The sequence below is a fragment of the Emydura macquarii genome, unplaced genomic scaffold, assembly GCF_026122565.2.
Source record: "Emydura macquarii macquarii isolate MOO-44397 ecotype Brisbane River unplaced genomic scaffold, CSIRO-AGI_Emac_v2 contig_1230, whole genome shotgun sequence".
Classification (NCBI taxonomy): domain Eukaryota; kingdom Metazoa; phylum Chordata; order Testudines; family Chelidae; genus Emydura; species Emydura macquarii.
The window spans coordinates 10,006,515-10,150,693 of record NW_027131367.1 but is presented as its reverse complement, the minus strand read 5'-3'; the positions used below and the strand labels follow the sequence as shown (position 1 = coordinate 10,150,693).

Below are 144,179 nucleotides of genomic sequence, written 5' to 3'. Positions count from 1 at the left end.
TTAAGGGAACAAATAGGCCACATTCTTTGCTGGTCCAGTTCTCTGCTTAGCACAGCTGAGAAAAAGATCACCAGTAACAATCCCTCTAGTCTCCAAGGATGATGCTGCCCGGGTGGGCACAGACATAGTTCAGAGCATCTTCAGGGCAGCTCTAAGGTTTATTTAACAACAATGACCTTCAAGGAGCTATTCCAGCAGAAAGAAATCACTACAGCACAGTATGCATGGCCCCTGTGCTTCGCACAAGCTCTACACCACTCAGATTTCTGTATGGGGTGTGAAATCCATAGCTGGGCAGTTGCACTGGCTACCCCTTTACACTGCTGAATTGGTACCAAAGGGGCCAAGGATCCAGTTCATAACTATATTTTGATCTAGAGTAATGTGCAATTTGTGGCTTGACTTCACATCTGCTGAGCTCCCGCAGCTCCCACTGAATTTAAGGAAAACTACATTCAGCACCTCTGAAAATCAGACCACTGTTACATGGTCTCTCAAAGGTCGAATAGCTAAAATGGAAGATAATATAACATTGGTGTGACAATCTTACAAGAAACACACTTCATGCTATCAGAACATCAGACTCTTAGGAGTTGTGAGGTTGGACATAACACTTTAAAGAATTGGCTAAATGGTGTCATCATTATGTCCCTCACATTTTCAGATTCTTTGTAGGAAAGATTCCATACAGGAATAAATGGAATACAATTCAATTCATTCTTGTCTGGTGTAAGGGAACTGCTTTGTCTGGTTAGAAAATAGATGTTGTGTTAAAATTATTAATGATCACAAGCCAAGATGGCAGGAGGAGGGGGAAGATATTCCATTGTACAACCTTGAATAAATGGGAAACTATTTATTTGTTTTTGTCAGTTTCCGGAGATGCACTCTTTGGAACTATTGTTCTGATCTTGTCTAAGATAGTAAGGCTGGAAGAGACTGTTACAGCCCACCAAGATCCTGCTATGGGCAAAGCTGTTTGTCAAAAGGATGGTTTTAGTCTTAATCAGACAAAAGTACTTCAACCAGGAGTCAAAAATAATCTGGGAAGCTAGTGAGGTGCATATCTTAGAGAAAGCTTGTCTGAATGGATAAGTATAGAGGTGAAATTCTGGCCTGGTTTGAAGTCATGACAAGACTCCTATTGACTTCAGTAGGGTCATGATTTAATCTAGGATATTAATCTAAACCCTATATTTTACTTTTCCCCTCTCTCTCTTGCTTCTTTCCCTCTATTTCCCCCCAGACCCTTTTCATTTTCTTGAAATAGTACTTTCTTGTACTCTCCCTACCTTATGCTTACCTTATGTTCCCCAATAGTTTCCTTGACGTCAGTGAGATTGAGTGAGTAAAATGGGCAAAATCTGATCTCTAGTCTGTTCTGCATGGTGGGTGGGGGAAGAATCTACAAAGGAAAAAAAAATGTTGTGGTCAGCCAACAGCTGAATCCAACAGAAACGATGACTTGGGAACACTAAAGTTTATCTAAAGTGAATTGCTTCCATATGAAGACCCTGATCCTGTGGTGAACCATATAGGTGCACCCTGCCCCTCCCCCGTGCATAGGGTTCATTGTAGGATACAGATCTAGTACTTCCAACCTTATTCACGTGAGCCGTCTCTGTAAAGTTAGTAGCCTTAGTCATGAATACTTGTATGATTAAGGGTCACATGACTGAATCCTGATCCTCTCCCCCAAACTTTGTGCTCCCATTTTCTCTGTTAAATCTACTGAGAATCGCATGATCCATTTTTCCTTGGTGTCTTTTTAAATGCTTGAGTAAAAGCCTTGTGATTCTGGTAGAGGAATGCTATTTTTGAATGCTCCATGGTAAGTATTAATTTACTTACTTGTATGGCAAGATGCTTAGATGGTGTAAATCCACATAGCTTCGTTGAAATCTAAACTCTGCACCAATTTATATCTTCTGAGCTTCATAATGCCACTGTATAAATCAATGGTATGCACACACCTTGAATACTGACTGCAATTCTGGTCTCATCTCAAAAAAAGATATATTAGAATTGGAAAAGATATGGAGAAGGGCAACAAAAATGATTAGGGGGTGTGGAACAGCTTCTATCTGAGAAAAGGTTAAAGAGACTGGAGCTGTTCAGCTAGAAAAGAGATGAATATGGCGGGATATGATAGAGATCTATAAAATCACGAATGGTGTGGACAAAGTGAATAGAGAAGTGTTGTGTTGTTTACCTTGTCACAACACACAAACCAGAGATCACCTGAGGAAAGTATTAGGCAACGTGTTTAAAACTAACATGAGGAAGTACTTCTTCACACAGCACAGTTAGGCTGTGGAACTCTGTCAGGGGATGTTGTGAAACCCAAAAGTATAACTGGATTCAACAAAGAATTACGTACGTTAATGGAGGACAGATCCATCATTTGCTATTCACCAAGATGGTCAGGGACACAACCCTATCCTCTAGGTGTCCCTAAAGCTCTGACTATCAGAAGCTGGGACTGGATGACAGGGAATGGATCACTTGCTAATTGCCGTGTTCTGTTCATTTCCGCTGAAGTATCTGGCACTGGCCACTGTCCGAAGACAGGATACTGAACTATATGGACCATTGGTCTGACCCAATATGCTCATTCTTTTGATGATCTGGCCCTGATACTTTCATGATGTACACCTTTTCAGTGCATAGTCATCAAAAGCATTGCTGTGAGCTACCATACTATGCCTAGAAAATCTATTGAATTGTAGTCACTTTTTCTATTTTTTGTTGTAGAGTCTGCAAAGACTTAAATGGAGTTTTTGTGACTTAAGCAATCTACTTATCCCTGTAAGCATGATGAGCCAGCACTAATCTTTTGTGTTACCTTTACCAAAATGCACAGAGGAATATGCATTGGGAATCCGTTATTCACAAACTTTTGCTAGTGCTGCAATTTATCAATTGCCTTACAATTAATCTGAAATTTTCCTTTTCTTCTGGTGGAATTGCCTGGTAGATGCCCCAAATAGATCCTGATTAAACACTGCCCGAAGCCCCTTGATGACAATTAGGAATTAATAGCAGGAAATCCCAAACTACCATTGTGTGTGTGTTTTCATAATTTAACATGAAGGCAAAAGACATCAGAAAGCATTGCCAATTAGTAGTTCAGGGGAAATTAAGGGCCTGATTCTCCACTGACTTGCACCTTATCAGAGACAAGCTTTGTGTAGCTCAAAAGCTTCTCTCACCAACAGATGTTGGTCCAATAAAAGATATTACTTCATCCACCTGGTGTGTCTAATATCCTGGGACCAACATGGCTACAACAACCTTGTACCTTATGCAGTCACTTGTGCTTCTGCAGTGTGAGAATAAAGCAGCAGTAATATTTTTACATATTACTGTAGTAGATGCAGGCCTCAGCCAAGAGCAGGACCCTAAGGTGCTGGGTGCTATAGAAATGCATCAAGGGGAAACAGGCCCAGACAAGTGAAGTGGCTGGACTATTTGACCCAGCAGGTCACTGGCAAAGGTGAGAACAGAAGGCAGGTTTCCTGACTTCCGTTTCAGTGCCCTACACACTAGACCAAGCTGCCCTTCTATTTTGGATGTTTGTTTCCTATTCCAGAGGACTTTTTCATATGCTTTGGATTAATGGGAATCTTGAAGTTCTTTTGGTTTCACTCCTTGTTTCTCAAGTTTTGCCATCTGTTAAATTCTGATTTATTAAAACATTTAAGCACGTGCTGAAATCTACCTTTTGTTCATGAAAATGCTTAAGCTGGGGCGTAACTATATACATTTGCTTACATGCTTTTCTGAATAGGGATGCTTTCCTGAATCAGGACTTTAAGCCATATACTGAACATGCATAAGATTCTATCATGCTGAGGATGGTAGGTTGTGCACCATCACCAAAAGGGAATGCCACTGAAAATGTGTAATACCACAACTGTGCTTGAAAGAAAAAGATGTCACTCTTTTTTCATGACAACTCTTTGGGAAGACAGTGTAGCCATGTGGTCAGAGAAGGCACCTGGAAGACATGACTCCTGGGTGGTGTTCCTGACTTTCTGTGACTTAGGGCAAAATACTGAACATCTCTCTGCCAAATTTATTACTGGAACTAGTAGACAGCATTCCAGCTAAATCTATTGTCCTGACTCATCCAAGCGGTGAATTTATCTCTTTGACTCATTTCACCCATTGTAAAACAGGTATACGATTCATGAGAATTAATTCATATTTGGAAAATGAGATTCTTGGAGCAGAGGGAATATACCATTAGTTTATTAGTAATTAATAGCATAATTTTATTTATTTAAATCTTCAAAGTGAAATGAATGATAGAAATGGCTTATTTTCGCTTTACTTTTTAAATATTAAAGGAATAGAATTGTCACAGGCATATATCATTAATACATGTATATTGCTATTTTTTTTAGTATGGCAACTATAATACATGACATCTCAGGATGTTAATGTATCATGAGTACCCCCTTGTTCTAGATATACAGTTCTAACATACTTCACCCAAACCCACATGTATACATGCAAGAGAGGATCCTTTTATATATTAGGCTTCAACCAGGGATAAACAACTACAGCTCTTTCTTTAGCTTCAAAGTCTCAAAGAAAATTGAAACCCACTGTCCCGTGGCTTGTACCAATACTAAAATTGTTATGAAACAAAGTCATTATAGGATTTTGCTGTCACCAGAGTAACTCGCTTTCACTGAACTTCCTTCAGCAGTATCACAAAACACAAATTCTCACCTCCATGATGAGAAAATGTTCCTGGCTCAGAAAAATCTGCTCTCATTTAATGTGATGAGTTAAAGGGTGAATCTTGGGGGGAACGTTTCAAAGGTAAAAATGATAGATGGAAACTGAAGACCCAGGGGTTTTCCATAGGAGAAGCACCTATCTGTTCTTTGTGCCTTTCTTTCTTGTGGAGGGTCAAGGCACTGTCTGTTGCTCCTATTTCTGGGTGTTGGCCAGACCAGTAATGCCCAGTGTGGCAAGTAGGGAGGGACAAGGGATCTAGGCCCACTCTCTTCTCCAGGTCCCAGCCCAGGGGCCCTAATAGTAGCAGCTATGCACCCGCCCATTGCTAAAGGCCCTTCCCCCAGCCTAAGTGGAGGAGTCACTGAGCCCAGGATACAACTGAGTACTCGGGATAACTAATGCAAAAAACCAGGAAGGGTTGGGGTGGTCACAGGGTCAAACATAGGGAACCAGAATGGGACACTGAGCAGAGAATCCCATACAGCGCTCACTGCTCCTGGAAGGTGTCTAGGGAGCCAGCGGATGCTGCCCAGAGGAACTTTGCCCGGATGTGTGAGTGGACAGAGGAACGGAAGTAGGCCTACAGTCGCAGAGCGCCCCAGCCAACCTCCTCTCCCTGGTCTTGTAGATGGCCATTTTGGACAGGGCTAGGAGGAGGGGCCACGGATGGGGTGTGTGTATAAAAACAAGTGTGGGGAGAAGTGCAGCCAGAACCTCAGCAGGAGGTTCTGGAGGAGCTGGAACAAGGGCTGCAGCCTGGCGCACTCGAGATAAATGTGCGCCAGGGCAATACATAAGTCCCAGAATGGTCAGAGCCTTGTTTCCTGGGGGCTGAACAGGGGTTATTACAAGTCAATTAGGAGCACCTGAGGCCAGTTAAGGCTGAGACAGAGCCCTGATAAAAAACTCCTGCTCTAGACAGACAAGAGGGAGAGGAAGGAGAGCTGGTGGGAGCAGTGCGGAGACCGATGGTGAGAGCAAAGAACCAGCTGAAGGGGAACGCTGGGAGGAAGGCTTCCCTGCCAAACCCCTGGCTCAAAGATACGGAGGCCTGAGAGTAAAGGACCCTGCCAAAAGGAGAGGAATGGGACTGAGAGACTCCCCCAGGGAGGAGGATTGGAAGAGACCCTTCCCAAGATGAGGGGGGATGGGGAATCCCAAAAGTTGAAAGGACAGAGGGGGAAAGGAGCCCAGGGGAAAATTGTAGCTGGAAGCACTGTTAGCAGTGCATAGCTGCCACTATTAGGGCCCTTGGGCGGGGACCTGGAGAAGAGAGTGGGCCTGGATCCCTTGTCCCTCCCTACTTGCCCCACTGGGCGTTACCAGTCTGGTCAACATCCAGAAATCGGAGCAACAGACAGTGCCCTGACCCTCCACAAGAAAGAAAAGTGCGGGACCCCTGGTAGCAGAGCCGGCAATTTGCCACGTTAGAAAAAGCAGTAAAGTGCCATACACCCCAATGGTGCTAAATACGAAATGAATCCTGGCAATAGCAATCCTTCGGGTCCAGTCCTCTGAGGTGTTAAATACGGTCAGCTCCTACTGTTGTTATCGGTCACTGCAGGTCATCAGCATTTATTACCTCCGGATCAGGCACATGCTGCACTAGAGTTCTGCTTGGTGTGGGAGTGGAGATGTGATTGTAATAGCTGTGATGTCACTTCAGAGCCGCTGCCAGGCAGTTGTAAATGACACACTCATATATGGCTCTTAATGGACAGTATGCCAAGGAGAATGAGCATAGCAGAGCTCCACCGTGCCCTTGACATGCCCTTTAAATAGCTGCACCAGCAAGGAGAACCTATGCCGGGGAAGTTCTCTGCTGATATGCAGCTTATAACCCCTTTACGCCACCAGAGTGAAATAAAGAGGCCATGACCTGGCTTGAGAATCAAGCCTATAAAAAGGTCTAGATATTGTGCTTGCTTACGTCCACGCTGATGTGTTGCAGCTGTGCTGTCTCTTCTAGCAACTACTGGCAGGCTTTGCTTAGTAAGGCTCCAGCGTCATCTTTTTTTAAGAGTTCATAGAAGACAAGGACTCTGACTTCTTGCTATTAGCGAACCCAAGCCCAGGGGCGAGTGCCAGCACCACTTAATGTGAGTGTTGCTCCTCCTATGCATGCTCCATTAGAAGCTATCAGAAATACTAGGCTTCAGGGGAGCTTACTCCACAAGAAAACTAGTGGCTCCCAACACACGTTGTCCAGAGAATCTGTTCTGACTTAATAACGGGTGGCACTGAAAGTTTGCTGTTGCTCTTTTTTTTGTCTGCCACTGGACCCTTAAGCTCGGCTCTTTCTGCTGCTTCCTTCTCTGTTGTTATTAGGAAATTAGTATGGGATCTTGGCCTGAGCCTCACTGTTCTGTGTGGTGTAGGGGTGCTGCTCTGATCTCTGAAAAGCAAAATACTGAGGGCACTAACCTTAATAGCTGCTGCTTCCCATAGTCTTATTTATTTATAAGGAGGATCGATGATGGCCATTTGCCCTTTTCTGTATGTTTTGGAGGACTGAACTTTCTCTCACAGTTTAAAACTTCCTACAAGTTTTGTGACCTTCTTTTGTGTGTCCTCCACAAAAATGAAGTGTGTAACTTTTTCAAACAACATCTTGACCCTTCTCAAGCAGCAGAGACCTAACCAGGCAATTCTTGCTGTTTGTTTAATTGTTGTAATGTACTTCTCAATGCTTTGCTACTTTGGTCCCTCCTTATGGCACCCTACCTTCCTGAAGGTCGTCTTGTTAGCAGTGCAAGTACCATGGTTTGTAAAGACTGGATTTTATCACCTCAGGCAACATGTACCCTTTGCCCTTCAGCTTCTTTTCCCCCACTGTGATCCTCAAGTTCGGTGTTACAAATTAGAAGGTCCTGTTTGCTGTCAAAACAAGTTTTCCCTTGCTTTGTGGTGAAAACTCATGCAACTGCTGTTTATAAAATGCCATAGGCCTTTGCCCCTCCTGCAATCACAGTGCAATGGAGGGGGTTGAGACACTCGCATTGGTTGTTGGAGAATAACTGATCTGCTTATGATCAGTGTGGTAGGATGACCATATAATCCCAAATTAAATGGCATGAATTGCAATTGAAAATAGGTGATCTAATAGCAATCAATAGTCAGATACTGTCTTCAATGAGTAAAGAGTACTCGGGAGGAAGGATTTGTTACACTGAGCTGTAGGCTTTTTGTTTCTGTATGTTTGGTGCGAACACTATAATCATGTCAGAGGTTGTCTTATTGTTTCTAGGCTGTTAGGATTTATATGACCTACAAATATTTAATAAAAGCTTACAAAAAAAAAAAGGATCATCCTCCTTCTTCCCTTATTTGAAAAGTTGTATAGAATTTAACAGGGATTAAGTTAATGGGACTTTGTAGAAGGGACTCTAAAAATCTATAGGGTTTAACAGAGAATAAAATCTCTGCTACAGAATTATATAGCATGTTTAAAAAAAAAAAAAAAAAACCCTACAGAAAGGTTATATATTTTTTTTTAATCTATAGGATTTTTCTATTAGGGTTGAAATTAGGATGTATAATATAAGAAAATAAGCACAAAAAAGAAGCAAATTAAATAATGTAAGTAATTAATTCTCAGGAGCAAAGCACAATAGGAACCTGAATCTACTCTATTGCACTTAAGTCATTTCTGAAGTGATGGTTTATTCACAAAAGACTGATATACTTTTAATGCCTCCCTGTAAAACATATTTTATCATGACATTTTATAAATATTAGAACAAAAGGCTTTGCAGAACAAACAGATTTGAAACTATAGACATATAAAACGATTCATTTCATATATCAGACATTCAATTCATTATTAACATCCCCATGACCAGGAGGTACATTGCAATCATACTGCACTAGGAACGAAAGTCAAAATATTCCCACGCTGGGAAAATATATCTGCAGTATGTATATTTTAAATGGTCTTAATGCACCAGAACTCAACATGCCTATATCTAAATCCACAAAAGCACTGTGGCAAACTTTTCCTGCATAGTTGCTGAATGGTCTCAGCTCCTTTATACCTTGCTGTCTTTATTTGGTGGCTTTTGTAGGGGGAGGGTGTCTAGAAAGTAGTTGGCACCATAAAGTATCAGGCCAATAATTTTTCTCTTGAAAAAGCAGAAATGTAGCAAAAAATGAAAATCCAAATATATACTTTCCAACACTATTTATTTTTATCTATTTTTTTTATACAGGGCACGGAGCAAAGGAAATGGCTGTGTTGCAATTTAATAACTCAAATAACTTTTCATATTTTTATAGGATTAAATTGGCATCCAAACAGAATTTTTACAGCTCCAAGCCCAGCAGATACAGAACATGGGGGTGTGTGTAGGGTCAGTTCATTTCAGTTATGCCATGCATGCATTTAAGTTGATCTGGGGAGTTGACAATTTGTGTTTATTTTAGTGGCAAGGGTGCTTAGAGCATTGGATGGGCTGCTCTTTTGTTACACTGCATATACATTTAAATAAAGAAATCTCATTTGAAGTCATCAGCAGCAATAGATCCTACATCACGTTACTCTATATGTGATTTCCCCTTCCCCCACACCCACTCCCCCCTATCCCCCTCCAGTCATTCATTTGTAAGACTTTGTCTCTTGCCGGATACTCTGGATAAGTACCCATACATTAATTACTGTCCCACCATGATTTACTATGGCATCCAGGCTCATCCCAAGATGATGATTACAAAAATATGGTCTAAATTGGATCTGAGAGAGAAGAAATTCTGCTGAAAATGCAACCAACTTTAGTAAATTTATTTTGGAATGGAAAGGCTGCATACACAAACAAAACTGGTTCTTTTCATCTATTTCTTATTGTGGATAATTGAGACTACTTTGATCAGAGACTACCAAATTATACAAATGCACTCATGCTTGTCCTCCATCTCATCCTTATTTCTCTTGTATAGAGCTGTTGCATCTTGTCATAATCCTAGATTGCAATCTCTCTGATATAGGGACTGTCTTTCTGTTGCTTCTTTTTACAGTGCACCAAGGGGCCATGATATCTAAGAGGGGTTCCCTAAGCCTAACTGAAATATAAATAAATATATAATAATAATAATAATACCAGATTGTTAGTGGCTAAATTGCAAGCATTGCATTTTTTTCCAGATTACAAGTATTTCCTGAAAATTCTGGCTATGCTACATTTTACCAGTTACTGCAATTTTTTGCAATATTTCCATGTCTCTGTGGAGTCTCTGGATCTACCTCTGATCTCACACTGGTTTAAGGCAGGTGTAACGGCTGCCTTCAGAGCAGTTATTCCCAATTTACACCAGTGACAGTGAGGTCAAAGTTAGAATCTGTCTTCAACAGAGTGACAGTGTAGCCAATCTAGAAAACGTGTCTGGCAAGTAGGTCTTTCCCCTTTTATCATCAATTGAAATTCAGAGAATATTGACTCTCAAAGCTCTTTGGTTATCAGGCTGTCTGGCTTATTCACTCTTCAGAGTTCCTTGAGATTTTTTTCAGCTGTAGTAATAGGAATATTAACTCCAGCCCATGCCTAATATTTACCTCGATAATACGGTCATAAAAAAGAGCTCAAAATTTACCTCAGATTAGACACGAGGATGTATATGCACGCGTCACATACTTTAATCAGAGACAGAGTGCATTTCTTTTTCTAAATTGATTTGCAATACATGCTTATGTTTGTGGAGAAAATGTTTGCCTATGTTCTTCCAAGCTCTGTGCACATTTCCTATCGAAAGAAAGAAACTTGGATCACATTAATTACTCTAACGATAAAGTCAATTGGAGAAGTGTGTCTTGTTAGCTATCTTCTAGGATTCTACTTAATGGCTCATTAGTAGTAAGTAAACAGTCTGCTATCATTTGTAGTCCCATGTAAAATACTGAATGAGATGGAATAGCATAAACAGGAACAAATTAACGTGGTGTTGATTTTCATTTTTTCTTTTTATTGTACCTACCATTATAAACATTTTCTTAAAGAGGGACCTGTATTTGCCTTGGCCCCCTGGCAGTGCTTGCACCCAGTGTATGGATGCCTCATGCCCTCCTTTGCCAGCCCTCATTTCATGCTCTGTGTGTGTGTGATAATGGCTGGCTAAATGTGCTGGGGGATGGATGGGGCTCCCCACAGCCATCTCTGATAGGCTGACCCTAGATTCCCTAGATTTTTTTGTTTAATCCCTTGACCTTCCAAGCACTGTATAATCCGTATGTAGGGAGATGGGATTTCAGTGGAGTGAAGTGCAGCAGACCCACCCTAAAGTCCTGCCTGCAGCAGATGGAGGTATGCAAAGGCTGGCCACCTGAGAAGGAGAACATTTTCATTTCCAGGCACCCAGAATATTTGGCTTGTAGTGGTCACTGTTGAGGAACGTTTGTTTAGGAAGAGGCACATGGGATGCCCTGGTGTCACCTTGTCAATGACATCTGTGTAGCACTAATTACTTGATGAAGCGCCTGGACATTATTTAACTTCCTTTGACAAGGTTAAACGTCATTTAAACATTATTTAACCTCCTTTGGCTTGGTCCAAGTTTTTTGTCTTAATCTTTCTCAGTGCATCCAGTCAATTCATCCATCCTTTTTGGTATGCCTGGGGCCCATTGGGGCCGGTGTCATTAGGTTTGTGTTAGGATAGTTTACAGGTAGCTTGATTGTTGGCATGTCTACCATGGTTATTGTAGGTTCCCTGAAGTTGATTAGATAATAACTTTTCCTGCTTTCCACAAGCCAGACTCAGGTTGGGTAGCTGGAGGGAACAAGGTCGTGTAGGTAAAAGCATTGCTGGAAATTGGGCCTCAATACCATGACTGCTGACCAGGGGCTCACCTTGCATAATGCCCAATGCCTTCCACAAGTGTAGAAATGAGGCAGGGAGAGCAGATGCATGGGACTGTCTCCCTTTAATGTGAGCCTGTGCCTTGGTAAATGGCTTTCATCCACCAGTTAATGGAATGGTGACCTGCAGGTACAGAGCAGTAGGAACCCAGTTAGGAGCCTGACTTGTTCATTTCATGTTCATTAACTTCATTAAGTTGATATAAATCACGTTACCTTATGTGTTACTCTCTTCTTTAATTTCAGAGCAGTAGGTGAAAGACCTCAGGGAAGTACTCTAGTATTCAACAGCAGTCATCAGAAAGGACTGCTATGGTAGGATGCAGTGTTTGAGACCATGCCTACAGAGCGCTAGATAATTCTTCTTACGTGGGTAGTTATTCTTTAAACCAAAAGGCTGCTAACAGGAATGATACCATAATAAAGATGATGGTTTATATACTAGCCTATTTGCATGCAGTGCTTCTATGTAAATGAGGCCTATTCTGTAAACGTTGAACAAGTACTACAATTTTCCAGCTGGGCAACTTTGATTAGCCTTATTACCATAGACCTCTTTCTGCAGGTATTTTACTGCTAAACAACATATTGTTAAATGGTAATAAAACATGTTGGTGTCTGACTTAGCATGCCGTTTGAAATAGGATTATTTGTCTTTATAAGTTGTCTATACAGTATGCATACAGTAATGAAGTTTTTGGTTTGGCTCAGCAATGCAGATTATACTGCTGTCACCGATCCTAGAGAGCACCCGCTTCCAGATACCCACTTGAACTGACGTAAGTGAAATCCAAGCCTTTGCCACTTTGGATTTCTGGGGTGTTCCTGGCTCCTGGAGACAGACCCACAGGATGCAGACTCTCACAGAGAATTAATAAATTGTACAGACACATTCCCAGCTCATCACAACTGCCTATCTAGATTGATCTGTTTAGGTATTAACACCTTCAACACTATAACACTGTAGTACCTTAAATGTTTTTTCCCCCAGACATTGTATTTGAGGTACTTGGTTATATTTTCCTTCCAACATCTGTTTTGTTTAATTAATTACTTAATTTGTTTGTTGTGGGCAAGCTAATTCAAATGCATGAGTTTTGCTTTTTGCTCTGAAGGCAGTGAGATTTGTGGTTTCTGGAAGTGTGTTCCACAGCTGTGGCCAGCTGCCAAGAGAACAGCATCCTTTGGGTTAATGTGTTTGTTCTTTCCAGTGAACAGTTACATTGCTCTGGTGGAATGTAGCTGTCCTGCGTATTGATGGGGGGAGCGCGCGCGTGTGTGGGTGGGTGTGTCTGTTCCTTAAATAAACTGCGCCAATGCCATGCAGGGCTCTGAAAATCAGGAATAGACCCTTGAATTGGATTCTGTGTTTATAGGGAATTGCTGCCGTGAGATGAATACAGGGGATTATGTGGGTCTTGGGACCAGCTCTAATCAAAAGCCTCATTCGTTGGTATAATGGCCTGCAATCATCAAGCCTAGAGATTATGAATGATTGGATCATTGTGTTCAAATCAGAGTGAGTCTGAGAGTGCCGTCTGCTGGGCAGCTCCGGGTAAAAGAGGGCATTCTGAGCAGCTGTTATTGTAGCGAAGAGCTCATAAGCATCTCAAGGATGGAGACAATCCTAACTTTTAAATTGAAACTGTCTTTATGGGAGGGTGATATTATGGAGCAGCTGTATTCTTCAAAGTACTTCACTCTTCTCACCAACAGCAGAGTCCGTTTCAACCAACTATTCTTCATCCATGGTAACGTTTCCCAGGCACTGAGATATCTGGGAGACAGTGCTATTAGTAGGAAAAGTTTAAAGAAACATAAAGCTGGGCATCATCTAGAGCTCATGATGTTGTACTATATCCCACAATGGTGTCATGTACATATCTAATCGTATAGGAGAGAGAATTATGGTTGTGGGACTCTATGGCTTTTTGTGAAAACTGTACAAGTGGAGACCCAGTTGCCTATCTGTGGAGGTTCCCATCATGACTCTACACCTCTGGGTTTGATCCAAGAGGAACTCCATGTCCTTTCTGGAAGCCTGATTGTTAGGGATTAAAGATATTAATAGGAGAGAGTTGGCATTGTAGGCTGATCTTCGTAAGCTTCTTGATTAGATTTCTTAGACACTGGAAAGCTGGTCCTTGAGGAGTAGTTTGTGAGACCAATAGTATCCAGAGATGGTTACTTCACTACTGGCTGGCTTATTTCATGCTTTAGGGTGAGTAGTAGCTCTTCCTCATCACAGGTGGTGTTGACAATCTTCTAGCAAATGTCTGGGATCTTCTTCGTGTCTAGTGAAAGTGAATTGAGGATATGGGTTCGATTTGCTAGTGCTGGCTTGGATTTTTCATTAGAGCTACTAAAAGACCTAGAATAAAAATATAAATGTAATTTATAAAGGGTTTGGGTTTTTTTTTTTTTTTTTTTTTTTGAGGTATGCTGTGGAGCTAGCAACTGTGGTGTACAGAATTCAGGGCTTGAACCTTAGAAAGGTCCCCATTGACTTCCGTGGACTTTGAATCAGACTCTCAATGCTTTCCTGATTCTAGCTTTTATTGCCCACATGGTCAGCAAAGGAAATTTGCCAGTGTAACACTGAATGTGAAGGTCCTTGGTATACAAGAATAGGGGAGAGGCAGTTCTGAAATTCTTTTATCCTTTGGCAAGACGAGCACAAGGGGGGAGGAGGGGGTGATTGCTCCCAAGAGGCTATCTAACCCTAATATCAACTTACAGAAAATGATCCTAGCATTAACTCCTGTTGCCTTATGCTTACTTAATAAGTCAGATGAAACAAATTCTAAAAGTGCCTTCTTTCTCCGCATAAAACATACGAGCTAATATTCATTGGTGGTGGGGAATACCAACCTCTCACTGGCCTGAAGGGGTTAAAATGCAATTCTGAACGCAGGTAGTCCTGTCTCTGTGGGCCTGCTGGAGGAGTGGGGTAAAGGACAATTCAGAAGCCCAGGCAAGGGGCGGCTGTGAGCAGGCTGCAGGAGAGAGGAGGCCTCTTCTGGGAAGGCCGATGGAAGTTGGAGTCTGAGAGGGGGCCACAGAGTGGGTAAGGCCCCAGGCAAGGCTTTCTCCAGCTGCCACCCACTTAGAGAACCAGTGAGTCCTGCAGGGCCCGCTCCTTTGGACTTGTGATGCTAGTGACTGTTTGGACTATAGGGTCCGTGCCCCAAACTGAAGGAGCATATAGATAGCAAGTAGCCCAGAATGGCAGACTTAGGCTCTCAACAAGAAGGAATCTGTTGATGTTACTTTCCGTAGGTCTGGGACCCAGTGGAGAGGAAAGACCTGGGTCCCTCTACCATCTCCCACTTCAGGACAAAGGCCCAGATGTAGGGGGGAGGCCCAAACACACCTGGCTTGGGGGCAGGTACCACTGCTGCCCCCCACCCTTCCGAGAGAGGGACAGAGGGAGGAGATCAGGTGTGCCAACCAATAGGCTGCCTGGCCTTCCGAGCACCCTATCAACATCATCCTTCTTAGCTTCCTTCAAAATGTGTTATTTCTTTGTGCTTTTATGAATATCCTTGTTATGGTTTAGTCTGCGACTTTGCTTCATGAATTAGCATCCGACTCTGACTTATTCTTGATAAGAAATAGGTAGCACCATGATGAAGGTATCCAGAAGGGCTACATTATGTGCACTGGCAGTTTATTTTAAAGACATGTGAAATGTGTTCTCCTTCCTAGGCAGAGCGGATGCTATTCTATATAGCATACCTCAGTGCTTTTAAATCCACGGGGGAAATTATATTTTAAATTACTAAAGGGGAAAAAAAAGTAGCATGGCTTGACACCAAGGATTAACTGTTCCTACATAAGTTAATTTGTTTTAAAGATGTGATATTTTCTGGGTATTGATGTGGATGGTTTAGCTGTATAGCTCGTACCTCATAGGCAAATTTAGTCTACATCATGCAGATACTTGGCTGGCTGTTAATATTTAAGAAGTATTCATGATGATGACAAAACAAATACTAAAACCATAATTGCTCTGAGAATCTGGAATGTTTGAGATGTGGGGGGAAAAAACCTGCAGAAGTGTAGAACAAGGTCAGTGCCTAGACAAGCAAGAGACCAAACACAGACTGTGCCCCCCACGTGGTGACTTTGTTATCCATCTGCTTTGTACAAACTGGGATGAGGCATTTACAAGTGATTCCAAAGAGACATGCAGCTATTTGGCATGTTGGAAGCTTTTACTCAGATGGGGTAGTCAATTGTGTGCAAAGCAAAACAAATACCTGTCTCCAGTGGAACCATTAATTAATCAGCAATCCATGGGATACTGTTTTCTATTAGAGAAAACATATGCATAATTTTACATAAGTGACTTGCTATTTTAGTTTAGAATAAGTATTTTTCCCCCCTGTTGATAACAGGGTTCAAGAACAAATGGTGTCTTATCAAGATGTTTGTGACCCAAATGGATGGCTGTAAATGGCTTTTCACAGAGTTAGGTAGCTGCTGACAAAGGGATAAGACAGATTCTTGTCACAAACTGTATCATGACTGATGTCAGAAATAGAATTTTGCCTGGTTGACAAGAACATCCTTTCAGAAAAAGCTTCCACTCACTGTAAATATATACAACATTTTAGCGAGAGACACCCCTGCCACTTCAGTTCGTTTGGATCCATGGGTTTACACTGGAAGCAATATAAGGGGAACAGCCATTTGCAAAGTTGAGGTCACATTTCACAACAACTTCCAAACACCCCACATTTTGGGGGTAGTTGTATCTGGAGTTATGGCTGAGTCATTTCTCACATAAGCATGTGCAAACAGCAGAATGCAAGGCACCATGGATTCTTCAGTTCCATTGCCACAGGAACAGCTGTGAAATTTGCCCTCTATCAGGGAAGAGAGCTCCAGCAGTGGAATTCTGCCACTGTAGTTTTCGCACATCATTGAGGCACACTGGTCAACCCTCCCATCATTCTGTGTGCGCTCAAGCAGAGAGGGGAAGTGATGATGACGATTGTATGGAATTCGCTGTGTAAAAGCTGCCAGGTTCCCTCTCCCCCTGCAGAGGTCTTCCAGGGGACCCAGTCAAAGAACAACTCCTCAAGTCACCAAAGGTAGGAATGGAAGGGTGGCTTGTACATGGGGAATGAGACTAGGCAGTCCTGGAATCTGAAGACAGGTTGGGTTGTGGATACAGATGCATTTGAGAAGTTGGAAAATTGCGGGGAGGGAGGTATTTTTGAAAATATAAACAAACTGTGAACCTTCAAACACCTAATTTGGTGTCATCCCTTCCCCCCACAACACACACAGTCATTTCCCCTCCTGGCTCCTTTAACTTCTCCATTGTGGTCACCTGCAGCAGTAGCCCTTGATGAGATGCCTTAATGGGAGAGGTTTGTGTCCCTGACTAAGACCACTGGTTGGGATTTGGCTCCAGATACACATTTTGCTTTCTCTGCCTAGTTATGGAAAGACTCTGCTCTCTTTCAAGACTGTCTGCATGACATTACTCAGCCGCCAACACCTGAATCAATCCCTGAAACTTTTTTTAAAGTTTATTTAAAAACTAAACTGCAAAATAGATTAAAAGAAATGTTTTGCATAAAATACATGACTTTAATGCTTCGCAAAGTCCAGTAACATAGGCTCCTCTTCACTAGTTTTAGAAAGAACAAAATTGAAATTATTCAGTGTCTAGAAATCAATTCCTTCTCTGACCTCTTCCTAGTTAGACTGACAGGCTCTCTTGCTGTGCCAAGAGAGCTCTCATCCTCCCTCCCTCACCTGACTTGCTAATCAGATAATATCAGGATGAATTTACTTTGATGTTTCCACAAGGAGTGTTTTATCAAGGAATATCATCTGGAGGTAAAGTGCGACTTTTTGTCTCCCATACATAAACTCTGACCTTCTCTGGGAGGTTTTCCCCATCTTCCTGTCTTGAAGTCCAGCATTTCACAGGCCACTTTCCTCAGGCATTCCTCCAGAGCATGGCTCTTGAATTTTAGACTTGCATGTCCATTATTCTGAACTGTAGGAGTTAGAGCACACCCTCCATGCCTCTTTTAAAAATCTCTTCTCAGTTTCCCCTTTACCATTAAATATAAATTGACAGTCCCCAGACCCCATGTGACAGTCTGAATTGTCTATCTTGTAGCATTTTTCTATGTCAAAATTGGATACATATGTGAACTAACCTATGCTTGTCTAGCATAACAAGCTTTAGGATATTTCTTTTACAGACAGAGGGAAGGTTGCATGACTTATTTTGTGATGTGTGTAATTAGATATGTATGTTCATTATCTCTAACGATGTCCACGCAACAGCCACTGATCAACTCCCTCCATCTCTCCCCAGTCTACACTCCATACCCGCAGAGGCAAAAGTAGCATGAAAATTATTGGGCTCCAGCGGGCTTCCCCGTGGCTGTAGATTGGGAAGACAGATAGCGCATCAGTGCAACTCCCCTTTTCTGCTGGGTTTGAAGCATTTCGTTCCCTTTTCTCTCTTGCTCATCTCTCTGCAGCACAGTGGGAGGCAACACGTGAGCCACTGCATGTTCCCAGAGCTTTTTAATAAAATGATCACAGAAGGTGTGCTCTGGAAATGACTGGAATTATTAGCAGAGTGATTTTACTTGCAGAGAACCACCTAGGAGAGGCTTCTTTAATAACCATCTTCCAAAAAGCAGGTTATTGACCAATAGCTAATTTTGCATATTTCATTGTTTCCCATTTCTGTCGTAGCCAATATTAATGGCAATGACATGGACAAGGTTACAACTCAGCGGAGATTTTTCAGGTGTTAATTTCCTCACGCCTAGGTTTTATTGTATTTAAACTTTGTTAATCTGAAAATTGATGTGACCATGGAAAGTATGTGAAAGATCCCATAAACCTAAGTCTCTAACTTATATCTACAAATAAAATGTTTAAATACTATGAAATGTTGAAAGTGAAACGGTGGTAAACTTGTTTCTTGTTCTGCCCGTTCTAAAACTGTCTAGAAACCTAGAAGTGGAGGCGAAGGATGGGGTAAATGACTGAAGAGGGGGGCGTGGCAGTGGATTGAGTCTGCTGTCACTGGATGTTGAAGGGGAGTGGGTGCAGAGACCCTTTGCAAAAGTAGCGTAAAGAAGTTTCAGAGATCCTTGACGAATTTCAGGCTGGTGACTCTACTTTGCAATCTTGGTGGAAGTCTGGTTTGACTAATTAACCATTACTGACACCACACAGGATGAAATTGAGTGAAGAATTGCTTATGAATAGCCACTTTATCCAATACCTACAGGAACTTGTGGACTGTGGGCTTTTGTAGTTGCTAGTTCGCTTATGGTTGCCATCACTTTCTTGTTAGATATCCCCTGGACTAATAAACAGTTTGTACTTTCTAATAGAATTAGTTTTATTTAGCCAGGTCCATTTGATGCTCCTTGCTCCTGCCATCTGTTTCAGGAGCATAGAGATTTTGGTATATTTGTTTAAAGGTTTCATTTTTACAGAAGTGTGGTCTTGGTTATATTTTTATTTGCAAAGTAAATGTTTTGCTTTCCCCTCTCCTATTTTTTTTCAATTGCCAAATGAATAAATTACAATTCTTATTCTTGTAGATTATTGCCCTAGAGTTATGTAGTCTCCTATTGACATTTTGTGTTGCTTGGTTTCAAAACACCTGTCACTTTCCCAGCACTTGTTTCAATGTGTCAGTTTTTTTGGTTTCCCTGTAGAATTCTTTCAACTTTCTGTTTGATCAGAATAATTATATTGCCTGTCTGAGCTGTTATGCTTTTTTTTTTTTTTTCCTCCTGAAATGAGTGTCATTAGTCTTCCCTGCAAATAAATCTTAAGGGCTTCCCAGATATTGTGGTGTAAGGTAACAGAAGGTGCATTAATAGAATGGTGCCAATTAACTTGAAAAAAAAGTTATTTTAGTCCAGGATCTCTTCTAGTTGTAGTGGTTTAATTTCTGCCTTCATAATATGCTACTTTTTGAAGAGCATGATTTGAAAAGATTGGGAGGTAATTTCTGGAATTAGATATTAAAATGAAATCTGAAGTGTATGTGCACAACACCATGCCCTAGGGAATTATTTATTCCCATAATGGTTGAGGAAATTGTCTTTTATTGGGTCAGCTTACACTGCAGCTGGCTTATATAGAGTTGAACAAATCAATTGACTTTTTGGTTTGGAGGCCAAACTGAAAAATTGAGGGCTGGGTGCGGGGTGGGGCCGATATCAATTTCAAACTAAAACTGATTTTTTTTCCCAGTTTTCTCCCTGAAGCAAAAAACTGAGAAAAATGTTGAGTCCAACAAACTGACATTTTCACAGCAAAACTGTTTGCTGAATTTGACCCACATTTGTGAATAGTTGCATTTTGGTTGAATTTACTACTTGCTAAACAAACAAATTCACCCAGCTTTACTGACTTACATAACACACGACAAACACACAATAGCAGTACAAAGGACACATACATTAGATTCCCCCACAAAAATATGCATCACTATGTGGATCTGTTATTTCTAGTCTGGCACATCCCAAACCACTGCACTGTCAAATATGTTCCAGAATTCAAACATGTAAGAGACAGCTTTCTTGAGGGCTGGCTAAAGACCGTGGAATGAACTCCCATAGAAATTAAGAACCATCACAGACCTCACTACCTTCTGTTCTGAGTGCAAGGCATATTTCTTCAACCTGCCTGCTCTGAGGATCTAGCAGTGTGTATATATAAATATTAAAGTCTAAAACAAAACACTCCACTGCACATTCTTCTCCCCCTGGGAACAGAATGAGAGAACAAACGTGTTACAGATGTTAGTCATGTTGTCTTATGCACTATTGGAAGGTGCTCCAGTGCTATCAACGTGGCCAACTTTAAGAGATCAAAAATCAGGAATCGGCCCCACAAAAATCATGAGATTGGCCAATCATGACGTGTGCATGTGACCATTCGTGTTGCTCACTCTCCCACACGTACCGGATAAGGTGATTTTTGGCTGCTGCTGCTGGAACTCTCACCTCCACATCTGCCCCTCTCCTGCCCAGCAATTAATCCTGTTCCCCATCAGTTCTCTCTCCCCCAGCCCTCATAAATCCAGCCCTTCTGCCTTATTGACCCTCACCACCCTCTATTCATCTGCCTAGCTCTCGCCTCATGTACTCAGAACCCACCATCAATACAGCCTCCCCACCCCATCAGCCCTCACCCTCCTCACTTCAGCCCTCCTGTAGCCCCCAGCATCACCTCTGCTCCTTAGGGTTCTTTACCATATGCATTTAGTATAACTGAGGATATAGAACACCGGCACATCTTTATCAAGCTCTTCAGACAAGCCTGCGTCCCCCTCATGGGATCTTCAATCTCCTCTATTTTTTCCTTGCTGATATCATGTGCTAAGGCATTTCAGTCAAAGTCAATTGATATAGGGAAAGAAATGTTTTGAAAAATGTCCTCCAAAACAGTTAGGGCAGGGTGCTTGGCACTTCAGTTGTACATATGGAAATAAGGGCCATTCCTTACTGTTGGCGTCACCTAGGAAATGGCAAATAACTACAAATCTCTGCACACCACTTTCTTTCTTGGAGTGAATTTCCCCTGGTCCAAGGCTCAGCAAAAGGTCTAGACACCTTGTAAGTCCTACATAAGCTGTCAAAAGGGATGCATAGATCTTTTCCATCTTTCTTTTCACGGGGGTGAATTTCACCTTTGGCGATAGAGGGCCTGATTCAGTTAGTGTAATCCTTTACTTCACTGTGTTATTCTATTTGGTACAGAACCATGTCATTGGGTGCTATCACATCATAGGGCATATAATGTCATTGTATTAACTGAGATGGAATTTATGGGCCAAAAGTGCTAACCCAGTCACTGTCCAGCATTAAACAGTATTGAACAAAGAGCACAATTTGGTATACAGAGAACTTAGTTTGTTAGTTTCACGGCACAAACACTAGGAAACTTAAGCCAAAATTTAGGAATGAAAACAAGTTCTAATAAGTAGGCTTTGGTTAAGTTTGTTCTGCATACCAGTCCCTTTTTAAGAGATCATATAAGTTATTTACCTTATTTACTTGGACAACCCTTCTACATGGGGAGGAAAGGGCTAGTTTTGTTGCTTGGTTCTGAGATATGAAAGATGGTTATTTTTTTTCCCTTCTTTTGACCAACACCCAACAGGGAGGAGGGACAGGATAGTAAAGGTGGAGGAAATACAGCTTTTGTTTACATTCTTGGGATTCTGGGAGGCAGGTCAGTTACAAACAGATGCTCTGGATTGGCACATCAGCTGCGACAGCAGTGCTGTGGGCTCCAGCTCACTTTCCAGCCTGGGTTCTGGAATGTAATTTGACTGGCCTGGTCTCTCTCCTTCACTGGTTTCTCCAGCTGGATAGAGCTGGCTGGGACTGCCTCATCTCATTGTGCTGGTGCTGTGTGGTACAGCTGACCTCCAGGTCAGATCAGATGAAAAGCTGAGAGAGGAAAAAATGGTGGGACAGAAAGGATCACACAAGGGAAGGGGAGACAAAGCAGGATCTTGAGTGTCCCTGGCTGGAGTCTCTGGTGGTGTGGCAGTAATGAGCACATGACACTGCTGATGTGTTGAGGTCTGGACTCCACGATGATGCAGTCAGGGCTGTGCACAAGGGGGGGCAAGCAGGGCACAGGTAGGGTGACCAGATGTCCTGATTTTATAGGGGCAGTCCCGATATTCAGGGCTTTTTCTTATATAGGAGCCTACTACCCCTCTACACCCGGCCCAATTTTTCACACTTGCTATCTGCTCACCCAAGGCACAGCCCCCTAATAATTGGTGGAGGTACAGAACTTCTCCAGGCCCTGGGGCTGCGGCTGGGAAACTGAGCTCCTCCGGCTCCCCTCCCTCCAAAAGGGTTCACATTTTTATTCCTGCGCATGCCTCTGGATGCAGTGATGTTTGGGATTCCTGAGAGAAGGATGCAGTCCCTGGAGTGCAGCAGGACAAATAGTGAGCGGATGGGCTATTCCACCTTTCATCCCACTTTCAGGGCTCCTAAAAAGAGACATTTGAGGCTGGCATTGGGCAAACTGAGTGCGGGATTTCCTGGAGAAGGGGAAAGGAGTTCCCCAGTCAATGGCATGTGTGAGTGGAGAGCAAATTTTCATTTTTTTTCATCTACAGAAACAAGTCATTGATTGGATACCAACTACCCTTTCTTATATTCTTCACCAAAGTGGAGAAGCATTGAAACAATGGTATTACACTCAAGGATAGTAAAATTCTATCAGAGATTTGAGGGGTTACTGATAAATTGTCACTGGCAGATTGCTTAAAGTCAGGCAAAGGGGCACTACAGCCGTCCACAGCATCATAACACAACAGATGGGAAGTTCAGTCAGTGGCTCAATGCAGGCTGGGTACTTGAAAGAGGAAAATAATTCATTTGCTTTGCACGCAGCTGGCAAGGTGGAGTTACAGTCAATCAGCGATCAGACAAAGCTTAGTAAATAGACTTGTCCTGGCAGGCTGTCATTGGATAATTTAAGGGAAAAGTATGATGATGTTTGAAATGTACAAAGATGATACACCTCCAGCCCTTCAGATATATCTGCAGAGAGTGGCTCGGCTGAGCAAAAATAAATAGCTGCAAAAGTTGCAACCAAACAAAACCTCAAATGGCTGCTGGTCTTTTTTCCTCCCCATTTTGTGTGTTCTGATGTTTCGCCCATTTTAGTGTAGTTCGAGGCATGCAAAAATTCTGCTCCTGACAGAAGGGAAGAAGTTAACAATATGGGCCTCCCATTCCAACAGAAAACTAGATTGACATAAGGCCTTTTGTGGGTCTATTGGTCTTACTCTGGGTCTTGCATTTTCTGTTCTTGGCTCGACTGCTCTGTTGCTCTCTGCCATTGGACAGGTAGTTGTGCCTCAGTTTCCCCATTGGTAAAACATGTATAACAACTTATCTTCCTAACTGAGAGATGTTCTCAGTCTTTCAAAAACATTAATCATAACCATGATAAGGGGGTTTATTTTTAATTCTCTTTAAAACAGTAAGGTAAAATACAGAGACCTTGTTGTTGATTCACTGTATTGGGGAAGTAAAGATATCTCAAGACTTCTGTTAGTTTACTGTACAGAGAGCAAACATATATTGTAAAACTGACTTAAGTGGAGCAGGACTGGGTCACAGAGAACAAAGGAGCCTAAGAAATAGTTGAAAGAAGTATCTTCTAGCACTGTGCGACAGGTCCCGTTATCAAGCACTCTGTACTAGACGCTTCTTTGTATGAGAATGGGAAATTCCAACGCAATATAAAGGTGCTATGAAACTGGTGGTAACAGTGGCAGTAAAATTTAAACGTACTTTGAATGGTTTTTAATTAACAGCTCTTGGAAATGCACCTTTTAAAGCTTGCTCATGTGATTTAACTCCATTTCATTCCTGTTATATAACCAGTATGTTGGCTTTACGAAGTTCAACATGTGAAACACATTCATAAGGGGAAAACAGTAAACCAATGGGTTTGTATCAAACAAAGGTTAAACAGGAGAATATGATGATCATTATGTTGAGCATTTTCTGAATGAAATGCTACCACTGCCTTGTAATGATAGGACTTACTTTTGAAGTCTGTACATGAGAACAATCTGTTTCAGACTAGGTAGCTGGAGCAGGGGTCAGAGATGGGATTGGGTGGGGATAAAAGAAAGGCACATGCTGCATTATCACGGGTCACCAGTATTACTCATTAACACAAATATACTTAGATGAAGATGTGCCATAGTTCCAGGGGAAAAGTCATAAAATTCGACAAGCAACGAAGTTAAACAGCTTAGTTAACCCAGTGATGAGTGTTTATAATCTTTTTAGTGAGGGCAATAATCCTTTATAATGAGTCTACGTTTTCCAGGGGCAACCCCTTCAATTTAATTAGTTAGAAAATAGATGACTCCCTGGTCTCAAAAATACCAGGCCCTCTGATCAAAACCATGTGACACAAAGTACTGCCCTCCTACAGAGAGCTGGATTCACTCCTTGCAGTCCCCGATGATGGGTTGCTTGGTGTTCTGTGCCTTAAATAATCATCATCCCCAGCTGTCTCCTCCGAAGGACTACTCAAGCTTGCCCAAGAATATTATGAAGATTGGTCCATAAACATCAATAGAACTGGAACAGACAATCCAGAATAGAAACTAATCCACTTTAGAAGAGTTCAATATCATTTCCTGAACTTCTAAAGAAACTTTCACCCTCTGAGAGAAAGTGGTTCTGGGAGAAAAATCATCTCTTTGCTGCCTACTATTTGGAAACGCATATATCTTTCAATGTAATACATTGAGTCCTTTCCTATGATGTGAACATTGACAAAATCTTTTGGACAGAAAGTGCATTGCTGCCTTCTTCCCTCTAAATTGTTTCCAATCAGTCTTCATTGTATTCTATCATACTAAATTTTAAATCATTTAGTATGGGCTGACACACAGTATTAAAACTCTTTGGAACTGTGGGCTGTGAAACTGTGTACTATTTTGGGGGAAATGGATGGGGCATTTTTCAGATGTTAAAAATAACCCCTTTCCTTGGAAAGGATAGACTATACAAAGTAAAGGAGGCATATATTTTTGCAAGCCACACTTGCATATACTTGTTTATGCATTTATTTTTATATATAGGGGTATATTTTCCTTTGTTTTAGGAGCCTAAGAGACTCTAACCTTAACAGCATATCTCTTGTCCTATAGAAATAGCTAAAAAAGTGACTGAAAAGCCACTGCTATAGTCAAGAAACCACCAAAACCATGCACTCACCCCCATTGGGTGAGGATTTTGGAAGTTAGTTCTGACCCTTGGCAGTATTAACTTATGCCAGTTTTTCAGCTATTCGGTGAACATTCTTTCTACTGCACCCCCATACTCCACTCCTTGGAACAGGAAGGAGGTGGCAAACACTTGATTCTCTGCCACTTTTCTGCTGGTGCCAAAGGGGTGTAAAATGGCAGCAAATCAGAGGAAGAATTTTTGCAGTCACTCTTTGTCCAGGTGTAAATCACTGCACAGAGTGCAAGGCAGTGGAGAATTGGGCCCCATGGGAATGCAACTCTGTTGCTTTAGCCAGGCTAACCTATGGGAGGGGGAAATTAGTGAAGAAGCATCTGAACAGATGGCCTGGCTCTCCAGACGGTCTGTGATCTATATGGACCATGAAAGATCCAGGGGCTAAGGCACTGAATTCCTGCTACATCTTTAGAAGAAGGAAGAATAGACAACCTCCCCCTACATAGAACTATCTTGGGAACTCCAAACTTTCTGTATTTCTTGTCCACTACCCTGGAGTAATCCTGGTATGGGTCGTTTTGGCCCTTACTCATTTGGCCCTGACCCAAAGTCCCTTGAAAGATTGCCATTGATTTCAATAGGCTTTGGATCGGGCTCTTATGCATAGCGTAGGACACAGTACATTGTCTCTAGAAAAGCCAAGAGAGGCCACATACCTCAGTTCGTTCCTCCCTAGGGTAGTGGGAGACATTTTTCTCCCTTCTTTTTTGTGGTATAGTTTGTTGTATAATAGCCACAATCTTTATTACTTTGTGGTATATAGTAGTTGCAATAAAAGGCTATCAGGATTGATTAAAAGCCTCAGATTCAACATTTAATCAAACTTTGCAGCCATTTATTGCTGTATACTACAAAAGAGTGAGATTATCCCTTAAATATAGTGCAATAAACCAGATTACTCATAAATCAGGTACAGTAGAGTATATCCATATATACTCTTCCCTTTTCATTAAGGGAGATGAGAATCAGCCATCTGAAATGCCCATGATAATTCTGTGCTGTGATCTTAAATAGCAGCAGTACATAAAAAGGGTCTTTCTTTTTTCTTATGCGAGAGAATTATTGTCATGTCTCTACCACTTAAAATCAAAGGGGTTGTAGATTAAATCCACTAAAGATCTCATGTTCATCAAAAGTTCCAGCGGGGTAGCCGTGTTAGTCTGTATACAGCAAAAACAACGAGAGTCCTGTAGCACCTTAAAGACTAACACATTTCTGCGGGCATAAGCTTTCGTGGGCTGCAACCCACTTCATCTGATGCATGAAGTGGAAATCACAGATAGGAGGTATATATATACATCCATGGATAAGAAACAACAATGGGGAGGGCAAGTGCTAACAAAGTCAATTCAGTTAGAGTAGATGGGGCCTATTCACAACCGTTGATTAGAAGGTGAGAATGTGTGAACAGTGACAATTACTTCTTGTAATGAGAACCATTCCACATCCCTGTTCAGACCCAGTCTGACTGTGTCAAGTTCTAATCAACTAGTCAAGTTCTAGCCCGGCCCAGGCTGCAACCCCCATTACCACGAGGAAAATATTTTTCATGGCTCATGAGTCTGTATGTATGGGATGAGGGATTGTGGTATGTGTGTGGGAGGGAGCCCGTGTTACAAATTTGTACTGGGCCTGAAAAAATTATGCTTGGGCCTTGCTTCCAATTTTGTAGCTGGGGGGGAATCTTTTTTCTGTCTCAAAATTTTGTGGAAGTTTTCATTTTAAATTGACACTTCATCTTACACATCATTTTGTTTTGGTCTTTAAACTGAAATGTATATTTTAAGTTGATACAAAAAATCTTATTTCAAAGGTCTATTTAAAATAGGAAGTTTTGAAGTTGAAAATGTTTATCAGGAAAATAAAAATATTTGCCTCAGAATTGAGACTCCCACAAAATAAGAGTGAGTTCAAAAAGAAGACTTTTTTTTTTGTCTGAAAAGTTTCATCTATGTCTATGGATCTATCTTTGGCCCAGATTTTGATATCCTTTTTGTATTGAATATACCTTTCTCCACAAGTAATCTCGCTGACTTCTGTAGGACAGTTCACAGTATAATGTACTCTTTAATATGGGTAAGGATCTAACCCTTTACATATCAGCAAAGGATGGAATAGCCTATAAAAATATTGTACCAGGGTAAATACTCTAGGACCAGTAAGATTTGGAATCAGAAACAGACCTGGCAATTTGTTCAAGATGACGTATTTTGAGAAAAACAAAGAATGTGCTAGCTTGCTTTAAATTGATTGTGATCTTTTAATCACATGCCAGTGTCAGGAAATGATGCACCAGTTGTTTTTTACATGAATTACTTTGTGCATTTGATGTTATCATGTGAAGAAATTGCTGAGCGGTCATTCTTTAGATTTCACAATGTTGCAAATGAATTTATGGCACATAATTTATATTTACTGCAAGTACCTGCGGATTAAGCATCAAGATGTATTTGGCAAATCCTCCAGGGTAATTGATAAACAGGAAAAGCTAGTTGTAGTTGTTATATACAGAGTCAAGCTAAAAGCAAATCTCCTGACTGGGGTGGAACGAAACTAGTAGTGCTACAGTATTTTTTTTAAAATGTCAATGACTATCCCAGATATAAAACGCTACTGTGTATTAAATTCTGTCTTTGGATAAACATACATGGCTTCCATTTACTTTCGTATGAAACCTAACTATCTATCAAATATGATGATCATTATCAGCCATCTGTAAGCAGCGAGGCAGATTCAGATGGTGGTAGGCCTAGCTATAAACTCTCCCAGAAAGACACCATGAAGATTAAAGTGCAGTAAAGACAGAGGCTAATGTACTATCTTAGATCTTGCCTACACTTGTAGCGGTGTGTAGGGTACATGTAATTACATACTACAGTGAAAGGCAGGCTGCATGCATACTCACTGAGTTTTGGGGTATTCAGATAGTGCATCAGATTTTTTTTTAGCAGCAACAAAAAAAAGTTTGTTGAAAGACCAATTTTTCTTTGAAAAACAGTTATGATGGAAAAGTTTCAGCCAGTCCATAGGGCTCTAATACAGAAAGCTATTTAAGCATATGCTTAACTTTAACCATGTAACCCTACTGACACAACAAATGAATCACTCGCCACCTGTTCTAAACTGAAGCAGATATCCTCAGACAGGAAGGCTGTTGATTATACAATGCCTGAGGTTCTCAAATGGACACTCTCTACTATAGTATGCCTGTAGCATTTTTTTATGTAAGAGCAAATTATGTTTTTTATTATACATTTTAGGAATGTCCTTACATAAACATGTGTAGCCAAACTGGGGAAAAATCAGGTGTCGGCACCATTTATTAGTGCAAACTTTGAGTATGAGTCAGTGACATTTGAAAGAACAACTCTAACTTTAAACTTACTATTTGAGCAATAATCAGTGTCTGGCTATGATGCAGTAGCAAACAAGCTGTGTGCTATTGCATTGTTTTCCACTGCATTTATTGGAGACTTTTCATTTATATTTTTAAAGTATTAGTTAAGGGAAAAACCGCCACCTTTTTGTTATAAAACATTGACATGAGAAAACACTTCAACCAGTTATTCAATTAAACTATTTAATTGGCTTATTAGTATCTGGGATTTTACTGGCTGTTGTCAATTAACACCTGTTGAAATCAGAAAGAAATGAGCCACACTTAATTAGCTGTTTCCATGCTGAGAGTAAAGCCAGCAATAAAATTAAATAGTATAAAGAATTTGACTACTCTCACTAAACACCTGATAAATCTTTCAAAGTTTATTTTTATTCTGAAAAATAATTACTAAAATAACAATAAAAATATATTTAACAGTTCAGTGTATGTAGTCACTCTGAGTTCTCTTTAAAATTCCAGAGGTAAAGTATGTACTTAAAAATGGCAGGAAGCAAGTATAAAATGGAGAAAACCTATTTCCACTTTGTGATCATAGAGATAATTTACTTTACTACTACATTTCTCCACTATAATTCTATTACATTTAGGCCCCATTTAATAACACTTATCTATCTAATGTTAAACTGGGCATGACACAGCTAGCCCTACAGAACCGTAATGCTGGAGTGCAGTTTACCAGCCAAACTTGGCAATGCCAAATAATTTGAATCAAACCTTGCCTATGAATCAATCAAGTACTAAAGCACCTCATCTAAAAATAACAGGCCAAACAAGTGCAAAAAGAGATTTCTAATGTTTAAAAGGTGAGCAGCAAAACAGTGAATCTGTGGAGTTTGCAGACTGGTCCTTGCTTGAACTGTCATGTTAGCAGCTCCAAATGAAAAGGAAAAAGAAAGCTATTTATGTAAGCTATATATAAGTACTTATAAAATTCAAGCAGTAATGTTGTCAGTCTAGGTAATATCTCAGCACCTTTCCAGTGTTAACAACTGGAAGGTTAAATATATTAATGTCTTTTATGCATGAATGTATTTATCCTCACAACTCCCCTGTGAGGTATGGAAATATTATCTCTATTTTATAGATGGAGAACGTTAGGGAAGATAAAGAGACTAGCCCAGCACAGGAAGTGGAGGAGTCAGGAACTGAACTCAGGTCCACTGAATTCTCACATGTCCCTGATGTACTAAAAATAACTCTGACAGTTTCTATTGGTGCAGAATGTGCAAATGCAGCAAACATCTATGCCAAAAAATACCAGCACCTGATATTTTGTGGCAGACCCTCAGCTGCTGTAAACTTCACTGAAGTCATTGGGGCTATCCTTCTATTTTTGTTGACATTAGAAGTATGTTAATATAAAAGATCATGTCTTTCTGTATGCTTCTGTATCTCAGTGCAGTTTTTAAACACTGGAAATATATGCGCATGCACTACTAAAACGTGGCTATAAAAGATGAAATTTTAACTTAAAAAAGCTAAAAGGGAAGATCTTTAGCTGCTATAAATCTTCATAGCTTCATTGGAGCTATGACAATTTACATGAGCTGAGGATCTGCCCCAAAGCTACTGAATTACACTTATAAATGGTTGTGAGCAATATGGAATCATTGGTCAGTAAAAGAAACGGAATTTATCCCCAAGCAGAGTAGTTCTGTTACTGTTTGCATGAGCAAACAAACAGGGTTTGGTCTGTCTTATGCATCCTTGTTTTGAAAGATTCTTCAGGTTTCCAGATTTATCTTAATTTATTTTACTATTTTCTTACTAATTTCTATTTTCTTACTAATGCTATCTATTCTATATCTTATTTATTGTATTCGCAGTACACCGTGAATAGTAGTGAGTCTCTGCAAATCTTAGCACCATTGTTATAATAGGTATAGCCCGGATCCTGCTATCTAATCTGTGAAGAAATATCCACAGGTCTATGTGGAGTCCCACTGGTGTCACTAAGGAGAGACGCATGAGCACAGGGGCTCACCCACGTACCTCTGATTGCGCTTTTGTGGGTCCAGAAAACTGGGTCAATTTACCTTTTTGGAGACAATATTTTCATGTGTATTGGGCCATGATTAAGTGGAGCATGCACAGACTTCAGTAAAAAGAACCACTGTGCATGTGCGTGATGAAGTTCATTTTAAAAAAAAATTGAACTAAATGATATTTAGTTTGAACAGGGTAGCTGCTTCCAGCACTTTTATTTCAATATGTATTTTTGTAAATGTTTATTACCCTTTGTTTTCCTTCAATACATGCATACGTTATTTTGCTAATTAGTGTAGTGCTAGACTGATTAAACTTAATGAATTATTGAAATATACCTGCAGTATTTTACATACTTAACCTCGAGAGGTGAACGTTTTTGGAGCCTTTACTAATAGCAATAGAAGCTAATACATTCAATAACCTGAACAAAAATGTACATTTAAAAAAAAAAAAAAGTTCAGAGAAAAAGTGTGAAAAAGAAGCAATGTTAAGGAATATTAAGAGACTAGCCCAGCACACGAAGTGGAAGAGTCAGGAATTGAACCCAGATCCCCTGAATCCTGACATGTCCCTGATGTGCTAAAAATAACTCTCTGAAAGTTTCTATTGGTTACAATACTTGTGTAGGAGTTCTTAAACAGCCAGATTTCTTTAACTGTGTCTTGCTGCAATACACATTTTAAACACAGGAACCATACAGTACAGTCAGAGTGTCCAATACCACAATGAGGTAAACAATGACTTATCTCTACTTTAGAAGATCAAGGACTGATGGTCTGGAAAATGAGGCTATCTTTCAATAGTGTATGTAAGTTGGTAGGCACTGTGGCCCTGAGGATATGGGTCAGTCAGAGCAGATCTGTGGATCTAGACGTGTTAAAGAGTGAATGTTAACCCTAATCCAGAGGATCTTTTTTTTTTTTTTTTTGTTGTGCAGTTTTTGGTGTAGAGCTACTGCTCCATATTAACATAGGGTCAAATTCTTGGAATAGTTATGCATTCATAATTCCACTGAAATCCCTGAGAGCTGCAGTCCTGTCTCAGGTCAGAATATGACCTTTAGATTATAGCAGTTCCTGGAGCAAATCTGTCCAGAATGCACCAACACTACAATGGGATGTGCTGACATGATGTATCCTGCCCCTTACACTCAAGTGACCAATATTAATAGGTCTCTGCTTGTAGCTCTCTGCCCCTCTTTTTTTCTCCCTCTCTACAGCTAGGCTCCCTCCCTCCCCATCCTCTCACTTTGGCGGGCAGCACAAAGGTGCCTTATAGCGAACGGCGTACTCAGGCCTGCTGTCCTCCTTGTGCCTGCTCCTGTCTTTGTAAGCTGCTTCCTCTTCAGGTCTCCTTCTTTGTGCTTAGGGGAACAGGAAAAGGAACCCCAATCATGGGTAGTTCTCTGGGGTAAAAAAAAAAAAATCCTGAAGGGAAGAAGAGAGACCATTCCAGAGAGCAAAAAAACAGCCCGTGAAATTCCCTGCAGCCCTAGTTGTAAGGCAGACTGTGGGGCACGGGAGCAGAGGGCCACTTAGTGACCCCACTCACTGGCCCTGTGGTGGGGAAGTGGCTAGCCGAGCTCAACAACATCCCGAGCCGTACTGGGAAAAATGGCCCTGAGGGAGAAGGAAAGGAGTGCAGAGGTTGTTGCATTCCGGACTCAGCCAGTGTGCTCTGGTATTGAACTTTTTCCATTTCCACCATTGGATTTAAGATTCTTACAACTTCACTTACAATTAGAAGCAAGGAAAGCCTTACATAAACCCTGTAAAATCCAGCACGGATTTAGTGAGGAAAGCACGGTTTGATTGCCATTGCTGCAGTTTCAGACTACTGTAGCTAGAGTACATGGAGCCATACCAAGCAAGTCATTTATTCCTCCCTTCACTAATGAGGACAGTTTCACTGAAAAGAGGAATTCCTTTGGTTAATTAATAATTTTCTAGCTGACAGTCACTCCAAAGTCCCTAGTGGGAGATGCTGGGAGGGAAAAAAAAAGTACTGAGTGAAGTATAATAAAAATAGTAGTAGTGGAAACTAGCTATGTTTTGCCACATAAGTTATCGCTGTGATTTAGGCTCCAGGGTTGCTTCCCCAAGCAAATATCAAACGAGTGATTATGTTGCATCTAGAGCAACAGTTTAAAAACGTAAAATAAAAACAAGTTTCAGTAAGACTAATTCCACTAGCCTGCTCCTCAGATAACTAGGCAGGAAGATCCATCGGAACGTAAGTGGAAGCAGGGGCCAGATCCTCAGCTACTGTACATAGGCACAGCTTCTTTGAGTGCAGTGGAACGAAACTGATTTCTACCAGGAGGAGGATCCAGCCCCTTCAGTCCAAGAAGAGCAGTTGGAATGACATCTTGTTTTTGATGAACTCCACTTTGATTTATTCACAAGAGATCCCAGGGTGAATGCTAAACTGGGAATCTCCTGGTCACCCACCTGGAATGAAGATTTCCAAATTCACACTTAATTTGAAGAACAGTAGACATATTTCATCTTAAAATAATAGTACTTGAACGTCACAAACATCTTTTAGAGGTTTATACACCATAAAAAAAATTGCAGAGATGTTGCTCACCAATGAACAACTAAACAGTCCTCCTTGATTTTATTCAGACCCATCCGCAGCTTGGCTGCTGATGCCAGCATGTTAGCGAACCTCCAGTATTAAGGTGCTTGCCTACAGAGGGCTTGCCATCTATACATTGAAGTTTTCTTTCATCTCCTGCAGACCCTCTGGATCTCTCTCTATATATAAGCTTTGGTTTTGCCTGTTACTACCCTTCAAAGACCCAGTACCACATATTACTCTTACTTACACAACATCTCCTCCTCCAGCACCTCAATGTGCACCACAGCATAGTTCAAATTCCTCCTAATGGGAGTATAGTGAATGTTAGAATTCTGCTCTCCTTACAGTGCAGGTCTCCCATTGATATCATGCTGTCTTTGGGAGATCTCTCTCTACAAGCCCAGATATATCAGCTGCATGTTGCCATGGGGATATGAAAGAAGAGTCTGGGCAGACACTGGCTTTTCTAATGCGATGTATAATGCATGTTGTGAGTTTATTTTCTGTAGCTGGTCATTCTAATCCTTTTAATAGCTAGTTATTTTTGTTGCAGAGATGATTCTGGTGGAAGGATAGAGTACACTAGCACTATCGGTAATTTGCCCATCCTTAGACTTTTGCAGTGGTTATATTTGAGAGGCCAAAAGCAAAAACTATCTACACTCCGCTAAATCAGGGATTACTCCATGTAAGCCAATAACAGCAGAATTTTGCCCAACTATAGGTGAGCAGAATTGGTTCCAGAGATTCAACGTAGTAGAGCCTTGTTAGAGAGTTTGAAATATCATTTTTTACCTCAAAGGGACCGAATCCTCATTTATATTCCTTCTCCTCGATTCAGTCTGAATCAGTAACTTGCAGGAAAGGTCCCTTATGGGTATGTCAATCAGTCTTTTCTCATTCTGATACAGGTGAAATTTGTGCAAAAATGATTTTTCATAACTTTCATCCTAGCATGTATTTACTATGTATTTACTTCAAGATTTGATTGGTTTTAACAGTGGGATTGCTTATTTTAAACGTTTGCCCTGGCAATACAGTAGGCCACAAATTGAGCTAGTCAAAGTGCCCTCATCACTGGATATGGCCAAGCTGCCTTTGGTGCCAGGTGGAGGGGTTCGGAGTGGGGGCTAAGGTCATTGTGCAGTGCTGGTGCTTGCCCACTGGAGGCCCTAAGCAGGAATATTCTCTCTCCCCCCCCTCCCCCCCCCCAACACATACTAATGATTAATGGGGTGGGGGAAGGAGTCGACTTTGAGCTGCTTGGAGCCCTGAAGAATTACTTAGTCTGCTTATGCCTAGCACTCTTTAGGTAGTGTGTGATCAGAGACCATCTGGGAAGAGCCTGCCTAGAATAAGGTGGGGAGGTGAGTTGTGACTCTGCCAGAGGGAGCAGCCTTCTTTGTCTCTCTCTGTTTTTGATTAGTATATATTGTTCTTAGAATCCAGAATAATAAAAATAGTATTATGTTGTAAACTTCCAGAAAGATTTTGATGTTTTTATCTAACTTCTCTGTGTACATGCCAGGAACATAACACTGCTGTCAGATGGTTGGCTAGCTTGACAGTTACATCAGCTTTATGGCCTTTTTTTGCCCTTTTATGATACTCCAGTGCTGCAAAAGTGCTGAGATTTTGGCAAACTATTGTTAAAGAAATGCTGAAGATTAGCATTACACAAAATCCCTTTTCATTATTTAAGCACCAATTCCATGCATGCACTATCTGGGTGATTTTAAGTGAGGTCGTATAATGGACTTTTTGTAAGGAGCCTTTTGTTACAAAAGCTTTGTTTGATGGACAGAAATAATTTTGATACCCCTGTCATTTACACTCTGAGATTAAACATGCTGAAAAACCAGTATGGTTCCCTGATTATCATCATACTTCGGTAACATAAACTATAATCATTTCCCCCAAGATCGGTTTTTATGGAAGCCAATATTTTGATATTTTCTCATCTGCTATCATCTAATTTTATATTGTTCTGCTTCTTCATTTTCATGTTCATGATTTATAGATGGGTCTGATTGTACTCGCATGCAATTTGTACACTAGTGTAAATTCACTGTCAAATTATAACTGACATCAATAGACGTGAAATAAGAATCAGGCCTAGTTTGTCGAAATTTGTTAGTTTTCACTTCCTGGTGCCTAGACTTTGAGTTTTTACACAAATTCAGCCAGATTATCAGAGGTGTTCATCTTCCCACTGCTCAGCATGTCTGAGGGTTTTTGGTCCAAGTTGTCACAGTTACCAGGCTACCCACACCTCTGACCCCTCTTGGTCTCCTTGGGTGCCTCCCCCCTCAGGTCTTGGGCCTCAGACTGTCCCTTCTCTTGGGGTGGAATCATCCCATTCTCCCACTCTCTCAGATCAGGCTCTGGGCTGGAATCCCCTCTGATCAGCAATTATTATCTCAGCAGGCCTGAAGTATCTTCAGTACCTGCCATTCATTTCCCTTCAGGAGGTCTGACAGTGCTCTCTAGTAACCACACAGACTTCTTAAAAAAAAGTATCTATTTAGAAAAAAAGCATCATAGAGAAAATAGATTAAAAAACAATAAATCTGTCTGTTCTGAGGCCTCTCTAGCTAGAGCTTACCGTCCCCCTTACGTTAGCTTGGTAGGTCCAATTTCTTCAGACTCCTTCTGCAGAACCTCCCTTTCTTTCTGGTCAGCCAGCTCCCCTGGAGCTTTCCTTATTGTTTTTCAACCATGAGCCTAGATGTTCTTAATTGGGGAGCTATTGTGTTGCATTTCTTCTTCCAACAATTACATTAAAGCAATATAGATGTACAATAAACATTCCACTGACCTTAAAGTAGTTATACTGTCGATTTCAATAACTCCACCTCAATGACTAAGTCAATGTTCATAAAATTATTACATCTGTCTTCTTAGTTTCCTACATAGCAGCTTCACATCCATCACAGAAGTTCCATAGGGGTCACTTTAATGTAGATGTTTGATGTAGGAATCGGCGTAGGAAAAATTTGGTGCAAGTGCTTAATCAAGAAAATTTGTACTCGGTGTGCACTTTTTCAGAGCAGAAATACATATTTACACAGTAAAGGGGAATTCAATCCAGTGCAGGTAGTGTGGCTATTTCTTTTGTACTATGGAATTGAAGAAGGGAAGATGACACAAGAAACCTAAGCAATGCAAAACAGCTATGTGAATTTGTTAGACCAGATTTATGAACCTGAGGGAGATTCTCTCATAAACAATCTCACTGAAGATTCTGGTATTTCCTCCCACAAATCCATGGTGCTTATTCCAATATTACTGACTTTAATTACTGTGTCCTCTCTTAGAGAAAAGATGGGACAAAAAAATTGATAAATGCTTCCTTGGATTCAAAACTTGGTGGAGAAAGCAGCAGTCATTGGCAAAATAACTGGCTAATATCTGAAAAAGACAAGTGCAAGTTAGGATTTTTTTTAACTGTCCCTGTCCAAACTAATGGAATATTTGATTCTGAAGTAAGGTATTCCGAAAGTGATGGTTGGATGGCCTGGAAAATAGGCTCAGGACTTCCAATCTACAAATGTAGTTTTTGAAAGATAATTCTGTGGGGGGAAAAATATCTCTACTGATTCTGATCCTGCAAACACTTAAGCATGTGCATTTCTTTAATTCTGACACTGACTGGGACTAATTAAGGCCCCACCCCTGCAAAGATGTACGTATTTGCTTTTACACACTAGTGATGTTTCCATTTAAGTCAATGGGTCAACTCACAGTGCATAAAGGTAAGCACATATGTAAGTTTTTTTCAGCATTGGGTCGTAAGTGAATAACCATGTATACTTGCTTAAATGTTTGCAGGATGAAGGTCTGTCTTTATCTAATTTCACTGAGGTTTTGCTTATTGAAATATGTGATCCACCAGTAAATGTTCAGAATGTATTTCATTTGATTCCCTTCTATACCATAAAAATCAATCAGGTATCGAGGAGAGAGAATCGTGAAGAAACTTGTTTGTTTCTCTCATTCTAATAGAAACTGTGATATATTTTAAAGATGCACTATAGGGAAGAAATCTTTGAATATGGAGCTATGTGTATAAATGTTTCCAGAGGCAGCTTGAGAAATTCAGGCCTTTAAGTTATGCTTCAATTTCTTTAAAAGACAGATGATTTATTTTAGTCCATCCAAAGAAATACTCATTTGTTGATAATGATGCAGCTGTTTTTTAATAACAATGCAGTTGTATAAAGGGTTTCTGGGGTTTTAGCCTAACAAACTATTAGTAAGTATGATAAAAAGGATGTGCCAATTTGCCTAATTAACGAGAGAACATTTCCCTCCTGCAACTGCTAGTGCATCTGACTGGGTTGTGGGGAATTGGGGATTTCCCCAAGTAAACCTGTGTTGAAAGAACTGCTTAGTTCAAAGTAGGTGTTGAGATATCAAGCAGGTGTTTGGGCAAAATGGGAAAGATAGTAAGGGGATTTTCTCTTTTTAAATTATGATAAATAGAAGCAAGCATGAAAAACAGCCGGCAGGTAATGAGCCAGCAAGAAAGTATAAATAACAGTGAGAATAAACTAGTGCTGATGCTTTGAAGTTAGTCAAGGATTTTGCAATCTTAATAGTGCAGAACAATAGGAAAGTGGTCTTAAAATTTAAACAAACAAACAAACAAACAAAAAAAGTCTAGGGCATTCAGGGGGAGGGAAGGAAGAAAGGGAAATTCAGAGAGAGAGTTGGGAATAGGTTTTAAGCCTGCAGGAGCAGAGGAGGAGTGATGGGGAAGATTATTTTGCAGAAAGCTTTGCTAAACACTTAGTCAAATGTGGGAGACCAGCAACAACAACATTTTGTTTTAAATATTTAGTTCTAGGCATTAGGGATGAAATTTCTCAAAGTATTGATCCATTTCAGATGACTCTGTTACTGAGTGCTCAGCTTGCGGCACTTCTGTCTGACAAATGGGTAACCAAAATGGAGTGACTACTCTTGAAAATGTTGGCCTAATTTTTTCTTGTTTAAAATCTCTAGAGGTGAACCTTTCCTATTAATTGTATATGAGCTGACAACTTCAGCGATGTGGCCCGTGTGTCTTAAAATGATTGAGGTGTTAAATACAAAGGGGCGGGGAGGGTTTCTTTGGGAATTGCCAAATCATGATCCTTCACTATGTGGCAAAATGAATATAATGCTGGTCAAAACTGAGTGTGAAGATTCAGTGTATGATATATCATGGTTTCTGCCTGTCACAGAAACTAATCTGAGCCGACGTACCGTTTGTTAACCAACCCAGTTGCATTTAGGATTCTTTAGACCCCTCAGTTCTGTTTGTAGTGATACATATTGACTTGTATGAAATAAGTGCAGGCCTATAGCTAGACTTGTTGCTTAGACACAACCGCTCTGCCTAGAGCCCCATCGGGCCTTCAGGGAGGGAGCGTTCCCAAGTAACCCACTGGACAGTGTATGTTCCCCTCTATGTCTGATTCACAGAGGATGTGAATCTGTTACAACCCCTCTTTGCAGAGACTGGTTCGGCTCTGGAGATGCCTGGTTCAATCCACAGTGCTGGCCATCACTGTGTACCCTAGAGGGTTCAGGAAGGGAGCAGTCTGTTTGCTCTGTGGCACTAGTAGTTATGGAACAAAACAATCTTAAGGCCCCTAGGAGGAAAATACCTTAGAATCATAGGGTTAGAGTCTATCCCCCTGCCAAGACGCAGGGTTGGTTTAAGGGGGCCTCCCTGACAGAGACAGAGCTGGATTTTTACTGCTCTTCCCCACACACTGGTAGGATCCCTCCGTCACACAGAGCATTCTGAGATCCTGATGGAGGTGTGGAGAGAAGGTGTGATACATCCCAGGTAACCTCTAGCTACTGCAAGGTTATAGCAGCAAAGACTCAAGGTAGGGGAGCTTTCAGTGCTATCATACCCAGTGCTAGATCAGAGCAGAGCTGGATCGGGAGGTCACCAATGCCACCCTTAGTTCTCTTGGCTGATGCAAGTATGAATGCCATTGTACGCTCCCCATTTTAAAGCATAGTTGACTTTGCATTTCCGGATGACTTTCCTCTTCATGTAGTTACAACTGAGACTTCCTCACTTCAGTCATTCGTTCACTTCCATTGATACTTCCTTAGGCTTCCGTCACTGCAGCCTACTTACTGGCTGTGTGGATACAATGCAATGGTAACTGCTTAATGAAATTCATGACCAATCTAAATAAGCATAGTGTCCCTAATGGCTGAAATCTCTTCAAACCTGGGCTGTGACCTAGTAGCCTGCTCGTGAACACACCTGTCTACTGCCAAAGGGACCACAAAGTATTTATCTCATTCCTCCTCCACACTACATCTTTTATCTTTGGCAGGATTTGTTTTCTGGCTTATTTAACGTGCTGTCCACGGTCCACCTCCTGTCTGCATTTTCCTTATGTATTTTAAATGAGCAATGAAACACGCATGTACAAATGAAATACATTTGTATTGATTTCATTATGTACTATGAATTGAGATGTACTTTATTTATTGTTAATTAGGTCTCTTGCTATACCAGCTAGCTGTTGTATGTATTTACAAAATGGTGGGAATAGTAATTTAAAAAAAAAATTAATATAGTACGAATAATCATTTGATTTGAGACACACTTATTTGTAAACCTTTTGTGTCAGCTTTCCAGGAACATTTACCCGCATGAATACTCCTAGACTTTAAGGTTAGAAGGGACCATCAGGATCATCTAATCGGACCTCCTGATCCTTGCAGGCCAGAGAACCTCACCCATCCACACCTGTAATAGACCCGTAATCTATGTCTGAGTTACTGAAGTCCTCAAATCATGATTTAAAGTACTCAAGTGACAGTGTAAATGGTGAATTCTCTATGTTTAAACCTGCTAGTGACCCAGGCCCCATGCTGCAAAGGAAGGCAAAAAAACAAAACAAAACCCCCCCCAGGGTTTCTGCCAATCTGATTTGAGGGAAAATACTTTCCTGACCCCAAATACAGTGATCAGTTGGACCCTGAGTATGTGGGCAAGAACCACGAGCCAGATACCTTGGAAATAATTCTCTGCAGTAACTCAGAGTCCTCCCCATCTAATGCCCCTTCTCCAGCCATTGGGCATGAAAGTACATTTAACCTTCAACATTTGCTGTGAGATCTTTAAATTGTATATTTTACTGTAAAACTTACCATTTGTGTTGATTAGTTATATAAGTTACCCGTTCAGGAAAGATAAATAATGTCACTAAGCAACACAGCACAAAGCCTTCTTGTGCTTGTGCCTGGGGTTTTCAAATGAGCCTAAGGGAGACAGGCACCCAAATCTCAGGCTCCTTTGAAAATCCCAGTCTATACATTTATACCACTGACACGTCTTGTGGGCATCACTGAAGAAATAGAACCCTTCTTTAGGAGAGTTTTGAAATGAAGAGTGGGTAGTGACAGGTGGAATGGAATAAAAGGCTTTTCCATTTTCAAGGGTAGGCTGAAAATTAGAAATTACATCTTAAAATTTTAGAAGTGACTGGTGTTCTTGGGTGTCTCAATCCTTTGTGTACCAATCCTGAGACACCTTAAAAGGGTGCTCAGCACTTTTTGAAAATTGTCTTTTTAAGGTGTTCATTTTGGGCACCCAAAATCAGTAGTTGCTTCTGAAAATTTATGCCTACATTTTTTGCTTCTGGTATTGCTAAACTAGAAATATTGATGAGGGCTGATAATGTCCTCATTTAGAGAGGAAATAATTTGAGGTTTTACGAATTAGCAGTTCTTTGTTTGTCTTTGGAGAAATGATGACCTACAGTGTCTCTCTTACTGAATGCAGTTTCTATAGAAACAAGCTGACTTATAAGAAGTTTATGTTCAGGCAACAGCTAAAATGGTTAACCACATATTGTGCTAGGAGGAGCAATAGTCTCGTTAAATATCAGGAAAGCTGTCCATGGGCTAATATTTAAGGGCAGCATATACTCAAAACTCATGCGCAAGCCATCCAAGGATTGTGATTAAAGTACTGCCTGAAGGTAGCATATATAAGAAATATACAGAGGACAGGACTCAGGTTTACACAGTAAAAGTTATTGTCGCAAAGGTTATAAAAGTGGTCAACCATGGGAAATAAAACGTACCAATGACTGCAGACTTCAGGAATTATTGCCAGCTAAAGGTCATGCTTTCAATCCAAGGGACAGTAAGTTTTCCATTATAAGCTGAAATCTGCCTGCTCATTAAGTGATTTTTGCTAAGGAAAATGACCCCTTCACTCACTAGAAAACCAGTTTAGAGAATATATTCTTAACTAAGTGGTGACACCTTCTTCTTTCCATCTTTATTTATTTTTTTTAAATAGTGGTTTGTTCCACAAACTTATAAGGTTTGGGAAATGAAGGAAATCCTTATCACTTAACGCAATTCAGCCAATACCTCTGTTTCTATGCAGAAACTGTTCTAAAGGCTGAGTCTCCCCAAATTCCTCTTACAAAATAAAGCATTGATCCTACAAAGACTTACTGGGCATGCGCTGATAGCATAGAAAGACACCATCTTTCCCAGGCATAGCCTGTTCCTTCAGTCCCATTGAGAGCAATAGGAGATTGCAGCCCCGTTGAAAGAATTCTGTGGCATTTTCTTCAGAAGAAACCTTGTTATGAAGAAAAATGGCAAAAAATGACCATTAATCTTAAATAAAATTCTACAAATGTAGCGATGCACTGGATTTCTGAGTTTTAACTACATCTGTGTTGTTAAGATCATTCAGGACAAAAACATGGTCTGAAATGGTACTGAATTTTTTAAAGGGCCCGTTTTTAATTAGTTTTAATTGATAATTAGTTTTAATTAATTTAAATAGTTTAACTAATTTGTATCTCTCAAAATTCATTTCGTACTCAGTGCTCTCATTTTGGCAGAGAATGCTCTTTCTGTATTCTTCATATATAACAAAAAGGCATTGAATTGCTGTTAGAGCAAACCTCAACTCAAGCCTTAACTATGGAACTTCAACTGGTACTCCATAACATAGTATTTACCTTGGTGTATATTGGATTACCCTGTATCAGTTCTTCTAAATGTAATTCTTGCTCTGTAGATTGTGCATGAGCCGTTTGTTGTGAGTTTTTGAAATCTGAACTGTATTATTTGGTTTTATTAGACATATAGGTCACATGATATTGATTCTGTTCTCTGACTGGATGAGCATAAGATTTGGTGTCAGGTTTGTGAAAATGTGGGTTTAATAGTTCAAACTCACTTCCCATTAATCTTTTGCTGCTATTTGTTTAACACTGGCTGCTTTCATGAACACTGCTCATTTGTTAAAATGTTTATGAAAGTGAATATGAAATGATCAGAGTGAAAGTGAATTCAGTTTTTTATTGAAACATTTGTTGGAAATGTTTTGAAGGTATTCAACCACTTCAGATGCTCACTTACTTGAAACGTAATCAAATTTTATTTTAAATATTTTTTGGCCATTGACTTTTATTATTTTGTTATTGCTGGGGATGGAAAAATACTACACATTTTCTGCATAGGTCTTGTGCAGAGCTTTTCATGAAATGGTGCAAAGGAACTTTCCATGTATTAGGCAAGCACAGAGACACTTATATACCTTACCACTCTAGAAAAAAGAATTGTCTACTCACTCTTTTGGTTGCAGTAGCGGGGAATAAATTCTTCAGGGTTAACTTAAGATTTGTATTTTGTTCTTAAAACTAAAGTTTGGATAAAAATTCAATAGAAATCAACTTATTTCTCTCCCTAAACATCCTCTAGAGAATTATGGCAGAAATCCAGGTATAAGACATGCTCAACTTGGCAGCTTATTTATTCTTTTATTGATTACCATTCAGAGAACAGCAGCACTGGTGAAGTACTCAGTATAGTTTTCCATCTCTTTAGTCTTGTCTCTGTTCCCCTGTGGATTACTTTTTATAATCAGTAGAAAATGTCAATTGTTCTGCTATCTTGTGATTCACAGAACAGAACTGTGATTTTAGGCTATTTAGCTGTTTTCTTATTTAACGCATCATGGCTAAAATAAAATATTCTCAGAAGTATGTTTTTATCTGTTATTTAAAAAGTAAATTTCAGTTTCTGTAGAGCACGATGCCTGTGGTGTTCTGGAGAACTAAATGCATGGACAAGATTGCTGCTCTGGCTTATAATATTTTGAGTTTTTGCAGTAGCAGTATAGGTCTCGGTCAGTGGGACTCTGGATAAAAGTCTTTTCATCACGCATAGCTTGCATAAGAAATGTGCTTGTAGGAATGCTTTGAAAGAGATGAGAAAGGGCATTTGGTGAAGGCTTATTGGAGGCTCTTCCCAGGATATGTTTCAGTTTGGGAATAGTCCCATGTCCAACGAAGGTGAGGAAAACAAATGGTGCTTGTGGGCGAGAAGTTTGCATGGAGTGCAGGTAGAAATTCACTTAGAGAGGTAGGGATGAGTGAAGTTGTGCATAGCAATGGTTCTCCGTTTATTCCATACTGTGACTTCATGTTGCAGCGGAGAAAAGGTGCTGGGATGTAACTCCCATCTAGCCATAAAGAAAGGGAAAATGGTAGTGATGCCCTGAAACCTCTTTATTGCCCCCAGATTTAGAAACCACAATGTAGAGATCTGAAGATGAGAAACTTCAATAGTGTACAGAATAAGTGCCCATATGGAAGCTTAGGAAGAGAAGTGGGAGAAAAAAATGATTTTTGTAGCAGCTCTTTGTGTAAAGCTCTTAGAAAAGACAATCAATAAAATGGGGGCTTCCTGCATAGTTACGTACATTCTGCTTTTTGGGACGAATGGCTTAGTGAGAGGATATTGAAAGTTGTTCTTTCACACTCACCCAACCTAACCTTAAAAGCTTCACTTAAGTTTTTGAGAGATCTAATGGAAAGGATAATATTCCCTAGAAAGAATAGTATGCCAATTAAACTACTTAATTTAAAGTCCAGTCCATTATTTTTATTTTTATAATGGAATGAACTCCTTTCTCAGTTAAGTACCTACTTAGATGTTATAGCACAGTGTAGCCCAGAGGGCTAGCTTGCCTTTATTATAGGCACTGCCTTGCCTTCATAATATTCTGTTTTTATTCTATTCAGCAGTAATGCAGGGAACCTATAGGCCTATATCCTGTAACACATAAGCCTTAAGCTAACTGCTGAAGCTGAAGGCTTGTGAACTTTGGCACAGATAAATGATGTAACGGTCACCCCAAGTTCTGGGGAACCGAAAATAGAATGTGCAAGAGGGAATTTTGTTGGAATTTACCATAATGATACCAACCAACCACAGGAATATGAGTCAACATCCACAGATGACTGACCACAAGAAAGTGCCATAGCAACAAATTGACGTATATGATAATAATTTGAGATCAATTGATATACTAGCCTATATAAGAAGGGCACCTCAACATTAGTGGGGTGAGGAAGTACAAATAAGGAAGAGGAGAGAAACCCCTACAGAATATGCATCAGACATAGTGATATTAGCATAACATATTATACAAGTTGCATCCCAGCCTATGGACAGTAGGAGAGAGAGATATGTAGCCCTTGGGAGCTGCCAGAATGATGGCCCCTGGTGATGAGGGGGAAGGTGATGGTGATGAGGAAAATGATGACTAACATTTCAGGTTGTTCTGCAAGGGATGGTGTGAGTATCTGGATGTACAGATGTACATTCTGCATTATCTCCATCTTACTGAGCTGGAGCATTTGTGACTGTGGTAAATGTACTGATAAACTATTTGTAAATATAGAAAGTTCCTATAGTGTGAGTGTTGCAACTGTGCACATCAGGGTTCCCAACTATATAGTAATTTTAATACTATTGGTCTTGGAACAAGAACCTGTCAAGCCTCAAAGTGATAACTGAATTCTTAAGTAATCAATATAACTAATACATAATCTATAGATCAGGCTATAACAGAAATCATCAATAGAACTGAATAAAATTGTATGTGCATTGTTTAATGGCATTTTCGTGAGGTGACTCAGAGTGTGAAACGCCATGTATATTCCTCCGTGCACAGTACATAAAGAAAACATCCTATGGAACTCCAGAGCATCATTCAAATTAATGAATTAAAAATCAAACCATAAGAAATGTTCCAGTTTTGTGTTTTTCTACAAAAGTTGAGTCTTTAAGTAGAACTGGGTGATATTTTTCTATCCTTAAAAAAAAAAAAAAAAAATTTAAAAAAAATACTTTTTTGAGGGGTCAAATTAAATCCATAATTTTGGCCTGTAAGAAATAAAAAATGTCAAAATATTTCATTCTGACCACTTCAAAAATGTTTCATTTGAAACCGCATTTTATTTTCAAATATTTGGTCAAATATAAATACACACACACATGCCCCCAAAAAGCCAGGCCAACTCAATTTGAAAAATCAACAAACTTTGTTTTGGGTTGACCTGACCTATTTCAGTCAATTCAAAATTTGTTGTTGTTTTAGTTAGTTCTAGTTTTTCAATTTGATTTAAAAAAATTGATTTAGGCTAAATTCAAACTGTACTGTTGGGGGAGATTTTTCAGCTTGACCCTGACCCCAAGAATCCATTATTCATACAGCTCAGCTCTAGCTTCAAGGCAGTTGAAAAGGTCACCAAGGTTAAGAGAACTTTCCGGTTAGCCTGGGCTGATTTATGTTTTGCATCAATCATGCAAAATGACTAATAGTGGTCAATGCATATGTCATGTCAGCACTGGGTTATTGTGATTTATGTTACCTGGGGTTGACAGAAGCCTGACTTCTAAGCAGAGCAGACTGGCAAGAAAATCTCATCCAAAGCTCTTATTTTATTTTATAAAATCAACTGTACAAGGAATGTTTTTCCTTCCTTTTGTTCCCCCCTGGAAAAATTGAATTGGTCCTAGCTGCAGTATGAGCAACATTAAGTCCTGGCTCAATGACAGGCTTCAGATCCGAAGGGTCTTATTCTGATCTCATTTACACTAGCTAAATGCTGCTCTTAATTACACCATCATAAATCTGGAGTAACTCTGATGAAGTCAATGGAATTACTCCATTTAAACCAATATATCTGAGAACAGAATTTGACCCATAATTCAAGTTAATCATTAACTAAAGGCTTGTGAAATTATAGGTTCTATATTCCTTCAAAAACCGGGACCACTGTATATAGTATGGTACCTTATTTGTTTTGAAAATACCAGTTCTGAGAAGGGTATGAAATTTGGAAGAAATTTGATCTTGTGGATAAGGACCTGGACTGATGCACTGGAGACTGGGGTCCAGTTCCTTTCTTTGCCACAGACTTCCATTGTTTCCTTGGGCAAGTCACTTTATCTCTCTTGGCTTCTATTCTCTATAGTAAAATGGTGGAAACAATATTGTCTTTCCTCACACCCCTTGTCTGTTTTGACACTTCAGGGCAGGGCCTGTCTTTTGCTATATGTCTATAACTACCTAGAACAGTGGGCTCCTAATCTCAGTTAAGGGCAGAAGGCACTATTATAATATATGTTTTGAATAATAATACACTTTTTAAAAACTTTAGAATGTATTCTTGTAAACACACTGAAAATTACAAGATGCTGTGTATTGCATGGAATTAACAAACGTGCATTTTACCCTAATTTTTACAGGGTAGTCTTGCTGAATCTCACAGGAGGCATTTTTTTTTTCCTGTTAGAAGCCGTATTTTAACTAACATAGTTTTCTCAGCTGTATGTTGTTTGTGATCTCATCTCACTTCTAGTATCTCTTCTATAATTAAGTAAACCTAAGGGTAAGATTTAGTCAAATGGTGCTGAAATTAAACTCATTTGATCAGAGTTCTGTTCCATATTCTGTGAAAGATTCGAAAGCTTGTTCAAGGTCGAATATTTCAAAGCACTGCTGCTATATTTCAGCATGGTTTATATTTTTTTGAAGGCTTAAAGAAGTAAACACAGCTATTTTTGTGGTTCTGAAAGGTGCCAGATTGTCTCTAGTGATGTCAGAAGCCCTCCATTGATATACAGTCCCCTATAAAATCATTGGAGCTTGCAGAAAGTATATCTCTTCATTAGTTGCTAGTCTCATTAGAGTTTAATACTTATAAATGAGAAAAATCTACTATCAAAGGACATTTATGCACTGAGGAATAGAATACAATCCTCTGTGTAGAGATGTGCGTGCTTCCTGTTAAATACTTCCTGCTCACCCATTCCAATGTGCACATCCCTTTGCCCTCTGAAAGGAGATCTGAGAGTAGGAGTAGTATTGTTTCTCCACCTAGTCATGACAGAGGCGTCCAGTCCAAACCTTCATCGTGGTGTGACCCTACGTGCCAGATTGCAATGTCACTTGGTTTTGGGTGTCTTCTCAAATGAGGGGCCCAGGACAAACTGTTCGTTTTGCGTCCCTATCCAGGACAGCCCTCTAAATACTTGGGGTCTGTTCACCAGACACTGGGAGGGCAACTGGCCCAGGCACGGTTGGCTCAATCTCATGTGGAGCGCACTTGGATTAGCAGGGCCAAATAGCCTGGGAAGAAGATACAAAGAACTCTGGCTGGATAAAAGAGGAACTTTTTCTCTGCTGAATAAAGAAGGAACTTTCTTCCTCACTGCTGGCGTTTACTGTTGGGGAAGGGGCAGACACATTCAGACACTTGCTGGGGTGGCTGAAGAAGCTAGACCTTTCTACACTTCCTGCACAGTGGGGGGAAAGTTTAGGTAAGATAGACAGACAGGCATATAGACCTTTTGTTGTTGTGAAATCTTTCCTCTTATGTTTTGTTCCTACTGTTAGGATTAAACAAAACTTTAGTTCTCCTTCCAGTGATTATGAACATATATATTACACAGTTAGTGTATGTGTGTCCAAAGCACAGAAGCTGAAGACTTTTTTTGACAGAAAGTAACTGCAAGTGGCACATTCGCCTCTGCCATTCTCATGTGTGGAGTAAAATTTGGAGGAATCCCACTGAAATCGATGGAGTTGTACCAGTGCAACAATTCTACTGAATTTAATGGCATTACTCTCTCATTTACAGCAGCATAACTGAGAAGGGAATCAGACTCAGTGAGCAGGCCTGGAGCTTTTATTAGGTAAAGTGACAGATGTAGAGTCTGTCTGTAAAGTCTGAGAATCACTTTTTTTTAATTATTATTATTTTATTATTTGTTGCTACGTGTTTTTTTGAAAGGCACCTTTAATGCCTTTTTCTGTTGAAAAAATTTAATTTATAAGAACAAATCAAAACACTTGTTTACTTGACTTCAAAGTGCATTTTCAGTAATCTGACTTCTTGGGCAGAATCTTGGGCAGCTACTTATTTTATTTTTACAGTATATTTTCCCAGATCCTTGCTCAGAAAACAGTACACTCATGCTGGCTCCCTCTCCCTCTCTGCAACACTGGATTCAATAGGAAAACAGTGGCATTGGAGAAGGTCCATGCTAAGCAGCATGTGCTTATATTAAAAGCAAGCTGTTTTATATATAATACATATAGTAAAAACATTCCATAGCGGCTGCTGCTCTGTAGTTTACTATGATGAAAATTCCTGCACAGTACAGTGCTGTTGATGGAGTCTCTGCCTAGTGAGCCAATTCAGAAGTCCGCTGAGAAATCCATATAGTCTCTAAACAAGAACATATTTGTTATGTTCTTTCTTTTCTTTTTTTGTGTTGCTCAATCTCATATCCTAACTCTATCTTCTAAAACACCTCACCGCAAATACAATTAAAAACTGACCTTATCCCCAAACTCTTACAAAACTAAACGTAGATTACTCTTCTTTTTCTCCTTCATTTTGCCAATGTAAGGATGTCCCAAGAACAATATAGCTTAATTTAGGGACAAATTAGCAATACAGTGAGGACACGAACCAAAGCCCAGTGGGAGTCTGTCCACTGACTTCAGTGGGCTCTGAATCAGGCCTTAAATGGGCTAAATTCTACTCTCCATCACATGGATACAAATCTGGAGTTACTCAATTAAAACTATGAATCAAAAAGTTAGAGAATTAAGTGGAGTAATTTCAGCTTTTGACTCAGGTGCTGGAGAGGAGAATTTGGTTCCGTGCTTTTTAATACTGTATTAAACTTGCATAAAATATAAAGTGTTCGGAATGATCTTTTTTCAGTCTATACATTATAGGGGAAAATGAATAGTACAACAATATAAGCAGCCTTAAAATGCTCCAATAACTGTTTGTACAGCACCTAACACAATGGAGCCCCCTATCTCTCTGTGAGGTCCCTAGGTCATATAGTATATAACTAATAACGGAAAATAGTAAAAATCAAGGGTATAATTTATTAATAACAAAATCAAGACAACGGTCAAGAAAACGGATGGTGGGCTCTAGACCATATATGGCAGGAAACTGTTTCACTCCAAAGTTTATTGAAATATGCTACTTCCTGCTAAAGGAAGTGGTTTTGTTATATAATTATAAGACTGGAATGGATAAATGCCTGAAAATTCAGAGCATTTCTGGACTGACCTGCTAAAGATGGATGGGACTATTAGGGGTGGAACTGCTCAGATGGTTAAGAGGCCCATGGTATCAAAGTTATTAGAGTATAGCCCTTTGATCAGGGTTTTGTGGCACTGACCGGCATTGCACATGTTTAAGATGGTAAAGGTGAGGGAATTGTGGGAGACCTTTACACATCAATTTTGACATGGAATGTCTTTGGGCCAGATCATCAGTTGATGCAACTGGGCACAACTCTACACAGTGTAGGATTGAACCCAAAGGATTAAACAAGAAAATCCTTCCAAACACAATAGTGAATTGAATGGAGATTAAAATAATATAAACTTGATATATCCAGGATTAAATAAAAGGCCCTTTCAACTCTCTGCACAAGTTCTCAGTTCGTTTCTGTTCAAACAATTTCATGACTTAGCAATACTGTGTCAGAATCTGCCTCTTTCCTGAGGAAACAATTCCTATGAGTGACTGACTGGAGGGAGCAGCTTCTGGATTCAGCACAAAAGCAGACAACATGGCCGTTAGAATGACAGTAGCTGTAGTTTAGCTAACACTGTTCGGACTATCCTGCCCTCCTGAGGGGAAAGGCAAAAGTTTGTATCTATATTGACCTGATGCTATTATCTCAAAACAGAGACAAACAGAAATGGCCATCCGGATCATATGCTGGGAACAATAATTTCTCATGGAAGGGAAACACCATAAATGATTCGTAGTGCCCATATTTCTCATACTTAATTCCTGCAGGTGTAGAGAAACAGGGATTAGAAATGAATGGTGATGCGTCCTCGTCTGAATATATTGCTTCAATCTTTAAATTGCTTCAGATGCCAAACTGAGGAGTTTGAAGGCTGAGAACTTTTGAGTTTGGGATACACAAGGGAGAAGGGGAGAGCAGCAGCCTGGAGCAGCAATTAGAGAGTGCTCCCAACTGAACATCTTAGGAAGAGTGGCATGCACAAAAGAAAGAAGTATAGTGCTGGCGAAAAGCTAAGGGAGCAGTCAGTGCAGATGAGGGCTAGAAATAGCTAGGATGTTGGAGAAGACAGCTATAGCCAGGGAAGCTAAACGTTTCGAGACGATATTGGAGTTCCAGAGGTGAATTCTGGTGGCTGATACAATGACCACATGGACCATTGCTGTCTGAAAGATCCATGGCCGATTCCAGGGTGTGTGAGGCAGGGAACATTTCTATACTGTCCTATGGGTTAGCCAGTATGCTATTTGGGCAGCATTATGGAACCTGTTTTTAGGAGTAAATCTTACCGCGCATCAGGAATGGTCCCTACAAGTGCTGTTGGATATCCCAGTCTTCTGCCTTGTGGCAGGGCCATGGAGTGGGCAGAAAAGGCTGTTACAGCTTGCGGGGGAGATGTGTGTGTCTCACCACACTGCCTGGGCACTGGCACAAGGGTTTAGCCCATAGTAAGCTCAGTCATAGTGAAACCCAGTTTATACAGGAGTTTTACTTCATTGTAAGAGGCTTCCCCTGTGCTGATTGCCTTGTGAGGCAGCAATTATCAATTAGGATGTTGTTAAGTGTTACGTTGCAAGGTCAGGGTCCCCACATGGGGGGGAAGGGTACACTTTACTGGGGCCCAGAGGCCGTGGGGGGCCCGGCCCAAACTGCAACCCCCATTACCATGAGGTAAAAATGTAGGCTAAATGGTAGATCATGCCTGAGGATATTTATAGAAACTTATTTCCCTGTATCTATCAAGACATTGACAGGACATAATACCTTTATAATGAACAAAAGTTACAAAATAGTCAGCAAACTTGCAGGACTCAGGATGGGTGTTGTGTTAAAACAAAAATAGCAGAGCAAGGGGGCATTTTTCAGACTTGTGGAATACGTAACAGTCATTTCCGAATACAAATTTTTTTCATGGCTCATGAGATTGTATGTATGGGATGAGGGATTGTGGCATGTGTGTGGGAGGGGGCCCGTGTTACAAGTTTGTACTGGGCCCGAAAAAAATTATGCTTGGGCCCTGTGCAAGGTGACTATCTTCTTTCCTATGCTCTCACTGAGCAAAGGAGGACAAAAAAGTTGCCTCTACCCTAGAGTGGGGCAAGATAAGGAGAAATTCCTGAGTCAGAGCAGTTCAACAGCTCCTGCCAGCTGGGAGTGAAGATGTGGCCTGATTCTCCATTATGCTGAATCTTATGTGGTCATTTTCTAGCTGTACAAAGCAGGTGCAATGCACCAATAAATTAAAAATATGGCATTTTAACACTCACTTTGTATCTATTTTGCTCAGGTGTAAAATGGCTGCAAAAGGAACAAGGTGGGAAACAGGCCCTGTTGTCTCAAAATGTACCCATAAGCAGCAGGGGTGAAAAGAGACCCTACCATAATTCCTGGGAGATGGGGAGGAGATTTTTGCCAAGTAGGTGCTATCTTGGTAGAATACAATTCTGCTAATAGTGAGACGTGGGGTTTGGGGGAGGACACCAACAATACTTTACTATAAGAGGTTTTCCACCGGTTCTCCGCAGTCACATGTCGGATCTGAGTTGGTGTAAATCTGCCTAACTGTAAAAGTCAGTGGAGCTGAGGATCTGGCAATGCATGGGTTCTAAACCATTTGACACATCTGTGCCATCTATACCGTATGTGTGAGCACCATTACCGTACGTGAGCTAGCTGGACTTCTAATGTTATCCTGAAACTTACATTTTCCTATGTGCTGTTCGTCGAATTATTTTTATATCACAGTGTTGTCATTGCAATGTGGCTCAAATGCAAAATGCTCCTTGCTACAGTTTTCCTTCAGAAGTTGCTACTGTTCCTTGTGGCAAAGAAAAGAATCCATGCACTTTTGTTGTCTTATGAAGTAGGTTATCGCTGTGGGGATTCAGTGGCAGCTGATTTAATTTTTGAATCACCCAACTAGATTAAAAAATAATGCTTTAATCTCCCTGAAGACTCCCCCCAAAAAAGAGAATTCCTCTTGAGATGAAACGCCAAACAAAAAATAATCGAAATGCTACAGCAGAAATTTAAAAAGGAATGTCCAGCAAGGCAAACACCTGAAAATAACCGACTGAACAGAAATGAGCATTAGGGCCAAAATGTTCAATACTGCCATTGATTTTGCCATTTTTGGTTGCCCATCTTTAGACACTGAAGGTGAAATCCTGACTCCATTGAAGTCAATGGGAGTTTTGCCACTGATATGAATGGAGCCAGAATTTCACACTGGAACCTCATTTTTTTTAGAACTGCTGAGCACCCCCTGCTCTAGTTTGTCACTAGGAGCTGTGAGTGCTCAATACCTTTTGAAGCTGGACACCCAAAAAATTGATGTGCCTCTAATTAGAGGTGCCTGTTGATAAATTGGACCTAAATCACTAATTAAACACCTACTTTTTAAAATTAAAGACATGTTGAGGGAAGGATATCTGCTCTTAAAAATAAAATCATTGTTGACAACTGATTTCAGAAGACAAGTATTTTGTAGGTAAGTGTGTAAGAGCCATGGTAGGTCGATCCAATTATTTCCTTTGCGCTTTTAGCTTTTGTGACTTGTAGGGCTGAATTCGTCAGTGTCTCAACAAATATTTCATAGACTGCAAGCAATATCAGTTACCTGAAATCACAAGGTAGCAAGTGCTGATAAAACTGAACTAAACTAAACTCCATCAAACAGTAACCCCCTATAAAATGGCCAATCAGCTGCCAGAAACTTGTGAATAGTTGTTAATACTTCATTCATTCCCAACTATTTCTAAAACTAAGCAAGAGATAAACTAATCTCCTTAATATTTAGGGGAAAAATAATTCATCTAGAGATTTGAACAGAAGACAGGAAATCAAGACTTGTAAGAGTGCAATTGATTGTAACATCCAGAGCCTTGTTAAGTATATGACTTTATCCCTACACCTGACAGAATCAGTGCTCTAAATTCTATTTTTGCCTCTCCATCTGACTTCACTATTTCACCATAGACACCTGTATTTAGCCCCCCTGTGTCTCAGTTTGGGAATAATAATCCTTACCCACCATACAGAGATGTTGAGAGTTTACTTAATTGTTTGAGATCCTCAGAGAAAAACGTTCATAGAAATCCAAAGTCCTTTTATTGGAGAAGGAACAGATTGAACAATATTTGTCAAATGATGTTGTTAGAAATTTGCATTGAATAAAATATTCACTTAATATACTGTAATTTCTCACTTAGCTCCTTAAAGAAGCTTTTAAATTAAAGAACAGTTTTAGATGATAAACGATATATACAATAATGTTGCACCAATAAATTCTGCTTATACTAAGGTAAATCCATAGCACTCCATTGGTTTCAGTTAGAGAAGAGCAAATTAACTGCAGTGATTAATTAATTTGATGAATGTAGCCACTTTTTTCTGCTCACAGAATATCCTCAAGCAGATCACAAATTCCTCACATCAATTTCCAGTGATTTACTCAATGGTTATTTTATTCTATGGGTTGATCACATCCAGTCACTGAAAGTATTTGATACTTAACATTCAAGCTGAACTGGTTAGTAGCTAGTGGTCATATAAAGTCAGACAGTATTTTCTGTTTCGTGATTGGATGATCTTTACTCACAACCTTATTTAACTCCATTCAAGGCATTAGGAGTTTTTCAATTGACTTTAATAGGACCTGAGCCCCTAATCAGGAAAAGGGAATGAGAAAGCCATGGGGCATGTGAATCTCTTGGGGGAGAGGTCACAGATAAATGAGTTTAGCGGCCAGACTGACCTTGCTTGAGACATCATCTCTAGAAAGATTAGGGTGCTGCAAATGTATTGGTTGGATACTGGGCTGAAATGACCTTTCTCCCATCACATTCAGATGAAGTAATCACGTGTGTATAAGATGCTGGTTACGAAGGACACACTCATCATTACCTGGCTCATTTAATTGCTTCTGTGTTAGAGGTCTTGGGGGTTTTGAGAAGCATGTCCCTTGCTTTGGTATATAGGGTACTCCATCTTATATGCAATATGAGGCAATGTGGCCTACTGGAGCATGGCAAACCAACGGCTCATCTAACATAGAACATACCGCATGTGGCACAAATACTTCTGCATGTGATTTTAAAAGACACTGTGCCACAGCTACTACAGGATGCGAGCTAGACTCTTTGCGTGAAGGGAATGCTGTAATTATCAGTGCTCCTTGCCTCTCAGCCTGAATGCCATCGTGATGAGCTATAGTTGCTCCTCTTGATCACTATATGCCCCTGTACAGCCTGGCTTCAGGCAGTAAAGCTGTGTGGTTTTGTGGACCTCCCCTCCGGTTTCTCCCCTTGCTGCTAGATGAGGCAAAGCAGCAACTGGCAGCTGCTAAAGGAGGGGCAGTGGTGGGACAGAAGGTGAGAGGGGCTCAGTAATAGCCTCAGGTCAGGCCCCTCTGCCAGATACAAAATCAGTCCTGTGTCCCCTGTCCCCAGCCAGACCCACCCCAGCAACCCCAGACACCCAATCCCTACCTGTTCTGTCCTCCTAATTGCTACGTTTTGTGCAGCTCCATGTCCTATTTCCATAGCTACTCTGGGGTGGGCAGAAGATGTATTGGAAATAAGCTGAAATTTAAGGTCATTTGCAAATTGATGTAACTTGTTAAATAAAGTGCACCAAGTTGCACAAAACAGCTGTATGGATATTTGCATTACAGTACGGCCTGGTGGAAGCCCCATCTGAGGAGTGGGCCTATTGTGTAAGGTCTGTACACATAGTAAGAGACATTAACTTCCCAAAGAATTTACAGTCTAGAGCTTCTGATCCTCCGGTCACTTATATGCATTCTTAGCTTTTAAGCACCTGAGTATTTCTGTTGACTTCAATGGAACTACTCACATGCCTAAATTTGATCTTGTGTGTGTTTGCAGGATCAGGGCCAATATAGACAAAGGGTATGAGAGAGTCTGGGGAGCTGAGGCACAGAAAGATTGAACGACTTGCCTATGGTCAAAATCTATGGTACAGACAAGAATTGAACCCAGATTTCCCAAGTCTCAGTCCAGTGCTTTAACAACAAGACCTTCCCTCTCAGTTGTGTATGTATAGCTGTAAAGATCTAATTTTTAAGTGCAAACAAATAAACATGGAATAATGTTTGCCCATCTTTAGTGGACTTATTCAGGATTTATGCAGCTATAATATAACAGATCAGAATTTGTCTCACGAGAGAGAGAAATATCACCAAGAATTGAAATGTGCAGAAATATTATCATGGAATTTATCACTGAATACTTAGGAGCTTTGCAGATCTATATGTTTGGTTATGTATCTGAATGAACAATGATTGCATTTTAGTCATGTCTGCCAGACTGCACAGTCTCTGAAATAGTGTTTGTTGCAACCCAACACTTATTTGTAAATCTTTTTAGATTCACTGATGACTGATTGTTGTTGTTGTTTATTTATGGAACTAAACAGTCATGGGAAATTTATGTCCACAAATGGAAAAATGTCTCTCTGAAAAATATTTTCTTCCATTATTTTATTTTTCAATCCCAAAATGAGTTTGTCATCTGTAGCGGCACTATATTTTTCAGGGGTTTATTTCAGGTCCATCACTGTGCCTATGCTAGTATATTTTCCATTACTTCCTGGTTTACTTCTAGAGAAGGTACTGTTAACAGTGCTAGTTGCATGACTTCCATGGGAATATTGAATACACTTTTCTGTTTCATGTTTACACTAGTTTTGTGCAATATTTCCCATCTTTATGGAGTTAATTCACAACTCTTGTAACATATGCATCCTGAACTAACAACATTAAGGTATGTTATCTCATGTCAGAGAGGACAACAAAAACAGCCTGTGACCAATATGCACCACCATTTTTTCTAACTAATTTAACTTTTTTTAAATAATCAGAAACATTTTCTACATTTCGTACTGCTGTAGACTAACCAGTAAGCAAAACCTTATGGTTATGAATATGATGAAGCTTTTAAAAGCCCGTATTATGTCATTCCTTAAGAAAATATACTACATTTTAGCATAAAGATCAACTTCCTTTTTGTTTCTAGTCATGAAAAGTCATTATTGATTTGTATTGCAGTAGCACCTACAGCCCTAGTGACGGACCAAGACTCCATTGTACTATGTGCTATAGAGACACAGAACAATAAGTTGACCTCTGCCCCAAAGTATGGGTATGGGAGTATGGGATCTACATACGTTTGTCTCTCAGTCACTTTCAGTCAAATCTACTCAATTTACATTTCAGATGTTTTTCTCCTCCTAAGTGCTAGCATAGCCATTTGTTTAAGATGAACCCTTCTTTATGAGGCTTGATTATACAATATATGCTCACCATCGTATTTCATTGTATGTCGCACTTAACCTCAGTGCATTACAAAAGCAAATGAGGTTATTCACTGTGTTTCAAAAATATGCTAGCTATAAAGTATTGCTTCATGTGGTATCTTGCCTTCTGTATTAAATATTTTCAAAATAACTAATCGGTGGTGGAGGAATCCCCCAATGCAGGGGAAACCTTGGATGGCATTGAGACCGCAGTAGCTCCTATGCCCTCTCCATCCCAGCTGATACCTGGCATAGAGGCAGTGGTCAAGGAAAAGGAGACGTGACAGATCGTCAAAGTCAGAAAATTTGCAGGGAAGGTATCCAGTCTATCTCAACCTCTCACACCATTTTTATTCACTCACTTGTGCAACAGCCACCTGTACACTTGATCTTAAGTTTCTCCACAGGTATTGATGTTAAATACTAGACTTGGTTGAAAAATATGGCCCAACAGTGTAAAAAACTGAAAAATGTTGGTTGGCTTTACTAAATACCATATGATGTATATTTCTGACTTTTATAGGCTGTGTAGAAATTGTATACCATAGATTTCAAAAAGGAATACAGTTTGATGATATTAGGTTTTGCTAGAAGTGGAATATTCCAAGTGATATTACACCCAGAGCAGAAGTCTCTCAAGGCCATATGCTTCAGTAAGTCCCTTTTCAGCCTTGAGGCTTTGATCCTACAGAACCTTTTTCTGTGCTTAACTTTATGCACTACAAGTATCCCCGTTAGCTTTAATGAGGCTATGTACATGCTTAAGTGTTAGCGGAATCAGGGCATTAATATTTAAATGATGCACATGGTTTAGGGTGATTTTTAACCTAAGTGCATTATGTACCATCATGTAAAGTTGCAAAAGCTCTAGCTATCTAAGTGAAGAAACTTTTCCCTTTCCCTTTCCTTTTCCCTTTCAGTGGACATTCCCATATATATGTTTTTGGAAGCTCGTGTTTAAATAGTTTAGGCCTTTGCTTTTTCTTTTGTCCCTGCCTGACTTTGAATAACATTGTCTTGTAGTCAAGAAAGCAAGTGATTAGTGCAGGTGTATCACTTAGAGAAATGCTTAATTTCTAAACTCGAGGTAGAAAATGATAAATCATCTGTGACTGCAGAAAATAAGCTCCTAAAGGTCAAGGTTGGTCTGTTCTATGCAGAGAAATATTAAAAATACTGTGTACTTCCTTTACTAGCTAGATATTTTTACCAACTAACAGTTTCTGTGGGATTTTAGAAACAACGTGGGATTTTTTTTTTTTGAACCAGATAGACTGAATAAAAATGACTTCAAAGAAGTTTAGATGTTCACAAACTGCATCTTATTGGCAGCTCTGCTTATAGAACTAATAGAAATGTGAATCATGGTAGCTGACAGAGTACATTTTATTTAGGGAAGTCAACACTGTGGGACACGTTCACGTTCACTTTCCCCTCTCCTGCCGTACTTAATCTTTAGTGTACAAAAACTACATTAAGAAAACTTTATATTATAATAAATCATAGGCCATCTAGGAACTCACATGTGGGATATTACTGAACATCACAGCTGCTCAGGACTTCTCAGCCACTCAGAGGATGTGTAATAGGGTAGCCTGCCCCTTTAAGGGCCAGAGGGCTTGACACCACCCGGTGTTTGATTATCAGACCTAGGCTACATCTTCACTCTACGGCAGCAAATTTGCTGCCGTCAGATCGATTTCTCTGGATCAACTGAGCGATCAGTGAAGACCCACTCAGTCGATCCAGAAATCGACATATTAAGACCACCTTCTCAAGTGGCATAGCACTGCGTCGACGGGAATAGTGCAGTGCAGTGAAGATGGCGTGCAGAACAGAGGCAGAGAAGTCGACGGGAGTTACGCACGTTTTTTGCGCAGCTTGCGTAACTCCGGTCGACTGCCACCGAATCTCGGAGGTAAGTGAAGACAAGCCCACAGCTGGGAAGGGGACAGATGTTTCCTATAAAGGTCTGGGGGGGTCAGGCAGAGAGAGGCTGGCCCTGTGACTAGCCCTGGAGGTAGGGTTGCCGGTTGTCCGACTGAAAGGGGATGTGTGCCGTGTTCGGTTAGCACTGCTCACTCAGTGTCATGCTCTGTTTTGGTCATTTACTCTATAGGCAACAGAACCCATGAACTTTTCCAGAGGATGGGACTGAATTTATCCACTCAGCACTGCTTTTGGACTGACAGTCCATAATCAGACTGTAACTGGGAAATGACATTGCACATCTCTGCTACAATTGTTAGGATCCTGCTGTGGTTTAAAGTCTATTTTAGAGTAACAGAGACTATATTTCTCAGTTCCAGAAACAATTGAAACCATTCAAATTCTCTTTCCACTTTAGAACAGGAGAATTATTTTCCACCTCACCTGTTTTATATTGGCTACATGTACAGTACCAACACATCGAAGCCTCAGATTAATTCACTTGTCCTCAAGAGGAGCATAAAAGCCTATAGATTGAGAGATTGAATTTGAAGTGCTCTCCAATCAGAAAATACTTTGACTTTATCTTTTATGCATAAGTATAACACTGATGTACATTCAGCAAAAATATTGCTGTTTCGATTACATCTAAAGAGCATAAAACATGTGCAGTAGTCACAGGAGTGACAATTATTTTTAGCTGTTTTCTGGGTTAACACGTGCGTGTTATCATGGGTTATTGCAAATTGATGCCATCAGTGGAAATAATAACTTGTATGTAATACAGTAGATGATACCCTGTCAAATATCTGCTAAAAATAACTTTGAGCACTATTTTGAGGGACTAAAACAAAATTTTGAAAGCTAAAATGACCATCTCCCTTCTTAAGACATAAAATACAGTATTTTCCATGCATTGTATGCTTTGGAAATATGGATATCCCTGTTATACATGGGGAAGCTGAGGCACAGAGACATTAAGGCGCTTTCCCAAGGTCACTCACTGAACCAGGAATTGAGCTGAGATCTGGCTCCCAGTTTAGTGCAAACCTGGCGGGATGACATCCTTATAGATGATTGCACCAATATGCTTCAGCCTAATTCTTGTAGAACTTTTTTTTGTTGGGGGGGGGGGGGGGGTAATTTCCATTATCATTTAAGGAAAAATATGATGGAAGTGGATAATAATGAATTACTGTAACATATCAACTTAGTAATGGTTTATCTCCGTTAAGCCAAATAGAGATAATTTAAACACTAAGATGCATGGCACCTTGTCATTAGACATAAGAAGTTAGGGTCTGTATTATTCTGAATGAATATATACCTAAAGGTGTTAATGAGACATGAATCTATGAACCTGAGGATATTTTAAAATGTATGTGGAAGCAATCATTCTTGATATGTTGCAGAGTATGAATTGCATGATTTCTGACATTCAGGGGCAGTCCAGGCTTTTCATCAAATATTCATTATTGTCACTTTTCATTGGAAGACCCACTTCATTAAGGAGCTGAATTTGATAAGAAAAAGTCTATCTGATATCAAAGCAACACTCAATCTTCCTTGGAAACATTGTTTTTAAATCTAAGCTTTTAAAATGTACAGCTCCCTGACCCTTTATTACCCTTTCCTCAGCTAGTGAGTCTCTGTGTGCACTTTTCTTCTTTGATTGAAATGTCTGTAATGAATCAGAAATGGATATGAACCAGTAAAATTACAACAGGGAGAATGGGGCAAAAGCTAGGTTAGCGGATGCAGCTGTATTTTTAATTACCCTTTCCAAAGTAATAACTCTGGAGTGCTGCTGATCCACTTGATGAAGTCATATGTTGTACATTATTGATGATTCATAGTATAAACTCAAGGAAACTGTTAACAGGAATATTGCAATGCCTGAGGATTGGTCTACACTGGCAGTGGTGGTCGACGGAAGATACGCAAGCTACATTATGTAGCTTGCGTATCTCCCGTCGATGTACTTCCGTTGACATATTGTGGCATCTTCACTGTCTCCCATTGATGCAGCCTTACTTCTTTTGGGGAGATGCACTAACTGAGTCGACCCGAGAGCACTCTCTGATCAACTGAGTGAGTCCACACAGACCCGCTCAATCGATGCCACTAAACTGATACCTGCCACCATGGCAGTGTAGACATACCCTGGATCAGTATAACAAAGAAAAAGACCATTTATTTTTAGATCTGCAGCTCCCGGTTTAAATTTCCCTGGACAAATTAAAATAAAAATATCTGTGTGATGCCAAGTTTTTGGTCCCAAAAGGAAGTGATTGGAGCCATTAATTTTCTTTCACTGATAATAGTGCAAGACACCATAACTTTAATTCATATATAGGGTGAAACTCACTCCTGCACAGAAGGGTGGCACAAGCCTATGTATTACCTAAGTCTTAATTAAAATCTAGTTGGAGGCCTGGCATGGGATTTAAGTACTGCATAGGCTCTCTCTCCTGGAGTGAGTTCCCCCCTTAAAGACGTTTTAATCCACTAGACAGTCAGACCCATATCCTCAAAAGCTTATGGGCACCTACCTCCCACTGAAATCATTGGGGGTTGGGCACCTAAAAACCGTTGAGGATCTGATCCTACCTGAGTTGCCTTTGGGTACCCTTCACACACACAGAGCTCTCTTGGGGTCCTTGTGGCATGATGTTCAATCATTCCTCAGGTAGGGGAATGTGTCTGTCTGCTGTATTTCTCTGTGCCATGGGTGGTAATAGCATATCACCCCTTTCATGCAAAGGATCATTCTTCACCTTTTTTACAGTCATTAAACAATGATGCTTCAAAACACTTGACAAGTAGCTATGGTAGTGTCTGTTTTACACATGGGAGACCAAGACATATGGAGCTTATGTTATTTGCCTATGGTCATGCAGCACAGGAGCCTCTGACCCACTTAGTCCTTACAACGGTCGTGCCAAGGGGTGACTCGCGGCGCTGTCATGCATGAGTGCCTGCATGCCTCCTGTGCACATGTAGCTGGCCTCCAAACTGGCATATGCAGGGCTAATGCAGAAGGTCATCTTGGGGGCAGGTTGTGGATAGTTCAGATGGGACAGGTACAGGAATGGTCATGTGGATATCAGTGTATGTGAAACAAGTGGCCCCAGTAACCTATGCGGCATCTAGCTTGTAGGCACTGATAGTTGTTGTGGAGGGTCTATGTGACAGCCCTGGGTGTGGGGCAGTAGTGAATTTCACCTCCTCAGCCCGGCCACACTCCATCTGTACAATACCCAGATACCTGCCTGTATGTGGATGGAATGGATGTCACCATGGTCAGCTAGGAATAGAACCCAGGTACTCATGCTTGTTGCCTTGTTTTAGGCTCTACATCATACTGTCGCTCTTCTAAATATATGACGATGCACTACCATAAATGCGCTAGTGTGGACTAGTGGTTAGAGTGCTAGACTGGGACTCGGGAGATATGGGCTGTATTCCTGGCTTGGCCAGGTAGGTGATCTTGGACAAGTCACTTCACCGCTTTGTGCCTCAGTTTCCGCATCTGTAAAGTGGGGATGATACTAACCTCCTTTTAAAAAGTGCTTTTAATTTTAAAGTGGTTTATGTCTCTATATTTTCAGATTTTAATTAAGCTGATAAGCTTCCTATGAGTGCCTTCCAATTACTTAAATTAAACTAGGCAGCGTATTCAGTGTTCTTGTAGATTTATTCTAAATTATGATTACTAGAAACATCAGAGTAATTTGTATGCAGAACTTCACAGACTCTATGGTCTGTTACATTTAGTCAATCATTGTTATTGTTTGCTCAGAAGCAAAGTAAGTCATATTGCTAAATTGTCAGAAACCTCACTCAATGTGAAGAGATCAATATATGATTTGTACTATACAAACCAAATCTATATATGATTTCAGAATTTTTGGGAAAGGTTCATATTGTGTGTGTTACCTAGAAGACCATATTATGCCACTGGCTTTTTTTCTTCCAAGTTTTCAAGAAACTGTTCTGCTCATCATCATGAATTATAGTTTACATAATTTAAAATAGAGCCAGTTGAATTTTTTTCAAATATTTTTCATTGAAACAATACTGCTTTTAAAAACCAACCCAACCCAACAACAAAACTCAAAATGTAATGCCAAAACTTTTTTATTTTTATTTTATTTTGACAGACTCCCAAAACAACTTTTTTCACATCTCTCCCCCCGCATCCAGCCCATTTTTAGTTTTTCCCCATTTTTCAGGGGAGTAAAATTGTGGAAAGAGGAAAAAAAAATTATTTATTTTTCATAAATGTTTTGAAACTTTTTTATGTAATTCAAAGCTTCAGTCATACCAAACCCGGAATGAAACTGTACAACGAAATAAAAGATCTGATGAGCCCCTGTTTGAGGAATTAAATGAGGCTGAAGTGGTGAGCTGGCCGCCTTCACTGGAGTGTGTGACAGGCTGATTCTCCTCTTCAAGAGGGAGCAGGGCTGGCAAACCTGTGACTGGTCAGCTGACCCCATTTAGGTTTAAAAGAGGGCACCTGGACCTACAGCCTGATGGGGGGTTTAGTGTGCTAGTAGGAGGGGGAAGTTCCCTAGGAGGGCAGGCAAGGTAGTGGTAAGCTTCTGGGGGAAAAGCGCTATCCTGGGTGGCAATGCTCAGTGAACAGAAGATTCATGCAGGAAACTTTGAATCAGGGAGGACCAAGAGGTAAAGGGGAAAATCCTCAGGATGGACTGAGGAACTGGCTTTAATAATTTTGCCTGTTTTGAGAAAATAAAGCTGCCTGGGGAGAGACCTTGGGGAATGGCTGGTTTGTGAGTGGTGGAGAAGATTAGCTGGTTACAGAATGCATTTTTAAATCAGTGATGTTGTTGTTGATGTGGGGGCTGTCTAACACCAATTTCTGCACATGGATATCCTTTGAAAGATAGTGAAGGCACTACACAACATGGGACTGCTGTGTATGCATCACACAACACTTGTCCTTAACTGTGTGATTTATAACTTATTTGCTTCAAACAGCCGGCATAGGCCAGCCCCTGCAAAAGAAGAACATTGAACAAATTATTCAGATGTCTCCTTACCTGGTTATAATTCTTGACAGAATAGCCGTTTATCAGCAAATGAATTCCTAAAGGGTTTAGAAGTGCATTGAATTTCTCTGCGTTTTATCTTTCATAGAATATAACAGAACCATCAGTATTGACATCACTGGAGAGCAGGGATGGGCCTCGTTGAATTGAGAACTAAAGTTTTTCTGCAATCATGTTTGTTTGTTTGTTTGTTTGGGTTTTTTATAATTCATAGAAGAAGGTTTTTAAAAGTCAAGCTACTTATTTTTCCCAGAGATTCTGAAGTGTTGATACACTTGTGGTCTTATTGAAGGTGGAGTAACATATCTGCTGGAGGAATTGGGGTTTGCAATGCTGGAAACAAAGCAATCCAAAGAAGTTGGTTGTGTATTAATTATTAAGTATTTATGTTATGGTAGAAACTGCGTGGCCTTTTGTAAGACAGTAGCATTTGTGGGGATACAATTCAAAGGTTCCTTTTTTCCATTTGTCAAGTGGGAGTTACACCATGTGTGCTTTACTATTTTGTTTGAGGTTTTGCAAGCATCAATCACGACATCAGTTCTCTTTCGATCATCTAGGCCACTAACTGGTCAGCCCAATTCCACATTTGAGTGCTTTAGTATGCAAATATTTATTTTATGCATCTAATTACCTATTGGATTGTTTAAATATGATAAAGAAGTGTGCAGTTTAGACAGCCAAATTCTAAAAAGTGGGCTTTCCATCTGAATGTTTGCAATCCACTAGAATCTGCTTGTTTTTCAGCACCCAGCAGGTATAACAGTATAATATTGTATGGGACTGCTCATATAGGATATAGAAGATGATTCCTGATCTGGAGACTCCTGCAAACACCCAGTTGATGAATTAAGCATGAAATTTTAGGCAGAACTTGCCATTTCCTGACCCGTAGGGATGAATGGTTTTAACTGTAAAGTCAAATTGTCACCCTAGAATTCCCATCTCCCCTTGTCACATTGATTTTAAAATGTATCTGCTACAATTAAATTCAAGTGTAGTTACATAAAAGAAAATATATATTACAAATTATCGTAATAGCATTTTTCCATACCCCAAAATATTTTGCCACATACTGCAGAATCTGAACTCAATATTCTATTTAGGCCTTTAGAACTTTTATATTCTAAGAGATGAAAATTTATCCCATTTCTTTAGAAAGCTGCTTTGTGTCTCATTCATCTTGTTTCTGTGATGTTGAGTGAGAAAACAAAAAGCAATCATCTCTTTTTCATCCTGTCAGATGTCACTATAAATAGCTTATTTCACTGTCTTGAAAACAAAAACAACCCACCCCCCAGTACATAATTACATGGAATCACAACTTCAATTAACGATCCCGATAGCTGAACTCTCCCTATACTTTAGGGAGACAGTTTATCTTGATTGAGTTTAGTAAGGTTTGTTTCCTAAATCCTCTTGTTTATATAACATCTTAATTTACGGTTTGCCTTAGCATTGTTACTGGGTTTCCTTTTAGACTTCTAGATCCAACTGCTGGGTGATGTGGCTGGCTGCTCCACAAAGCAAGGAACCTAGGTACTGTCCTGCTGCTGACAAACCATTTGCTATTGAAAGTCCTATGTTGTGCAGTGCAAGCGAAGGGACTCCTCTTTGCATGCTGCCTATTCTGTACTTGTTGTTTTTAGTGTTCTGTATGTGGTCACGTTACTGCCTGAGGTGTTAGAAAATCAAACAGCTCTGTATTGTTTATCTGCAGTGCATAATTATAAAGCTCCAGCCAGTGTGCTTTCAAACTCTGAATCATCGATGCCAAAGATAACATCAAAAAAAGGGGGGTGGAGGGAGTTAGTCTCGTGTTTGCATGTGACATAATCGGTCAATGAATGCCTCTGATCAACCAAGGCATTGGAGGCTTGAAAAGAAACATTTCCACATAGCAACCTAAATAAGTAAATATTGCGTAGTGAAATATGGTGAGTGTGCCAAAAGCTTTGCAAGCCACTTGCCGCTCAATCTAGTCCTCTGGGGAGCTAGCTTTGTCTTTCGTAGTGGGCTGATGCAATGACTGTGCTGAAAGTGAACTGTCAGACCCTTCAGATAAGATTGTATGAGATGCTGAGTGTCATCAGCTAAAACACTACTGTGGCAAAAAGCATCTTCCAGGCTCTTGAAAGTGATGACAGTTAACATGTTTTCTGGGAAAGTCAGCTACCAGAGATTCAGGATAAATAGACTTTAGGGTTTCAAAGTTCATTTTCACATCCTGTACAGTAGATGCATCAGGGAGAAAAAGTCATCATACTATGCATGCACTCAGCTGCTCATGATACTTGCATATTTATATGCCCAAGAGACAGCAATCAAAGTTCTGGTGTTCTATAAACAATACTATTCCAAAAACAATGTCAAGGAAAAGTGAAGGGCAGGGGAAAACTTATAGCAGTTTGTGATGCTGCTGAATTAAAAGAATTTGAGCTAGAGTCTGATCTAAAATGTGATAATCTGAAGTGAACAATCATTTGGAGCAACTTTATCTATAGTGAAGGTCTTAAAAATATGCCAGTATCTGTGGGTGGGCAGAAGGGTGTTAGTGAAGAGTCGGCTTTTGCCATGTCCAGTCCTGCTGAAGTGTGCAAGGAAAAGATGGTATGTTAGGTGAGATTGCCAGACACCTGAGTCCAAGATGCTCAAGTTTATTAATTCAAATCTTTATTTGAACCATAACCAGGCCTTGCAATTACAATTACTAGTCAAGTAAGAAATGACTGACGAATTGAAAAAAGAAAATGGGCAGTTATCTTCTTCCGGCACGTCAGTGGGTTACTATAGATTTTTTTTTTTCCCTACAGTACTCCATTTAACTATTTTGGTGGTGAAGTGGGACTTCAGTTACCCAGACATCTGTTGGGAAAATAACACAGCAGGGCACAGATTATCCAACAAGTTCTTGGAATGCATTGGAGGCAATTTTTAATTTCAGGAGTGAAGAAAGCTACTGGGGGGAGGCTGTTCTAGATTTGATTTTGACAGATAGGGAGGAACTGGTTGAGAATTTGAAAGTGGAAGGCAGCATGGGTGATGTGATCATTAAATGATAGAGCTCATGATTCTAAGAAATAGTAGGAGGGGAAACAGTACAATAAAGAGAATGGATTTCAAGAAGGCAAACTTCAGCAAACTCAGGGAGTTGGTAGGTCATCATCGGCAGTCCCTCGGAAACGAGAATGATGTCCGTCAGGCTTGGTGGGTCTTCAGATGACTGAGGAGCCCGATTCTGGGTGCACACATTCTTCGGCATTGGGGGCATGTTGTTGTGCAGGGGAGTGGGATTTGCAGCCCTGGGTTGGTCTCCTCCTTCTGCCACCGCCATTCTGCATCGGTATCGAGTCATTGGGCCTCGAAGTGAAACACACCTTGATGAACAAGGTGGCGCCACACTGAGCAGTCAGCAACTTGCTCCTCACAGTCTTTGATGTTGATATCTCCATGCTTGAAGGTGACCTTGAGCGTGTCTTTGTAAGATGCCCTAGGAAACCAAGTTGAAGAGGAAAAACCGTTCAAGAGAGTTGTCAGTTTTTCGAAGAGACATTAGTAAGGGCACAACAACAAACTATCCCACTGCATAGAAAAGATAGGCAATAGAGTAAGAGACAACCCTTGATTAACCAGGAGATCTTCAGTGATCTGAAACTCAAAAAAGAGTCCTACAAAAAGTGGAAACTAGGTCAAATTACAAAGGATGAATATAAATAAATACTACAAGTATGTAAAGACAAAATTAGAAAGGCCAAGGCACACAATATGATTAAATTAGCTAGAGACAGACAGGGTAACAAGAAAACATTCTATAAATACATTAGAAGCAAGAGGAAGACCAAGGACAGGGTAGACCGGTTACTCAAGGAGGGAGTGAGGAAACAATAACAGAAAATATGGAAAAGGCAGACGTGCTAAATGACTTTTTTGTTTTTCACCAAAAAGCTTAGCAGCAATTGGACATTTAACTTAATGAATGCCAGTGAAAATGAGGTAGGATCAGAGGCTAAAATATAGAAAGAACAAATTAAAAATTACTTAGACAAATTAGATGTCTTCAAGTCATCAGGGTCTAATGAAATACATCCTAGAATTCTTAAGGAGAAAACCGAGGAGGTATTTGAGCCATTAGCGATTATGTTTTTGAAAAAGTCATGAAAGATGGGAGAGATTCCAGAGAACTGGAAAAGGGCAAATACAGTGCCAATCTATAAAAACGGAAATAAGAACAGTGTGGGGAATTACAGATCAATCAGCTTAACTTCAGTACCCAGAAAGATAATGGAGCAAATAATTAAGCAATCAATATGCAAATGCCTAGAAAATAATAAGATAATAAGTAATAGTCAGCATGGATTTGTCCAGAACAAATCATGTCAAACCAACCAAATAGCTTTCTTTGACAGGGTAACAAGCCTGGTGGACAGGGAGAAAAAGGTGGATGTGGTATATCTTGACTTCAGTAAGGCTTTGATTACTATCTTGCATGATCTTTTTCATGAACAAACTAGGGAATTGCAACCTAGATGGAGCTACTGTAAAGTTGGTGCATAACTGGCTGGAAAACTGTTCCCAGAGAGAGTAGTTATCAGTGATTCACAGTCAAGTTGGAAGGTCATACTGAGTGGGGTCCTGTAGGGATCAGTTCTGGGTCTGGTTGTGTTCAATATCTTTATCAATGATTTAGACAGTGGCATAGAGTACACATAAAGTTTGCCGATGATACCAAGCTGGGAGGGGTTGCAAGTGCTTTAGAGTATAGGACAAATTGGAGAAATGGTCTGAAGTCAATAGGATGAAATTCCATAAGGACAAATGCAAAGTACTCCACTTAAGAAAGAACAATCAGTTGCCTATATGCAAAATGGGAAATGACTCCCTAGGACAGAGTACTACAGAAAGGGAACTGGAGGGTCATTGTGGATCACAAGCTAAGTATGAGTCAACAGTGTTTTGTTTTGTTTTTTGTTTTGTTTTTTTAAAAGCAAACATTCTGGGATGCATTAGCAGCAGTATTGTAAGCAACACATGAGAAGTAATTATTCCATTCTACTCTGCACTGATTAGGTTACAACTGTAATATTGTGTCCAGTTCTGGGCACCACCTTTCAGGAAATATGGGGACAAATTGGAGAAAGTCCAGAGAAGAGCAACAAAAATGATTAAAGGTCTAGAAAACATGACCTATGAGGGAGGATTGAAAAAATTGGATTTGTTTAGTCTGGAGAAGAGAAGACCCATGGGGGGGACATGAACACAGTTTTCAAGTACATAAAAGGTTGTTACAAGGAGGGAGAAAATTTGTTCTTGTTAATCTCTGAAAACAGGACAAAAGGCAATGGCCTTAATTGCAGCAAGGGTGGTTTAGGTTGGACATTAGGAAAAACTTCCCAACTTTCAGGGTAGTTAGGCACTGGAATAAATTGCCTAGGGAAGTTGTGGAATCTCCATCATTGGAGATTTTTTAAGAACAAGTTAGACAAACTCCTGTCAGGAATGGTCTAGATAGTACTTAGTCCTGCCTTAAATGCAGGGGACTGGACTAGATGACTTCTCAAGGTCCGTTCCAGTTCTACACTTCTATGATTCTACCCTCTTACAATCTCCCACATATTATACCCATCTAAGTTACAATCAATTAGTTCTTTTCCAGTCTCTATTAAGTATTGTTTGTCTTACACAACTCATACAATACTCATGTGTTAGCTTCAGTTGCCTTACATTTCCCTGTCTCTGCTATTCATGTTTCTCTTTTCTCATTGATTTATTACCACCGATTTCACACTGATCATGCATATTTGACCAGGCTACTTTGAGTTTTTGCTTTCTTAGAGGCGTTTGGGGACTTTCCTGTTTTTTTCCTTGATTTTCTTTTGGCAGCACATTTTGTGTCTGTTGCCCTACAGACCCTTGTCCAGTATATAGTTATAAGCAAGTTTACTTAATAACAAGATCACTAAGGCAACATTGTACTCCTGTCAAGTAAACTACACCGAAGCCAGCACAAATATAACCACACTGTCCAAACTTATGAATCAGACATGACTTTAACAATTTGCAATAGGTTCAAGGGACTATCTTCCTCAGAGGAGATAAGACTGTTTCCTCCTTGCACCTCTATCTTCCAGGAAAGTGAAGGCTACACCCTCTCCGAAGGTGGCATAATAGAAATACTCTCCATTCTGCTCTTTCAGAGATGCAATGTCTCCAGGAACTCTAGCAAGCACAGTGCATTTGCCCGTCTCAATCCTTGCCTGCAGTTACCTGTGGCTTAGTACCATAATGGTGCCCTAAATGTAAATAGACCAGTGTGAAAATTTCAGAGTAGGTTCCAAGTTCAGTTAACATCACAAACATCAGCCCCTTTTTGGGAATGTTCTGAAATATGGACTTTCTGCAAAGGTTTTACACTGGTCTACAGCATACTGTGTCTAAGAATACTTTACATGATGACTATTATGAATGAAGTATCACCATGCAACGGTGAAATCCCTAGCCTACTTGGCTGCCTCTCAGATACCGTACTCATTTACATCAACCTGCTATTAAAATATGCAGCCCTATTATTTATATTTAATGACTTCCTTATTTTTCATGTTTATTTTACTAAAGGAATCTACTCCATTTTCACAGCACCGAACTCAGTTTCTCTGGCAGTTAGGCTGGGGAATGACATTATGATGTGACTCACTAGAACTGCCTGTCTTATTCTATGTGTGGTACAGAATATAGATTTCAGACACTTATTTGGTATTTCAGCATTTATAACACTCTCTGCATCTGTCCAACATATCCACGTTATCTCTTGTATGTATTGATGTACCCACAGTCTGAATTAGAATGTAATATATTATCCATGGCTACAGAAAGTCTGATATGTGAAAGCACAGTGTTACTGGGTAGATGATCTGTTTCTGGTTGCATTTTCTCTTTCTTTAAGATGCCCACTAAGACACAATTTCTCACCACCACACACACGTTCCAGTTATCAAACTGGGACCTTTCTCTACCACTAAATTAACATACGTACAAATATTTTCAAATATTGTTAACAGACACTTAGTAGTTGAGTTTCTGGATTTGAGTGCCTGTCTGAACATTATTTATCTACAGAATCTACTAATTTAAAATATCAGGTGAAATCCTGTCCCCATTGAAGTCAAAACTCCCATAGACTTCAGTGGTGCTAGAAATTCACCCTAGCTCTCTTGCACTACACTGAGTAAACGAGAGACTGTGAGGCAGCTTTGATTCAGATAACCTAATGTTTTAACAGATCACAATGCTGTTATAATAATACATTAACATTACTCCATACGCTGAGGGCCTGGTTGTCAACTGATGTAAATTTGTATAGTTCCGCTAACTTAAATTGGCATAGCCAATTTACACCAGCTGAGGATCTTGCCCTAGTGTATAAGAGTTGCATATCTAGGGCCTGAATCAAATCCCAGTGAAGTTAATATGAGCCTTTCAACCGATTTCAAGTGATTCCTGTCGTTCACTCCCAGCTTCTGGCAAACAGAGGCTAGTGACACTCAGATCATGATGTTGCATCCCTGCCCATCGTGGCTAATAGCCGTTGATGGACTTATCCTCCATGAACTTATCTAGTTCTTTTGTGAACCTGTTATAGTTTTGGCCTTCACAACATCCCATAGCAAGGAGTTCCACAGATTGAGTGTGCACTGTGTGAAGTAGTACTTCCTTTTGTTTGTTTTAAATCTGCTGCCTATTAATTTCATTAGGTGACTCCTAGTTCTTATGTTATGTAAAGGAGTAAATAATATTTTCTTATACACTTTTTCCACACCAATCAAGGTTTGATAGATCTCTATCATGTCCCCCTTCTTAGTTGTCTCTTTTCCAAGCTGAAGAGTCCCAGCTTTTTTAATCTCCCTTCCTATGGAAGCTGTTCCATACCCCTGATAACTTTTGTTGCCTTCTCTCTCTTTTTTCCCAATTTCAATATCTTTTTTGAGATGGGGTGACCAGATCTGCATGCAGTATTCAAGATTAGGTAGATTAAGGACTACTTGTCCATCCTTCAGTGGATATAGAGAACAATTGTTCACTGTCCTCTTTATAATATCCCTTAACATACTTGAAGATTGTTATCAGGTCCCTCTTCAGTGTTTTTTCCCTAAACATGCCCAATTTTTAATCCTTTCCTCATTAATCAGGTTTTATAAACGTTTTACCATTTTTTTTGTTGCTTTCTTCTGGACTCTTTCCAAATTGTGCACATCTTTTCTAAATCATGGTGCCCAGAACTGGACATAGTACTCCAGCTGAGGCCTCACTCTCCTAGCTGGACAGCAAATCATAATTTCAAACTGTTATGATCCCACATTATAATGATTTCATTTAGACCACATTTACCTAGTTTGCTTATGATAATATCATACAGACTATGTCAAAAGCCTTATTAAAATAAAGACATATCCAGACTACTGCTTCTGCCCATCCACCAGGCCAATAACCCTGTCAAATGGAGGAAATTGGGTTGGTTTGGCATGATTTGTTCTTCACAAATCCATGTTGGCTATTCCTTATCCTCTAGGTGCTTACTGGAACAAATTATTAAACAATCTATTTGTATCTCTCCAGGTATTGAAGTTAGGCTGACAGGCCTATAATGCCCAGGCCCTTCTTGTTCCCATTTTTAAAGATAGGTACTATGTTTGCCTTTCTACAGTCTTCTGGGGCCTCAATGATCCTCCAGGAGTTCTCAAAGATAATTGCTAATAGTTCCGAGATTGCTTAAACTAGTACTTTAAGGACCCTAGGACAGTGGTTCTCAACTGGGTTCTCATCCAACGGGTCTCCAAGGTACATTAGCTCATCTAGATATTTGCCTAGTTTTACAACAGGCTACATGAAAAGCACTGGTGAAGTCAGTACAAACTAAAATTTAATACAGACAATGACTTATTCATACTGCTCTATATACTATACACTGAAATGTAAGTACGATATTTATATTCCAATTGATTTATTTTAATATTATGTGGTAAAAATGAGAAAGTCAGCAATTTTTCAGTAATAGTGTGCTGTGCCACTTTTGTATTTTTATGCCTGATTTCATAAGCAGGCAGATTTTAAGGGAGGTGAATCTTGGGGGTATGCAACACAAATCAGATTCTTGAAAGGGGTACAGTAGTCTAGAAAGGTTGAGAGCCACTCCCCTAGGATGAATTTCAAGCCCTTCTGACTTCAATACATACAATTTATCTAAATATTCTTTAATCAGCTAATCACCTGAGCTTTCTTGATGTCATCAGTTATTAGCTTTCCTTTCCTGCCAAGTAGAAGACCAACACTTTCCTTGGTCTTTCTTTTGCCCCCAATGTATTTAAAAGACTCTCATATTGCCTTTATGACTCTTGGTAGGTGTAACTCACTTTGTGTGTTAGCCTTTCTGGTTTTGTCCCTACATGCTTGTACTATTCTTTTGTACTCCTCCTTAGCAAGTGGATTGTTTCCAAAAAGGTTTCCTTTTTGAATTTCATGTCATTTAAAAAGCCACTGATGGAGCCATATTGACCTCTTCCAATTCCTCCTATCTTTCCTTTGCATAGGTAAAGTTAGGTGTGCCTTTTTAATGTTTTCTCCGGTTTTTTTAGATTTTCTTCCCATGGGACCTTACCTACCAGTTCTGAGTTTGTTGAAGTCCATTATCCTGATTGTGCTGCTTTCACTTCTTTCTTTCCTCAGAATCATGAAATCATCATGATTTCATGGTCACTTGCACCCAAATCGCCTTCCACCTTCAGAATCACTACAGATTCCTTCCAGAATCTAAGTCTAAAATGGCTGCCCCGTGTCACTTCCTCCACTTGTCATTTATCAACATATTTTGTGATCCTCAAAAATGTCACCACAAAAGTATCTAGGTTTTTTTTAGTGTTTTATCCACCATATATGAATTGAAGAGAAAATGTTTATATATTTAAATTGGCCCACTCCTCAAAACACAACGGCTTCAATGGAAGTTTAGGGTGCTCATCACTCTGAATTAGGTCCTTTAAATTTGTCATTAGGCTTTTAATATATCTCCGAATGAATTGCAAACATTAATATTCTGTACCTTGGAAACAAAGACATTTTCTTTTTTAACTGTTCTCATACTTAATCCATTAACTGAATATGCATCTATAGTTTGTCAGTGTTCGTATGTGTGGTTAGTCAAATCTAGTGGGTAGAATGACAGCAGCACTAATGGTGGATAGCACAATAGGTCGAATGCTGATTCTTCAATATTGCTCAATTGCTAACTTTATCTGGCAGAAAGCTATTTCTGCTCATATGAAACCATTGTAGCAATTCACTTAACTGCATCAGTCTGTGAAGACAGCTGCAACCATTATAAAATATCTCACAGATGAAATATGGTTAGCTCTTTTAAAACTGTCGGTGTCCTTAAGAAAAGTAAGCAAAATATAATAGGACAAGCTGCTTAGGTTTTATCTGGTTCATTCATACAGTATATTGTAAAAAGAAATCTACTTTGTTAAGAGGAGATAGAAAAGTATTTCTTGCTGAAATGGAAAATAAAGTTAAACCTGGGAAAAATTCTTTCTTCAGTATGTGGTGTGCTGGGGTGGCAGATGTATGTGAATTGTTTGGAGGCTTGGTTATGTGAGCAACCAAAATTCCAAAGACTTACCTGAAACTTATTAAAATCCCTTGAGTCTGCACAACTGGTGTGTACTTTAAGGAATTATGAAGAAACATTGCTGAAAGGAAGATTTCTAAAGCTTCCTTTCCAGTCTGGTGATATTTTTGGGTCTCTTTGCTTTTCATTTTGGCTGGAATCATAAAAGACTCAGACATAAACATTAAAGAGATGATAAAAAAAATTGTTCCAAAGGTTTGTGAACCTCAAACTTTTCAACCAATTTCCGGTTGATTCTTTTCTCTGAATTGGTTCACTGCTCCAGTGAACCCTGCTGGGGAGCCGTTGCAACTTGGCAGTTTAGAATGGCCCTCAGGCTTTTCTAAGTTACACCGGAAGCCCAAATGGATCTTGGTTGACTCCACAATTGAGAGAGGTGGAAAGGTGTTGGAATAGACAGAACAGGAAATAGAAAGAGACAGAAAGCAACAGCAATGTAAATGAGATTAATTTACTGACAGATAACTCAGTGTTGATCCCCTCTCACTTTTATATTTCCCTTATTATTAGAATGACATCATGTCACAACTTCCCATATTGCAGGCCTGTACTGATGCTATAGACGTAGTCTACTGAAGGAAACTGACATTATGGTGGCTTAAAGTCAGGATATTGTAGTCTATGGTGTATTGCTTTGTTTGAGAGTTAAGCATATATACTTCACTGGAACTCATTCCATTGCACTAAATAATTTATATAGTATCATGCAATGATATTTTACAGTAATAGCTGTAGGCGTCTACAACAATGTACTATATCATTTCAAAAGAACACCATATGCTACTTAGACTCCATCAGTATCAAACAGTCGTTATTCATTCATATAATGCTGTAGTGGCTATATAATCACATTGTATAATAGATTGGACTAAATTACAGTTTCCTGGAAGAGCATTAAGCCTTATCTTATGTGCTCTAGTCCACTGTTCTAATGATGCTATCGGAATGTCACATGCAAATATCTGACCATGTGTGTTTCCTGGCTATCATGTTCACCAAAACAGTGTATTTTAAATTAAATTTACAAAATATTAGTTGCACCCAATTTCAAACTTATCATTGAGTACTTTCACCAGAAGAGAAATGCACCATATAACCTGTCTGCAATAAACACGACTAATTTTTGAAGTAGTATTATTTATTACTTGTATTTGAATTCTGGTAGCAACCAGAGGTTCCCAGTGAGAGATCAAGGCCCTACTGTGCTAGGTGCTGTATACGTACGTAATTAAAAGAACAGCCCTCCACCCAAAGAACTCATTATCTTTAGCATGGAATGAGACACACCAGGTGGATAAAACAGACAAATTGGGGAGGGAGCAGGATGGAAGTGGTGGAATGACCATATTTGGTAGGACAAGCAGGATCACAGCAGTCCAGCCAGTGTTGAGGTGTCTGTAGGGTAGGCGTTATGGCAGAGATGAGTTTTAAGGGAGGATTTGGAGGAAGACAATGTTAGTAGCTTTATGGATTTGTACTGGGTGCATCTCCCTTGGCTGGGAGAAAGCATGAAGACGATTTAAAGAAAACTTGATTAATGGACAGTGAAGGCTGGGGTTGTTTATAAAGCAGAGGCATGGATAGATTAGCAAATACTTGCCCAAAAAAACCCCAAAACCTACCCTAGATTCAAGTTCCAGAATAGCAACCCCTCCCGAAAATGAAAAAAAACAAAACTTATTTACAGGACTTATTCCATGAATATGTGAATGTGAATGTAATATGTGAAAAGTACAATCTCTTAATGGAAAACATATGAACAGAAAGAGGCAAAACTCAGTGAATATATATTACTTGCTACAAATTATTTTTTAGTTCTAATGTTTTGCTAAAAAGTATACTTGCCTTCTTGTATGAGTTATGGTAAGACCTGAAATTAATACTCTTTGGACCTCAGACTGCACCTGAAAACATCTCTGTGACTTAGCTGTACAAGAAAATTCCCCTGTGACCTACACATGAAGAGAAGGTGACCTTCCGTTGCTTCAGCTTTGACAACTATTTACCATGAAAGGTTGCAATGTCCCTCATGCTTTCTCTGAATTGGAATCATATTAAACATCTGGGGCAGAGAGACCGCTTGAGATCAGCTTGGATTCCTAAGGGTTTTCTCTGTTTAATGTTTAATAAAACTCAAAGGGAAGTCAAATGCTATCCTTAATCACCAGTTTCCTAAGGCCAATACACCTTGCTTCAATTAGTAAATCTAAAATCAGACATATTTATTCTGTCAACTTTTATAAATAATGAGATCAAATGCCTTAGACAGATTTGTAACATCCAGATATGACAAGAATTTGAAAACAAGTATTTTGGGATTTTTCAGATTTCTCTTACAGAGCTGTGCCACCATATCCTGCAGGAATCACGTGCCAGGGTCTCCTCTCACATAATTATACCTGTCCAGATCCAGAGCAACTCCACTGAAGTCAACGGAATAAACAATTCTTAGTCTGTAGCTTGTTTGCTACCCATGTGTTAATGGGCATATGACACTGGAAATCTTAAATCTGAGCTCTGTTGAATGGGATTTGTACCAGTAGAGATGTACACCACTGTAACCTGAGAGCAGAACCTGACCCCTTGGTGTGTCTCTTCAGCACAGTCATTTCTCCAGCATTCTGGCTGTGCCCTCGTTCTTGGCCACACCCCGCTCTCTGTGGTGCTTAGTCGCAGGAGCCCTACTGGTGTAGATTTGTTAGTGTTACTGGACGTGCATTGTACAAAGTCAGCGGTTCTCTGCTTGAGTTAGGACTGCCCATGTGAGTAAAGGCTGCAGGATGCAGTCCCAAGGTTTCAGTGGTTGACTTGTACTTGGAACCTCCTTGTTGCTGGAGCACTGCATTGATTCTCGCACGTCCATACTTGGGGGGGTTTAAAATTCTGTGTTAGTGAGAAGGTCATGGCGTCGGAATTGTAAACATAGGAGATGGGGGGGGGGGGAATCGGTGTTTCAAGTGAGACTAAAATGCCAAGCTAATGCCATACATCACTGGAAAGATTAATTGTATGTCTCTACCAGGAGTTCCCAGTGAAATAAAAATTCTCAATTAGCTGTCAATAACTACATTGTGGGGTGTTTGTGCATTTACGTTAAATTATCCTTAATTTTTACTGCCATTAGTAATTCTGTGTCGAATTCTCTTCAGGCAGAACTCCACTGACTTCAATGGATTTATGCTAGCACAGAACTTGGCTCTTTCTGTGTGTGCTTGAGATGTCCAGATCTATTTATACATTCCCACGGTTTATCTGTATAGAATATATTTGCATACGTATTATTCTCCCTTTGCACATGCTCTGTGTGACTTAGCTCTGCTGTCAGTAGCTGTCACAGTGCAACGAAGAACTGCAGCTCTACTTTCAAGCTTCTCAGCTGCATAATCATGCCTAATATGACACATGCAATATGCTAGGTCAGGAACATAAAGTGACAAATCCCTTTGCTAAGGGCAAAGAATGATAATTTGGGTACAGGACCTCTGGATTTGTTCATGCAAAGATATTCAATCTAGCTACTAATTGAGCTGATTGGGTCATTGGCATTAGAAACCTAACCATATTACCTTAATCTCATTAAGACACTGCATCTATTTCAAATACCTTTTACCAGCTTTTCCTTTTGCTGTCATTTGCCCTATGTCTTGATCCTTATATGCATTAACAAATGCAATTGTCAAAACTGGACCTTTGATAAATTCAGACTTCATATTTTTATCCAAGGTGTATAGGGAACAAAACTGAGCACAACCTGCCTTTGCTGTTGAGATCAATGATCTTTTTTTAGTTTTAAGAGGAGAATGAAAATTCCAGGAAGCTTTCCATTACACTGACTATCAACTTGCAGATTGTGTTCCCAATTGTTTCAGATTAAACGTGCGTGTGCGTGTGCGTGTGCATGTGCGTGTGTGAGAGAGAGAGAATAAATTAAGTCTTGGCATTGATCAATAACGATGGTGTGATGCCATCTTATATTTTTGATCTTCCTCAGTCCATCTCATCTATCTTGCAGAATAAGACTTGCTTTGTGAGCTGAAGACCAAGAAACATAGTCTGGCAACAGAGCAATTAGCCATTATGCTCCATGCTTCTCGAAATCCCTGCCGCAATTCATTAGAAAGTCAAGAACAAATCATGTAGCGGTGCAGGCAAGTCTCTTGTTAAAGTTAATGGGAGTTACAGGGAATTTGACTGAGCAGGAACTACTGGATGTGGACCACTGGGACCATGATGAGAAGTTTTAAAATGCCTATTAAGACACATTTGCTTAGCCTTTCATTAAAGGCATCTTAAGACTTGATAACCATTTCCTGAAAAGCTCATCAGGAAGGTCTTAATTGTGAAAAGGACAAAAAATGAGTAAAGTCGTTGATTTATTTTGCATTAAACCTTCGGGTCAGACAATACACACTAATGCTATCTGCATACCCCAGAAAATGTGGACTACATTTGAGGATAATACTACTCTAGCAGGTGTAACCAGCTGGCACTATTAATCAACATCTTAATTTTTCATGTCTGAGCAAATGTTCAGTTTTGGGAAGATATGCTGTGTGCAGGGCTGGATTTCCAATTGGCATAGCAGGCATGTGCCTAGGGGTATTGGCATCATAGGGATGCCTAAACAGTGACAGATTACCACACGGGTCAACGAGACCTGTGCCCAGGGGGCCCACATGAGTGCTGGAACTCTGGCGCTGCCCCCTACTCCTCCTCTTTTCTCCTTGGGCCCTGCTGCCCTGTTCTTAACCTCCCCTCCCTCTGAAGCCCCACTTCCTGGCCAGCCTAGAAGCAGAGTCAAGGGATGAGCATATTTCTCCCCTTCCCCCCCAGTCGCCCTAGCCTGTCACCCCAGACCATCCCTCCCCCACGTGCGGAAAACACAAAGATCAGCTGCAGGTGGGGGTGAGGGAGGGACGTAAGGTGTAACTCAGGCCTTGGTTGTGTTAGTTTTTGGTATGCAAGGCTCTGAGTGAGAGGCAGCGCTCCCTGGAGGGGGAGTAGTGTAAGCAGCAGGAGGACTTGCTCTCTATATTGGTTTTTGATTAGAGGTAATTCTTGAAGCAGGGTTGTTCTCTGTTCTTAGACTGAGGTTCCTGAAAGAAGAGAGTTCCTGCATTCTGTCTGACCCTCTTTGTTCTAAAGCTGGTGTATCTGTGTAAATAAAACACAATACATGCTTAGAATGTATTCAGACTCCAGTAGGAAGCCAAACTGCAAAACTCCAGACATCTGCTAATGCTCAGCAGATACTGCACAAGAAAGGCCAGAATGGCAGAAAAGGGCTCGAAATATCCCAGTTCTGACTCTGGAAGAATTCCTCCGGGGCAGGAAGGCTGTCTTCCCAGGGTACCCTCGGAAGCCCTGTCATAGAAGGTGTGCCAGGGTGAAGTAGTGTTACGCAGTACTGCAGAGATTCTGGGGAGGGCTGGAGCCCACAACTCTACAGACACTGCTGTCATTTAGACCAGTTCCAGGGGCTATCGAAGTGATGCTGGGGGCAGTCCTGGGATTGGGAGGGCACAAAGGTGACTTAACACTCCTCCCCTAGGCTGGTAGTTCTGTGTTGCACTTCCTTTGGGTGCAGCATGGATTCTCACCACAGGGTTTGCACAGACTAACCCAGCAATGCTCTGTAAGTATATTATTTGGTGAACACTTTTGGGGGGGACACAGTTTTATGTATTGACAACACTTGCTTTAGTTCTGCACTAAAGAGCCCTGTGCTCTTATTTTCTAGTCCTTTCATAGCTTCAATCTCGTACCTCATGTTTGTAAATAGATTTTTGGGAAGCTAACTTAATAATAGACGTGCAGCTTGCATTTAGACAGCAGTTTACATCTTACATCTGTAACATTGACTCCTGCTGCGCTGTGCATTTATTCACAAGATAACCCGCTCCTGGCTCAGGCATTCAAAAGCTTCAGATGGGGAGATCAGAATAGCCTGATTTCTTAGTTATCCAATATTCAAACAGCACATTTGAAGGTTCTCTAATTCAGTCAGATGTGTGTTTGGTATTGCAGGAATTGATTGCTCATTGTGCTTCTGAATAGGTGGAGAAGTAAAATATTTATGGGCTGGTTGATGTTTGCAGTTGTAATCTTTGGAGTGACTGAACTGCTGCAATGAGGGGTGAAGCTGTATTATGTGTAAAATACAATGGCTGCTTATTGCTGGAAGTCCTGTTGTGCTAGTTGCTTTTGGTAGAAGTTGTTCCTCCTGATGCAGCAGTTCTGGCAAATGTTTATGATATAATCTCTTGAATGAACCTATTTATATGTTTCCCTAAGGAGCTTTGCAGAAGCTCTAATAATGTGTTTGGAACAGATTCTTCTGTTTACTTTCCATCACTTCTCAATGAGACAATCTTTAGGTCGGATTAATATTATACACGGTACATTTGTTTCCTCTCATTCGTCTAAACTTAGTGATGATCTTCAAGAAGCCTTATGAGACGAAGAGGCAGAGTCTGAAGACAAAGCTCCGGCAATGAGGAATAGAGACTACACTACTGATGTCTGGATTAGGAGGAAGCTGCTCTGCTCATGTAAATCATAGAAGAGTAGGGTTCGAAGGGACCTCAGGAGGTCATCTAGTCCAACCCTTGTTCAAAGCAGGACCAACCCCAATTAAACCATCCCAGCCATGGCTTTGTCAAGCCACACCTTAAAACCCTCTACGGATGGAGATTCCACCACTTCCCTAGGTAAAGCTTGATCCTGCACCACTGAAGTCTGTAGGAGTTTTGCAACCGATTTCAATGAGAGCAGGAGTAAGATTATATTGCACATTAGTCCCATGACACATAATTCCTGTTATGCCATTGCTGGAATATTACTGAAGAGAGATGTCTAACCCTGGTGAACATGATGTGCCAGGATCTCAAGTGGGACCTACCTTCACTGAAACCTGAAAGCGATATGCATGTGCACTGACCATCTGGCCCCTTATCTGTCTAAAAATTCTACCAACAATCTCAACTGAAGTAATCATTGGTAAAACTAGCAGTGTGATTTGGGTGTTCCCTGTGGAACTGAAGTTTGATTGATCCGTGAAGGATTTTTTGTACATAGGATTTTTAAAATGCAGCTGACAAAAATTTGTCATTTTTGATTTCCCCCTCCCTCCCACCAAGGTATCGACTGATCTGTCAAGCTATGTGTCGTTACTAGTATTCTAATAATACTAGCAATACACAACTGCCAGGGTGGATAAAAGCTTGATATTTGCTTCAGCCTTCACCAAACAGAAGAGTAATTAACTGCAAGTATGTGACTCTTGACCATGCATTATTATTGCATACCCAGAGTGTTACATGCAAGCCCATGTGATTATGATTATTTAAACAGAAGAGTCAGTAGAAGTCAAGATCAGGGGGCTTGATTCTTTGTCTGCATACTATGATTTTACTCAGCTGTCATTCCATTGAACTGAGCAGAGCTACTCCTTATTGATAGAGGAGTAAGTCAGAAGAGAATTAAGCCAAAGTTGTTGCAGTTGTAGCGCCACTGCATTTGTCAGAGCCTTTGTGTGAACACACTCAGGACCTGATTTGCACTGGTGCTGAGCACTCTCCGCTCCTATTGAAATAAGTGGGGGTTATGGGCATCCAGCACCTCTGAAAATCAGGCAGTTAGAAGTTATGCCAAAGTTAATTGGTTGAATGAAAGCAGGGTTTGAAAGTGACTGACTAATCATGACTTGTGTTAAATAGAATTCTCTCATTCATTCCATAACTCATCTTTCAGATTGGATTGCTAGGGGATAATTATAGTTGCCTCTGTTCTTTGACTGATAGACCAGCTTTCTAACTGATCCTGAAATCAACAAGATGAAATTCAATAATGGCACTTACAAAGTACTTCACCTAGGAAGGAAAACTGAAATGCACAACTACAAAATGGGGAATAACTGGCTAGGTGGTGGTAGCACTGGTGAAAGGGATCTGGAGAGTACAGTGGAACACAAATTGAATGAGTCAACAAGGTGGTGCAGTTGCAGAAAAAGGCTAATGTCATTTTATGGTATATACAACACTGCTGTTAATGTAATAAAAGAGAGGTAATTGTCCTACTCTACTTGGCACTGGTGAGGCCTCAGCTGGAGTACTGTCTCCAATTATGGGTGCCAACCACACTTTAGGAAAAATGTGGGTAAATTGGAGAGTCCAGAGACCAACAAAGATGATAAAAGGTTTAGAAATCCTGACCCAGGAGGAAAGACTAAAAAAAAAAAACTTGGGTATGGTTAGTCTTGAGAAAATAAGACTGGGGAAGAGGGTTGCCTGAAAAGTCTTCAAATGTGTTTTAAGGTCTGTTTATAAAGAAAACTTTAATCAATTGTTCTCCGTGTCCACTGGAGGTAGCCCAAAAAGTAATGGGCTTAGTCTGCAGAAAGGGGAATCTAGGTTAGATATTTAAAAAAAGCTTTCTAATTATAAAGGAGTTAAGGTCTGGAACAGGTCTCCTTGTAGAATCCCCATCACTGGAGGCTTTTAAGAACAGGTTGGATAAACATCTGCCTGAGATGGCCTAGGTTTATTTGGTCCTGCCTCAGTGCAGGCAGCTTGTCTTGATGACCTCTCAAGCTCCCTTCCAGCCCTACTCTCCTATGATCCTTTCTATAAAGTTTGTTTGAAAGGACTTACTGTGAAGAAGGTGGCAGCCAGCATGCTGACACATTACAGTAACATGAAAGCCAGTTTGCTGAGGTGAGGAACACACTACACTATTTACAGGAGTGAGATAATTGTCAATGCATAATTAGAGTGTGATTAAGTTTGCTAGTGGTAATAGGTAGGAAAACAAAGGTTCATGTGGATCCTACTTGTAAGAACTGATGGTGTAGTTCAAATACAAGAACTCTGCTTGGGCTTTGGTGTGGGTGAGGGGGGAGCAGCATGCTTGCCTGCTTCATTCAATCATATTAATCTAATCCTTCTGGTTTGGAGTCACAACCGATCCTCCGTCGCAGACAAACTGAAAGTAGGTATCTATTGACCAAGTTAACTGTGGTGACTTGTTGATAGTCTCAGCGCAAAGTCAACTTGTCAGCAATGACAATTCTGGGACATTCACTTCTCCAGGTATGTTTGGGAGCAGGCTGAAAATTAGATAGGAATTGAAAACACATTTCTGAGAAACGGCAAAGAATGCTAATTTGTTCCTGTTAGACCTGGAAAATGTGGAGCATGACCTGGATGCGTGTGTCAAGCCAAAAAAGACGCTAGCCTCTTAGGGCCAGATTCTGTCCGTCTTATTCTGAGTAGTACTTTCTTCTGTTCAGTCCGATTGAAATGAATGAAATGCTTTAAAGTACTTAGCATGAATCGAGGATCCAGGGGGGGAAATATCATCCCAAATGTTTAAAAGGAACCTTGACAAAGTTTATGCAAACGCTAGGAAAGATCCAAAGTCTCTGATGTTCTTGGAGCATTCGATAAACATAACCATTCTCTCCTTTGCAGCTTTGTGACTTCATGAAAGAGTAGAGTTGGATCTTGTCGATATTAGGCAGGCGAAGCTATAAATCTTACTGGTTTTTCTAAGCACCTACCCTCCTTTTGGCACTATATAAATTATAATGAATAAGATTTGTCATCTTGCTGTCACTTGAGTTGTTCAAGTTACTCTAAAATTAACAAAAGGCACCAGGCTTTGCTTTTTTCATTAATGTCAATCATTTTTGTGCTCCGCTTCCTATTTAAAAACATAAACCGCAGGAATAATGGATGTGTCTGTTCTACCCTTCTTTCCCCCCCAGTAGCAGCACTGCTGTGTTGCCTTTTCATACAAGCAAAGTAATTGTACTCTCTGGCTCTCTCCCTTCTTCCAGACTGGGACTATTAGCAACTTGAAAACGTGAGGTTTTGTTTTGGGGGGTTTTTTTGGGGGTGGGGGGAGGGTTTGTGTGTGTGTGTGTGGTTTTAAGCACATACACAACATTTTCAAATTGCTAATAGTCCCAGTTTGGAAGAAGGGAGAGAGCCAAAGAGCCTCTTTCATATGTAGAGAGACACCTGTCTAACTATTGGCTAACTAGATTAGCTTTTTTTTATTGGACATGACAGCTCTATTTGTCTAAATATCTCTTCCTTACCCACAGGACCTGCAGTCGTCCTGTGCTGTAGACATATAAACGTAATGTGCTTCAGGTGTTTGTCTGGAGTGATTGAGAAAGTATGAGACTATTCTCTCTCAGGATTTATAGAAAAAATAAGTACTTCAAAAGATGCTCATTCCAATAACAGTGTGCTTAGAAACAGAAAAATAAAGCAACTTTGGTAACTTTTTGCATAAATATTTTTGAGATCTGAAATCCTGAGGATTTGGTGTAGATAATTGTTTGACATGAAATAGACTCACTTGGCAATCACTTTAGCTGATGATGATAGTTTTATAGGTGGAATATTTGTTCCCTGAAAGGAGAACACCTTGAAAATTCTGTCTAAAGTTCCTGTAGAGGAGTCATCAAGCGGAGGGGTTGTGATTTATTTAACTGGTAGAGAGCCTACATGAAATACAGAGAAGTTAGCCAATGTATAGAGCAGGTAGTGCTGCTAAACTCACCGTGCAGTGGTAACTGAGACAAAGGGCAGTGATAGAGAGGTGGAAAAGGAGGATTTTTTTTTTCTGTTTTGCTGGTCAGCCATTACTATTACACTCACATCATCCATTACATTCCCATGGGTGTAACATTTTGCTTAAGATTTTGCAGCCTCAAGTGCAGAAGAGTTGCTTCCCTTTTCTCGCTAAAACTCACTGAAATGGAAAGAGTTTGGAACAGAGATTCTGGGCCGTATCTCCCAGGATGCACTGCTCAGAAGCCATAGCCCAGAAGAGGAAGATGCAAAGCTTTTGCACCCTCCACTCCACGGTTATGCCTCCTGGGAGGTGCAACGCAATCTGGAAAGGGATTTCCCTCTGGGATTCAAGGCCTCTTCAGGGGCCACGATGGTCCCTCTCTTCAATCAGACCAACACTGGGGCTGCTCTGATATAATGCAGCTTCTCCACAGTTGACATTAGGTTGCATTTCAGCCCCAAATAGCTGGAGCACACAGCATTATCCCTATGCTGCCTCCACACTAGGCAAATTCCTCAGGGATTTGTTCCTCCCCTCCATCCAGAGTGGCGTAAAGGGGCCCTAGGGAGGACCAAAATCTGGTTACCCATAATAGAGGGCTTACTCTTAGAGGTGAAGGAGTAGTACCTCATTTTTCTGAAGAGAAATTTTTAAATAAAAGGGATAACTGGTAGCATTTTGCATTGTACCCAGTAGTGTGGTAGTATTGTTGGGGGCATAGTGTGGCAATCTGAATTTAACTGCTGTCCAATTTTATGTTTCACTCCTTGTTTATGCTTGTTACAAATTGGGAGATTCCCAGATGTATAGCTATCCCTGTATTGCCTTTGGACATCTTTTAACTAAATAATTGCTTTTTGAAATGTGGAGAATATTTTTTCCTATAAATATAGGTTGTGGTCTTTAAAGAAACCATCCTATTTTAAATCATTGCATTTCAAATTCAAGACTAAACCCAGGCCAGAATCTAAACTTGCATGACTGCAGCAAGCTGTCAGCTTCTGACAAAGATCACTGCTTCATTGACTAAGCTCAGTGCTAACCTAAGGTCTGGATACAGCAACAGGCTTGGCAAGCTCCGCCCTGGATACTGTAAGCTTTCAGGTCAAAGGATGAATTTACTTCTCTGAGCACTGAGATTCTGTAATCCATACAGAGAAGATGGTTTCCTTGTGTAATCAATAGGCGTCTGACTTTCCCTGAGCATTGCAATGGTTTCTATGCCAAATACAACCTACAGTACTCTGGAGACTTAACTGGCCTGAAAGAGAAACATAACTCAAAAATCAGTCAGTTCAATCAACCTAAATCTCTTCAGTAAGAACCTAGCAACTTCCTTGGTTTCATTAGTGACCCCTCTCCTCCCCCCTCTGCCTGCCTTTTGGCCACTCCAGCCCGTGTAGATTCACTGTCCGTTCAGCTGATGGACTTCTTTGGAGGTTTTAAAAAAGTTTCATCAAGTTCTCTCCCACAGCAATTGCATCCTAGTAAGAATTAAGATTGATGGGCTAACTACAGCTGTGCTACCCCCATTGTAAATCTGAAGTAACCCCAATGACTTTGGCTTTTCATTGACTCTGCCAGCTCTAAGACTCAGAGCTGGAAGAGTGACTGCACAATTAAAATCGACTGAGTTATAGTAAATTTATACCAGTATAATTGAGAAAAGAATTTGACTTGGTATCTCTCAAAGGCAGTCAGTTGAGTTCCCATTGCTACTTTCTTCCAATCTCCTATGCTTGAAACAGCATGGGATCCAGTTATTTAAGAACTTTTCATTCAAATGTTATCTGTTTGAGTCATATCATCAAATTATCCTAAAAAAATGCTCATGAGAGATCACATTAGACTACAGATCACATCCTACTCAAAGAAAATAAGGGGATGTGTCACTGTTCATGAAGCTGATAGTTATTTTTTTCCAATAAACTTATATTGCACAGTGTAAATGTTCTCTCTGAACTCTTTTGCCTAAATGAATCAGGGACAAAGATGCAAAAACAAAAAGCATTTTTAAGGTAGATGAAATTAAACAGGGGCAGTCAACACCTGCACTTTTCTAAATTATAATTGTAGGAATACCAGTAGGGCTTTGCCTCATATATTTTTTTCAATAGCTGTCATAATGTACATGGAATTTTATGATGAATGCAGAATCAATAACAGTGTCACCTTGCCTACCTGATTTATCTCGCAATCATCGAGGGGAAATCATCTTGGGGTTAAGACTCAGTAGATGTCAAGAAGCAAACCTTTCACAAGAATGATTTTAAGTCTTAAGCTAACTTGCCTACTCAGCAGTAATGGGGTGGTGGTGGTGAAATAGATTGAAGAGGTACTCTGGATAAAGTATCCATTCGGGGTATCAGTAATAAGGCAAAGTGCAAAAAAAAAAAAAAAAAAAAAAATCAACAATCAAATTAGATATGCCAAAAGTCAGATAATACTTTGAGTTGGAGGTAGATGAACTGGCAATTCTGGTTGTCCTATTATAATTCTGTAATTTACCTCTTTATAATAAATGCCATTTCGTCTGATTATTCTGACATCCTGTTACAGAAGTATTTGAGAACAAACAAAGATATTGCAAACATAATTAAAAAGTTAATTAAAAGAATATGGATTGAGAATAAGGGAGATTGTTGGTGGGATGCAATCTTCAATCCAATTAATTCTGAAGTTTTTTAGTAATCACTAATAAAAATAAAAAATAAGCTTTCTGGCCTTACCTGTTTTGTTTCATTAAATAATTAGAAAATCTGTTTTCAGTAAAATTTGTGATCACAATTTTAAAGTCCTTTCTTCCACTTCTCTATTCTATTCTCTCATAGAATCGGAAACTATGGGCAAGATCCTGACAGACAAAACTTCTCCTGAAGTCAACGTGAAGATGACTGACCTCCGTGATATCTGTGCCTGTATGATTGGACCCCAACTGGAAAGATTCTCCCACAACTTGTTTGACTGGGAATTCAGGTAAAGAAACTGATTGCCCTAGGTGATAAAAGGACCCTATGCCCACATGGCTGCCATCCTCAAATCTGTGTGTGCAAAACCAAGGCCAGGTCCTGAAAATCTGCCCCAGAATAGTCTGACTTCAGCTTGATCATCTGCCCTGCCAAACACCTTTTGTACATATGCAAGGTAGGGACAGAATATGTTAGGGACAGATTTTCAGTGGCTTGGAATCCACAATCTGGAACAGTTTTTTTTTTTTTTTTTCCCCCCCTAATGAGCTCGACTTGTGGGGTAAGTAAATGGCAGCTGAACTCTCATGGAAAACATGGCTCACAGTTGGGCCTAATGATAGTATGTCTGGAATGAAGATATGTTTTATTATGTTTAATCACTTCTTTGAGAAATTTTATGGTCTGTTTAGACTACCTGAGGAATCGCCTCTCAAACTTCCGCCACTGCAATCAGCAGGGATGTCAAGGCTGGATTCCCCTCATTATAAAAGACTGGGACACCAGGCAGGGCATTCTTTGTTGTGGCCCTGGGACTCTGTAATTTGCTCTGCCACCTTGGTCTGAAATAGCTCTAATTTAGTGACTTTCCAGGTCCTTGGATCTGTAATCTCCATGACCTATATACTGCGCTGTCATTATCAACCGTTATGTGTAGTGACACTGCAAAAGACACCTGTTTTGATTGGTCTTATGGAGAAGGCTTCACCTGGTGAAGGGGTAGACAGGAGTCCTTGAAGGTGTTGGGCAGAGTTTCTGTTGAAATGGTTCCTTTAATGCCACTGAGATTTTATTGTGGACCATTAATGATGTGGGGGTGTCTGGAGCCTTTGATATAGGTGTCTTTTTTTTTATTGTTCATTTAAATTCAGGTAAATAACAAAAAATATTCCTCCATATCAGCACAGCTATAACCCAAATTGTAATCTGCATGAGCGTTCCAACCGCACAGAAGCAAGGGAGGTGGGGATTTAGGAAGGCAGAAGAGAATGAACAAAATAATACTGACTCAATGTTAGTGTGGGGGAATGGTGTCTCTCCTTCCTGGCCCATCTTCCCCCATAAACACAGTGTTTGGAGCTTCTTCAGGCTCCAGGAGAATACTGTTGCATATGGGAGAAGAAAAATGTTCATGAGAATAGTTTAACAACCCTACAGATAGGCAGAAATGTGCTATTGTGTCTGGTTTTTGACACTCGCTTATCAGCAGGACATGAATAATGGCCTGTAAGTCTCTGACCCAACATATCCAGCCTTCTGGTAGGCTTATATAGTACTTTGGGAGCAGATGTCAACAAGGTGTGACTGTCTCTGTCTCCAGTAAATCATGGCAGATTGTTGGGAAGGCAGGAGAAGGTGGAAGGAGCTGACTGGACTTTCCTCTGTGTGGGCCTGAACAACAAGATGTATTAAAAGGATTGCTTTCCGCCATCTACATGCTGGGGTCAGTTCTCTCCCCAGTGAACACAGGGTAATTCCCATAACACAAAAGAGAGTCACAAACCTTAGGTGCGATAGCTGAGTGATCGCCGCACCTTTGCAGGATTCAAGGCCAAGTGCAGAATGGACTGTGATTCCGTCTGATCTCTTGGTGCATTTACAGTACACAGATACTTCTCACTTTCTGTCTGAACAAATTACATCTTTTCATCCAGTTTAAGTCCATGCAAAATTCTGTGAAGTATTGATTAGTTTTATAGCATGGACAAAATAAATATGGCCCTTAGAAATGTAACGCTATGATATATACGCTGCCCTGCCACTAACAACCATTACATTAATGCCTACAAATCTGCACTGTTGTCAGGGCCTGAGGGAACTATTTGGCTTTTATCTGAGAAAGTAAGTATGGCCTTATGGTTAAGACAGAAGACTGGGAGTCGGGAGACATAGGCCCAGATCCTCAGAGGGTGTAAATATCCATAGCTCCACAATGGAGCCTACTGCGTTTTATATCTGCTGAGGATCCATCCCATGGGCTCTAATCCTGGCTCTGCCACAGGCATACTGTGATCTGAGGCCAGTCACTGAAGCTCTCTGGACTGCAGCTGATTGATTTGAAATACAGGGATAATATTTCCCTACCTCAAATAGGTGTTGAAGCCGAACTCGATGTTTGGGAGGCCCTTAAATACCATGGTGATGAGCAAAGTAGAAAAGCCTACAGATAACTGTGGCATTGTCTGACATTTGAAGAAAGTTGTCATTCTAAGGGGTCCACATTTATTTTACAGTGTGCCAGGAGAATCATGCAGTCCTTTGATCATATGGTCTTCTTCACACACATTCCTCTGCTCTTACCTCACTAGTTTTACATAAGCTCCATTGGCCTCAGCGAAGTTACTCTTTATTTGCGGCAGTGCATTGTGAGGGAGAATCAGATCCATCAACTCAGAAATCAACACAGGCTGGGATTGATAGCAGCTTGTATGTGGAGCAAAGGGAGATGGATTCTTAAGGGCATGATTTCTAAGGCCCTTTTTTTACTGCTCTGCCACTATAAAGGGACCTAAAAGTGCGTATAAAGTACGAAGCCATTAATGTTTATTTTTTAAATAGAACGGAGACATTGGTTTACATCTCTTTTGCTGTAATGTGTATGAAGGACTAAGTACAACTTCTGAAGTGAAGTCCTGTAGGTCAAATTAGATTCTTACAGCTGTCAAGGTATTCTTATCACATAGTGCAGCTAATTTAAATGCTATAATAAAAAGTTAATTAAGCATAATATGCAATATATATCTGAAGTATAAAATTCAAGGACTAAAACTAATAGCGCAAGAATGAGATTCGTTAGTTTTGAACTAATGGGTTTTACATGATATCTTGCATTAAACCATAGACTCATTTAGGGGCTGCAGGATAGTAAATTTTTATCAGCACTTAATTTTGTTTAATTTAGAGCAGAGTTCTAGAATAACATTTATCAAACATTTCTCAAATTAGGTTAATTATGTGTGTCAGTTATGTCCATAAATCATTTTTAAAAATAGACTAGGGACACAAGGTGGATAATACACTACATTAGCGTTAATGTCTTTTCATAGTACGTTTTTTATCCAGATAACGACAATCTGATGCTGCTGTAAATCATTTGTTTGTGAAGACTGTAACAGTCAAAAGTGGAACAGGAATTAGGTTTCAGAAGAGGTCTTAAGCTATTTGCATATTCTGCAAAATGTCTATAGGTGGACACCAAAATGGGAGATTGTTATGCCTTGGAAATGATGTACAAAGTGTAGCATCTCGTACATTTCTGCGCAATGACAGCAAAACATCTTTATTGGAAAGCAAACATCAGTCCTTTTGTATTGCACTGTAAAAGTCTCTCTGAGTGTGAGCATTTCACATAATCTGTCTCAGCTACTGCCTGACAAAGGGAAACCACCTGAGCTGAAGGTGTGTTTTTATTGATATGGTTGTTTAACCAGTAGTGCATAGCGTGAATTTGGAGAACAAATTGATCCACAAAATACTCCTGTATTGAAAAATGTTTCTTTATATTGCTGTTAAATGATGTGGTTTTATTTGTACAATGAAAAATTCCTCAGACCATGTCCCCTCCTTCAAACCTAGAAAACTTCATTTTAAAAAAGGGTTAAGGTTGCTAGGTGACTACAGCATACTTACCTCTCACATCATTTACAAAACTCAGGAAATTAACAGCTAGGAAATGATTAGTTAAGGGTATCATAAATCTTATAGGCCACATGATAAACATATTGGCCTAGATCCAGTCCTTGCATCTGGCCAAGATTAATTATATACGTGATTTGGGCAGGGAGGATGTAGGTAGCTTTCCATTCCCTTGATTCTGCAACTGAGCAAACACCTGAGCAGCTCCCAGTGCAACCTAGAGCATCCTCAAATCTACACTAAATTACACATGGCTGCCCATGGTCCCAAAAGGCCATTCCAGTAGCTGATGATGTCTGCATCACTTTGTTATTCTGGTCCAACAGCCTATATCGCCTGTCACGGGACTGAGAGAGAAGTTGGTGTACAGATGACTACAGCAATTATATGTCTCCCCACCGACACTGAGAGAATCTTCAGGAAGCTAGTTCAACTTGGTTTATGGCCCCTTTGCATTGCTAAGGAACTGTAGCAGGCTAAGCACCTGACCCATTTTCCTCATTAAGTATTGAGAGAAATTGTTTCACAAAACCTTAACTCCGACCCACACATTTTTAAAATGAGGTATGATGTTTGTTTTCTTGATTTCGGTATCTAAGGGCTTGTTAAGGATCAAAGGACTCTTAAAAATGAGACTAGATCAGGGTGAAATAAAGAACTGTTAATACACAGCAGCAGGGTCCACGCAGACAGGTAGTTCACAGAGGCTAGCACAGGATACCCTAGCTTGCCGGGAACTAATTATTTATGTTGATGAGCCCTAAGTATTTTCTTTTATGGGATGCTCTTCAAGGCAGCGAGGGCCAGACTCTGTGATTCAGGCCTAACTATATCAAAGACTAGTATTTAGCTTTGGCAGAGGTGGTAGCATCTGAGGAAGCTACAAGATGAATTCCGATCCACATAGGAGAAGCTCATTCTATTCATAAAAGGATAGATCAACAGTTAGATGACCCTTAAGTTATTCTATCTGTCTAGTTTATCTCCTCTATTTTTTCTATCTAATCTTTTAAAATCCAATCTTCTTTAACCTATGTATATTTTGTTTTCTAAAGTACCCATCACTGTGGTATCTAAGAAGAGAAACTGAAATCAATACAGGAAGTGGCAAAAAGAGAGAGGAGTGATTCATTTTTCTGATTGAATTTAAGTTTAATTTCATGTGCTTGTCCTTTTTCTTGTCTCACATTTTGCTTTCTTCTTAGTCTGTCAGAGAGAGCTCTTCGGTTTTCCTTTGTACAGATCTGGAACAGATAAACAGCTATATTGAACAAGACAATTGTTAACACTTACTGAGCCCAGTTTTGCACTCAAACTGCACCTAACCCCATTTACTTCAATGGGATTGAAGGGGATACAAATAAGGGAATGATTTAGCTTGCTGTATGTCAGCAATGGCCTTTATGTATAATTGTGCCAACTCTTGTGGAAAATAATTGTTGGTGAGGTGTATAAAGACTATAAAGTTGCATATTACAGATGTTATGGACAGCTATAAAAAGGTACTCTGGTTTGTCAGCCAAATTATGGTTGTCAGTGGAGTAAAGAGCTATGGTTCAAAGAAGCAGGAAGTAGATATGGTGGAGCTCCCTTTTACACAGGACCAAAACCTGTCTCCACATGTACTTCCCCAAAAATTTGGACAAGGCCCAAAGAACAGTGACGATTCTGTTGTGCAGTGAGAGGAAGGCTCCGTGGAGGATGGGTGTGAGGGATTGCACGTCATACCCTGCGTGCAGTGGAGTAGAGTCATGGTGGAGTGCTTTCTGCTGTGTAGGAAGAATGGCTGGGGAGAATGGTAGGCTGTTGACAATGATCAGTATGTTACTGCATGGGTCTACTGGCCAAAATCCCTAAAAGGGCTCGGCAGAATGGCTATACTTCATGCTGCTAGAATGGGGAAAGATACATTCCCCAAACCAAGACCTTTTTCTCAGGCTTTCATTATGAAACAAGAACTTGGTCCACAGACAAGCAGCCAAATAAACAAGTACCTCTTTGAAGCCCCTGTTCCTATATTTGTGTTTTGTCCCTCCAGGGCTGGCAGCTGACAAGTGTCTTAACTCTCCAGAAAGTCATATTACTGTATGGGCTTCTGTCCTATCACATTATCATGATAAGCACTTGTGCTTTGTAAGCTATTAATCAGCGGCTAGAGATTGTTTATCTGTATTGTTTGAATTGAGAATTTGACAGGATTTGGGTACTTAACTCTCTGACACTCCTATGAAATGTGTAGCTTATAATGTTTACTACAGTTGAGGCAGTGTGGCCTAGTGGGTGGAGTACTGGACTAGGACTCATGAGAGCTGTCTGTTCTCAGCCACTGGCCTGCTGGGTGACCTTGGGCAAGTCATTTCACCTCTGCCTTGGTATTCCCATCTGTAAAATGGAGTTAATGATACTGACCTCCTTTGTAAAGCACTTTTGAGATCATCTGATGAAAAGCACAATATAAGAGCTAGGTTTTATTATTGGGAGTCTCTTTACTCTAGCAGGCAAAGACCTAACACATTCCAGTGTCTAGAAATTGAAGTTAGAATAATTCAAAATGGAAATTAAAAGCCATTTTTTAACTGTGGGGGTAATTAAACACTGGAAATGCTTATCCAAGTGACAAATTCTTCTCTGCTTGGAGTCATTAAATCAAGATTAGAGATGTTTCTAAAACATGTGGGGACAGACCGTGGGTGTTAATCATCATTGAACTCAATGGAGCTATTCCTATTTATGCCACAGATTGTAGTTTAGCCACAAGTTGTTGGGCTGTATGCAGTAGTTACTGAGTAAACTTCCATGGCTCGTGCCTTCAAAATCTATGAATGCATAAAATGTGATGTATTACTCACAGCGTGGACCAGATAATAGACTTAAAACAAACTGCTAAACCTTCACTTCCTCACCGGTTGTTAGGCATTCTTTTAAAGAAAAAAAAAAAAAAAGGTCAGGCACTATCCAGACAGATGGGTTAGCAAATCTCACTTAATTTCCATTCTTCAGGGAAACTCAAGCTTTTCTGAAGAACTTTCAAATACACTTAACGTTAATGTTAGCTTCTCATTATGACAGGAAGAGTGTGTGTACTACTTCCCTATCTTGTTTTTAGTGAAGCAGGTTGGAACTGAATGAAAGAGTTAACATGGAAACAAAATCCCATTCATGGAAAACTTTCCCTCTCCTTCTCCCCCTAAACACTACTTTACAGCTAGCACGTTAATAAAAGTGCTTAAGAAATAAACCACAATTCATGTTTTCACCTTTTGTTACTGAAACCTACCTGCATATCCACTTCATTTTCTCACCTCAGAATACAGTATTGGCTGTTTTTCAGATATGGGGCTTTACTGCTGAAATAATATTCTATTTGTTATCAGCAGGCTTGTAATGGACAAGAGGTCAGTCCTGTATGAAAGTAATTTTGACCTTGAGGAGCTGTGATCTTCTTAACAAACACTTTTAATTAAGTTACATAATATGGCTCTGATTACTTGAAAGAGGAAAGAAATCGTGTATATATTTTAAAAAAACCCTTCAATGCTTGCATATTCATGCTTTTGAAGACATGGCTCTCTGGAGTGACACTGACACCAATATTCATATGCTCTCAGCTACTCCATGCTGAAAATCCTTGTCCTCACTGTTAAGAGGCTGCACTGCTTTGCCTCTGCCCATTCTTCTCATCTCCCATCACCCCCTACTTTGCCCTCTGTGCTCTGCCCACACTTCTTGCTTCGTTGCTTCCTTGTTTACTTCCCCCCACTCATCTGTCATAGTTTTTTCCACATCCCTCTCCTATGCACCAAGCATATAATCATTCTTGAAACCCACTTCTTTCATCTTGCTTTCCACTGCAGCCTTTCTGAACCATTTCCGTCTCTTGTCTTGCCCTACCTCTGCCTCTGTATAAAACATTAGACCTGATAAAACTCATTCACTAGACTTGGAGTCGCATTAGATCAATCTGTTTGATACCTTGTTATCCCTACCCACCATCTTCTTACTTTGCTCTGTATCTTCATGTTTTACATTTGTCTGAGATGATCTTTGGGAGCCACGTGACTGGCTTTTTCATCTTTGTTGAATGCCAGGCCAAGTTATGTTGCTATATAAAAGTTTGCTAATGTTATTTAATAGCTGCACTGTTCAGTGCATCTTCTGCAGAGGGGAGACCCATAGTGAAGACCAGCACTAGTCCTAGGGAGTGAAATCCTGGGCCCAGTGAAACCATCGGCCAAACTCTCCTAGACTTCAGTGGGGCTAGTGTTAAACCTATGGGATTTGAGTGGGATTTAAATTGCATGTAGATCAAGTGCTGGCCCTCTGCTTGGAGGTTTGTGCGAGGGAATTCCACCACATCAGCTGCTTTTTGTTATCTGGCATTGTAGTATGTTTGAATGAGCATTTATGTATTGTGCATATTATGGACAGTGCTGAGTCCAGGATTTTGGAGAGAAGTCTCTCCATTTTGGAAGTAGATCAGAGTACTGCAAGAGTAAGGAGATCAACTTGTTCTGTTCTTTTACTGACTCAATTGCTTTTAGCCCTGGCTAAATTCCAGCATGGAAAATTTTATTCTTACTACCTAATTCCCCCTGTAGTGTCAGTTGTATATGGTATCTTTCACTTCCTGTTATGTAGTGTTGCTGGGACCTATTAAACAATTGACAATTTTCACCCCAGAGTTGGCTGCATTTCAGCAGTAGGTGAAGTGTTTCATATTTGTAAGGCATCCTGGAATTAATTTGGGTTACAGATGCTGTATAAACATGAGAACATTTGCATCCCTTCATGAAATAGACATTCTTCTTACCCTATAAATCTCAGGGAAAATATTAGCTGACTATTTTCTCTTGTTCATTTTAGTAATGATCAGAAGTCCCCCTCTTCTCCCGCAATCCTTATGAAAACCATACTCTCCTCTGTCTAAAGAAAACAGATCCTTTGTGTCTTGTCTTCTGAACCATCAATCAAAATGCAAACCTTATAACAATCTCTCCAGCTTTAATTCTTCTCTCTATAACCATTATACTAAAGCAATATATATAATGGTTACAGTATTACAGGCAGCAGGAATTAGGAGTTTTGGTTGCTGCCACTGTTTCATTGTGTGGCCTTGGGCCTCTAATGGAAAAATCTACAGAAGTGCAAAGTGTTTATTCATAATACGCTAGAACAGGAATAGGAAGGTTGGTGTAGTGAGCAGAGCACTGAAATGGAATTCAGGAGATCAGGCTTCTGTTCCCAGTTCATTCACACTTTGTCTGACCTTGGGCAAATCTTACCTACCTTTTGCCTTGATTCCTTAAAATGTGGGTCATTCCTCCTTACCTCACCGTGTGTTGGGAAGACAGAAATGATGATTAGGTCATGAGGACGATGAGGGCCACATAAGTATGTAGATAGAACCACCAAAAACCTTCAAACCCTACTTTATTTAGTAAGCAAATATTTTTGTATTTGTACATACTAACAAGAAAATTTGCTGTTTCTTATAAAATCATAGTAATTTATCAGTTCAAATAGCCCAAAGCATGCTGGTCCCATCGTATTATCTACTTGAAATGAGAATTTCATTTTGCAGTTCAAAATTGGCCAATAATTGGGGAATTATATTTGAATGAAGGAGTAAAGGGTTTTTTTAAGGAGTTCTCAGAAAGCTCATTAAATTGGAGTTATAAAACCAGCAGTGCAACTAGGAATAAAACATAATAGATTGGAATAGTGGCACATTTCCCATTAATATGCATGACTTTTACTGCTGCTATTTAATAGTTGAAAAGTCACTCTTAAAATGCATTATTTTGTGTTCTTCCCTTTCTGGACTTCTACTCTGGCATTTTGGATTATTTTGTGCGCAAATGAATGTATCCAAACCAGCTTCCCAAAGTTTGCCTGTCAGGCTCCTTTGCTAATTTAAGCTTAAAATTCATTCATTTGATCAATGGCCCCTTCTGGCCTTAGAATCTTCATTGTGCTGGGGAATGAGCCTATGTAAAACAAAGAAAATATTGATTCTTTCCCTGTTGGTTATGATACGGTTTGTTGCATGTGGCACACCAGTGAAAAGGAGTGAAATGACTATATAGGTCTGGACAACATTGATACATCCTAGTTTGTTTCACCGCTGGCCTGTTATTGACCCCCCTCTTACGTGTCCATGCAGAGAAGCAAAGAGGGGTAAAGTGGCTGTATGTAATGTGGATAGCTACTTGGGAGGTCCGTGGGCAGGAAGATGAGGGGAATGTGCAGAGATATGGCTCCATTGCATCTATCAGAACAATTGTGCCAACATGCTGGGAGATCTATGCTGCATTGGGTGCAGCTGGTGCAGAGTGTGTCTCCCTGACCCATGAGTACAATAGGAACTCGGAGGCAGTTTGTGACTTGATGAGTCATGATCTGCTTCCCAGTTTACAACAATCTGCTGCTCCATACATGAGTCCTGTATTAAAGCTGTGTTCTACAGCTTCCTCTGAAGCACCTGGAACTGACTGCTGTCAGAGAAAGGATACCTGTCTGGTCTCGTTTTGGTCCCTGCATGGCAACTTCTGTCCTTGGTTTCTAGTTAAGATAAAGAGTACATTAGATATGAATCCTGTGGAGCCAAATTCTGCGGTCTTGAACTGAAAGAAAATCCCAATGATTTTTTTCTGCTAGACTCTCACAGAATTTAGTCCAGGGTACATACTAATATATCATTAGGATCACACAGAACTTCAGAGTTTTGGATCATTAACATTCCACCTTGTTCTAAAGTGAAGTAATGCATATTTCCCCCCCACAGAATTCAATTGTTTTTTATGGAATTTATTCTGCAAATCAGTAATCCCTTCCAGGACAAGTGAGATTTTTTTTTTTTTTTTTTTTTTTTTTTTAAGGCTGCAGTGCTGTAGATGCTTTCCCGGTTAAAACCAGATCTGAACCTCATTAAAAACTGAGGTCTGGTTCCAAAGGTAGACTACTCGGTGCAGGCCCCTTTCTATGAGAAACATTTATGGAGGAAGCAATGAGGGATGCTTGGTCTTGTCTTGTCCGCAATATAACAGTTTGCTATGTTTCTAAAGTTATATTACAGATGGGTTTGTTTCTAAAAGGAAAAGAAAGTCAAATGATGAAGATAAAGAATATTCTAAATTTGATATACCATTTGTAGAAAGCGGGTTGATTGCAGTTTTAAAAAAAAAACTGTCAAAGAGGAGCAAAATCAGTCCATAAGTTATTCTAATCGGTTATTACACGTCATCCTCCCGTTTGCACTGCTGGTTTTTATAACACTTATGTCCTGTCTCGTAGACAGGAATGTTACCATTGTTAAAGCCGATGTTCCAAAAATATCTCATGTTAGCAATAGTTTCTGTCACAGTTCTTGACAAGAATTGCATTATGTTTTGGCTGTTCTATAAGAACTATTAGTACACAGAAGGTTAATGTTTTGACTGCTGTCTTCTACATACAACAATCATTTTTTAGTTCTACAGTAGTCTCCCTTGGAAACTTGTCAGTTACTATGGTATGTGCAGCATATTATTGCAGTTTGTGGATTGCACGTTCTAAGTAGAAGAACCTAGGGAATGCAGCAGTAGAGTTATGTTTGCATTTCAGTGTGTGGCCTTGGGCCTCCAATGGAAGAGGCTTCAGAAGCGCTACGTGTTTATTCTTTATACCCTATAAAAGGAATAGGAAGCATGGTCTAGTAAGTAGAGCACTGGAATAGGATGCAGGAGTCCCAGCTTCAGTTCCAAACCCAGCCACAGACTTCCTGGTGATCATTACATACAGTGTTTACAGTTGTACAGTATTACCTTGACAGTTGTTATGCTAGTACTTCTAAATGTGTCTTGATTCACTGAGGTACTGATCCTGAAAGGAGTTTTTCCTGTAGGCTTGGGACTAAAAGAGTAAATCTTTCCTTTTCCTCCTACAATTTCTCCTTGGAAACATATGGCCCCCAAAATCAATGGAACTAATAGAGCCAAGATTTGAAAACTTCTCCACATTTCATTATGCTATCATTATTGATTGTCCTATGAAGGTAGCACCTAAGAACCAGCAAAGATTGAGGCCCAATTGTGCTAGGCCCTGCACAAACACAGAACAGCAGACAGTCTCTGCGCTGGAGAGCATACAATCTAAAATAGGTAATGAAAGATCAAATACATTGTCATGATTTAAATAGACATTGTAACCATCTCAAGGCTTTGTATGAGCACTTTTGATTTTTCATCATTTTGGAGAGGTGAGGTGGGAAGGGGGGAGTTGTGAGACAAAATTCCAGGTGACTGATCCCCAGAAACGACACAATAAAAACTGGCCAAGTATGCCTTTGATAAATAGACAAGGACACTTCAGTATTGCACTACTCCCAGTACTGTGCTGAGGGCCCACTCCAAGCAGGGGCGTGCACAGGAATGAAAATTTGGCTGCTTTTGGAGGGCCACTGTCTATGTCCCCCCATGGCAGGAGGAGCTGACCCCACCCCACCCATAGGGCGACCAGAGAGCAAGTTTGAAAAATTGGGATGGGGGTGAGAGGTAATAGGCACCTATATAAGTCAAAGCCCTGAATATCGGGACGGTCCCTATAAAATTGGGACATGTGGTCACCCTACCACACACCCCTGTGGCTCCGGGCATGGAGGAACTGGTATTTTCCTGGTCCCAGAGGAATTCTGTGCCCCTGCTGATTGGGGGGGGCCCTGCTTTGCCCCCCTCCCCTTATGCACGACCCTGCACCCAAGGTTTATATATCCCTGAAATCCCATTTAGACCCTGTTATGAGAGCTTAAGGAATAACCCTTGTGCAAACTCTCTGCACGGGGCTAAGTTTTACTCTTGAGGAACAGGAAGTACAGAGGAACCTTTAAGGTGAAATTGTCAACCTTTGAAGGATCACCACCTTGTCGTCAGTTTGTGTAACATTGGGGAAAAGTTACTTAGGCAGTGCCATAAAACCCACCACATTGTTACTGTGCATTTTTTGGTTTTCTAATGAAAGGACAGAACATGACCCATCTAATGTTCCTGCATGACAGAGTGCCCTGACCTGGATACCCACTCTGCTGTGAACAGAGAGAGAGGAAGCAGTCTCTGCAAAGCAGCTACCCCTTTTCCTGCACAAGTGAGGGCCCGGGGGCAGGGAGGAGGCAGAACCTTGGCTTCCCACCCCCCACCGCAATCTGCCTGAAAATGCAGGTGTGCTGGAGTGCCCTGGGACGTACACTACACCTGGCAAAAGGCTGGTGCCAGGTACGTTGTCTCCCAGCATAGATGGGAACCTTGAGGCTGATGGTTACCCTCAGACAAGCTGGTTCCCAGGTGGCTCCTGGAGCAGCACAGCGGTTCAGTGCCTCTTACCTATGACCCATGACAAAGCCACAGTTTAGCCTTCAATAGCCTCATGCAATCTTATATGCCTTATCCAGTTGCCATATTGGATGAAATCCTGCCCCCATTGAAGTCAATGGGAGTTTTGTCATTGACTTCAGTAAAACAATATTTTACCCTCTGTTCTTAAAGTTAATAGAACTTTAGTCAGGATCTGTGTGTATATTTATTACTTTCAGTGTTTTTGCTAGGTAAAACTGACAAAAAATGTTAGCAATACTGTGAACAACTGGCATCACCTTTTTTCTCTGTGTGATTATTGGGTAAAATTTGCTTTAATTTCTAGTCCCAGGAGTGCTGTTTCTATACTGGATGGTTTTAAAAAAGCCATGCTTTAAAGGCTTCAAAATGAGAGTTGTATTTGAAGTAGGAGGAAAAAAAGTATATTTACTGCAAGTGCCAATGAGAGTCAAGTTTATTACTTCTCACTCTCGAGTTTAAAATAAAAAGTACAGTTTGCAATTGTCCTTTAAAAAAACATAAAAAAACCAAACAACCTCCACCCCAAGAACAAAAACAAACAAAATTCAGCCAGCTAATGTGGCTTCCTAACTTTCTCCTGGTTTGCATTTGGAGAAAATGAAACAATACCCATTTCAGAGGAATATTGTGAGCCTCTGAAGGAGTTTAGCCTCTTAAATTGAACACACAAACCTATTGTTCATAACTAAGTGATTGTTCCGCCCAGCATGGGATTTTGGAGTGTTATCCAAAGATATTAAGTCTATCAAGGTAGGCACAAATACTCCTTTTAGAGCGAGGCCTGTTAGTATTTTCCCAGCATCTTCATTCCTAATGATCTTTGTTTCCCCGGGGGACTTGTCATTTTAGCTACCTATTTCAAGACACAAAAATTACACTCGCGGGATCAAATCCTCAGCTGCAAATCAACAGTTCATACCAGCTGAAGATCTTTCTCACTATATTTTTTTAAAATAGATGTAATATGTAAAAGGGGATTGTGATCAGTCATTTCCCATATCCACCAAGGGTAGGACAAGATGTAATTGGCTTAACCTGCAACAAGGGAGATTTAAGAGACGCATCAGAAAAACTCTCACTATAAGGATAGTTAAGCACTGGAACAGGTTAACTAGGGAGGCTGTGGAATCCACATCACTGGAGGATTTTAAAGAATAGATTAGACATCTGCCAGGAACGGTCTAAATGTACTTAATTGTGTCTCGGTGCAGGGAGATGGACTAGATAGGCTCTTAGGTCTGGAAGTGACCTCAAGAAGTTATCTGAGATTTTTATTTGAATTTTTGGTTTGCAAAAATTGTTGAGCTTGCAACTTTGTCCCAATTTGGGATGGGGAAAAATAATCATTTCAAATTCTCATGGGATGGAAAAACTGGTTTTGCCCAGCTCTCCCTTGAGCAGAATTTTTAAACTTTTTTCCCCCTCCATGATAGGTAAATGTGATGTGTATTTTCCCTTTCCTGAGATTTGCAAATAAATTGTGACTATCCATGAAGTCTCAACATGTATCCGATTAGTTACCTTCCAGACATAGTTACATTACCCAAAGGTAAATGGATTTGCATGCTAGACAAAGCACTTCATTATTGCTGCTAGTAATGCTTTTCTTTGCATACGCCACATAAATGCTTTTTCTTCAAGGGCACATGGGACTTGTGCTGTATTCCAGACTGTTAGAACAACAGATGAGTGGATGTTAACAGTAATAGGGAAGCATCCTCTGTCTGCAGTCATGTGACATACCATGTAACTGGTGGGGGGGAGGGGCTATAGTACTTTGTAACCCTGCCCTAAACCTCATGACAGAGGCCAGAAAATAACTATCGGTTCCTTAGCAGCACCTCTGTGATCTGCGCATCTTGCTGCTGTGGCTATCAATGATACTAAGTATTAATAAGCTTGTTCTGTAAAGGCTTGATCTCAAAAAGTGCTGAGCATTCTTGTCCCAATCTTGCATAGCATTTAAGCATGTGAACAGTCCCATCGTGAAGTCAGTGGCACGACTCATGGACTTACAGTAAAACACATGCTTAAAAGGTGTGCAAGATTGGATCTAGTGTTCAGATTCTTCCAGGATCAAGCCCTGAATACATTACTTTATACGTTCATATACTTCAGATTTGCACATTAAATAAATTAGTCCCCTTATAAGATTACACATTGTAATAAAGCATTAAGTAGCTAAAAGTCTTCTGTTTTTTCATCTTATACAAGCATCATGAAATCATAATGTTGTTAGGGATTAAATCATTTATGTTGCTTACATAAGAGAAAATGGCAGAGTTCTCCATGGCCTCAATTTGCTTGATTTTTATCTCAGATACAAAGTACAAACAAAATATATTTGGATCAGCAAAATGTTTTTCACCAAACAAAAACAAACGAGAGGAAAATAACCTAATAAATCAAGAAGACAATTCAAAGAATGAATAGATACTGTTGCAGAAGTGCTCAGTTGTTTTCCAAAGTGACACTGTTTTCTCCATGTAATAGTAGGTTCATCAGTCATTAAGAATTACACAAGTACCCCTTGTTCTTCTTTTAAAAAATGCATTGCATGCCAACTGAAATATATGTGAACCAAGACTTTATGGCACCTTCTGCCCCAAGCTTGTTTGAAAGATTTACAAGAAAAGTTCTCTGTTATTTAGGTAGAAGTCTTCATGATTTTTGGTTCAAGGTTGCAGTCATCAACAAGGAAGGCATTTAGACATGAGGCAAATATAGCTTCTAGATCTGAAATGACTAAGGAATTTAGAAAGTCATATGAAATGTCAGAAAATAGCTGTCTAAGCAGATAATTTAAACCCCATAAATTGTGCAAGAGAGAAACAAATGGAGAAAGGGGATAGGGGATTTAACTTGCTGATTCACTGTTCATGTAGTGTTTTTGTTTTTTTTAATGCATTCTTTTAGAAAATTAGTCAACAACTTAGTGACTCACATTCAAATTAGAGAAGGACATCGGATTTTGGATTTAGATCCAAATTTTCCGAAATTTAGGAGGCAATCAGATTGGGCTCTGGTTCAGGCCCTCTTATGATTCAGGGGTAAGATCTGCCCCTGTGTACTGAAAGTGAAATTCGTCCCTCTGTAAAGAGCACATGCAGAGCCTCAGATCTCACTTTGGCCCTCAAAATCAGGCTTAAGTGTATCTTAAAAGTGTATGGGTCTTGTGCCGGAGAACTTCACCTGGGAAGCACACTGGAAGGAATGTACAGGGGATGCACTGTGGCTGTAGGAATTCAGTTTGGATCTGCCAGAATACTTTGGGACTCCTAGGACGGCCATGCTGGAATAGTACCTCTGCATACGATAGAGAGGATGCAGCATCCTTCCTGTTCTGCACCTTGCCAGCCTCAGGAGCTCGTGTGTTGGTCTGTCGGTCGTGGAAGGGGCAGGAGAGAGTTAATGGAGCCTCCAGCAGCACAGCTCCTACGGGAACTTGCTGTCCAGGAGCTGCTAAAGCTTGATGGAGGTTCAGAGACGTGGATTTGGAAGAGATTCCTCTCCACCATGATCTGACAGATCCTCCTCAGAGCTGTCAGTCAGGGGGTGCTAATGTGAGGATTTGACACCATTGCCGCACCTCATACCCTATGGAAAAAACTCAGTGAGCTGAAGTTTGCCGAGTATTGTCTTCCTTATTCAGATTATAATGATGGGGCTCATGGTTGGGCTCAGTTCCCTAATGTTGATGGTCCTCTGCAGTCTCTCTGATGAACAAATTACTGAAGTACAGGGAGAGAGAAAGAGAGACTCTCTGGTCTGAATCAGATAGAGCAGGGACTTGGACCTGGGGATCCAAGATACCTGGTGAGGGTCCTAACCCCACTATGCCTTTGATTATTTGGGGGTGGGCTCTCTCTCATGGTTTCTTATAGGAGAAATTTTGCAAGATCTCATTTGTGTTCCAATGAAGATAATGAAAGCATATTTCAAAACCTCATTTTTTTTTTTTAATCTGAAACAAAATTCTTGTTTTCTAGCCAGCCCTATAAAATAGAACACTATGGATTTGCTGGACAATCAAGTAGCAAAAGAACATGCATTGGTTTGACCAGATTTTGTTTCTCTCAACCAGCATCCAGTGTCCCAATATAAATCGTGTTGGCTGAATTTTGAGACAAACACATCAACCTGTTTGTAATAAAAATTGCATTTCCTGACAATACACATGCTTGCTACAAAATAACTGAAAGCTAATAAATTTGAATGATGATAATTAATAGTGTTTATTACTTTATCTGATGAAAGGGACTAAAACTGATATGTGCATCAAGAAAAAGAAGGAGTAATTAATACAGACTGACAAGTGCAACTTTTAGGAAGGAGATAAGTTTACCAGCCGTCGCATTTAAAGACGATCTAATTAGCCTTAAAAATTAGATGTAATAAATAATTAATAATTTGATGATAATAAATACATTGATAAATAAGTACCTAGCTAAGATGATGGCCAAAAGTAAAAATTCAAATAAAATAAACCTATTGATTTCCACTATTTAATACTGGAAACCCTGGGTCCTATCCTTAATAGACATTGTTTTGGAAGGTACCTTTGGAAAAATTTGAATGACATATAGGCATCCTTGGCATCAGTCATCTTCCTTTTTTACTTAACTGTGCATAAATAGGTAATGGTATATTTGAAGGAAGACAATGTACAGAATTATTGTAGAGCATCCTGCATTATATCTGTGGGTCAGATTGTCAAAGGGCATCCTAAAGTGTTTGCCCAATTACTTGACTTGTGTACACAAAAGCAGCTCATTTGCGGGTTCAGCCAATGTGTGCACATGTGAAATGGTCACAGCCTGTATATATAAAGGTTTTGTGGGGGATGGGGTGTGGGGAATCACTGTGGGTTAGTGAAGAGGAATAGTGACGAAGCATCTTTCCTTGACATTGTCAATTTCTATTTGTTTTTTAAATGTTGGTGCATATGCCAAGAGCTTACTGCTAAGTGCATTTCATAAATAGAAATACATTGTACACCTGAGGAAACTGAGGCACGGAGAGGTGAAATGACTTGTGCAAGGTCACACAACCAGCCTTCAGCAGAGCTGGGAATAGAATCCAATTCTCCTGGCTCCAAATTCTATGCTGTAACCACAAAAACATCCTTTCTATCCATGCCTAACCGCTTGTATGTAGATTAACATTGATGTAGCTCTGGGACTGGATACTTGTGTATTGAACCAGACAGTTTTCCCTGGCAGGAGGGAGTAGACCAAGAAGTTTGCAGTAAGGAGCTAGGCCTCACCTTTATTGGGCAGTCAGTTTCCTACCATTGTCAAAAAACAGTTGCCAAGAATCGTGAGGGAAGCCAAGTGAACCAAGTGCCCTGTGGAGCAGAGGTTGAGTCTCCATTGACAATGACCATTTGGCAAAGGATGACATTGTCAGTAGGTGGAGACAGAGGCTGATGTTGCTTTTCCCTGTCTTCCAGGAACCAAGTCTGTGAACTGGACTGAGGCAGCGGGGAATACAATGTGTATGTACATACCTGTATGTGAAGGAAGCAATCAATATTCTGAGGCCTGCATTGGTGATGGAAATCTAACTGGTCCCCAGGAGAGGATTAGCCTAAAATCTGGCACAAGGTTCCCTGTTCTGCTCCCGCTTTTTGTTTTTCACCTTGGAAAATGAATTTTCAGTCAATAAGCAATATTGTGCCTTCACTCTGCAAATATTTCAGCACTGAGGAAGGTCTCATAGAGTTCACATATTTAACTTTAATTAAACTTGTCTTTTCACCCTGCACAGATCTGCCAATCTCCCCTGATTTGACCTCATTCTCCTAAGTACATTAGTGAAACTTCCCCAAGGAAGTATTTTGGAATAACAGCCTTATAAGTTCCATTATCCAAGGGGTTGTAGGTTGATAAATTACATGAAAAATATACATACCTTTGCCCCTTCTTCTAGGTAAAAACGTGCCTCCAGTTATTTGCTATGTTCTTTGTCTTTTAAAAATATAGTTAATCCAGTTTTGTCTTTCTATAATCACCCTCTTCATATTCTATCTAGGTCCCTGCCTGGCTTCCTTTTTAGAAGCTGATCCAAAATCCAGAAAGACTCCCATTAACTTCAATGGGTTTTGAATTAAGCCTCGTATCATTAAAGCATCTCTATTCATGACCAAGCCTAAAATCTGGCTTAAATTTAGGCACAAGAGTATCCTCATTAAAGAGAGGGGGATTACTCATATGCTGACTGTTAGCCAGGTATGTAAGCACATGCCTGAACTGGGGCGTTAGTGAATTGGAATTTTGCCACAATTTCAATGGGAACAGGGATCAGACACTTATGGTACGGTCCTTTAAACTACAAGGAGGAGGAATGGTTCCTTCAAGGCTTTTTAAATGTCCTTTAATATGCGGCTCAGTCTGCAGCATCAAACCGTTTAAAAAAAAAATTCAATCAAAAGTAAATTGAAGCAGCATAATTCACTCTGTTCAATACACCACAATGCAAGGTCATTTAATCTTACCTCAAATGTCTTGCAGTGGGACTATGTCTACACAGTGTCTGGGAGGGTGCTTCCGGGAGCAGGTTGACAGCTATGTGCTAGCTTGAGCACAGCTAAAGCACTAACAGCACTGTGGTGGTGGACCCAGATGGCAGCTCAGGATGCTTGATCCTGTGAGGTGCCGAATAGTCTCAGCTCGCACAGTACCTTGCAGGGCTGAGCTCCTGAGAGAAGAAAGTAACTCCTAATTTAGGGCCCAATCTTGTAAACACTTACTTCCATACCGAACGTACTACTCAAGACCATGCATAGTTCCATTCTGCATCTCCTGGGCAGTATCCTTAGACTTCTTTGGAGACAAGAGGAGTTGTGAGTGCACATCTTGTCACAGGATGAGGCAAACGGTGACTGGAGGCCAAGGAGGAGAAGCACCGCCAGTCTAGTGATGCTTTGTATTTATCTCTCTTTGAAAAACCAGTTCCTGGTGTCAGGTGCCTACATCAGAATCTCAGCTTTCTTTTTTGTACGCAAGTTCCTATCTGTCATGGTTGTGGAGAAAGCCTTGACAACATGACCTAAGTATATCATGATGTTAAAGCCAATATGGTTTCTGGAGGCCTGACTCATCATTTTTGAGCACTGGGATTTGGCCACGTTGGACTGTCAAGAGTGGGACATGGATACTAACAACCTGATCCAGTCCCAGGTGACGTCACTGGGCATATTTCCATTGATCCAATGCCTACCGAAGTCAGGCTCTGATACCCAGTTGCAGGAGACGACAAGCATCTTTTAAATGTTAGGCGGTACTAAGCCAAGTGCATGCAAATAACTGGTACATCCTCCCAAAATAAGCCTGACTTCAATGGTCACCTCTTGCAAGTGCTTCTAGGCAGCACCTAGCACCTTATAGGATCAGACCTACAGGGAAAGGCTAAGGTGAAGTATAAAAAGAGCAAGTGCAAAATAGAAGGACATGAGAGCAGAGCTTTAGGTATGGAAAGCCTTCAAGTGTGAAGAGGAATACGATCTTGAACCTGCTGTGCAGGAACAATTTTTATAGTGGGGGTGCTGAGGGCCATTGAACCAGACTGTAAACCCATCTGAGGAAAACCACTTCAAGCCAGGAGGTGCAGCAGCACGCCTACTTCCAGCACTTGTGCTGCTGTGGAAAAAGAAAATGGAAGCCAATAAGGAAATCTGAAGATTTCAGTGTTTTTTATCTTCAAACCACTTTGTACATGATTAAAAAATTAATATTTATAATCTTATATATAGAACAGCTATGAAAAGCCTCTAGTTGTGTATCTAAAACTGAAAAACATTAAACCTTATAGAAATGGTCCTTTCTAGAACAGTCACTTCCAGCTGAGGAGAGGGGAGAAATGAGTCTTATTTATCTGACATGAATAAAAACTTTGAATCACCACCCAAGTCAGTAGTAGTTCAGAATAGCAGGAAGCTTGTTTCTAACGTAAATTGTACGATTGAGACAACGTGCGACGAGTGAACACAGCCCCCCTGAGATGAGTTAAATGTATAGTCAAAATGCCACAACACCAGTCATCCCCTGGCATGATACACAATGGCAATACCCCTTTAACACTTCAGGGCCCTGCTTTTGGCTCTGACACTGCTGATGCCAAAGGCGTTGTAATGAAACAATATGTTGTAAACTGCCCCATTTGTTTTATTCATCAGTGCTAATGCAAGTGGAACAGAAAATCCACTTGACCTTTAACTAGCCAGTGTACAAAGACTCAAGCAGCTGACAATTAGCTACCAATCTATAAGGATTATCTTTAGCTTGGTGATCCTCCCCCCAACCCCATTAAGTGGTCTGTCCTCCCCTCCTCCCCCTGCCCCCTTTTAAACTACAGAGCTCCATGGTACAAGTTCTATGGAGACTCTGAGAGTCTGCCACCCAATGAGAGGCGACAGACATGGCTAATATAGTTGAAATCTTAGGCCCAAATGGTTAGAGGAGAGATTAGTGAATCAGGGTGTCTCCAATTTCAGGTGCTGAACTTGAGATGCCTTAAAGAGGCCTTGGTTTTCAGAAACTACTGACCCATCTGCCCTCTGAAAACCAGGTCCCCTTTAAGGAGTCCTAATTTGGGAATCCTCAAAGTGAGAAACCAGATCTCATATTTTAAAATTTAGTCCTTATTGTAGACAACAGGCAAAACTGCTGCTACACCTTGGGAAATTATTGTCTATAATCTTATGCATCTGAACAATATGTTTAACAGTCTGGTCCAGTGCCCTTAATTCTCACTGATTTCAATGAGTGTTCAGGATACTCAGTACTTTGCAAGGTGGCATGGATCAGCGTTCACGTCACACTGCCCATCAGCACCAAGGCCAAGCTAGGGAAGCTAATGATCCAACTAGCGGACCAAATTCGATGATGAATCCTGGTTACATGCCACCTGACATACGTTGCGTGTGAGCGAAGAAGTACGGTGCAGGCCCTATGACTCTAAATAGTGCACCTTGTTTCAGAATTCCCAAGGCTGATACACTGGAGTTGCTCTGGCAGTGTTGGCAGCTGTCCCTGGGAAACACCCCCTACCTAAGTGTTCTCCCAGCTACCATACAGCTGGAAGAGTAACTCTGTGCTGGCCCCTTACCAACTTCCAGAGAAGGGGGATCTGCTTAGGGCATCTAGGGGCAAGGAAGGGAGCCAGGGCAGACTGAGACCATTCTAATTTATATGTTGCCTGGGCAGACCTCCAGACAACTTCAGAATACCAGAGGTGTCAAGGCACTTCTTCCCTCCTCCATTCCTGCCCCAGGCCACAATGGCGCAACTGAGAATCCGGGATCCAACTGCTACAAGTATCTTTGTTCAGCAGAGAATTTGCCCAGATTTGGATTGATGCTATATATTACGAGCATGCACTATCAAAGAGAGATGCTAGTATATACGTAGTTAGTTAATAGAGCATCATCTACTGACATAAAAATACATACACTATCTATGAATTAGTAGGTTCAATAAAGTTGTCATTATGCGCGGCAAATGGCTTCCTGTGTGCAGCTCTTAACATGAAACTTTTAACACTATGGACATGACTTTGCCCTGTTAGGGCTTATATGAAAGGTCCAGCTCCAAGAGACTTTTGTTTGTTGGTTTCGAATCAGATTCTTCATGTTAATTGAACAGGATGTGTTATAATTTTAGATGAGAGGTCAATCTAATTGCCAAGTAATTGTCTGATAATTACACAAGTAATAAAACATAAAGTTGTAGTCTTTGTAACTTGGTGTCAGGCTGCTAAGAAATGTTTTTGCATTTAATTGACATTTAACAAAATAATTACAAGTGGTTCAGGGTAATTAGAGTACATACTGTATTTGCAGAGTGCTTAAAATACTAGTTGACCTTTAGTAAGTGTTTTAATAGCAAAAATATAACTTGCTATTATGCCAATTAAATGCCTATTTGTTGCTTTCAGATATTTAAAGATGAAGGTAAATCATTAAATTGCCTGGATGACTACTTTCCAATGGTGTGTCACTTTCAGACAAACCATGCAAAGAATCTTACAAAACTCACCCAGGGATCCTAATGATCATTGTGAAATGTACTGTGAGGATTTCTAAATGATGACACCATATATGAGATCCTAAGATGTGTAGGAGAGATGACCATTTCAGGGACTGCCCCTGAACATAAGTTAACTTATTTCAAAGTACGTCTGTATGAGTGCATATTGTGTACTACTTCCCCTACACAATCCTCTGGGCTTTTAAATTATGTAAGACTCTTCTATGTGGAACTATCCTTGCAGATGACCTGAAACCCAAAAAAAGGATCATAAAACAAGTGGAAAGTAGGTCAAATGATAAAGTGTGTGTGTATATGTATATATAAAACACAAGAATGTAGGGACAAAATTAGAAAGGCCAAGGCACAACATGAGATTAAAATAGCTACGGATATAAAGGGTAACAAGAAAACATTTTACAAATACATTAGGAGCAAGTGGCAGATCAATGAAAGGGTAGGCCCATTACTCAAAGAGGAAGGAAAGAGAGTAACAGAAAACACAGCAATAGCCAAAGTATTAAATGCTTTTTTTGTTTCGGTTTTCACCAAAAAGGCTAGGAGTGATTGGGCAACTAATATAGTGAACATCAGTGGGATCTGAGGCTAAAATAGGAAAAGAACAAGTTCAGAATTACTTAGTCAAGAACAAATCATGTCAAACCAACCTAATATCCATCTTTGACAGGGTAACAACCCCTGTGGATAGGAGGAAGCAGTAGATGTGTATATCTCGACTTTAGTAAGGCTTTTGATACTGTCTCGCGTAACTTTCTCATAAACAAACTGGGGAAATATTACCTAGATTAACCTAATAGAATGTTGGAGCACAAGTGGTTGGAAAACTGTATTCAGAGAGTAGTTGTCAATGGTTCACAGTCAGAGTATATTGAGTGGGGTCCCACAGGGATCTGTCCTGGGTCCAGTTCTATTCAATATCTTCCTAGGTGATTTGGATAATGGCAGAAAGAGCACACTTATAAGGTTTATGGATGATACCAAGCTGGGAGGGTGTGCAAGAGCTTTGGAGGTCAGGAATAGAATTCAAAATGATCTTGATGAATGGAGGGAATGGTCTGAAATAACTAGATAACATTCAACAAGGACAAATACAGAGTAGTACACTTAGGAATTAATAATCAATTACACAAATACAAAATGGGAAATGACTGCCTAGGACGGAATGCTGCAGAAAAGGATCTGGGGGTTATAGTGGATCGCAAAGTAAATATGAATCGAAGTGTAATACCGTTGCCAAAAAAACCCCCAAAAAGTGATCATTCTGGGATTTATTAGCAGGAGTGTTGTCACAAGTCACGAGAAATCATTTTTGCACTTTGCTCAGCGCTGATAAGGCCTCAACTGGAGTATTGTATCCAGAAGTGGATACCACACTTCAGAAAGATATAAAAAAAACTGGAGAAAGTCCAAGCGAAAGCAACAAAAATGATTAAAGGTCTAGAAAACATGACCTACTAGGAAAGATTGAAAAAATTGGGTTTGTTTAGTGTGGAGAAGAGAAGACTTGAAGGAGGACATAAGTCTTTTGATACATAAAAGGTTGTTATAAAGAGGAAGATGATAAATTGCTCTCCTTAACCACTGAGGACAGGACAAGAAGTAATGTGCTTAAATAGCAGCAAGGGAGATTTACGTTGGACATTATGAAAATCTTCTTAACTGTCAGGGTAATTAAGCACTGGAACAAATTACCTAGGGAGCTTGTGGAATCTTCGTCATTGGAAATGTTTAAGAACAAGTTAGACAAACACCTGTCAGGGATGGTCTAGATATACTTAGCCCTGCCTCAGTGCAGGTGACTGGGTTAGATGACCTATCAAGGTCCCTTCCAGTCCTACATTTTTATGATTCTATTAATCTAATTGATTCACATTACAAAGGTGAATTAAGAATGGATCAGGTCCCCAAATGGTCTAAATCAGCATCTCTTCAATGGGCTACACTGATTCATACCAGCCGAGGATCTAGCCAGTGTATTTTAGAGAGAGGTACAGCAGCTCAGCATGGTCACTCTCTCTCTCTCTTTCAAGAACAAACACACTTCTGACTATGCATAAAGGTCAATGGAGTGTTAAATTGAGAGCAATTAAAAATGGAGAGGGGGGAACAGTTCAAAGACTAAGAATCACAGTAGGAAGGCAAATATGAATTCGACTGCAATAAAATTAATGTAATCACTGAATTAAAAAGCCACATTCAAGCTCTATGAGTCAAAATCTGGCCTCTTGGGGAGACTTTTTGGAGAAGTAATAATACAGTCTTGCAACGTTCCTGCCGGCCAATCATTTCTGATGAGTGAGGGTTTTGGTTTTTTTCCTTTCTTTTCCTTCTTTAATGGCCAAGTGAAATATCCTCTGTTATTGTCGATATCACCAGAGCCTAGGGTGGATGAGCAGATTTGGTGCTAAGCCTGGTAGATTTTCATTAAGCAAGTAATTAGATGGTGCAAAGGTGGAGTTTGACCCTCTGGAAGTCCGCATTCTACCACTATATTACACATAAACAGTGACAAAGAACACAGTTGTTGGCGGAGCTGCTTCAAGTAATGCTGGCACACCTGCAGCCATAGGAAAATCCTGGGTCATGGGGACTCAGACACACCAGGGACTGTTTGAAATGTCACTGTGGTGTTTATTGTTCATGCTGTAGAGTCGCATGGCATGGAATAAGACCCATTAGATTCATGATGTGAGTGCTCTAAGGTTTTTGGGAGTCTTCCTCTTTCATATGGCCCTGCCTGTGGCACATCTATAGGCTCTTCCTGTTTAACAGGAAACACCCTCTGGTTTTAGACATAGTCTGTATTTCTCCCCCATCTCCCAGGACAGAAAGGTCTCCCCACCCCAGTCCAGCTGACTTAACAGAAGCACTTGGGGCATATGGTGGGAGACAGCTGCATACTGAATTCTGGGTCATGCAGTCAAATCACATATCTTTGCAGTGGGCCCTACAGTTGCTTGATCCTGCATAGAAAAGAGGTCAAGAAGGTTAGGACAAAGAAAGTTGCAAATTTCCATTGACTTAAACCAGCTCTATTTTCATCAAATATTATGAGCTTTTAGAGAACCTTGGCTAGGATCAAAGACACTGTGTCTAGAGGAAACAGCATGATGAGATCAGTGACACAGAAAAACTTCTTCTCTCCTAATCCTTGAGCCCTGTGTTACCAGGAACCAGGTTTTACCTTTTCATAGTGGTGTGTTTAGTCTCGTGGCTTCTATGCCTGGATCTGACACTGACTTGCTGTATAATCTTGGGCAAGTCACTTCCCCTCTATTTGCTAGGAATGGGTGAATCAAATAATATAGTTTCCCAGGAGCATGTAAAGTAGCTCTATTCTCAGAGTCCAATGTCTACATATAAGCAGCTGAAAAATACTTAGTCATTGGGATATTGGGTTTTGGATTCACTGTGGTGTTTGCCCACTTTTGTTTTCATCTAACCAACACAAGGCAATTTACCTCCACTCAAACTAGATTTAGTATGCTGTCTTTCAGAGTTTACTTCATGGGAACAGAGACAAAGAGTCCATACTCAGTAAAAGAGAGCCCTTATTATTTCCTCTTAAAGGGGCCATGTCCCCGAAACCTTCCCTCTCTCAGTGAAGAGTCCCACTCTGCTTCAAGGCAACATTATGACTAGGTACAATTCCCCCCTATTAATATATAACATTCCAATACACCAGAAAGTATGACCTAGGAAAGAAGGAAACCAAACCTACTAACACTTCCTTGAATATTTGTGTTCCAAGGAACTTGATTTGCACTTAATCAATTTATGTGTCTGTAGTCGTTGGCTATTCAAGTTAAAGGGCCAAATTCTGCACACACACCCCCAAATTCATGCTAGGAAGTACCTTATTCTATAAGTATCCCCACTGAGAAAGGTGCAGCTCACAGGGCTTAATCCAACTCCCACCAAAGTAAATGGCAGACTTTTCAATCAGGTTAATGGAGGTTGGATCAGGGCCATAGTAGGAGCAGCAGAACCCTAAATGTTTCAGTGCCTTGAGGTCTATATATGCAGAAATAAAGCAAAGATGCATTGTAAGGGAAAAGCTAGGTCATATGAAGAAAGTAAAAAGTGCCAACTGCTGATATCAATCAGGCACTTTGAAATGAGAGCCCAAAACTCATTCTTGAAGATGATCATTGATGCTGATAATATGTACATATATATTTAAGATGTTTGTATATTATTTTACCGCTGAAAACTTTTAAGTTACAAGAATTACAAAAAAAAAAAAAAAAAAAAGAAAAGAAAGAAGAAAAAGAAACTGGATTACTCCCACATTAAAAGTTCTTGTGGTTTTCAGAGCAGTTGCCAGTTCCAGCGGTATTCCCCTTCAAGTATGGGGAATCTTTCTCATGCTGGGGGAGTCTTTCAGGATGAAATGAAGTTTTAAAGTGCAACCACTTTACATGTCTATTGTAAGAGGCAGAAAGAAGCTAATATTGGTCCATTCATTACACTTCTTTTATGGGATTGTTTTATGTGACCTTCTTCAGGAAAAGGTTAGCTCCCCTGCCAATGAACAGGCAGTGCATACCATGAAATTGACTGACTAAGATGTGTCCCACTGGGATCTTTTTAATTTGCATTGACTACTGACATCCAGCTATCTATAGTTAAACTACCATTCCCCAGTAATATGTTTCATAGGCAGAGAGTGGGCATAATTACTCCCCAGAAGAATTATATCTACTTCATTAGAGCTGTTCCTGAGCAGAGTTCTGGGAGAAGATCCACTTTGTAACTATATCTGCAGCAACTTTCCCCTGCTCTCCACATGCCTTCTGTCCTCTTAAGAAAAGGCACAGGAATAGGGAATAGCAGTGTCAGCCAATGGCAGCAATGTCTGAGTGAGGAGCTCACTACTTGGTTCATGGTATGAGTGTTATCTCCATTTTTATTAACCAAAATATGGGCCAGATTCTGTCTCATTTAACTTACGTTCCTGGCTCTGCCAGTGACCTTGGGCAAATCAATTCAGTTCTCTGTGCTTCCTCTCTCATCCTTTGTCTGTCTTGTTTATTTGGATTGTAAGCTCCCAAGGCAGGGACGACCTCTTACAATGTGTGTGTACCGTGCCTAGTATATTGGGGCCCTGATCTTGATTTGGGACGTTAGGATCTACTGTAATGCTATAGTGGATTGCACAGAATCTGACTCTTTACCTCGTGTCTTCTGTCTAGGCACGTTTGCCTCAGAATCAGAATATACAATTTTGGCTAAAATTAGAATTAATTCAAAAGTGAAGAGCTACATCTCATCAGTTCCACTATGAACACTAAGGCCTGATCTATACTGATGGCAGCAGTTGACAGGAGATGTGCAAGCTACGTAGAACAGATTGCGTATCTCCCATCAATTTACTAATTTTTACTTACCACAGCATCTCCACTGCACTGCGCCAACGGGAAATGCCCTCCGGTCAACGCAGCGTTACTCTTCTTGTGGGGCTTGGTCTACACTTACCTGGCGATTCGGTGGCAGTTGATGGGAGTTACGCAAGCCAAGCAGAGTAGCTTGTGTAACTCCTGTCGACTGCTGTCCTTCTCTTCTGCGCACTGTCTTCACTGCACTGTGCTGACGGGAACCGCGTTCCCATCGACACAGCGCTACGCCACTTGAGGAGGTGGATTAACAGTGTCAACTTCTGGATCAATTGAGCAAGTCTTCACTGACCACTCAATCAATCCAGATAAGTCGATCTGATGGTGGCGACTTTGCCGCTGTCAGTGTAGATGTACCTTTGTGGTGGTGGATTTACGGCGTCGACTGGAGGGTGCATCCGGGATCGATTGAACGGATCTCCACTGCCTGCTCAATCAATCCCACAGCATCGATCTGGCGATGGCAACAGTCTTGCCATCAGTATAGACATACCCTAACTGTAAATCTTGTAGCAAGCACAGGCATTACACATGCATCAGAGATGCAAAACCCATGTGACAGTTATAGACTGTAATGTTCACAAGCTGCAGGGGAAATATATTGTAGAATTGGAGGCTATGGGGGTATTAATCATAATGGGAGTTCGGTGTCTAATTGTCCCTTACCACTGCTCTGAAGCTGCAATTACTTAACAGGAACAATTGTTTCAGTGGTAGTGTAGAGGGTAGTCATGAAAAAGTGGAGGAATTTAAAATGCGAGAAACAGATCAATACTTCAAGATGGCTTGATGTCAGGCTTCTATTTATTTGCCACTACAATCAAGAAAAGCCAATGTTTTTTTTATCAGATATCAGATCCTCCGCTGGTGTAAATCAGTGTAGCTCCATTGAAGTTGCCTATTGAAGCAGGTGAGGCTCTGACCCTAAATTGAAATCTTCATCCCTCACATGAGCCAAAAAACTAGTTGTAGGAGCATTCTGTTCAGAACTGCTCTTTAGCTTCCTCTCCAGTGTTGGTACTAAAGCCTGGAGGAAGAGATACCATCTCAATTATTCCTTCTACATATTTCCCCAATTATAGTACTGAATCCTAAGGGAAGAGCTACTGCTAATAATTAATCCTTACCTCGTTTCTCAGTAGTAATACTGAACCTATAGATTTTTAAAAGGGATAACTCAGCTTTAAAGTTTTGGGTGTCCCCTTGTGTGTGCATGTGTGCCCTGGAACAGAATTTGGTTACTTTATTCAATTAGTTATAGAAGATCAGAGATGAGCCCAAACTGCAACCCCAGATCCTCGCACCTACATTGTTGGGTGTGCTATGGGGGAGCAGTTGACAATCTGGTTCTTGAAATTTTGTACTTAGCAGAACTGGATGAAACTTTTCAGCCAAACCCTCTCCCCCCCTCCTTTTTTTTTTAAACTAAAAATGCAGATTCTGGTTGACCAAAACATTTTGCAAATTCACGTTGGTTTTGGCAAATTGTTTCAGTCGAGGGGGAAAAAATAATGGGAAATGTTGAAACATCTCATTCTGTCATTTCTGAAATGAAACATTTTGATTTTTCAGGCTTCATTCACCAGGGGACTTAGATGCCATTCACAAAACAGAGAATGCGGAGGGGGTGATGGTGCCGCAGCCATATACCCAGTGATTAGGGCACTCACCTTGGATGTGGGGGACCCGTATTTGACTCCTCATTCTGGAGCAGGAACTTGAACCCAGATATCCCTCCTGCCAGGCTAGTTCACCAGGATACAGAGTCAAACACACTTTCTGTGGCTCAGTGATTATTTAATTATTTATACAAAGTCAGACAGGAGAAATGGACAGAGCTCACCCCAAAATATTCAGTATCTTGGTGGATAGGGCACTCAACTGGAAGGGGGAGACCAACTCCCAAGTGGGGATTCAAACCCCAGTCTCCCACATCCTTAGCCACTTGACAAAAGGTTATTTGGGGGGAGAGGTGATTCCCAACAGCACCCCCTGTGTTGTGAATAGCTCCTAAATCTCCTTGTGAACCTTGCAGCCCCTGAATTGTCTGAAACTGAAATGCCTAAAACTGGTGAATTTGTGTCAAATTTGGAAATAATTCTGATCAGCCCAAAACTGCATATTTTGGTAAATAAACTATTTCACCCAGTGTAGTCACTAATGATTATCCGGTCTCAGTTATAGAATTAACCCAAATGTATTCATAACTTATGCCAATTAGTGCTGGGTGAATATCAAAAGGTTTGGATAAGCGCTCTCAGGATAGGCTCCTTGGCCAAATTATCTGAACTTTTCATAGTGGTTAGCAATACAAGTTCCTTCTCATGGAGAGCGAAATTCTCATGTGCAGTGGGCCAGCATGAAGTCTATATGTCACAAGAGTCCTGGAGAGAATTCCAGTGGAAAACTATGATTAGATAATTCTGCACTCCAGTCATGTAAGATAGCAATATACATCCCGTTAAGTGTACATGATATAGGTAAAAGCAGTCAGATCTACTAAAGGAAATTTCACTCCCTGCTTTCTTTTCAAAACCTCAGAACTGCCTGCAAATGTAGTTCCAGTTCTTGTTTTCTTGCCAAAGAGACAAATATCTCATTGAATCATTTCCTGATTTAGACTCTGAGAAACTGACTTTCAAAGGTGCTGCTGAGCACCCACAGCTCCCAGTGGGAGTTGCAGATGATCAGCACCCCTGAAAAACCAGGCCAGAGATGGATGTTACTGATATTGTTGATCCTGCAACCTTTAGGTATGTGAGAATCTCTATATTAGGAAATAGCACTGTTGACTTCAATAGGACTACTGCAATGAGCAAGGACTGCAGAAGCAAGCCCTAAGTTGCTGTGGCAAATTTCAATATAAACAGATATTCATCCTCTTGTAGTTTTATTGTGTCATCATTCTAAAGGCTATTGCTTGAAGCTTATGATTTATTCACACTGTTACTGAGAATGGAATACTGAAGGCTGATGTGTAATAGGAATATTAGACTAGGGCTACAATGCATCTTACTATAGCCCTTCTGCCAATATATGCATTTTGCTTTTTATAAAATTGCATAGTACAGTGCTGCTTCAATTTATAAATAGGATGCTGGGAGCACTTGTAAAATCTTTTGAACTACATAACCAGTGTTGATTAAAAAAAAAAAGTGTGTGTGATTCAGCTGTTGACTCTCCATAATAGAGATTGTGCTTCAACTTATGATGTGTCTATTTGTTTTTGGTCCCGCAGAGCTCAGTGTCTCTCTTATACTTTTATAGATTTCACCTGCTGTGACGGAATATATTACTAAGATTAAAATACAAAGGTAATCTTTTTAGAGACCTAATCCTAAACATTGTCCAAGATCTGCATAAATTCATGCTATAAAATTATATAATAGCAGTAATGTATGTTTGTAAGTATGCATTATGCTTTGCCAAGTTTTCTTGGATGACTGTAGTCCGATAAATAAATTATAGGTAATCATACACGGTGCACGTGTGAGATGGTGACCTCTTAGGATGTACAAGGGGGGCCTTAAAGCATATTGCTTACTTTATATTAATAAGTATTTGCAGTTAGCTGACATCAGTATTTGCAGTATTCAGGCATTTCCTATAAGTAGTTAATGGGTTTTGAAGTTGCTCAGCACCTCCTCGAAGTGCTCTGCACCTCACAGGGCCACCTCCCAAGTCAAATTAAGTCCACGGAAAGACTTCCATTGACTTCAGTGAGCTTTGGATCAGACACCATGAATCTTGACTCTTCTGGACTGCAGTAGTCCTGTGCATACCAAATTTCATATTTGTTACCCAGGGATTCCTCGATGTCAACTGGCAAAAGGTATAATAGATACATAGGGATTTACAGGGATCCTCTGGTCAATCTACATAATAGTTTGCCAAGAGGCATGTAAGGTCTGTACCAAGAGCCAATAGCCCACTGGTCGTCATAATCACGGTGAAATGTGTGTACGGATAATACTGAAGGAGTTATGTATCTGTACTGGAAATCATGCTCTTAAAGCCTTGACGTTAGAGGAAGCTGACCTGGAGCCGACAGACAAGTTCCACCACGCAGGAGTAGTAAACATGTATCTCTCTGTCTGGTGATTGCATATTGTACGTCTCGCAATGTAAGTCTATTTGCATTACTGAGCCTGATGTTAATGAAGAGACTGTGAATTCTGCAGGAAAGAAACCAAGAACAGCAAGGGGTCTCCTGTTTATAAGTAAAGACAATGGATTTGGGGGGTATAACTGGAGGTACTGAAGTATGCCTGGAATCCTTCACCAAGGAGGATGAACTGCGAGTGTGTTCTAACTTATGAAAGGAGAGTCACAGCCAGCATCGCTGAAAAATGCTGCATGGACTTTGGTTGAGTTAAACTCTGTTAGACAGGAGAGTATCTTAATCCTTAAGTTAAGCTTGAGAATGCATGTTGTTGTAATGCCAACCACCCTGGTCATTGTCATCGGGGATCAAACCTGTGACCTCTGGCGCTTAATGCATGAGCTCTACTGCCTGAGGTAAAAGACACCTCTCACTTAGACATGGATGTAGCAAGCTCATCAATCTCTAGCTAGCCTAGCCACCACTAGTGGGGGACAGAGAGCCACACCACACAGGCAGGGATTATATTAGCATTGACTTTTACATGTGACCATTTGTTTCCGATACGTGCCACTTCTCAAATCTCTGCTTTGTGTTAAATACATTTTTTTGCTTGTTTTCACTATAAACATAAGTGCCGTGTGCTAAGCAGAGCTGTGACCTAAGGCGTAACTGGTCAGTGGCAGGGAACTGTTCCTTTGGGAGCAGCAACGCCAGGAATTCTGTGAGTGTCCAGTGGAGCAGGGGCTGGACGCACCAGGGGGCTGCTCAGAGGTGTTGGGGCCTATCTCTAACCTATAAGGAGATGGCAGAGCCAGGGCAGGGTTGGAGGGGAGTGCTTCTGTTGCCTGTGGCTGGTGGAGCTGACCCTCCATTAGCACAGACAAGGCTTCCTCACACTATGGGCAGGTGGTAGTGAGTTGCCTCACAAACCTGGCTACCTCCGAGAGGCATCACGGTATTGCTCCCATGTTCATCTCTCTTTTTTCCCTTTACCTCTTCTCTCTTTTACTTGATAGTATTCATACCTTGTTATTTTTAATGTGTATTATATTGAGTAAATTAACTATAATACACCACAATTCCATGTTATGGGCGGTGATAGATTTTACAGCTACAGTTTATGCGTTTCTTTGTAACGCGCTCTCACCTTTTCCTTTGAACAATAAAACCTTTTAGAAAATCAGTTAGGAGGTTAAATTAGGATCTCATACATTTATCTCACTTATATTTAGGATAAATAGTAACAGCTAGGTCTCCAGTCGGTGTAACTCAGCGTAAATCGATTGGCTTCCATGGAGCTATGCTGATTTACAGTAGCTGAAGATCTGTCCCTATAGCTACAAAACTTAAATCCTTTTTTAAAATGTTATGCACACATTAAATGTACATGGCAGTTTTCATGGAACTATTACTAACAATTTTTACAATTTAAAGCCATTATACAGCATAGAGGAGTCAGTAAATTTAATCAGTGTAATAGATGTCAGATGCTATTGTTTCTAAATGTGTAAAATATTTATGATTAATGCTCTGTTATTTTAACTAAAAGACAAAAAAGGGATTTTTGTCATTGTATTTTGCCATTAAGAAGATTGTAGGGCTAGATCCTCATTCCTTGTGAACGGGAGTATGTGCACTGAAATTAAGGGAGCTGCATTCATTTATACCATGAGAGGATGTGGTCTGTAATTTCTAGCGTATTTTATATAAATAAAATATATTTTTTTAAATTAGTTATTTTGAGACCTCTCCATCCAAGCAATCCCTTGTCTATGGTAAGTTTCATTGTTGTCTTTAGTATTATTTAAATAGGGATAATTATTAATCTAATACCCCAGTAAAAACAACTTGATCTTTGTGTGGGTTGGTAATCTCAACTCTAATTTGAATTTTGCAGCTCTAACTCACTTCTGTTAAGTAGGGAAAACAAAGACTCATTGGTGCTTACATGTTATGGAAGCATTTAAACAGAGATGACTACCATACAGCACCTTTAGATACCTAGATTGACCATGCCAAATTGAACTCTGCTATAACTCCATTAAAGTTAGTGGAGTTAAACCAGGTGTCATGTACCAGCACATAGATGGTCCTAGTGGTCAGAGCAGGAGTCAGGGGCTAGGAACTGGAGCCAGTGGCTGGAACCAGAGCCAGAGTCAGGAGTCAAGCCAAGGGTTGGAGATGGAGTCAGTATACAGGGGGGGGATTTGAAACAAGGTGGGTAGGCAGGGCTCAGGAGTAAAGCAAGAAGGCAGGGTCCAATGTAGCAGTCAGCCAGGGATTCACCTAGTTGTTCAAACAACTTCCTGTGCCGCCTCCTGGCTTAAATAGCAAGTCTGAGCCAATTGGAGAGGCTGGTCTTCTCCAGTCAGGAGCTTTGTGGGCAGTACCTCCAAGCCCACACTTCCCACTGGTCCCAGTGAGCTGCCAAGTTGTGGCTGCAGTCTGAGCCCTGACTGGGGATTCACAGACCTGTGATCCCTCACACCAGGGTTGTGTTTGGTTCATTGTCCAACACTACAAAACAAACATTTTTAATAAAAACCTAAGCTCCTAAATTACACTGCTATTCCCAGGGAAGTGCCTGGTGCCACCACATTCATCTGACATCCTGTGCAGTGCCTTTGGAAATGTATCCATGTGTCTCATTGTAGTATTTAAGTGATCAACACAATTAACGCAGGCTCCCCTTCATGAATATGTATTACCTGATCAGACTGCCTCATTGCATAACCATAAAACTACCTGCCCACTGTAACAACCTCCTGTTCCTAACAGATCAGCTGGGTCACACAATGCAATTGGGTGGATCTTTTCAATAGAGGGTAAAATAAATTAAATCATTGCTGCCACCAAATTACCCTTGCTTTAACTCTTCACATTTCCCGGGGCTATGGACATTCATCTTTTAATATAATATTGAGTAGCATGCTTCAAAGTCAGACTCTATTCCCTTGGTTTGCACATTACTGCTCTTACTTCAAATACAACAATCTCCACAAGCTAAGGGGAAATAAATTAAAATATTGAGCAATTTTACAATCCTGCAATTCCAATGATTGCAGTTGTGTTTCTCCTGACTTACTCCAGGAAGAGTGAGTGGAGAATTAGGCCTAAAATGTAGTTTAATAATGTACAAGAAATAGAGGTAATGGGTAGGAAGGGACAAGGATTTTCAAGGCACAAAACTGTGAAAATATAACAGGATAAATTACTGTAAAACATAATGCTTGAATATACACTGGACCAAACTAAAATTACATTGAATTGTTATAATAATCTTGTATCCAGCTAAAATCATAAACTGTTTGTCTTACCCCAACCTTTTTCTTGATAGACACCATCTCTTTGTTACCTTAAGAGTTTATTAAGCAGCATGACCCTGCTGTTCATTCCTGGAAAAGGGCAACTGAACTTGTAAGCTAAATGCTTAGTTCTAAAGTCCACTTGCCAGATGAGTCTGGAACTTGGCTTCAACTCCAAGTAACACCTCCATTTAGACTAATATAGCTTCCCTTCCACATCAACTGAATGTACATCCTATTAATTTTCTAGACAACATAACATTCTCTGGACATGCCTGTTAAACTTTACACCAACATTTTTGCTTTGCTGAAAATGCTTTGGTCTGAGATGGTCATGAATGCTCTGCAGTTCTCTCTTCTCTAGCCTATCATGTGAAGAAGTCCATTTTTTTAACATGAACTTCTCAAGTTATTTGGGTTATTTTTGCTAATTATTCCAAAGTCTTTGCATCTCACTACAAAGTACATTGATAAAATTAAATCATACACAAGCTTAAGGGATAAGAGCAGCAAATAATAAATATTTGAAGGGGAAAAAATGATAAAACTGCTGTAGGAGTAATGTTTGAATGGCCTAATCATTCAGCTCCTACCCTGCAAACATTTACACATGTGCTTAACTTTACTGCCATGAGTAGTAGTTCTGCTGAGTTCAGTGAAACTACTTGTGGTGGTAAATAAGTGTTTGCAGGAGTGGAAACTTAGATAACCAGATTCTGACCTCAGTTATAATGTACATGTGGAGTGACTTGATGGACTTCAAGCAACACAGAAGAGAGTCTGGTCCACTGTCTGTGAGAAGAAGCAGTGATAGATACATGCAGAGAGCCTCTTCAACCTATCATTCAAAAGTAGAGGAAACAAAGACTTGGATTGGGGATTTTTGTCAAAAAAATTATTATATTTTTGGATTCTCAGAGGTGATAAGCACTTGCTGACTTTAACTGGGGTTATAGCTGCTCAGCAACTCTTAAGATATAGGGCATTAGTGGAGTCTTTTACTTTCTTTTTCTAGTCGTATACATTTTTTTCCACCACAGTTCAGATGTGTTCTTTCTTTTCCTCATGTTCTTTACCTTTATTGTGTGCCGTCCTATTAATGCCTATGTGTAAAATACATGGCAGACATTTGGATTTACTGAGGGAACCCCTGAAGATCGTATTATACATTATTTCAATTTTTAAAAAATATTTGATTTCATAGTTCATTGATTCTCATTCCATAGGGAACAGGAGCAATGGGCGCTAGTTAACTCTTCTTGGGTGGATATTTCAACTTGTAGGCATCCGTTTATCTACTCTTTTATTATCCTGTTTGAATACGCCATTGATTTTCTGTAAGTTCATCATATTGTTTAGTGGTTCTTTTAGTCTACCGTACACGATGTTGGGCATTGCTTTATTGATTTCCCAACAAGACATTTTAGTTTCAAAATATTAATGATTCAAACTGTAAGCATTGGTACATATGTTATCTGCTTCGAAACAGCACCAGACAATGAAAAAATGAACAGAAAACATTTCTGCACCTATTCATTTTCAGTGTTTTATAACATTTATCTTGAATGGTTTCTGGTAGTTTTTTACTCCCCCCCCCCCCCCCCCCCCGGAAGATAGCAGCAGCTAGAGGATCAATTAGAAAGTCATTCTTTGTGTACAAGATGTCTTAAGTTGTGGTGAAGGCAACTGGTGAGCATGTGATGATGCACTCTCTGAAATATTTCGGTGAGGCCACCCTAAAAATCAAATCTCAAACTCTAGCCAAGCGAGATGATCCCAGATCATAGATGAAGTTCCATGTGGATCACCTGCACCTTGATGGAGGTGGAATTGATGGTCATGGCTGTGAATGGCCTGAGGTAAACCATGCCTGGTGTAATAGGACATCCAAAAGTACCCCTATTGTCGAGTTAGGGCTTGTTGATGCAGGACAGTTTTACTACTAACACCAGTATAATTATATTCATATAGTTCTAAGAATAAAGCTCCCTTACATCATGTGATTATGATGTAACCTGGCATCTGTAGCCCGGCAGGTTAATGTGGCTCAGAAGGGATTAAGTAACCTGATGGGTCACACCTTAGGGAGAGTTAGGTTTGATAGGCAAAGATTGGTTGGGGATAGAGCCCTGCTGGGCAGGAACAAGTATATGGACAGGAAGTGAGGGCAGTAGGAGGCTGCAGTGTGGAAGCCTGCAGTTGTTCTCTGGGCTTAACATGGGAAAGGAGGAAACTCTGGGGGAGAGGAGAAGCCCTGAAGGAAGGCTTTACTTAGAAGGGTGATGGAGCAGAAGTCTGAATGAGGCAGAGTAAGAGAAGGCCCAGGGAAATGGCAGCAAGGTTTGGGACGGTGCAGATCTTGGCCACTGATCGGAGCGTCCCTGGGCTGGAACCTGGATTAGTGGACAAGCCTCGGTTTCCCTACCAGCCACTGGGGAAGAGGCATAGCTTTGAGTTGCAGGACTGCCAGGAATGATAACCAGTCCGGTGAGACTTTGATACACCAGGAGGAAAGAACTATAGTAAGGACCAAGCCATGAAGAGGGAGCATCCTGACTCACAAAGAGGAAGCACTGTAACTCCTGGAGTGTGAGGGGGTCACAGCATGAATGAGAGATAGAAGAGTGTTTCAGACTAGATCAAGCTATTCCCCAGATGCAGCCACAAGGAGATGCCCCAGTGGTGAGTAGAGAATCCTGTTACAGAGACCTGTTGGGAAATGGCCTTGGCTATATATTTGGCTCTTTAGGCTTTAAAGGAGCCTACCTGGTTCTTGGGGACTTTATGACATTTAGTGTTGCAAGGATGGTCTCTTCCTATGTTATTGAACTCTGCTGAAAAAAGGACACCCATTCCATTCAGCATGTCGTCTTTGCTGATTTGAGAATTATTCTCCATATGGAGTGAATTTTGGATGACTTCAGAGCATTGTTTATGAACTCTGTGCATGCTACTATTCAGTTCTGCCAGGTTGTCACTATAAATACACTGTCTTGTATGTTGTTCCCCAGTGGTACCATACTCTAGTTAGTATATGCTGTATCCTATGGATTTCCTTGCTTGCTGTTATGACGTGGGCCTCTCTCTCTTTTCTACAGGTATTAACAGCTTCATTTCTCTCTTCCAACAAACATTTCTGCAGCTGTCTTAGTACTATCAACCGGAAAAGCAGATGACACAAAATCCTTGAAAGAAAAAGAAAATAATTTTAGCTCAGACCCCTCACTAACTTTGTTTTCACAGTAATGGTTCCATTTGATTGAGACAAACTGTCATTTTCAGCGATGGTTGAGACCCACCCTGAATCTTGCACTATACTTCCTGAAAAATATCTGTTCCATACTTAAGTCTTTATTAGCAAAGTTGCACAGCCATGGATGTGGTTGTCAGACTGATTTAGAAGTAGTAGTTCTACTTCCTATTACTATCTGATTAAACGGGTGCATCAATACCGCTCTCTCTGGCTTCCCACATAAGGAGTGGAGATATTCACATAAACCAAACTTTTCTTCATTGCTGGAAATTTATATGGACTTTTTGTTAAAGGGATTGCCTTCACAACAGCTTTCTGCTCTTTTTTGTTGTCAGGATGAGCCAGATATGCTGTATTTATTGGAAATGTAAACATGCATGTTTGTTCTTTTGTCCTTCATACAGAACACTCTATAATTACAGTTTGTCATTACTAATAGCCCTGTTTTCAGAGATTTAGAACCTGTGATAAAAATAATTTAAAACTGCCATATTAGTCAGTGCAGAATTCCCCTCTCCACCTCCCAGCATATAAAAGGAAGATTTGCATAAACATCCATATTCAAATAACTACATGTTGGGCAAATTGCAAATGCCGAAAAGCAGGAAAAGTTACAAATACTGCAAGTCAGAAGTGATTTGTGATGCAGGGTGTTTGCTGTAAAGCGAATGTATTGTGCTGTTAAGCTTAAGTATTTCTAACATGTTTGTGAGTTATCTGGTGTAACTTTAATGTTTATAAAATCTACATCAGGGGTGTCAAACATACGGCCCGCGGGCCGCATTTGGCCCGCAAACCTTTTTTATGTGGCCCGCGAATCTCTCTGATCCCGGCCGCCGAAAGTTAGTAGTGGAGCTGCCGAAAGTCTGCATTGCCACTTTAAGAGATTTGTGGGGCCAGCGTCTTAAAGCGGCAATATCTTTTGCTCCTTTACCCTGCCGCGGAAAAGGGGAACTTGTCTCCGGCGGCGGGTATCACTCCTAGAAATCTCTTAAAGTGGCAATGTCAATGTCCCCACAGCGAAAGGGCAGCGCTGAAATCCACTGATGCTGCACCGCCGAAAATGGGCAGAGTGGCTGAAATATTCGGCGGAGAGCATTGTACGGCCCCTTCAAAGTAGAGGTTCTGTGATTTCGGCCCCTCACTTTGAGCGAGTTTGACAACCCTGATCTACATTATGCTTCTTATAGCATAAGATGCAGCTTTCATTAAAATATACAGCCCTGGTACAATAGTATTTGGTTGCCACTAGTTAGCATGGTAAACTTGTATAGGGGGAATTGCATTACTTTGTAATAGGAACTCCAGGCTTGATTCTTAATATAACCATTTAAAGATAGTAGGCTATGGAAACTTCCCCATTATGTTTTGCATGAAAGTAATCATTAAATAGGACAGTGAATCTCAGTTACTGGTTTTATGATGACCTCAGCTTTTGTGCTGTCTTGTTTATCTATTCTGCAGAGATCTGAACATTACTGAGAGGAACTACACTTACAGCAGCCTCTTTATTACTCCTGTGAACCATTCTGCAGAACATGTTCTTTCTTCTTTGGTAGTCTTTAGGGAAAGACGTTGGATCCAATTCATATTCAGGCTCAGTGGATCTGAATGCTACTGGGTTATGCTGTTCACTTTTCAGGGGAAGGACTGTGTCTCTGTATATGTTCTGTTAGCAAAAGCCCCATCTCATTAGCCCCTTTAAGATTGAATTTAAAGAAATTCTCTGAAGCATTGTATTCCTCAGATCTTACCTTCTCCTGTAAAGCTTCAAAAATATCATGTTTGCCCCACTTCTAGTAGCAGTCACCTAGTCCACAGACTAGCAGCAAAAAAAAAAAAAAAAAAAAAAAAAAAAAAAATAGGGGAGGGGTATTTTAAACAAACCAGACAACCAGCCTTGCATTGGGAGCCTTTAATCCCTCTGCTTAGATTTTAACTTGGCCATTTAGAGTGAGTGAAGTGGTTTTCTATGATGCTAAAAAGGCAGTGCAGAATAGTCAAGCAGATTTGTAGAGCTGGTAGTATATAAGTCACCTAGCCTGAAACACTTGAAGTGCAGTTCCTGCTAAGAAGTGACCCTATAAGGAAAAGGGTGATTGAATTTCCACCACTGAATGCTCACCCGGGGCTCTGACATTCAAGCTAGGTTCTTTCCATTTTGCACATCATTGCCAGCAGTAGAGGTTCTACGGGCAAATGTGAGCAGCACCGCTTTCTTCAGATGACCTCCTTAGTGAGACTGGTACAACAATGTTATAAATTATGTCATCTCACTTCTGGGAAAAGTTAGGTACATGTTTTCTGTCTGGTGGCCGGATGCCTCCATTGTCCCAGCAAATTATTCCCAGAGCCCCAAAGAGAAATATAGCAGAGTCCTCAGCTGATAACCAAATATATGTTTTTTAATAGATATATGGATTATAGGAGGGCCATTGCCTAGCAGAATAAGATGGTTAAGTCAAATCAAATCTTGGCTCCAAATATATTTGCTGGGATTTCCTTGGAATGGAGCTTATAAATCTTTTCATCATTAGTTTTCATGTGTGAGTAGTGCAGAACTGAGGATCTGATCTCTTTGAGGTCCATAGGAATTTTACCACTGAATCGGATTGGACTGTAATGTTGTAAATCTGTTGGGAGAAACTTCATTACATATGGTATTAAAAACTTTATTATAGCTTTATGTAAATGAAAGTCTAGATGGGCTTAGCGATAAACTACTGTAATGAACTCCACTGTAGTCTTGGTTGAAGTATATAAATGTAGGTGATGAAATCAAATGTATAAGTCATCTTGACATTACCATTTCTGTGTGACAGGATCTGTAAATCAGACTTATTTATAATATATATATTCAAAATGCTGCAGAGATACTGTATGCTTTGAATACACTTCCAAAATATTTGGAAATTCCTGTGCAATTTAGAACCCTTTCAGAGGAAGCAGTACTAAGAATATTTGAGTCTAAACTTATTGCAATTTCTTCTGGTTGGGAAATATGTTTTGAGTTCCTCTTGCATGTGAGCATATTTTGCCTTCTGTAGCAGAAACAGATTTGTGGATCTTTTCCCTATACATGAGACAAGTGAAAACCTTAAAGGAGTTAGGCAGATTGTTTCTGGTTTCTATTGGATATTATTACTTTGTCCTGTCTCTGGCTGTTTATTACATAAACTTGGGGTTTTTAAGATGAAGAGCAAGTGCAGCTTATATCGCCAGAATATTTTTTTCTTTCAGATTAATGTTTATTATAATCACTTACCTGACCAGTTACATTTCCCTTTCATTTTAAAATTTATTCCCAGAATCTCTTTCCACATTTGAAAATGTATGGATTTCATATATTTTGGACCTTTTCATATTTTTTATACAATCGTCTGATTTATAATTCCTTTCCCTCTTCCTCTTTATTTGCTTGATATGAGTCAGAGTTTAGACTGTCTACCTTGGAAACAAGCCGAGGACACTGATCTAGTATAAATATACTGGCTAAAAGAGGCCTAGCAGTTTGTGTGCAGTGGTACATACCCTAATTCAACACTGAAAATAAACTGTAGGATCATGGCAAAAGTTAACAGTAAACTAAAGAATCCCTCCAAAATACTAATGTTATAGAACAGGTCAATTAGTAATGGTAAGTGCTGAAATTAGGAAAAAAACAAATTTGCAAGTGCTCTTCTGCTTCCAATGCATTGTACACTGTGTGTTTTATGCTCTTTCTAACAGTTTTAGCCATTTTCTGTACCACAAAACATTTTCAATTCCCACACTGCATGTTAGGCTCTTGCTTGTTAAGAGCCCAGTATTTCAGCTATCAAGTATTCAGAGGAAAGCAGCATGGGGGATGAGAAAAGAAGAGAAGCATTGTACTTGTATAGCACCTTTCAGCTAAGAATATCCAAATGCTTTTCAAGCACCCATTATTTTTTACAAAACAGTGTCAATGAGGTAGATTCACAATTATATCCCTGAGCTGCATCCAGGTCTGCTGTGAACCTGACAAGAGGATCCAGCATGGCTAGATGGCTACCAGAGAATTTATTGATGCTACAGCAATTGCTGCTAATTATTCAGTAGGTGGTTTCCTGAGTCAGTAGTGGAAACAGTGTCCTTTCCAGGAAGTGCTCTTTTGGATGGGAGATAAAACCAAAGACTTAAGACATTTCTAGTCATTAAATGTCTCATCAAACCTTTTATATGAGCAGTGGTGTTAAACATACTGTCCTAGCCAGATTCCAGCTCAGTTAATTTCATTCTGGCTCCTAAAATTTCCCTCTGGATTTAAATGAATACAGCATTTTTCATTCCTTGACCTTAATTGCTGTGGTGGTTTAGTTCTACTGTGAGATATTGAATAGCTTCAGCTTTCTACTGCAGAACTGTGAATACAGTGATCCTTGCCTGCCGTACCTCACTTGCATATTGTGAGGCTTAATCAGTTTGTAAAACGCTTTGAGTCTTTGGACAAAAGGTGCCAGCCTGTGCGGTTCCGATTCTGCTTAGGATCCACTTCATTGAACTCTATGGATTTACACCAGTGAAACTCAAATGAAATAAGAATCCAGCCCTACTCTTTCAAATTACTATTATTACATTTTAGATAAGATAATAGAGGCGCAAAGAGCTAAAATGAGTTAATTCAGGCAATATCCCAAGTTAGTGACAGAGTCTGGAATACAGCATGGGTACATTGACTTCCCGAGTATTGCTCTCGGAAGAGGAGAGAAGAAAGGGAAGAGGCTGTAGCATATCAATCAAGCCTGTACACTGATGGGCTACCCGCTAATGGAGTTGTCAATATCAGTAGAGTCAATATGGATCAGTATTAATGTTGTCAGTTTTCAAGCTTGCCTTTTGTATTGACCCAATGAATGCAGGCTCAAAGGATGTCTGCATGTCAGGTTAAATGGACTTGTGCACAACTGTTCATATTCCTCATAAATAGCTTGCAGCTGTTCTTCCAGCACAGGCCATTTTCTGAAGTCTTTAAATCAGGCACTTTTCTGTTTCATTATACGTAAATTTGCATGAACAAAACTCTGCTGTCCTCTGATGGTGACTCTTTGTATGCATAGAAGGCTGGAGCCTTTTTTTTCACTTGGAATACTGATTACATGTGTGTTATGGTGACAGTAGTAGCACTGTTAAAGGTCTACATTAATTAAGGGTTTATAAAAGAGACTAGGAGAAAAAGTAGGCACAATTTTTCATTCTACTCCAGCCCAATTATCATATTTTTTCTCTTGTCTGCAGTATGTGAAGAGCCCCAGGCTCTGCTACCGCATCTTACCCAATATTAAGGAGAAATAGCTGATATAGGAAATATATAAGGGGAGCTGAATAATCAGAAGGCAGTCTGTCAGTTGCTTAAGAACAGCACTGTGCATTTCAACACTAGCTTTATCTTATCAGAAAAATTTGCCCCATCTTTAGAGAGAGCAGTCTTATCTTGTAGATATCATGGAACTGAATCTTATCTCACATAAACCTGTGTAAGCCCCATTGGCTTCAATGAAGTTACTACTTTACCTCCACCCCTGTTTTCCATTTTCCCCCTTGTCATCTCTCATTGTATGCTAAGCATGTAAGCACTGTAGAGTAGAGATTGTCTTTGGTACTACATGTATGTACAACACCTTGCACAACGGAGACCTGATCCCCTAAGTGAGGTCTCTGGGCGCTGCTGCACTACAAATAAATAATATTCCTGATTTGCATTGATTTAAGTGAGATCAAAATAACGCTCATTTGCTTTATAGGAATGGAAAGCTGGATTCTTTTCTCTCTCCTATTCTGGGGATCTAGTGCTACATGTGGTTTTCATTAGGGCATGTATGGGAAAAGCATAAAAATTCTAAAAGGCCTACAGTATCTATGTGCGCTAGACAAAATTAAGTGTCACAAATGTACAGTACATAGCCAAAGGAAGAAAGGTGCCTTCTCAAATGGGATGATGTTTAATGATGGTTTTCAGAAGATATATTACTGAGCTTCATGTTACTCCGTTATTTGGGAGCGACTTGCTTGAAGGGAATAATATATTTTGCTTTTATTTTCAGCGCACTCCATTATTAAATATTTCTTCAAATACATGGAGATTTGACACTAAGAGAATGATTGTTGTACTTTGGATGTGTTTTGCATTTGATCAGAATACAAATTCATAGAAAAAATGGAGCAACCCTCCACATTTTTGGAATAAGAATATGAGCTTCTATTTTGTGTTTGATTCCAAAGAGAAAGGGAAGATAGTCATTCTACAATAAAAGTAGGTACAAAAGATAGCATTGTAGTCTTCCAATCAGAAAAGAGATGAACTCTGATCATACACTTGTAGTATAACTATAAGTAGGCACTTCTAAACTCGTTCAGCTTTGTTCCTTAGAAGGACTTAGAGAGGGTGTTTGGTGATTGGAGAGAAGAAGTTTATAATTAGAACGGGTTGAAATATTTTCAAGAGAGAATTTTTTGATGAAAATGACTTTCAATCATCATGAATTTTTTTTTCTATGAAAAAATTTCATTTCAGTTACAATTTTCTAGCTTTTTTCCAAAAAATAACCCATACACTGAAAACCAAACTCTCTTGGTAAATTTTTACCAAGAATGGTTTTTAGTTTTTGGTTTTCATTTGAGGAGGGGGAGAGGAAGAGGGATAAGAAGTCTTTGCAGGACTTTAAAAAAAAAATTCCGTGAAAAATATTTGGCATTTTTCATCCATCTCATTTATAGTAATACTTGGCACATGGCCTTTTCTCTGATGATGGCAAAATGCTTTATTAATATTAGGTAAGCCTCATCTCTCCTAAGAAGATAAATGCAATACTATTGTATCCATTCTATAGATGGGTAAACTGAGCACAGAGCAGTAACCAAAGTCCCAGGCTCACACAAGAAGTCAGTGGCAGAGTCTTCAAATCTCCCCAAGAGCTATATAAATTATTGTATGATATGGACTTGTTTCAGTGCATGTCTGCTGTCCTCTTCTGACATCTGACTCAATGCATCTCACGTATCCAGACCCAGGGCTGTTGGCTGGGCACCTGTGGGGCCTTGACCTCACTTTAAAGCAGTCCTACCCAAGTAACAGGTGGCAACATTCCTGTCTGGGGGTGAAACTCCACTCCACTAGTGAGTGCAAGAGGGTGTAAATAGTTTAGTAGAGAAGACCAAGCTGAGCGTATTATACCTGTGCTCTCATCAGCTGAGGTGCAACAGCTGACAGTATTTAGATTTGAACTTGGAAGGACCTTGAGGTATATCATCTCTGGAAATTGTTCTCCCTGTAGATCCATCAGAGTCAGAGTTGTATATCATACAAGGTTCATATATTCACTCTAGCCTTTCAAGATGGTGTCTGGATGCACAATAGAGAAGAACTGCCTTTTAACATTACCTGTTCTGTTTTGTGCCTTTGATTTTTCAATAGAGGTGGATCAGAGTTGCAAAGTTCAGATCCAGTTCTTAGACATCTCCAAAGTCAGGGCCGTATTATCCATTAGGCATAATAGGCATAGTGCCTAGGGCCTACGAAACTTTCAGGGCCTCAGAAAAAAAATGTTATATATAATTTTTTATTTGTATTTAAAAAACTATTTATTAATAGCTTAAAATCAAATTAGTTATTTCGGTCGGGGGGCCTACGAAGACAAGTGTGCCTAGGGCCTACGAAGGTCTTAAAACGGCCCTGTCCAAAGTCCATGAATGCTTGGATCCCAGATTTTGGTTTGAGTCATTACAGAGACAAGAAGCACCCACAATGTTGAGCTTACGTTTGAGAATGTTCAGATCCAGGTTGTGGTTTGGATTATCTTAATTTTCATTAATGGCATTTGAGCTGTAAATGCACACGGATGGCTTAAACGACAGCGCTAATGCTTGTAAAGTTTGATACAAGTAAATTAACAACATGGAGATACAAAATATGTTTTTTTTTCAATATAGCCATATGTGCTTAGCTACCATTGGGTGGTATAACAACCTGAATAAAATGGACCAAAGTTTCAGTTTTTTATTGCAGAAACTAGTCTTTTATTCAGACCTTTTTCCTCCTTTCTTTCTTCAAGTCACCTTGTTTAAGATAAATCATTTGACCCAAATGGAGTTTTACTGAGTGATTTGTAGCCTGTACAAGCCAGGTATTTTAAAACTTAAAATGGACCATGCAGTGATGACTGGCTGTATCTCCATGGTCAGAGCAATGTGGGCTGTGACTATTCAGGCCATGCCATGCCTGCTTGTCATAACAGGAATTGAGGGCAACAAGCAGAATTTCTCTGGGCAGTGCCGGTGCTCTCTTGAAAATGTGAAATGCTAATTCACACCTTCGCTACAGCACCAGGTTCATGCTGACAAAGCGTTTTTAAATCACAGTGAAAAAAGAGTATTTATTTATTTTAAAGCACAGGTGGGATTATTAGTGTCTGTCCATAAACAATGAAATCCTAATTAAAATGGGAAATGTTAAATATTTTGTGCTGAATCTTAAAACAGCTCCTTTCACAGTTGATAAATGAAACTAATCTAAAATAAGAGAGACATCCCAAAAAAAAAGTCCAGATAACTCATGTAAATATAAGCACCATTCTGAATCCAAAATGTTTAAAATCCCGGGACAAACTCTGCTCTTTCCCACCTGTTCAGCTCCACTGACTTCAGTGGTGTGTGTTCTCCAGTGGAGTTGCACCACTATAACTAAGAATTTGGCCAGAGTTTGGCCAAAGGAATCAATCCCATCCCAAGACACTAGGTTGAATGTGACCCACGCTGGTTCTGTTCACGGCTGAATGTGAAATAGGCTTGGACTGTCAGTCAAGTTTCTAGTGGACAAGTGTCCACGTCTCAAAAAACCAGACCACAGTTGCCACTCTTGTTGGCAGCCTGAGAAGAGACCAAGGACTAAATGAGCATGTAAACTGAACTAACATAGCCCCTCACTACTAGCAGGAATTCCTCTAGGTCAAGGTTGGAACACATTTTGGGGAAGATTGTACTGCCACGGTACACATAATTGTGGATCATGTGGGCCCAGCCTCGCCTTCCCGCAGCATCGTGTTCTTGAAGTGTGTGCCTGTATGGCACTGGTATGGAGATGTTCTCTGAACTGTGCAGTGTTTTGGAGATCTCCTTGCGTGGCCACTCTGCCCTTGCCTCTCCTGTGCAGTCCAACACTGGGCTTATGTGTTGCAGAATGCTTCCTGCCCTGGGCTGAATTTTACCTTACCTGTCTGGAACTTAATTCATCAGCAATTCCCATAGGAGAGAGTCTCATCTCCTATGCCTACCAAGTGAAAGAACCTGCCCAGCATATAAATTATTTAAAACAGAAGATTCTTTATAATATACTCTGCCCATAATGGAAACTAGGTCAAACGGGAGATGGGGAGGAATTCTTCATACCATCAAATCTCAACAGTGTGTAAATCAAGGCAGGGTCAGACAAGGCTGACCTCTCCCAGGGTATGGCTTGATGAGTGTCAGGTCTCATCTGAGAAGTAGGCATTCCAGATGCTTCTCTGCTTGAACAATGAGCCCTGAGCAGTCTGTCTCCTTAATGATGGTCAAATGTAAACTGTCCCTATGGGGAAAAAAAAATAGAATGGGAAAACACCGTTGTGTTTCAGAATGTGCTCTTGACACTCAAACACTTAGACTGCATGCATAAAACTGCATTCAGTATGTCAAGAGTGTGAATAACTCCATGCACTGAAAAGCATCAGCTGAGATGATAACTACCAGTGTCAAGATAGCAAGCGCTCCTAACTAGTTACAAAGGAATGTTACTGGGGTCAGGGGAAGAGAGTTCAAAAGTGGGTCAGCTGTACAATACAAAAGATTAGAAAGTACAATAGTAAGAAAGCCCAGGAACCACATCCGAACAGTTCAGCATCTAAGGACATAGTCTGTGTCAGCAGAAATGCCATTCTTTTACCCTGAACAAAAATAAATAAATATACATAAAATACATTTTTTCAGACCTCTTGGGCCACTTTAAAGGGTACTTGGCTTGTCCTATGCAATGTTGTAGCCGATTAGTCCCAGAATATTAGAGAGACAAGATGGGTGAAGTAATATCTTTTATTGGACCAACTTCTGGTGGTGAAAGAGACAGGATTTTGAGTTTGCACAGAGTTCTTCTTCAGGTATAAAGCTTGTCTCTCTCACCAGTAGAAATTTGTTCAATAAAAGATATTACCTCACCCACCTTGTCTCTCCACTAGGCTTGTCCAGCAGCTTTGTGAAGTATGGTGCCATAAACGCTGCAGCCTACGCTCCAGCTTCCTGAAGGTTGATTTTTGACAGAAGAAAAGTTCTTTCTCCTGTTAAGCAGGGCAGGTCTCTGACCTGGGGAAAATCTTTAATCCTGACAGTGACTGTTCCTTTCAACTGGCTGGGTCAGACTTAAAATAGAATTTCTGAGAGGAAGAGACTTTGACAGATGAGGAGCAAGGCTGCTCCTCACCTCGTCATGCCTGGTGAGTGCTTGCTGTAATTTCTTTTAAACATAGCAACAATCTCCTAGCCTAAAGCTATCTGCCTGTCCAGGATGGTGCAGTGTAAAGATTCAGCCCATTGCTGTAAAGATAAATAGGGCTTGTATGTTTGGTGCTTCAGGTGCCATGTTATTCTGGAGGCTGATTTGAAACCGCTAGAAAATGCATGGACTGGATAAAATAGAATATCCCACCCCCTCAATTTATTCACTCTAAGCTCCAAAGCAGGAATCAGGCGAGGCAAAGAAAAATATACAGAGTCACACTGTGACTGGCCCTGTGAAGGAAATGGGGGATAAGAGTCAGAGTCTTTCCCAGCCCCAGCCCCTGGAGGGACCAGCTGCAGTTTGGGTGGTCGTGGACATTGTGCATGGAGTCTTTAAAATGAGTTTGTTGGGGGACCAAGACAGAATATGACCTCTGCTCACATCCCTACTATCAAGGTAAGTGTCAAGGGGAGCGCACATGACACCCAGGAGAGGAAGGATGATCCAGCAGTAAGGAAGGATGGTCCAGAGGCTAGGGTGCTGGCCTCAGCCATGGAAGACTTAGATTCAATTCCTTGCTCTCCCACAGATTTCCTGTGAGATGCTGGGCAAGTCTCTATGCTTCAGTTCCTTCTCTGTCAAAATGGGGTTAATAGCACTTCCCTAACCCACAGGATGGGATGTTGGGAAGATAAATACATTAAAGATAGTGAGGTTTCCAGATTCTGCGGTGATGGGTACCCTAGATAGAATTCCTGGTGGACCTGTCATTCTGGCGTGAACTCGGAGGAAAAGAAAAAAAGCCTGCATCAGCCAGGGCTACAGCATAACCCCTGATTCAGGGTAGGCTAAAGCTTTCAGCCATAGTTTAGCCCAAAGCATTTGGCTTATCACTTGCCCCATTATATATTTCTAAATTTGCAGTGGCTGGTAGCTTACCATCGAGTCATAGATCTTGATTCCATTGCATGACAATTATGGAGACATTCTAAATGACAGCGCCGTCTTTCCAATGTTCCCCCATTTTCATTCTCTAATTGAAGACAAGTTATGATCCTATTAGTGTGAATTTTTTTTAATCTAGATGTTATGGCCTTGTGATAGATGTGTTATGTACACTCTCACTGATTAAATATGACAGTAATGAAAATATTATATTCCGTAATGCAGGCTTGGGATGCCAGCCAAAGTGTTCATGTCTAAACCCTGTGAACGAAAGAGGACTTGTGAGTACCGACACAAGGATTACACCCTGCCCTGTCGTGGGGCCTCTAATTCAAAGCCATTCCTGTCTGCCCAGCTAATGTGTTCAGAACAATCCCCCCCACACAATGGATTGGTTTTTTCTATGCTTCAGCATGTGTGAGATGCTTTCAGAGGGGACACCCTCGTGTATTTCTCTCAGACAGTCAGATTCCAACACCTTTGCTCACAGTGGATAATGCCCAAAATACCGGTGAGTGCTGCAGTACGCTCTTCCAGCTCTGTCCTGTAGTAAGAGCCAGCCGGAGTGGCCGACACCCATTGTTCCAATTGATTTGGGAGCTTTTAGACTCATCAGGGAGCTGTGTCCAGCTGCTTGCAGTGAAACTAGACCTGGTCTGTTAAGTCCTCTATCTTCTTGGACCAGTGTCGTCCAGGAATTGTTGCTGAAACCTGTTTATCCACCTTGAGTTTATGATCGATACAAATCCTGCAGGAACCATTTGTCCTTGGAAACTAATAACTAAACATTAACAACTTCACTCTACAGACTCTAAATAAATTTGATCTCTTTAGTATTCATATAAAATATTAAAATATAAAGAAAATATAGGGGAAAAATTCATTTCATGGCTAACTACAGTCTAGGATCAGACTTACCAAGTTTCTATTGATTTGAGATATTTTACCAGAACCACTTTTTCCTCATTTACATTTATAGGAAATATCTTGCAGTCTGGTGAATACTTTAAAATTCAGGCTGCATGCAGAGTTTAAGTCTTAACACTGTGCTATTCTACCTTCTATTTATATAGGCCCCAAATCAGCAAAACACTTAAGCATGTGTTATTCATCCAGAATGATCCCAAAGTGCATTTGCAAACTATTTCTATACAGGAATTGCATCATTTCCCATTGAAATGCAAACATTGCTGCTGGAGGCTAAATGCTGTTATTATTATTATTATTTATTATATTTATTATTATTATATTTATTTTTTTACCATTGCAGCTAGGAGTCTCAGGTGTGGAGCAGGACCCTATTGTGCTAGGTGCTGTACAGACACAGAACAAGAGACAGTCCCTGCCCCAAAGAGTTGATATTCTAAGTATTAAACAAAGATGCTGATGGACTGACGGGGGAGTGCAAAGACACAATGAGACAATGTTGGTCAGCATGGTAGGCTGTAGGCTGTGGACAGGGTACACCCACAGCGCTGCTTTAATACTTCAACACTATGGAATGTTTTAAAACTAGAAATGAAGAGTCTTGTATCCTAGTGAAACTGCTGCGTGGGGATTTGGGAAGGGAGGATGTAATTACCCAGATGGGATTTAGCCAGAACACCTGGATTCACAAACTTACTCTTCAGAAAAGTGCCGTGAAAACCTTTAACCAATACAAGCAGTCCAGGATCTTGGTTTCACATCTCATTTGAAAAGCAGCACCTCCACTGACCAAATCCCCAGGCAGTATGCGGTGTTGTGCTGGGATATCAGAGAGACAAGGTGGGTTGGGGCAATAAAAGATATTATCTCACTCGTGTTGTCTCTCTGTTACCCAAGTGGTAATCAGCACTGGCAAGGATTATGGCTTCATTTAGTTAGGTTGAGATGAGCTAGTTGCGCAGATCCTCTGACGTATACCCGCTCCTCTTGGCACTCCAGCCAGCTCCCCAGCTCCCATCTCAACCCCTGCACACAGCTGCTTTTCAGAACTCTTCTCTTTTGGTGTTTTTCATATCTTTGAAGTCTCATTACCTCGGCCCATTGCTACAGCTCAGAACAAAGCTCAATCAAGAATAAACGCAGTGGGGAAAACGAAAAAAAACAGAGAGAGAGAGAGAGGTAATGGCCCTGTAACCACTATTGGGAGTGCTGCTGAAACAGGCTGTGTAGTTTGTGCTGTATCAATCACAGCTCACTTAGAGATTCTGCGGTAGCGACTTGTTGCTGCCGTTACGGCCAGAGCAGGATTACTTCCCAAAGCACAGCCTGCTATCAGCGTGGCTTAGTAACCTGAGAGACTTTGGGATATTTAACCCAGTCTCACCCCAATTCTGATCTATCCTATTCCAGGAAACCAACTCTATCAATGCCGCTGTCTTTAGAGGAAGTAGCTAATCGTAAATTAACAGAAGTTTGGGTGCTGAACATTTGTTTTGGACATAGTGAGGTGACCAGCATGTTGCATAGCACAAAAGGTTGTTGGCAAGGGCAAAACAACAAAACCATCAAACAAGCACAAGTTCTGTACTGAGTTCTTTCCATGAATTTTGGTATCTTCTTAGCTTTCATTTTTAAAAGCTTCCTGCCCTTCTGGTTGCAAAGATAGCGTCCTATCTCTATATCAATTAACTAGTCTTACAATAAAACTTGCAAAAAAGACCATGTTTCTACATGTAATAACTGGTTAACTAGGATTTGTGAATGCTAGTATATTTAGGGTGTGATTTATAGATTTTTATGGTGCAGATGTTTAAATGATATTCATGTTTAAAGTGACACCGTCGACTTACAATTGTCTATTTATTGTATATTTAAGTACTGTAGGCACTTTACAGTACAAACTGAGAGATGTGGTCCCTAATTTGTCCAGCTTGCGGTAATTTGAATATTGAGGTTAAGTATGTACAGAGAGTAGTGTAGTATAACTTATGCATAAATACACCCTGTCTACCCGATACTTTTTTGTATTCCTCAGAATTAGGAATGCCAACCCGATGACACAGAAAATACTCTTTGCACAGAATTCCACAAATGGCCGGAGGCAGGGGGGGGATTGAAATGCTCTCTGAAGAAGAGCTTGATGTAAGCTCCAAAGCTTCTCTCTCTCATCAACAGAAATTGGTCCAATAAAATATATTCCCTCACCTGCCTTGTCTCTCTAATATCCTGGGGCCAGCAAGACTACAACAACACTGCCTGCACTCATTACGGCATTTTGGCTTAGATGTTTCAAAAATGCAGCTCCCAGCATGACTCTACATTTGCACGAGAATTAGGTGAGACCTACACTCGAACATGACTCCTTTGTTTGATATCCATCCTAAGGCCCTAATATTAACAGACATGAGTATATGCAAATATTTGCCTGCTAGTTTGACTTTTCAGAATTGCACCAGGGATTCAATTTCTAAGAGCTTCCATGGTTACACTTCTTACACCAGAAAAGGCTGTGAAATCTTATTTTATCTTAACTAATTCAAAAGACTACTGAGTCTCAGGGGTTGATTCTTCATTGCCCTGTGCATTATGTAGTAATTCACACCAATACAAAGAGGGTGTAATATGCTACCATTCTGATCTGGCCACATTATAAGCCACTTGGCACTGGTATTATTGATGGTTGGCCTGATCCTGAGTGGTGTAAATCATTACAGACCCATTGACTTCAATGGAGCTATGCTGATTTACACCAACTGAGAATGTGACCCTCTGTGTCTAGCCTGCCTCGGAATTGTGTGATCTGGGAACATATTTTTTTATTTAAGCCCTCTTGAGGGACTGGAATAGAACCCTGTTTCATGTTTGCAGCTATGTGAGCCCACAGATTGCTTGGATCATGGTGACTTTGCTGGGAATGACCCACTCTGCAATGACCAAAACAATCTGGGTTTAAAAAAAAGAAAGTAAACTCTTCTGCTACCAATACACAAGAGGGAATAAAATCCAGCATGTGCTTTCTCTCTCTTCAGGTATGTCTACACTGCCAGAGAGGTGTGACTGGAGCACGGTAGGCATATCCATGCTAGCTTTAATCTTTAATCACAGGCATGATCTTCGGCATGGACTAGCAACCTGAGTACAAACTCACCAGGGAGTCTGGGGTCTGTACTCTGGTTGCTAGATTGTACCGCCATATTTTGACTTCCGTTGCCTGTGCTAGCTAGATTCTGGCTAGCCTGGGTATGCCTATCTGTACAACAATTACGCCTTCCTTTGCAGACTAAGCATACCCTTAGCTGTGACAGGCTGTGCATGAGTGGGAAGCAGTAAACGTTTATTTGAGTCATTGAGGAGAGCAGATCAGGCTCTGACTATGTACAAAGAGTCAGTCAGCTGAGTAAAATGTAAATAGCCTCTACTCAGAAAATGGACTCATTTTAAAAAGTACAGCTTCCCTGTGCAAAACTCCAGGTATTAATTTCCAGAGAAAACACTTTGCTTGTCTCTCTGTTTTTAAATAAAAGGGATCATGTATCTTAAAACCTTATAGAGCTGTCAAGCTGGTCAGTAAGAGTTTGCCAACGTACAATTCAATATCTTTCCGTTCAGTTTCTTTTTTTATTGTCTTTATCATCTAAGGACTTGATTTTCCTGAATTAAGATGATTCAGCTTTAGAGAGGCTTATAATGAACATACAGAAATGTAACAATGTTTGGAACTCGGGTGTGGAGAAGGGCTCTTAGGAAAATAATAGCAGACTGCCGGATGCAATCAAGACCACATTAAGTCTTGCTTTAAAAAGATTGTGAGGAAGGATTTTCCTAGTATAAGCTGCTTAATGCTGTGTTTAGAGTGGCAAGTGATGATGACAATTAGAAAATGTCTAGCCTTTACAGGTGTGCTGCATTTAGTCTATTATTTTGATCTCTGAGTAAGCAAGATGCATGCTGCTTGTGTATATTCCCTGGCATTTATTGTCATTAGTTGACTCTGGTAACAGGTATAAATATTATCTCAGAACATAAAAGATTCACCTTTCAGTTTTAAGAGCCAGTGTTTGTTATCTGAGGGGAATAATGAAACATTTTTCTATAATTGGGTCATTGCTTTCTGGTTCCCTCTCTCTGTGCGCTGAAGGATAGCAGATTGCAGATTAGCTGCAGTAGTTACTCTCATAGCCATTGAGCTGAAGGCCGGCTCAGCCATGCCAGCGAAGAACATAGCAGGAGAAACCCTGGGCTGTCTGGGAGGGTGGAGCAGGAGGAGATTCATAGAATTTAAGGCTTAGAAGAGACCATTATGATCATCTACTCTAACTCGGGCATAGCACAGAGATCATCTTTTGTATGCCAGGGTGATTG

The 144,179-nt window shown here is 40.3% G+C and overlaps 1 long non-coding RNA gene across 1 annotated transcript; it reads left to right on the top strand.

The window, feature by feature from the left end:
• The first annotated feature begins 63,590 nt into the window (after positions 1-63,590).
• On the top strand, positions 63,591-107,324 carry LOC137152648 (uncharacterized). The gene is made up of 3 exons (XR_010919563.1): positions 63,591-63,736; positions 88,219-88,363; positions 106,807-107,324. It is a non-coding gene; the product is annotated as an uncharacterized lncRNA (long non-coding RNA).
• The last annotated feature ends 36,855 nt before the right edge of the window (positions 107,325-144,179 follow it).